This window comes from Oreochromis aureus, linkage group 11, assembly GCF_013358895.1.
Source record: "Oreochromis aureus strain Israel breed Guangdong linkage group 11, ZZ_aureus, whole genome shotgun sequence".
Taxonomy (NCBI): Eukaryota; Metazoa; Chordata; class Actinopteri; order Cichliformes; family Cichlidae; genus Oreochromis; species Oreochromis aureus.
The window spans coordinates 30,735,730-30,879,908 of NC_052952.1; the positions used below are offsets into that span (position 1 = coordinate 30,735,730).

The window sequence follows — 144,179 nt, forward strand, 5'->3', positions numbered from 1 at the left end:
AAACCTTTACTTAAAAAGCCATCTCTAGACCCAGCTGTCTTAGCTAATTATAGGCCAATCTCCAACCTTCCTTTCATATCAAAAATCCTTGAAAGAGTAGTTGTCAAACAGCTAACAGATCATCTGCAGAGGAATGGCTTATTTGAAGAGTTTCAGTCAGGTTTCAGAGCTCATCACAGCACAGAAACAGCTTTAGTGAAGGTTACAAATGATCTTCTTATGGCCTCTGACAGCGGACTCATCTCTGTGCTTGTCCTGCTAGACCTTAGTGCAGCATTTGATACTGTTGACCATAATATCCTATTAGAGCGATTAGAACATGCTGTAGGTATTACAGGTACTGCGCTGCAGTGGTTTGTATCATATCTATCTAATAGACTCCAATTTGTTCAAGTAAATGGAGAGTCCTCTTCACACACTAAGGTCAATTATGGTGTTCCACAGGGTTCAGTGCTAGGACCAATTCTATTTACATTATACATGCTTCCCCTAGGCAGCATCATTAGAAGACATAGCATAAATTTTCACTGCTATGCAGATGACACGCAGCTCTATCTGTCCATGAAGCCAGGTAACACACACCAATTAGTTAAACTGCAGGAATGTCTTAAAGACATAAAGACCTGGATGGCCGCTAACTTTCTGCTTCTTAATTCAGATAAAACTGAGGTTATTGTACTCGGCCCTGAAAATCTTAGAAATATGGTATCTAACCAGATTCTTACTCTGGATGGCATTACCTTGGCCTCCAGTAACGCTGTGAGGAACCTTGGAGTCATTTTTGACCAAGACATGTCCTTCAACACACATATTAAACAAATATGTAAGACTGCTTTCTTCCATTTGCGCAACATCTCTAAAATTAGAAATATCCTGTCTCAGAGTGACGCTGAAAAGCTAGTTCATGCATTTATTACTTCCAGGCTGGACTACTGTAATTCACTATTATCAGGATGTCCTAAAAACTCCCTGAAAAGCCTTCAGCTGATCCAAAATGCTGCAGCAAGAGTCCTGACAGGGACTAGGAAGAGAGAACATATTTCTCCTGTTTTGGCTTCCCTTCATTGGCTTCCTGTTAAATCCAGAATTGAATTCAAAATCCTGCTCCTCACATACAAGGTCTTAAATAATCAGGCCCCATCTTATCTTAATGACCTTGTAGTACCATATCACCCTATTAGAGCACTTCACTCTCGCTCTGCAGGCTTACTTGCTGTCCCTAGAGTATTTAAAAGTAGAATGGGAGGGAGAGCCTTCAGTTTTCAGGCCCCTCTTCTGTGGAACCAGTTTCCAGTTTGGATTCGGGAGACAGACACTATCTCTACTTTCAAGATTAGCCTTAAAACTTTCCTTTTTGCTAAAGCATATAGTTAGGGCTGGACCAGGTAACCCTGAATCCTCCCTTAGTTATGCTGCAATAGACATAGGCTGCCGGGGATTCCCATGATGCATTGAGTTTTTCCTTTCCAGTCACCTTTCTCACTCACTATGTGTTAATAGACCTCTCTGCATCGAATCATATCTGTTATTAATCTCTGTCTCTCTTCCACAGCATGTCTTTATCCTGTTTTCCTTCTTTCACCCCAACCGGTCGCAGCAGATGGCCCCGCCCCTCCCTGAGCCTGGTTCTGCCAGAGGTTTCTTCCTGTTAAAAGGGAGTTTTTCCTTCCCACTGTCGCCAAAGTGCATGCTCATAGGGGGTCATATGATTGTTGGGTTTTTCTCTGTATTTATTATTGTGCGATCTACTGTACAATATAAAGCGCCTTGAGGCGACTTTTGTTGTGATTTGGCGCTATATAAATAAAATTGAATTGAAATTGAGAAAGTAGAAACCTGGCTGCAGTCTTTTTTATGTGGTATTGTTAGAGGAGATACTATATGACAGTTGCAACAACAACAAAAAAAAGAACTTGAAGGATGTATCAGAATCCTGTCTCATCATACTTGTGTGTTCTGTGGTAGGAACTGTTCATAGATATGAGTGTCTTGCTCCCATGCATTTCCAAAGCCTTTGTTAGCATTGTTGTTGGAAGCTGCTATTTCAGGATGTAGATAAGAAAACAATGTCTTTAAATAGAAGTTTTTTAAATAATAATTACAGACCAGAGGTTGTGTGGTTTGCATTCATCAATGGCTCAGCCTAAACCTTTGAACATTAATCTCTTCTTGGTGAGGTGTTACTTATCTCAGATCAAATTGGATCCACTGGGTGACGTGTCCTATTCCTTCCAGAGTGGAGTCATCTCTCCTCCTGAAACTTCATTCTTTGACTTGACTGATGACCATAGTGCAGTATTTATTGGCTTATCCATGTTGGCAGTTATGACATACAGGCTGGACTCGTCAGTTTTTACTACCATTCTACTCCAGTCCTCAGTTTTCTTCTGACACCCTGTACGTTTAAACTGTGTTCATACCTTTTTCTTTTTAAAAAAAAAAACAAAAAAGCACTTCTTATAGTAGTCTTATTGATGGCATTCCTTTAACTTTGTACAGTTTATATTGTTTGGCAGACTAGATTACTTCAGGATCAGTTTTGGTTCTCTGCCTAGGTTCTCTGTAATTTTGATATAGGCATCTAGTTTGTGATGTTATAAATAGCTAAGGCTTACCACTGTCTAGTACGCAAAGATATGCAAATTACAGGAAAATTATGCATTTGTTTCCAAATTAAGTTGCCAAGCAAGTTTAGGATTCTCCATAGCCACAAATGCACTCTTCTCTTTTAGTGAGTTTTTGCTTTATTTAAGATGGCTTTATTGTAAGGCTAGCTTCCACAGTTTCACGCAAAAAGTCTCCAAATAATAATTATTTTTATTAGTTTTTCTTGGTTTCATTTGTTCAATAAGCATAGTGAAAAATGTCCACAATTGTTGCAGTGGAGAAGCTGGAAGACTGCTTAACATTTTGAGTCACTTCTACAGTAATGTGCAAAAGTCATAGACATCCTTCATTTCTTTATACACTACTCAGGAAAATTAGACACGTGGTATGTAGTGTAGCAAAAGTAGGAGAAAGGGTTGGTAATCATATAAAAAATTTTTAATCGGAATTACTGTGGTTTGTTTAATATATGCACATTTTAAAAACAAAAGTCCGATCATGGAGGTGAGCATTTCTCATTGTGTTACATCACTTCTTCTTTTGACAAAAGTCATTTGTGAACTGACCATTTCTTGTATTTCTTTTCTCTTTTCCCATTCTTGCTTTATATTGGATGTCACTTGCACAATAGTAATATTTTACCTACTTTGAGTCATATGTTTCCAGCGCGTGAGAACTCTGGACTGCAGGCAGGCTGGTTTAGCAACCACACAGTATTACCTTATGGAGCAAAGCTGTTGTAATACATACAGAACATCTTGCTGAAATAAGTAAGGCCTTCCTTGAACAAAATGTAATGAAGATGGCAGTATGCATTCTTCCTAAAACCCTTATGTGCTATTCAGCACAATGTTTAAGTTGCTTGTGCAATGTGTACCATCATTATGGATGCTATTATTTGATGCTAGTTAAGTTAGTTCGTTAAGATGCCAAGACTGAGATGGTTTTCCACTTCACTAACGCCATCTTAAATGAGTTCAGTGCCCAGAGAAGGCACCAGTGATCCTAGATTTTGTTTATACACAATACTGTGCAGATGTTTGTGCCAGCCCTCTTTATATTTTGCTAGGGAAATAGGGTGTGATTGAATGAAATTTCCATGGAAATGCAGTATATAAGCCTAAAACAGAATTTGTACAACTCTAACAAACTTGAAAGTCAACATTTGACCATCTTCGTTCTTCAGCACAGTCTCAACTCTAATAATCAAGCTTTCTTATCATTCCTTCAGCAATAGTTCTTCATTGGCTGCCTTTTCTGTATAATTTTATGTTGGCGAAGTGCTACTGACTATTCACTACCCAATACCCAATAACATTACTAACCTTTTGCCAATTAACCTGATTAGTTGTCTGATTTTCCAGAATAGAACAAAAGCATTTGGTATTACCCAACTTAACTATTTGATAGCACTAAATTCAAGATTTGCATAGATTTTTCAAATAGTAACAGCTCTTAGTGTCAGTATCTGAATTTTCTTTGTTAGTGATTTCAAGTAGCATTTAAATTAAACTTACAACTTTCTTTGGAAACAGCACTGAACATGTAACTTTATGGGCTCATACAGGTTTCTTTTTTTTTTTTGTCTGAGTTTCTTTGTTTTTGGAACAGTGTAGAAGTTTCTAGCTTAACTTCAACTACTTCCAAGGTGTCTGAATTAGTTTAAATCACCAGCTATTGGCCTTCATCAGGGACCTTGATGCAAACACATGTGTGATAACTGTCAATGGAATAACCTCTTAAGACTTTATTCTGCCAGAAGGAAATCCTGTGAGCACATATAATGCATCTTTAAGGATAAATAAATAATCCTAAATAAATAATAAACAACAATGTGCTATTGGCTGCTATGAGACACATTTTCATTTATTTGCTTAAGCAAAAGCTTAACTCTAGGCTTTTTCTCAGCACACTTTGTACTCTACAGCCAGTCTTTGACCCTGAGTGAAGTCACTGGAAGCTTGCCGTGTTTTGTTCTATTCCAAGGATAGAACAGTTTGGTAACAAGAGTCACATTCTGTCTGGAAGGGTGGGATGTTCCCACCAATGTTCCCAGCATGTTGCCAACAGGAAGGAAATTGCAGCACATTGAGGAATAAATAGCAAGCCACAGAAGTCTGTGCTTGTCATTCGATAACTATTTTTCAAGCCTTACATGGCAGTGTTTTTCCTTATACTTCTTATATTTTTTAACCACAAAAACTTTACTCTGAATTTACTTTGCATAGGCTTAAATGAGCACAAGGGCAGAAAAATAACTTTCTGACAGCTTTTTTGAAGTTAGTTTGTCTTCAGCTGTGATATAGTCTGGTAGCCCAATGTACAAATATGCCGTTGAGAAATGGGTTACCGTTGGAGTTCTATAGTAACATGGTTTCTTAAGTTTGACACAATAAAGTGACCTGAGAAATGGAAGTGGTTAGATTAACCCATCAGTGTGGCCCAAGGTCAAAATTTCCAACTACTGACTGCCAAGTCTGTCCAGTCAAATGAGTTTAGAACTGTGAGTACAATTCTGGAATTATGTTGACATTTATCTCCATATATGGTAATATCACTAAAAACAACTTTATTTATTAACATGTACCATTTGAGCATAGCTATTCAGCTGGATATTGACACAGAGCCAGCCTGCCTATAAGATACAACACAAACTTATCACATGCTACAGGAACTACCTTAAGTCGATAAAGAATATTTAAAGTTGTAAATTGACAGAAAAAACATGCAGTTAGTCTAGAAAAAAGTGTGGAGTCTAGAAAAATGTGGAAGCTTTTGGGGGCTCCATGTAAGTTAGTGATATTGTCTGGTTGGGAATCTGGTCTTAGGAAGAATGTACAATGATCTATATTATTACAATCACATTTTGCAAAGAGAACCAGAAAATGCAATCCAATGCAGCTGTGCATTCATCCAAAATATTCAAATTCAAAGTCAGAATGAAAATGAAAGCAAAAATAAGTTAAGTTATAATGATAATAAAAATTGGACAGTGATGGGAAATAATAAATCTAAAGACTTAAGCGCAGATTGGTGTCACCTGATAAAATCTGGTTTTGGTTGTAGTTTTTATAAGGAACTTAAAAGTGTCTGGACTTCTTTAAGTTTCGTTGAAGACGTTTCACCTCTCATCCGAGAAGCTTCTTCAGTTCTAAGAGCAATTGGTGGCGAGACACAGATTTTAAGCCCTATGGGAGTGTCCCCAAGAGGGTCATAGACCCCCTGTTGATCCTCAACCTAATCACACGAGTCAAGGTGTGAAAACGGGTGTGGGTTACAATCAGCCAAGGTTTTAGGTGAACCCACTACCCCCACCCTATCATGTGATTTACTCAGTAAATCAGAGGATCAATAGGAAACAAGGAAACTTCAAGAACTTCAGCGCTTTTCTTTCCAAGCTCCTTAGACTATGATGACCTGGATGACTGAGAACCTTCACAGACATACAGTTTTTATGTTATCGTTAACCTTCATGATGTTTTCTTTGTGTTGATGATAAAGTTGTAAGGGGAAAATAACAGGGGGTGACAACCATCTGAGAATTGCATCATGTTTCCTTCTTAGTCACTGAACTCTTATGACCTGTGGCAGAAGTAGCTTTTGCCCTGCATTCTGTTTTCAGAAGCATCGTGACTTGACTGCAAGGCGCCTCTTTCTATTGACTTCTGGTATTTTGGGATCAAACTGTGACACGCCTGGACTTGTTTAACCCGAATGTTCCAAGGTGTGATGATGTTATCGCTGGTGGGTGGAGGTCAGGTGGTCAGTGTTGGTTACAGGTTGTTGGCTCCCCCACCCTGCCTTCACCTTTTGTTGGGAAACCGCATGTTTGCCGATGGTTGTTTATTGAGATCTGCAGCTTTTAACATTCCTCACAACAATCTCTGGAGCTCAATGTTTAAAAGGCATTGATCCCAGATGAATGGAGGTTATTGTGTTTGTTAAAAAAAAACACAGTATGCTGCTGATAGTCATCCATTTATGTGGTCATTTTTGAGAACTTCAGTGCCGAACATAATTCATATGACTTACTACCATTTCACCACTGAAAATTTGGAATCATGCGTCTTTGGATCACATGATTTTTTTCCATGATTCTTCTTGCTGAAAGGATGAGTGCGTTGAAACACGCGTTTCTTTTGTCAGCAGGATTTATACATCCACTTCTCTTGTTTCAGCACTTGGTCAGCAAAATGATTCAACCCTTTGCAAATGAATCTGTCTCCAGTGTCTGAGATTTAAATGTACTTCTCAAGGAAACCCACAGATTTTCAGTTGGACTAGCAAATATTACTGCTGCAACGGAGACAAACATGAGTCATACTTTAATGTCATGAGCTAAGCTTGACTGATGCATCATTCATTCCTTAGTGGTCCCAGTCATATGGCACAATTGGGCAGTCTGGGCAGAAGGCTTAGCACAAGAGCTACATGCAAGCTTTCTGGTGGATTACAGTATAACACTAGTACCATATTTATATAGTTTACTTTACAACTTTAAATATGGAAGTTATTTCTCACTTATATTATGTTTTACAAAGTTCTTTGTCTCAATAGTATCAGCTGGCTTACGACTGTGGCAGTCTGGGTAGGAGTTCAGTTTTTCACTAGTAGGTATACCCATAGATACTTGTTTTTTTGACAATTGTTAAAAAGGAAATCCATAAATTCTCTGTCATCTATTTGTTTTTGGTGTTGTGGTGTGGGGGCTAGCATTTTCACTTGATAATTCTAGACTGAATGTGAGTGTGAAGGGTCTGGCTCTCTGCGTTAACCCTATTGAAGCCTGTTGGCCTGTCAGGAGTGTGATCTGCCTTTTGCCCAGTGGTAGCTGTGATAGGCTCCAGCCCAACCACTAACTTGACTTGGATAAATGGAAGTTCCTTAATGGGCTCCAACTGATAATGAAATCATGCTGTTCAAAATGAAGTGTATTTAGCAAGGCTATAACGAATAACTTTGCTGTTATTTATTTTCTTAATCTTACCCAAGAAGATTTGGAGTTTCCCAAATTCAGTGTTGCTTATTTATTGATTTATTTTTTAATCTGCTGTTTACCTTCTCATTTGAACAAAAACTAAATGTAGATGTTGTCCAATATTCTGCATTAGAGAGAGTAAATTTTCTCTTTACACAGTGTCTTTTGCATATCTGTAGCAGGAATTAATTCAGTGCAATGTCCTCCAAAGATCACACTCTGAGTTGTGCGTTACCTAACAGTAACGTTTTTATTTAACCGCACCCATGGGGAAAGGTTGAAATATACGATGGTAGAGTATCAAATACTCTATTGCATGTGCTAAAGTACCACTGGTTGTGACTATGGTTCTAGCTAAGTCACTATATGTTGGTAGCCCAACGCCTTTCTTAACACCACAGGATCTTAAACTAGCCCTACTACAACAGGACGGGTTTGAAAACAGAAGTGTTATGCTTTCTTTCCTTTGCAACAATAGACATGTTTACTAGTATGACTATATAACTTATCCTTGAAGACTAACAACTAAGATAATTCTGAGGTTAGGGTGTGTTAGATTGCTTAGAGTGGCTGTTTTTAAGCAAAGATGAAGTGTAAGTAATAGATGTTTCTTTACAAAAGAGTCTTTCATTTTTTTCAGTTCACCTGTGATTTAACTTAAAGACAAGAGGGTGTGTTTGAAGTTTCAGTGAAAAGATGCATGCAACTTGTGTATTGGATTAAGGTGAACTTTGCTGCTAAAATATGGGGCAATCAAAGTCGAGATAACAGGAGCAGAAATCATTGCAGTGACTTCCTGTTGGTACTATTAGTTTCACTTCATTAGCTCCTGTTAAATCCAGAACTGAATTAAAGTCTTTTTGAATGATCACGCACGCATAGTATCATATTATCCCAACAGAACACTTTGCTCCCAGACTGCAGGCTTACTTGCGGTTTCTGGAGTTTACAAAAGTAGAATGGGAGGCAGAGCCTTCAGCTATCAGGCGCTTCTGCTCTGGAACCAACCCCCAATTTGTATTCAGGAGTTGGACACCCTCTCTACTTTTAACCTTAAAGTTGTGGAGGGTTTTTTTGTTGTTGTTGTTTTTGTTTTTTTTTAATAAAGTTTATAGTTAGGTCTGAGTTAGGTATATTTTACATTTATTTCTTACCTGTTTGTGTTTCAGGGTGATTACAGAACAACATGGGAGTTAAATAACTTAGTATTTGCAACACTACTCTGTGACGTTCCTCCCAAAATTTTATCCTGCCATTTTAGAGTGTTTCTTACTTAGCTGATGTTGGCAAAAAACTCAACCAAACAGTGCAATCTCCAGACAATGAAAATGACCTGGTATAAAATAGTTAGGTAAAGTCCAAGTTCTGTTAAATGTTTTACTAAGAGAATTAAATTACTGTTTTCAGTGCGTAGTTCCCCAGTTACATGCCGCAGAGAATACCTACACACTTACAAAAACGATAATTAGGGGCTTTTGCTATAGGCTTTGCCATTGTTATGTCTCAAGGACTTTCTGTGAATTTGGGTCAGGTCTAAAGTCTTTCATCCTCCCCCATACATGACGACACGGGGGATTACTGCACAGACAAAATACAAGCTCAGCTGATAACCAAAGACAAAAAGAGAGGTCTGCTAGCTTGAGCCTGTCGCCTTCACATTACCAGAAAAAAGCCGCTTGATAAAGTGTTGATCCCTGTATTGGTAGGCTGTCATTTCTTATAGACAAAGAAAAGGTTGCTCATTGTGTTGTGGAAAACACAATTTAAAAACATAATCCACTTAAATTCTGCCATGAATGCTTATCAAATGGATTTAAGAATTTTTATATATATATATATATATATATATATATATATATATATATATATATATATATATATATATATATATATATATATATGTATATATATATATATATATATATATATATATATATATATATATATATATATATATATATTGCATATATGTATTGCATTCCTCCAATGCCTTAATCCAGTTTTACTATCCAAATCCTACGAATTCAATCAAAGTCTAAACCAGAAAAGAGATTTAGCAGAAGATCAGACGTGTTCATAAACAACAACATGAATTGTTTGAAGTTTCTTCTAATCAGAACTGAGCTCTGGATATTTTCCTAATTATTACAAAATTCCATAAGAAGAGTACAACCAGCAATAACCTGACCAAACTGATGTATATCATTTCATTCTTTGCAACAGATTCTCATCAATGTTCCAAAATTTTAATTCATCAGAAGTCCACAATGTTATAACGGGTGACACACAAACACTTACTGTAGTTTACTTTGACTCATGAAATGTATAATAATCCACAGCTGAAGATAGTCCCCAGCAAATCTATTGTTTACTGCAGTCTGAAAGCTTACTAAGCCAAGTGTGGCTACACTGTTGCTAAGTCTTTTTTGACATCACCCGTGGTCTTGTTTGTCTGTGAACATTGGTGGTCAGTTGAAAGCACTTATGGAGGCATTGCTTACGTACCTTGGCAGTAGACTTGAGGACACTTGATCTGTGTCCATCCAGCTCCTTACTGCTGTTGGTCATGAATGCCAACTTTAGCTAGACTGTACAAGGCTGGTTTAGGCTAAGCTCCTCTACTGCACACAACAGCAGAGTGTGGCCAGCTACATTGTGTGCACAAAAGTATGAACATATGGTTGATGCTTTACTGCATCATTGGAGAGCTGAAAATGTTCAGGCCAGCTCAACTTTAATTTGCTGCATGTGATGCTTGCAATACAGAGACCAGTGTCAGGCATCAGGTTGCTTGTACTGGTTTTGCAGCTCAAAATTACTTTATCACTTGCCTCTGTCCAAGCAATGAGAATACAGTGTCATATTTGCTACACTACATTTGAATGGCCAGATGTAGGTGGGAAGGTGTTGGCTTAAATCTTTCTTAAGAGTGCTTTGCTAAATAAGGCAGAAACTTATCAAGATAGAAATCTGATAGATGGGGTAAGCGTGGCATCAAACGGAAATTACTGCGTGGGTGGTGTGATTATAATACTAAGCAAATGTAAGCCAATAACAATGGAACATTATATGTCAATATGATCACTGACTTGCTGCTAAAGATTGGTCTTTACTTGATTATACACTTTCACCAAAAAAAGGAGATATTTTTAGAAAGACACATTTTTCAAAAAGAACCGTAAATAATCTCTTTATCAGAAAGTTGTGGTAATTCATGTGTTACCTACCTAAAGTGCACAAGCACACCTTAAGACTGTAATGAAGGTCTGAAGTCTGAATAAAAAGCAAGCTGATTATGTTTACCAGGCTAACATTTAAGCTTTTCTTGTTTAAAAAGCACTTCATAAAATCAAGGACACAGGACCTGGCCTGACCATGATTGACGCCATTGCGTACCTAATGAACAGTAATGGAAAAAAAAGCATTGAAAACTCAGGTGATATCAGGTATACACCAGCACGAAATGTGCGTATACACATGCCACGTGTTTGCCATGGGCTATATTATATGTCATCTGATCGTAGTGTTTGTGCAGACGCTGTTTGCAGTTCTGTATTTGCTTGCTTCAACAATGAGCTCAGCCTCGAATGAACAGGCATACATTTAGGAAATGTGCGTCTTTTAATGAGAAGGGCAACATTTTCACGTGTGATGTCTAACCTGACACAATCTACAACGTTGAAAACTGCACCCTGGAATATGAACAGGAGAACTTTGGTTAGATTAATATGGCAGAATGTTCATAGCAAAAATAACATTCCTCAGAGATCTTTTCCCATATTTATACGATAACATCACGTTGTTGCTGCAGATCTGTCGGCTGCACATCTGTGTTACAAATTTTCCATACCACCACATTCCACAGGTGCTCTGTCTGACTGAAATCTGATCAGTGTGGAGGCCATAACCTCATTTAAGGAGCAAGTCTTGTATAATTTGAGCTTTGTGACCTGGTACATTACACTGCTGAAATTAGCCATCAGAAGATGGCTGCTTTGACTGTGGTCATAAAGTCATAGACATGGTCAGAGGTAGCCTGTGCTGTGTAAATGATGCTCAAGTAGTTTTGTGCCAAGAAAATATCTTCAGTTGTCCAATTTTGGTGAACTGTGAAAATTCTAGCCTCAGTTTATTGTCCTTAGCTGACAGGAGTGGCGCCCCAGTATGGTCTTCTGCTGCGGTAGTTCATCTGCTTCTGCAGATCTTGGCTATAACAAGTGTTTTTTTTTTTTGTTTTTTTTTTTGAGTTACTATTGCCTTCCTATCAGCCTAAAGCAGTCTTGCCATTCTCCTCTCACTTGGCATCAACAAGGCATTTTTGCCTAGAGAACTGCTACTCACTAGAGATGGTTGTGTGGGAAAATCCCACCATCACTTAAGTCATCTTTCTTCCTGATTCTGATGCTCAGTGTGTAATTTAGCAGTCCGTCTTGATTATGTCACATACCTGAATGCACCGGGTGGCTAATTCAATTCTTCCAATAACAAGAATCTCAAAAGCTATACCTAATGTCATGGCCTAGTGTCTGAGTGTATATCATAACCTATTTATCCAAGCAACCAATAAGAAACTCTAAAGCATGCTTTCTATCTAACAATAGGATTTGAACAATACATGTTTAAGGCTGTTTAGTCTTTTAAAATGGGAAAACAAAGCTAACCAGGTTCTAACGCCAGCTCAGTTCAATTCAGTTTTATTCATATAGCACCAGATCACAGTAACCATCAGCTCAAGTTCAGTATTCATTGTACAAGCACATGTTTTTAAAAATAATCTGGCCCCAGCTTATCTTAAAGACCACATTGTTCCCCACTAGAGCACGATGCTCTCAGACTGTGGGCTTACTTGTGGTTCCAAAGATATTTAAAAGTAGAATGGAGGGCAGATCCTTCAGCTTCCAGTTTGGATGTGGACAAACTGGAAGCTGGCTGGACACGCACTCTCTCTGCACATTTAAGATGAAGCTTAAAACTTTCCTTTTTGATAAAACACATAGTCGGGGCTGGATCAGGTGATCCTGAATCATCCCTTTGTTATACTGCATTAGGCCTAGGGTGTTAATGGCTTCCCATGATGCACCAAGTGTTCCTTCTTCACTTCCTACTTTTTTCTCTCTCTCCTGTGTGTGTTTATATCCCACTCTGCATTTAATCATTGGTTATTATAATCTCTGCCTCTTTTACCTAGTGTGACAGAGGAAACCAAATATATTTACTTGAAAGCACTTGTCGGAAGTAGGTTATAAACAACATCCTCCTACTCATCTCTGTATGTGAGCAGAGATGACAGACCCTATTCGTCACTCCTCCATCACCACCTTCACTATACAGTGATGAACTTCCTCCATTCACCTTATTTACTTAATTTGTTTCTTAATCAGAAATGGACAGTTCACAACCTGAACAAACATTTTCATTAGACATGTCACGAAACTGTGCAGTTATCCCATACCTGCTGACTGGAAGCAGATCGCTCTGATAAAACTGGGATAAACTGTATAACCTCTGTGTGTGACCTCTGCTGCGTGACGTCTGTTAGAACAATATGCTGCTGTGTGCATTTGATCTCAAATGTGCTGTGTGCAACCTTTTGTGTTTCTGTGAATGTATACCACACTTGCTCTGTCAGGATTTGTGACCATTCCAGCTGACATGGATCGTGTGAGAAAATGCCTTTTTTTTTTTTTTTTAGAAAAAACAAAAATTCTCGTAGGAAAACTGTACCCACATATTACCAACATAATGATAAAATCTCAACGTGATGTGATGTGTTTTCATTTCGTAACTTTTCCCACACAATCCTACAATTATTAGCGTTGAAAAGGGCCATTCCCTTTAGTGATGTCAGCTCCTTCTGTAATAGTAGCAACACCAGCTGAGTGTGGGAACCATTTACACCAGGACAACTGAATGTGTTTTCAGTAAGCTTTTTGTTGTTGATTATTGACTGGAAGGGAAAGGAGACTATTTTCTATTTCTCTTTCTATATTCATGGATGGGATTAAACAGGTGAGAAAGCCCCAGAGCATCCAAGAAAAACATTCAGGTTAGGCTTACTGTAGGACTTGGGGAAAATAGGTGTTAGCTGACACTGCATCAGATTCTGGCAATGAAACATGATAGGCGTGAGACAAGGAAGAAGTGCACAGTCTCATGGGAAGACATGGTGCAACAAGCAATGATTAACACAAATGGTGTTCCCAAGTTCAATGACGGAGAGAGAGAGCACGTGGAGAGGACATATACGCAAGGTCAAGGAGAAACACGCTTGATGTTTGTCCTCACGTCCAGTTACACAAGAAAAATACACAAACCTTATTAAACATACATCATGCATACACGTAATATTTGACATACTAACATGAACAGATTATGTCTCTTATCAACTTTGTGATCCTTCATCTTGTAGTGCTTAAATGTGCATTTTGTTTGTGGTCTAATTAACATGTCTCCAGACGTATTGCCATAAATGTTAACCTCAAATGCAGATTTGGGCCAGGTCAAGATTTCTTTTTCCCCCCCAGTACTTTAGTCTATAATCAAATACCTATACAACTAATGGCATTTCTTTGCTGGTGTCAGTGTTAGTGCTAAATGGTTCAATACCAAGTTAAATGAAGATTATCAGCGAGTATCAACCATTAGTAGTTACTTATGTCAAAAGGAGTTTGTTATCCTGTAGCACCATATGCTTTTTATAAAACAACACAAAACGGCACAGATATGGATTTTAATTCAGTTATAGTTACATCAAAATATCTTGAATGACCAATCATTCCCACGCTGATATGCTAGCTTTTTCCATCTACTTTTTTTTTTACCTTTGATTGTGATGTAGCTTGTAAGTCTCTGCTTAAAGTTTGTTGGGCATACTGTGATGAATAATCACAGGTCTGTGTCCCCTGGAACTGGACCCTGAGAAGCTAATGTGGTCAAATGCAGACTGCATGAAGTGCACATGAGCTGCGTTGCTTTAGTTCAGTGATCCAAGGCATTTTCCAGTTTCAGTATGAGCACCCAGACATTCCCTTTTTAGTCCAGAAAAACAAGACCTTAGTCCAAAGGAATTCAAAGAGCCCTTCAGTGAACCTCGAAGAGGCTCCTCAGTTTACAGAAAGAGAGGAACAGTGTTGTTTTCCTGTGTAAGTTTTGGTTTGCACCCCGCCTTGTCTGGAAGAATCATTCTTTCTGGTTCACAGCTATTTGATAGTCTTTTGTGCAGTAAAAGGAACAGAAATGCAGCTAGTCTCTTAATAAACAACACAAAAAATACCTAAATGTAGACTAAATGGCTTTAATCTGCTAAAACACCAGGAAATCTGTTACTAAAATTATAGAAAGCATTTGTTTTCTCACCGTTAACCAACATAGGTGCCGAAATCTCATCTTTGTTGTCTGGAGGAACATTTTTTCCTCCAGCCTTGGCTGTTCTTTTTTTTGTGGCTTTATGGGTAGCACACTTCAAAAATCCATCCCTAGCCTCAAGCATATGGCATGCACCTCAGGCTGATGGTGTGCAATGCAACCAATTTAAGACCTTTCTATACTTGCCTGCCTGAACAGATTTGGTCTCCATGTGGTATGTTTTCATAAGACTTGGTCATGGTTTCATGTCATATCCCAAAAGACATGTTTTTCTGTGCTTTATCAGCCCACGCAGAAAAATTCTTCTGCTACCAAAAAAATAAAAAAATTATCTGACACCTTCGGTGTTTTGAGTGAAATACTGGCAGACTTTTACATCCCACTCACATATCTGACTTAATTAAAGGTCCTGACACAGGAGTCTGTGGACTGGGGAAGTACATGTCTGTTTACCAAATGTGAGGTAGCTTTGGCACACTCTCCACATTCTTTAGCTGCACGCCCACGCTCAAAGACTGCTTCAGTTTCACAGTGCAGCTGTATAAAGTGAGTCTCCTACACAAGTTTCAGTCTTTTGCCTTTGGTGATAAGGGCAGCTGTCAACAAGAGATTCTACACAAATCCACTACAAATCAATCGCTTTTAATACGGGAGATGGTGGAAAATAAGGAAACTTTAGTTTTAGTTTCGTCACAGAAGTTTGTGTGATCATAGCTTCCCGCAGCAGTCACAAGACTCATGTGGAACTTTGCTCAGGAATTCTAGTTCTGTGTCAGTATATCCAAGAAAGTTTGTGCAAACATTATGCATATTACATATAAAAATAGCACAGATTCTCTGTACAGCAGTAAAAAAAAATCTCTTGTAGTGACCTTGTGGGAAATGTGTAATGCATGATCGAGTCCACGTGAGAGTAACGTAAGCATTCAGTGTACTGGTGGATGGTGGATGGTGGATGGCACGTGTATTGCAAACCTCCTCTACACTAAACCACCTGAAAGCAGTTTAGATATTTTGGCAATTAGAATATTTCAGATATGTGAAACTCATGTCACTCTTAGAAACTAATTCCCAACAAAAGTCAGTCAAAAGGCAGCCAGTAAGTAAGATGCCTCAAACTGGTTTTGCTGGAGTTTTCTTCCTACTGTTGCCAAATACTTGCTCAAAGTTGGTTGTTTGTTTGCTGGTTTTTTTCTGTATTATCGTACTGTCTCTACCTTGAAGTGACTGCTGTTGTGATTTGGCGCTATAAAATTTAATTGAACTGAAGGGCTGAAGAGCAAGAAGTGGTTTCTACAAAACAGTTCACAGTTGATTATATGAACTTGACAGCGTTTGTCTTGCCAGTTTTATTAGCTGAATAATGAAGAGTTAAAACTTGCCCTTCTTTTGAGATTTAGACTGTAAGAACATGAAAATCAATTGAAAATCATTTTAACTGAATTTGGATCTGAGCATAGTCCCTGTTCTAAATGAAACTACAACCATCTTTAAGAGGATTATGAATGGTATGTTTTGTCTTTGTCTTTGTCTTAACTGATTTTGAATGAGTCAGGTGGTTCATTTGAACTGCACCCAACATTCTTCTGGTTATCCTCATCATTAGTTTAATACCAGTGTCGGTGAACTTTACCCAGAATTTCTCTTTCCTTGCAATGTGAACTCAGTCATTCAGATCCAGTCTACACAGGAAACAGATGAGCTCATTTCTCAGTTATAATGGTCGCTAACGCCACGTTTCTGCTTTCTGAGGCTTTGCGTCTTTAGGTTCTGTTTTCTTAACCACGGACTACACAAACTGGAATTTAACTTATCTCACAGTTGGTCTTTCTTGTTCCTCTTCACTTTGTCCTCATTGGACTCTGAAACAAATGAATGGGACTTCCTATTATTGTTAATTGTTAATATTACTGTGGAATTTCTTGCTTCCTGTTCAGCTGACTGATCAGCTGACTTTCTAAGCACTTGGTACTGTAAACTTTGAACCCTGTTTAAGTGCTGACATCATTATTCCACGTTCTCTTTTATGTCACCTATAAACGGTTAAAACCAGGATGTCATGTACAGTATGCAAGTCTTTAACGAGGCTGTCCTCCAAATTGGCTGTTTAGTCTAGCTCTGAGGGTTTTTTTTCCTTTTGTTTGCTTCCTCCAAAAGCAAATTTACTCACTGGAAAGCCAGCTCACAAGAACAGGCTTGTCTTTGGCAAAGACCTATATCTGTAAATGCGTGCCTTTCAAGTCACCCTTTCATTCTTTCTCTTTCATCTTTTTACTCAAACAAAATTTACAGTTTTATTGCTCCTTGTCCCTTCCTTGTTGTATTTTAACATTTCCTGAACACTAAATCTGCTGCAAACCTTTAACACAAAGTCCGAGTGAAGAGGAGTTTGTTGCTGTTTGTGGGATAAGTGTGAGGAATGAAAGGAATGACGGTCAGCCCATATCCTGGCGTCACTCCAGAGTAAGAGGGATACAAATTTCTGGGAACATTGTGTACTAATACAGCCTGTGTGCATGAGGGTGTGTAACATGGAACTAGTGATGACTGGATTTCCAGGTGCTCGTTTGAAGGTTATTTGAGCTGTGGATGGTTAAACAGGAATATCAAGAGCTTTTATTTTTGCCACGATTCACTAAAGCTTTTCAGGGCTGGCCTTTGTCTCTGCTTTGAATAGCAAGGTAGACTTTAAAGCACTGCTCTGAAAAAAGAAAAATGAAAGCGGCTCATAACACAGCTGCTAGTCCAATTGCAGTTACTCTCTCAGGTCAAGAACCAACCTGCTCTCCTGATTCAGTTTTTCCAGTTTTCCTTTTGTTTTGGGTACACACAGGACAGTGTGTGTGTGTGGGTGTGCGTGTGTGTCGGTAACAGAAGGTTTACTTCAGGGCTACAGTTAATAGTATTCCCACGCAGTTCCCTGGTTCAGGAAACTTATAAGCAAGAAGCAAGTCATCACTTTTGGTATAAACAATCTCAGCTGACTCTGAAGGCAAACAGCAGCTTGGAGATGGCAAACACTGAGTGCAAATAAAACACCACAGTGTTTCAGGCAGTATGTCTATCTAGGTCTAGCTTCTACTTTGACAGTTAAGCAGGGCTGCTCCTTGTTTATGAGGAAAAATGTAGTGATGCAATCCACTTCAGAGGAAATTGTACATAACTCTACCTTTTATACACACACACCATTAGTTTACAGAATACAGTGCTGGTTGTAGTGGGCTTCTATAATAAAATGACTTATTATATGGTAAATGGCCTGCATTTGTATAGCGCGTTACTTAGTCCCTAAGGACCCCAAAGCGCTTTACACTACACTCAGTCATTCACACACTGGTGATGGCAAGCTACATTGTAGCCACAGCTGCCCTGGGGCGCACTGACAGAGGCGAGGCTGCCGGACACTGGCGCCACCGGGCCCTCTGACCACCACCACCAGTAGGCAAACATGGGGTTAGTATCTTGCCCAAGGATATTTGGCATGCAGCCAGGAGGCAGCCTGGGATCGAACCACCGACCTTCTGATTAGTGGCTGACCTGCTCTGCCACCTGAGCTACAGCCACCCACCCTATTATAGAAACAGGGACAGGGATAGTGCCATGCTGAAATGAGCTTTGATCTATTTCATTCTATTATTTTGGGGCAATCTGGGTGCAACAGACTCATATTGTGACCCATGACACATTTCTTTCGTGTCAATATAAAAAAAGTTGTGGATAAAACAATAGACTTGATCAGTGTTATGTCATCCATTACTTTGTAGACCATGCCTTGAGTAGAGCTGTTAAGCTGGTCATTTCTATCCAAACAACAAATGACGAGTGGATTTAGCAACCCAAGGCACTCATTCTCATAGTTAGCAGGTTGCCAATTACAAGGTAGCTACAGTCTTATCAGTTTTACTCTTAAGGCTTTTACACACCATCCATCCATTCTCTTCCGCTTTTCCTTGTCAGGGTCACGGGGGAGCTGGAGCCTATCTAGGCTACCATAGAGCGAGAGGCAGGGTACATCCCGGACAGGTCGCCTGGCTGTTGCAGGGCTAAAAAATAGAGTCAACTATTCGCACTCACATTCACACCTATGAGCAATTTAGAATTAAGAAATAACCTAACCCCACTAACTGTGGAAGGAAGCCAGAGTACCTGGAGAGAACGTACACAGAAAGATCCCGGCCAGGCCGTGGAATCAAACTCGGGACCTTCTTGGTGTGAGGCAACAGTGCTAACCACTGTTCAGATTTTTTTGTATGTGAATAACAATTCTGACCAATCAGACCCTGGCATTTCACAACAAGCATGCTTGTAGCTCAAACCGTGCAACTCTAATTATATACAATAACATAGATAAAATAATACTAATTTACCTCAGACACACAGGTAGATGTTGCTCCGGGTCAGTCGGGTCTCTGAAATTATTTGTCTGCCTCCTCAGATGTGGTGCCAAGTCTGCCAACAAGAGTTCAAACTGTCCCTCTAACATCCTGAAGTGTGTATGAAAGCACTTTTTTATTTTTTTAGCAATGCACTTGTTGTGTAAAGACCTTTAATGCGATCATAATTTACAAAATCAACAGCATGCTGTATTCAGCAAGACTAAACGAGTAACTGAAATCATAACCTTATTAGAAAAAGACACACAGAGGTCATATGACAGTTGAAAAGAAGATTATGAGAATTTTAATCTTCTATAGAAATGATTTTTGTAAGGAGTAACCCATCTGTTGGTTCAGGTTTAAAGCTCTTACCTTACACATTTGTTATACTTTTCAGTTGCAGAGGTATCTATCATAAACTGAATATACAGGCCATGGTTAGTGTGGGAGATTTGTCATTTCTCGTTACCTGGCCAATATTTACTGTATTTAGGTGTATTTTGCTCTTTAGCAACCTCAAAGGAAATATGTTTGTTGTCTGTGCACGTTCCTCTGTAGTGATCTGCTTTTTAGATGAATAGTGTGTGTGAAATTTAGAGCTTTTGCGTTAAATGGCAGCCTCCACCCTGTTGAGGTTAAAATCTAACTGTTGGTGATGTGTACGACTCTCAACCTAATTTGACAGCTGAACACTGACATGAAAGGTGTCAGACTTGGAGGGTGGTTCACCTACACTCTTACTTAGCTGGGGACAACATTTACATCACTGCTGATGTGGCTGTGTGCTACTCTTAATAACTGCTTTTGGGAAACTGCATCTTCAGTGGTGACTACAGCCTATACCAGTGGGTGTAACTTAACACTCTGACATGTCACATAATTACTTATTTGCTATTTGTTGTCTAACTGTGCCCAGGAGAGAAACCTTTCATTTCATTATGTTCCCTGTTGATCAACATTTAAGGCAGGTTTGGTCATACAGCAAAATAGGTGAAAGGATGGAGATGTAAGGAATCGATTACTTATTTTATCCACGAAGAAAGTAGTTTGTTACACTATTAAGTACTTTTACTTTTCTAGGGTAGATAAAGTGATTAAACTCTTGAAAAAGGTTAAAAGCTGTCTATAAATCTGAAGGTCAATCAGTTTGTTAATCCCTGACTCAAAGTGTGCTTGGAGGTTGAGCAAGATACTGAATCCCAAATTTCCCCCAGTGCATCAATCAGATTGTGAGTGTGTGGTTTGTAGTAAAAAGTGCTTTCAGTGCTCAGTTGCAGTTTTGCTGAAGGCCACAGTTCACTGAAGCTAACAGAGTAACATCAGCAAAAAAGAACTGATGCAACTGCTCCAGCTGTGCAGAGATTCTTGTCAAATAAAAAAAGTAAAATCAAATCCAGTGGCAAGGGTAACCCTGCCTGAGCCCCACACCAACTGAGAATTTGCGTAACTGCCTGATTTGAATATGGACGCATAGGGTTATGGAGGAAGCTCATGTGAACACTCATGCATGGCACCTTCATCCATCATTAACTCATACAAAAAGACCCAACAGGACCCAGTTAATGTCTTTCTAAACCAGGGGTGGGGAACTCCAGGCCTCAAGGGCCGGTATCCTGCAGGTTTTAGATGTCACCCTGGGTCAACACACCTGAATCAAATGATTAGTTCATTACCAGCCCTTCACTTCAAGACATGTTGAGGAAGTAATTTTGCCATTTAAATCAGCTGTGTTGGATCAAGGATACATCTAAAATCTGCAGGACACCAGCACTCGAGGCCTGGAGTTGCCTGCCCCTGTTCTAAACCTTCCATTACCTCTAATTTTGTGTTGCAGCATACATGAGCAAACAACCTGCCCCAAGAAGGTTGTCCAGCATTACAACCTTTAAAAGAAAAATAAGCAAATTACAAAAAATGGTGCACTTTTGAAGAAAAAAAACAAATCTTCATGCTTACTCTTGACAAGCTGATGGTTACGGTGTGAAACGATTCTCTTTATATGAGGCTAGTGAACTATTAAAGATGTTTCTGCACAAAACGCTTGGGTGGAGCACATCGCTGGTTAGCGGCCCGGATCAGCTGTTTTTTTTGTTTGGTTTTTTTTGATGAAGAGGAAAGTACCTAAATGGTTGCGTCAGTTAGAGAAACCTGTGAAGAGAAAACTGCAACTAGTACAAATTTGTTGACCTATTCTGCTCTTGTTTCACTGGTAAATTTGACTGAATGCAACTGAGAATGCTGCAGCTGTGGCCTCAAAGCCTTAGCTGTGTCAGGGCTTGTTATTATAAGAGGTGTGTCTCTTCCTGTAACTTAATATAAATTGAATAAAGAGAGGAAAAGGGTGCTTAGAAAAGTTCAGATTATAGTTATGAAAGGCTTTAAAAAGCATCATTGTTTTCATGTGTTTTGTCTCCATCACTACTGCCCTGTACTCATTGCTGTGGAGACGCCAAAGCAGACCTCTCAAAAGATCTTAGAACAAGTCATGCAATACTTCCTTGAACTTACTTACTGGCAGTGAAGTCTGGAAAAAAAAATATTTGTCTTACACAACTGATTTCTTCCTGTGTATGACTAGATTTACCCCCTTTATAAACAAGCCCCCCAATCATAATTATTCACTAGAGTCCAAAACCCCCTTACATTTTCCTACATTTTCTTAATCTGTGAAAATGTAAACTAGAACTAGCAAAATGTACTTGAATAAAGTAAAAGGATGCAAAATTTTGATAAAGGAAGCTTTTAACTTCAAACAAATATTACTAATATTCAGTTAATCAAATGGTGAGGATGTCCTGTTTTAGTTTTTAGCATTTTGTCTTAATACTGTAATTTAATGTGGCACATCATATCACAAAACATTACCACATCTGTAAATGAAATGTAATCGAAGTTTCTTTTTTGGTAGCTTGTATTTTCACGTAAAACGTTTATATCGCCTTTTAAGGACACGTACACACAAGCCTTGCCAACATGAATAATCATGAGTCCTCCATGATTATCTCCAGTTCTCCATTCCTAACTCATGATTAATATTTAGCTTTGTTGCAGGCTGTCTTTAAACAGTGTGTCAGTGCAGCTGTTTCCACAGAAGAGCCCAACAGCTGAGAGAGGATCAAGGCTCCAAAAAGCCGGATGACAACATGCACTTTAAATAAAAGGCTCACATCATTTGTAATTAGGATTGCACAACAAGTTAAAGACCACTTTGGTGAATTATTGCCTGTGGCCTCACATCCCTTTAAACTATATTTAAGGGAGTAAGGGTTTTGCTGAGTATGTCTTTTTTTGGCTTACACTTTGTGCACAAAGCAAATACAGTCTGGTGTTAGTCCCACGTGTATGTTGCTCCGGGGAACTTGAGCAGAAGCTGGTGCACATTAGAAACGGGGAGGAATTTCAGACGGACTAAATTAGGGTAATAGCTTAGCGTAAATCACGTTCGTCATGTCTGAAGTGCATTTTCGTAGCACAGACTACCATAGCGTCTCAGTTTAACTGTACTTGGGGATTATTTTGAGTCTCACGTCCACATCAGTATGCTCACAATTACAGTAACGTTTAGAGTCCCACTGAATAATTTTATTGCAGATATTAGGTATTAGCCAGTCTGCATACATACAAAACCGTAAATGTGAACTTCATGGTAACATCAGTGAAATAAATCACTGGTTCCCCAAGAATGAGAGATGTCTTGAAGTGTGTTAGGTACTGGGTCAGTTGTCGACCACTATAACGCCATACTCAATGGTTATGTTGGTTTATGGTTGCTCAAAATCTGTCATCTTTCTCTTATTAAGCTGTCAGGTTTCTTGTATCTTGTGGCTGTTTTGAGTGAAACTTGCATGATGTAGTTACAGCACTTTAAAACTCCGAAATCATCTGTAGATATTACATTTTTGTATTTCTGAAATCAGTGTGACCTCTTGTACTTTGACAGCTAACCTTTCCTCATGCATGTTTACAGAGCAGCGGTGACCCATGTTAATTTCGGCCTACTGGCGCCCGTAACATACGAAGCCCGTATTGGTGATTAGCGGGTTGACTTACGTTAGCCATCAACCAGTCACTCAAACTGTTTCTTGCCAAAACACAGTGTCACTTGGACACTTTGTGGGATGAGTTTGTTTTTAATGACAAAGATCAGGGAATGCAAAACGTGATACACTGTGAATACGTCATACAGCCACTGTACACATTTTTTTTAAAGAGAGGTTACTACCTACTGTCCTTCATGTAGTTTTATGTGTGGTGTTTTTTATTTACTGTCGAATCATCTGTTTGCATTTGTGCTTAGAAATGTCCAATCCAGTTGTTTATCCATGACTTAATTCTTTGTACATCAGTTTTATTAGACATGTTGTTTGGATGAATACTTACCATAATGCTGCACTTGTACCATAGTCCCATTACGGGAAGATGATTTAAAACATGACCACGCCATGTATAATTTGGCTGCCATACAATCGACTTGGCTGTGCAGACAAGAAGTGATTAAACAGTGAAGTTTTCAACACTATGTTGATTCACAGTCATGCGTTTGCAGCACACCCATGCCATAGAGAGAAGCTGATAAAACAGAAGTGCAGTCCTATGCTAAGTGTTCACAGTAAACACTTCATACCCGGATGTTTACAGCCTGAGCAGCTTGATAACTGATTGGCATGGCTATATCAAATAAATTCCAGTATTTCAAAGGAAACCCATCTTATCAGTCTGGTCTCAAGGTTGATGACTCATTTTCTTTTTTACTCTTTCAAAAATAAACTATAAAGACATGGAGTTACATGTGAAATGCACGACTCGCTTCTTACCAAAACAGCTTTAAAAATATGGAAATATATCAAAGTTATATTTTAGATTTGAAAGCTAGCAAAACGGTTCTTTTTGGACAGATGAGGATTCTTGAAATTGAGAGCCTGTTTACATTTCAAAGCCATTAGTTACTGCTGTTTTGTCATAGCTGCTGCAGTCCCACAGATATATGCATAGTGTGCTTTGGTGTAGGTGCTAAGATGGACCCATGTTCATGGGAACATGTGTTGCGGTGGATAAGCATAACTTTTCAACATGCTGGGTTAATATGGTCAACCACAATCTTTTCCTTAAACTGAGTATTTTTGGTGCCAAAACCTGATCATGGAGTGAAAGCAAAATTATAAATATAGTGGTGGTGGTGGGGGGTTGCACGTAAAGGTCCTGAAAGGGAAAAGAACTGCAGTCTTCTGGCAGACAAACTCATGACTTACTGCAGCACCACCACTCCATCCTTCAGTCAAGGACTTTGTAGTTGACTAGCAGACTGTTCTCGCTGCTAGTGCGCCGTGGCACTAACACCATAGACCACTTTGTGCGTAGCTCTCTTGTGCCAGTTGTGATCTGTCAGCTCATATAGGCAAGGTTTGAAATACAGGAGGAAAGCACATTATAAATGACTGTATCAGAAGAGGAATGGTATAATAACCGCTGTTTTCTGTCATTTGCAGGTTCTGGGATGCATTATTGTGACCAAGATGAAAGTTCATCAGCTTAATAAACTTTACACCTACTCTGCACCAATGCTACTTTCCAGCTCTGTTGCATCCTCATCCTCTGCATATCCCATTTATCACTATCACATTACACACTGTGATTGTAGATCGACTTAACATAATGGAAACCTGCACATTTAAAACTCATAGCCTAGCTTCTTTCTCCCAGCTGTTAAACTATTAACTAAAAAACTCAGGGTTTTTATAGCAAACATGCACTTTATTTTTTATTATTTATTTATTACTTTATATGAAGGTACTTAAAAATAATTAAACTGATCAGTTATTTTATTATTTTATAACCATGACCTCCTTGAGCCTGGTTCTGATGGAGGCTTCTTCCTGTTAAAAGGGAGTTTTTCGTTCCCCCTGTCGCCAAAGAACTTGCTCATAGGGGGGTTCACATGATTGTTGGGTTTTGTCTTTTCTTTGTATTATTATAGGGTCTTTGCCTTACAGTATAAAGTGTCTTGAGGCAACTGTTCTTGTGATTTAGCGCTGTATAAATAGATAAAATTAAACTGAATGAAGAACCTTTATTTTAATTGCTTCAGTTGTGAGTTACATGTTTCTTAGTTCCGCCTGTCCATTTAATAAAACTAAACAAATGTCAGTTTTGTGGCCCTGAAAATACTGAAAGCAGTACATAAAGCTCTTAATATTAAGAATCCCTCCACCCCCACCTCCCTGGCTCCAAGTACCCTGTGTGAAACTACAGTCACGTGAGAAAATTTGGACACCCTATGAAAGGCTGTATATTTTCAAATATATCTGGACATATTGATATTAATTATAAATTGTAATGATGCTGAGCAATCCAAATATTATAAGTAAATAATTAAAAAATAAAAAATCCCCCCCCCCCCACACACACACACACAAACACAAACACAAACAATTTAAATGGTGTATCACTTCAGGTGCACAGGATCAGTGCATTGTTGAGATCATTGGTGAGATCTAAAGAGCTGTCTGATGCCCTCAGAGGGTGCTTGAAACCATCTGTAAAAAAAAAAAAAAATTAAAGCTAAAGCGGAACTGGAAACTGCATCATGACAGTGACCCAAAGCATACCAGCAAACCCACCGAGGACTGGCTAAAATCTAAAAAGTGGAGAGTCCTGGAATTTCCAGTAATACATGAAAACATAATTGGACATTGATATGTGAACAGCTGATTATTTAATGGGGTGCCCTAATTTTCTCACATGACTGTATGTAACATTAACATACCATGTTTTCTAATGGGAGGATCTACTTTGTCAGAAATTGATTGTGATAATCATGATCTGTTTTTGAGTGAACTTCTTTCTAGGAAAGAGAATAAAATAAGCTTTTATAATTTATAAACTGAAATGGAAAATGTTTTTGTTTTTTGTACTTTATTTATGTATTATGTGTGCAATTTGTTATTGTTGTTATGCTATTCCAGTTTTTTATTCTTAACATTATTAATGGATTATTAGTTACATCTAAATGCAATTGAATAACTTATATTTCATTGTATAGTAAGTTCCTGTTAGTACTATGAACCATTGAATAGTTTTGGAAGTAAAAGCAGGTTCTTATCAGATAGGTTTCAACATTTGGATGCCGTATTGTCCTTTAACCCTCTGGATTTTTTTCTGTTTTTTTCATTTTCAACTTCAGCTCCTTGAATATATCAATAATATACACTATACATCTAGTTGTTCCTTTTGGTTTTATCGTGGCCACTTTTGGCCAATTGAAACCCATTATAATTACATTTTTTTAATTTCTTGTTATTGATAGTACTAAATCATGCAATTTAGGTAAAATTACTTTCATTCTAAACTTAAGACATGAATATTGTAGTTTTTAATGTTTTTTTACCAAATTACATCATTTACCCATTTTTGGCTGTCAGGGACCAAGCAGTAAGGCATAAAGGACACAGGTGTTTAATTAAAAAAAAAGGGGGTTTTATTGACCCAAAAATATGAAAAGATATTCAACAAAGCCAAAAAACTTAAACAGGCAGATCAATAAAAGAGGTCAACTCAGTAAGCTAAACTCAAGATAACAATTAACAAAACCTCAATCAAACACAAGACAAACTGACCTACTGAAATGACGCATGGGGAACTTAAATACTGGTTTAGCTAAACCAAATGACACACATCTGGAAAACAAAATAGCTGCCATATAACCAACTAATACAAAACAATTAAACAAACTTGAAACACCCCCCAGGCAATGAAGCATGTGGTTTCATCCAATTAGGCTGTCAGTGGTACTTCAGCTCTCCCAGCCCTTTGCCACACCTTTTGCCAGACAGGAAGGAGAAGCCAAACCCCAGGTAACTCAAACAAAATAAGACATATTAATATAACATAAAACCGAACTTTGACCTTGCAGTGTTAATATGTGTGCACGCCATATAAACATTGGAAGGTGTAATGAAAAAATAAATAAATTTAATAAAGAAACAATATTGGAGAATAAGTAGAATATATTTAAAGTAGTGACTGCAAAGTAAACTAAAGTGAATCAACTGGTGGTGAGGTGTGGAGCTTGCCATCACATTGGCCAAACGAGCAATTTCATGTAATATTCTTAGTTTTGTATAAGGGCGTATGATGGCTTACCACACTCCAATGGACCAAAAGAATGACGCAATGTTGGCATGGGTTTGATCTTAAGGATGTAATAGTTTGTGTTTGTGCATGACATTGCAGCACAAATATGTATCTGCAAGATAGACTGGAATAAATTACAACACATCAAATATTACATAGGCTGCAGTGAATTTCTGTAGATGCAGGTTATTGAGCTTTGAGTTTCCCAGGCAAACTTAGCTTTGAAGCACGTGCTAAAAGCACTTTTACTCATGTACTTTTCATAAAAAATAACATACCCAAAATATCAACTTTCAAAAAATATATATTTATATATATATGTCACAGGACATTTTGCAGAGTTCACAGCTGCAGCGCAAACAACAACAACCACTGTTTGTAAATCTGTCCTGCAGTTTATGCAGGTGCAGTCAGTCCTGCTGCTATAAGTATGCCTAACAGCTTCCAGATAATTCTTCCAGATATTCTTCTGGCAAAAAGTTCATAACTGCTTCAAGCACTGTCTATACGATGTGGTCAGAGAGCTAGGATAGCAAGAAGGCCTCTGCCCTTGAAGAAAGACATCTGCCCAAGATGAAGAAACTTCCTCTCCAGAAGATGAGGGGACAATCTCCAAAGAGGCTGACCGCATCGCCACTGATGATGAGTACTAGCCAGTGCCTGACTCCTCTTCTTTGGGGGCGACTGGGGGATGGGGGGCGACTTTACTGACAAAGAGGTGAAGGCCTATGGCAAAGAACGTAGGAACCGGCGACTGAGTGAAGGGAAAACTAGGTGGGTCCCGCTACTGAAGAGAGACTGCTCTATAATCCAGTGCCCACTGGTATCAAACCAGGGCTCACCCTATATGCATTTCCCTGTATTAGCAGCCTGAGATTTACCTTTTACTTTTTTATAACAAAGGAGATCATTTAGCTGCTTTGCACCTATACAAACCTACACGGGAGGCGAAGGTGTGACGTTTGGAGGGGTATAGATGAACTGGAGATGTGAGCCTACACAGAATAAAGCAATACATAGCATGTTGGATGACAACACTGGAACTCCTCCAATGAAAACTGGCTCTGGTTGGCACAATCAGGGGAAACAACTCAGTTGTTGAAAGAAAACTAGCTGATGGCTGTTGGCTCTTTTCTACTATCTCCTGGATGTCTTGGAATACAATGCCTTTGTCCCGGAAACCACTTCATAGGAATGGGAGTCGTCTAAAACCTACAAATGAAGAGTGATCCTCGAAGAGCTAGGGCACATGCTGGTGATCTCAACAATTGCAAGACGGCCTTGTCCCTGATGCTCAGCCACTTCTGCCATTGATCCCAACATACAGTAGTCTGAACCAAATGGTGACCCACACCTCGCCATCAAAATGAGAACAAGTTGCAAAAGGTGCACCTGCAGGATTAGAACAGCAACCACTTGCTCCAGCTGTGAAAAGTGTGCCGACATAGACCACTCTACTGTGGTTGGCACATCCTGCTGATAATGAGGATGTGCGCGCGCGTGCGCGCACACACACACACACACGCACACGCACGCACACGTGCACAAGCTGAAATACAAATTTTGGTCATTTTAGTAGTCATTTGGTCATTAAATGGCAATTTCTGGACATTAACACCCCATGTGGGAGTTTCTTTTTGGCCATTCATCAAAAGAAGTAATAATGCACAAAAAGTAAAAATAAATCATTGTTACTGTTACTCGCACTGCAATGATGACTGAAAAAAATATGAAGTTTCATCAATTATATTGTGAAAAAAAATTGAATTTATTCCCTTTTTTTCCTGAAAAGTTACTGGTAATATATAACCTCACTAGGGCTGGGCGATATGGCCAAAAATCCATATCGCGGTATAATTTGAAGCATGTGCGGTAACAATATATATCGTGATATATTATTTTCTTCTGTACAGTATACAGTATGTTTCACATTATAAGGAAAACTTAAAATCCTTTAATTTTCTCAAAAATCGACAGTGTTCATTATAATCTGGTGCACCCTATGTATGAATTCCGGTTGTGCTTACTGACCTTGAACTGATTTTATGTGGTACACAGCGCTCAAAAATCTATCAAAAAATGTTTTAGTATGACTTTGGCAAGCTACGAAGCAACACCGGTTGATGGATTGTCGGAGCATTACGGCTACCATAGTCAGGAGCCTTGTGGGGTAATTTGGGTCCAAAACTCCGTCTGCTGCAGGTCCCAAAGTCAAACAAACACTGCAGCATCATTGAGAGTTAAAAACTGTCTAAACTTTTTAATCTTTAGTAAAATGATCAGCGTTTCTGCTTTATCAGGTGTAACAATCAAGTTTAACATCCAGGCACCATGAAAACAGAATTGATTAAAACGGAGTTAGAAGTTAGCAGGAAGTTAGCTCACTAGTTTTCACCTAAACATGATATACCATGTTCTGACTGAGAGATTTCTGACAACATTAAAACGTACAGCTCTGCTAGCACTTCCAACATAAATGAAGACACAAAACTAAACAGCAGTGACGTTTGTAGGGTTACTGAAGTTGGGCTAGCTGGTATATAATGATATGCTATGTGATCGCTAGCAACACAGCTAGGTTAGTATAACATAAACAGTGAAGCTAGAGGATGAATGCTAACTTTTTTCCACTCGATAAAAATAACGGGAGGGTTTTGATGGTTAGGGACAAATGCAATCGCAGGGCAGGATGCTGTAAACGGACCAACCTTCAGTCAGGAGAACAACTGAGATAATCCATCCACAATACGAGATTAGTCATTAATCTCGTATTGTTCACCTTTTGCGGCCTCGCTGTTTCACGTATTTTGTTTGCCTTACTTGACATTAAGCTGTATGCCTTATAAGACGCCAAACTGTTTGCATACATGACATCAATCTTTATGCCTTGCATGACATCAAGCTGTTTCGATCCAGGACATGAAGCTGTATCCCATATATGACATCATACTGTATGCCTTATATGACATCATACTGTATGCCTTATATGACATGAAGCTGTATCCCATATATGACATCATACTGTATGCCTTATATGACATCATACTGTATGCCTTATATGACATGAAGCTGTATCCCATATATGACATCATACTGTATGCCTTATATGACATCATACTGTATCCCATATATGACATCATACTGTATGCCTTATATGACATGAAGCTGTATCCCATATATGACATCATACTGTATGCCTTATATGACATCATACTGTATCCCATATATGACATCATACTGTATGCCTTATATGACATGAAGCTGTATCCCATATATGACATCATACTGTATGCCTTATATGACATGAAGCTGTATCCCATATATGACATCATACTGTATGCCTTATATGACATGAAGCTGTATCCCATATATGACATCATACTGTATGCCTTATATGACATCATACTGTATGCTTTATATGACATCAAGCTGTATGTCATACATGACATCAAGCTGTATGCCTTATATGACATCAAGCTGTATGTCATATATGACATCATACTGTATGATGTAAATAAGGTTAGCACGTTGTTAAAGCAGGCCATAGAAAAGGCATCATACGTTTTGTTCCCAACAACATGGGAATAGAGCAGCTGTGAGAGAATTCAACATTAATAATTCAATGGTACGGAAGTGGAGGAACATGTTTTGTCTCTTTGCTATTACTGTCGCCCGGCATAATTTGCAGATGATGCGATGCTTTGAACCAAAAAACGCACAGCTTGATGACACCATCAACGTGCGCTATCGCGTTAGAGCGGTATAGTCAAAATCTCTACTGCTGGCCAAATTTATATCGTTTCTACCGTATACCATTTATACCGCCCACCCCTAAACCTCACTGACATTTAAAGGGTAAAAAACATGGCCACAAACATGCAGAGTGGAAGTTTTTCTGTTTTTCTGTCACTGCACACAAAAGTAATGATGCATATATAATCATTGATACTGTTAATCATTGATATACATCTAACTGCAATCATGATGAGAAAATAAATAAGATTGCATGTTTAATTTTGAAAAAAATAATAATTTTAAACTTTTATCTCTTTCTACATCATTACAATTATACTTATCTAGGTTGTTGCAGTGGTTTTTGTGTTGTTGTCTTTATGCTTGCTTTCTTCTTCTTTTATTCCCCACCAGGTGATCTAGCAGATTTAGTCTTTTCTCTGTTTGCCTCTTCCTCTCAGTTTTTTTTCCTCTCTCCTTGCCTTAAACTTCTCTTGTCTACGTCTCTCCTTTTCCTATCCCCCAGTCATGTCTGTTTCATTTGTAATAGCTTAAAAGTAAAAAAATAAAATAAAATAAAATGAATAAATATCAAGTTGACCAGTATGGCAAAGCCATAATGATCCACTTGGAAAAGTAAATCCGTTGGGCATCTCTCTTGGCCTTGAGACAATAATTCTGATTGCTACAGAGCCGAACGGGACAGGCAAAAAAAAAGTTTCATCAATTATATTGTGAAATAATTTGAACTTTATTCCCTTGTTTTTTGAAAAAGTTACTGGTAATATATAACGTAACTGCCTTTTAAAGGTAAAAAAAAAATCTGAATTTGAATAAAATTTTGGTTTTCACGACAACGACTGATGAAATTGTTTAATATATATTCATTTTATAGCATTTTGTGACCTTAAACAGGAGGTGGCCACTTTTGTCCACGAACATACTAAGTGGCAGTTTTTCTGTCACTGCACAAAGAAGTAATGATGCATATATAATCATTGATACTATTAATTACTGATGTATATCTAACTGCAATCATGGTGAGAAAATAAATCAGATTCCACCTGTTAGATCACAATTGTGTGATCTAACTGGTAACACGTAAGCATGTAAAAAGTCATGACTATTTTATATTTATGAAAAGAACTGATGTTAGTTTAAAACTTTATGCAGAAAAAATAGCAAAAAGCATACAAATAACCAACCAACAGACCTAATCTATTGGTTGGCACTTTTGGCCATGAACAAGCTGAAAGGATTGTGATTTTGAACAAACCCAGAGGGTCGTGTGGGTGTGTGTGTCATTCTAGATTAAAACTCTGCAATGATTTGTTTTTGTGCATGTTTCTATACAAATGCAAATGAGGTTTTACTGCCATGTTGTGCACTTTTATAAAATGTTCACCTCCTTTAAATCCCTCCCTACATCCTTAAGCTATGATTTTTAGAATCCGAAACGTTACCCAAAAGCTCTTTTTCTGCAGCCATAAATGGTTCAATGGAACCAAAAGCCTGTGGGCGGGCATGTATTTCTTCCCCCCGTCTCTTTACGGTACAGTTGTTGGATGTCTCTGGGGACTGGATTATGGAAGGGATTTCTGCTGGATTTCTGTGAAATAAAGACAACTGTTTTTTAAAACACTAAAGAGCTTGCCTGTTGCATCAACCAATCACAAAGCCTGCAGACATGACATACCCTTAAGTGCTGTTTACATGCATTTTTAACAGCAGACATCTCAGACTGTAAGCCGTGTATAATAGAGCATTGCATCAGTGGAACCAGAACGGCTGTGAGTATATAAACCTTTTAGAACATCATTGGCCTACTTTGTTATCTAAATGAATAGCATTACAAAACTTCATGGGGATCTATTGTCTATGATGACATTTACACTAACCCAATGACACCAGCTGACAAATACGTGACAAGACTTTCAGATAGAAATAAAGGACAAAGTGACAAAATTACATCTATGTAAAAAATGGTTATATTTAAAAAGCAGAGGAGGTAAAAAAAACAAAACAAAACAAAACCCATCTATACAGTGAAATATATATATTGTGGCATCCTAGGTTATCTGTTCAACCTGAGCCTGTCACTGGGGAAAGTACCACAGCTGTGGAAGACCTCCTGTGTGGTACCCGTACCAAAGACCTCCCATCCCAAGGACCTCAGCAGCTACAGGCCGGTAGCCCTGACATCCCAGCTGATGAAGACCCTCGAGAGGTTGGTTCTAAACCATCTGCGCCCCCTGGTGAGGTCTTCATTGGATCCGCTGCAGTTTGCTTACTAGCCTGGCATTGGGGTGGAGGACGCCATCATCTACCTCCTGCACCGAGCTCTGACTCACCTGGAGAAGCCTGGAAGCACTGTGAGGATCATGTTCTTTGATTTCTCCAGTGCTTTCAACACCATCCAGCCACGACTTCTGAGAGACAAGCTGGAGCTATCGGGAGTGGACCACCACATGTCCCAGTGGATACTGGACTACCTCACAGAACGTCCACAGTATGTGAGGTCACAGGGCTGTGTGTCTGACACGCTGGTCTGCAGTACGGGGGCCCCACAGGGAACTGTGCTGGCACCGTTCCTCTTCACCCTCTACACTGCAGACTTCTCCATCAACTCCCCACGCTGCCACCTACAGAAGTTCTCTGACGACTCTGCCATAGTCAGAGTACAGACAGTGGACTCTGGACTTTGTTGACTGGTGTCAGCAGAACCACCTGCTGATCAACGCCGGGAAAACCAAGGAGTTGGTGGTGGACTTCCGGAGACGCAGACCCACCACACTGACACCGGTGAACATCCAGGGAGTGGACATTGAGATAGTGGACTCTTATAGGTACCTGGGTGTTCACCTGAATAATAAACTGGACTGGAGCCACAACACTGATGCTCTTTACAGGAAGGGTCAGAGCAGACTCTACCTGCTGAAGCGGCTGAGGTCATTTGGAGTACAGGGAGCGCTTTTAAAGACCTTCTATGACTCTGTGGTGGCATCTGTCATATTTTACAGTGTGGTATGTTGGAGCAGCAGTTTATCGGCAGCTGAGAGGAAGAGGTTGGATAAACTCATTAGGAAGGCCAGCTCTGTTCTGGGATGCACCCTGGACCCAGTGCAGGTGGTGGGAGACAGAAGGACTCTGGCCAAAATAACATCTCTGATGGACAGAGTCTCCCACCCCATGCATGGAAATGTTGCTGAACTGCAGAGCTCCTTCAGTGACAGACTGCTGCATCCTAGATGCATGAAGGAGCTTTTCCGCAGGTCCTTCCTCCCTGCAGCTGTCAGACTGTACAATCAGAACTGCTCCCAACAATCATAGATGTTTACATCTGCGCTGTAACTGCAATAAGTTAATCAACCGATTCGCACTACAACCTGGTTTGCCTCTTATCTGTAGTTATTTTTATTTAATTTAATAACTGTGCAGTACTCTCTGTATATAGTAACCATTGTCCTTAATGTAAATATGTAAGAAAAATTGTGTATGTTTCTGTTCTGTGTCCTGTGTACTGTTTGTTTGTATATGTGTCTTTTTGGCTGCTGTTACAACCAAATTTCCCCTTGTGGGACAATTAAAGGATTATTCTATTCTATTCTATATATTGAAGTCTTACAACCACAAAAGCTGATATTAATATAGTATTAAGTTGGCCTCACTCACAAGAACAATGCATCCTTGAAGCCACCATGAAGTCCACTTATGTAGACTTCTACATTAACTTCATGGTGGCACAGGTGGGAAAAGTCTAATGGAGATTTGTGAAATAGTAGGATGTTTCCGGACACAAATTTCCCCTTTCCTTCCATTTTCCTGGACAATATTTTTTTTCATATCTCATATGTATTGACTTTTGTCCCACACATAAAATGAGTCTTTTTCACTTTAAATGGGGGAAAGAACTCCACATCTGGAGGGTCAAATTAAAGATTTGTTTAAATTTAGGAATTACAAATTACTTTGTAAGTTTATGCAATAAAACTACTCTGTTAGGGGTATCAAAGGAGTGATGTGTCCCCAATGAAGAGTCTAGACAACGTGTTCTGCAGGTACTAAATATGCTTACCTACAAAACATCGGTTTAACAGTTGTGCCGACTGTCACAAAAACCCCAAAAACATGACAACTGCAGTCCATATACACAAACAGATTGTCTTGTGACTCACATTTTGCTGCGAGACTGGGCTGAGTGGATGCACCCTTAGGAGCTTCACTGACTACATCCTATCCTGTTTTCAGTGATAACTGAATAACTCCTGGGAGAAGACGTGCTGATCTGCAGTTTGTTTATGTGGTTGCCTGACATTCCACGTGCATGCTGCATCAGTAGTTGAGAACACTGTGTTCTGAAGTGCAGTGGTGAGACAGATTCCTGAAAGGGGCTGAAATAACTGCTCAGAAGCACATGCCTGGACATGTATGCCTTACATAACAGGTCACTGTAATCTCATTAGACGTGACCTGGCCTTACAATAACAAGGGAGGTTCAAGAAATGTAATGAGGTCAGGCATTCACAATTTGAAGCTTGACTGATGACACACCGCAGCAAGAACAGGGCAAGAAGATCTGAAGACATGCTGCAGGGCATCTTCATTTGAAACACTCTGTGTCAGCCAAACAGCATCATTAGAAATGCATAGACCAACTGTATCTTAGATGTTCAGCTCAGCTCACATTCAGGCATGTTGATAATGTCAATATAACCGCAATTTCATAAGAGTGCCTGTTTATATAATGCAAATTCTCACTCCGTAACTTGGGCTATATTTACACCAAGTGCTCCAAGAACTGGGCTTTTATTTGTAATTACATTTTGTTTTAATTACATTTAAAATTCCATATACAACATATCAATCTTCTTCTTTTAGGGTCACTACAGCAGATCGACTGCCTCCATCACACCCTATCCCTAGCATCCTCTTCTGTCACACCAACCCTCTGCATGTCCTCCTTCACTACATCCTTGAATATTCTCGATTTCCTCTTGACTGGCAGCTTCATATTAAGCGTCTTTGTTCACTATGGCCACTGTCCCTCCTCTGCAAATGCCGAAACCATTTCACCCTCTAGGCCTCTCTAACTTTGTCTCCAAAATCAGTTGTGTCAAGCTGGGTGAGGATCTACTAGGTGATGAGTGTGAAAACATAAAACATTCTGTGCTAAACAGACAGTGTAGGGTGGTTTCGGTAGATGACAGCAGCTTCAGGCATGTAGGTTAAATACTAAGGCGTAAGAGGTAGCATGCTTTTATTTAGATCATCGTGGTTGTTAGGTGTCATCAAAATAAGTCCCTACCCAGGCTTTAGCCATACCAGTTAATGTCCATCATTTTTCTTCCATATTGTGATATTATCACACTGGACTTAAGCTGTCGTTCTCTCTGCTCATTTCTAGAGCTGCAACTGACTATCATTCCGCTTTTTTATGCAGAGCATACCTCCACCTTTCTGCCACCTGCATCCTGCTCTAACTACAGGTCACAATGTCTGTGAACATCATAATCCACTGAGACTTCTGCCTAACCTTGTCTTTCAACCTGGCCGGTGTAAACAAGAAGGGGCTCAGAGCCAACCCCTAATGTTATCCCACCACCACCTTGAACTCATCTGTCACTCCTACCACACACCTCATCACTGTCCGCACACATGTCCTGCATCACCCTCACATACTTCTCTGCCACCCCCAACTTTCTCATACAGTACCATAGTTATATCCTGGAATATTTTAAAGTGCTATTATCTCAGTATCCTCACCTTTTTTTAAAAATTTGCTATCAATAGAAAGAACTTTTTTATTACACTTATTTTCAGTATTACTTTAGGAAAACAGAACTAAACCCTCTTCCCCTTTCCCCATTCCCCTTTTGTTTGCTTAAAAACAAGCACTGTGGGTCAAAACAGTACTGATTTTCTCTTTGTGTGCGGTAAAAACAGGCCCTGTGAGTGAATAAAGTAATTGCAATTTGTATTTAAAACATATTTGCTGTTTCAGTTCAGATGTATATAGACGTCACTTCTAGGTGAAGGTTCACAGCTGGGATTCTTGTGTGTTGTTTCATCCCTTTAGGGGTGAGCCATTGTAATAGTTTCACCTGCACACACACGGACACATGAATTTTTTACATGCCAGTATTTCAGAAGAGGTATGTAAAAAACCTATTGTGAAACCTCTCATAGTAGGGGAAAATAAATAGCTAAAAAATAGCTGTTTTTAAATCATGAATTGATTCATTTTTGCAGTTCATTAAGTAAGTCATGATCTGAGCAATAACCTTTTAGTCTGTTCTGTTTAGGTAGAGGAGGTCTTTGACCAATCAGAAGACTGATGGTTAGATCCCTGGATGCTTTAGTACAAATGCCAAAGTATTCTTGGGCAAGATGAGTTTTGCAGAGTGTGCATGTTAGATTAAAACACTTGGATGTGGAAAAAAGTGTTAAGATAAATGAGGCATGTTGTATAAAGCAGCGGTCCCCAACCCCCAGTTGGGTCCGTGAGTCGTTTGGTACTGGGCCGCAAGAGTTGAGACTCGGGTGTGAAATTTATGGTTTTGAGGCTTTTTATTGTTTTTGTGGCACTGGTGCCACTTTGCCAGGTTCAATTTAATGTCTTAAATCCAAAAGGATTGTAGTAATCTAGTGAAACTGAGCTCAGCATTTCATAAATTCAAGTTAATCGCAGTTAATTTATGATTTAACAAGAGTTAAGAAGAATTCCTCCACAGCAATGTGAAAGAATAACTGACAATTACTGCAAACACTTGATTGCAGCTCTTGCTACCAAGGGTGCCACAACCAGTAATTAGGTTTAGTGGAAAATTACTTTTTCATGTAGGGTCAGGTAAGTTTGGGTAGGATTTTCCCTTAATAAATGAAATCAGTATTTAAAAACTACATTTTGGATCTACTCAGCCTATCTTTGTCTAATATTTCACTTTTCTAATGATCTGAAACATTTAAGAATGACAAATATGGAAAAGATTAAGAAACCAGAAAGGGGTCTGGTACCGTTTCACAGCATTCACGACAAGAATTCAGCCATTGCGTCAAACTGGGTGAGGACCTACTAGCTCATCAGTGTGAAAAAATAGAACATTGTGTCCTACACAGACAATGTTGGGTAGATGACAACAGCTTCAGGCATGTAGGCTAAGCACTGAGACTGAGGGAACATTCTTTTATTTAGATAACTGTGGTTGTTAGGTGTCACCATAATAAGTCCCTCCCCAGGCTTTTGCCAGTGAGTGTATGTCATTTTTCTTGTGTGTTATGATGTCATCGTGTTTCTGCTTGCTGAGTTCTTTAAAGTTCACTCACATTTTTTAATGCATACTTTGACATGTATCTGCACAAAATCTAGATCTTTATTTACTTTTACTTTTATAAAAAGAATGTTGTTTGCAAAAATCCTAAAAACTTAAAATCTAACTTCATCTGGTTGTTGTAATCCAGGCTGCAGGGCTTTCCTGGGCTTGTTCTGATATTTGTATGATTTAAGAACAGGTTTCTCAGCTGTGTTATGGCTGGGTTTTACCAAAGGCTTTTAAACAAGTCTGTTCTTTGTGATTCTTTTGCTTTTCTTTTCGCATTCCCTTTCGTTTTGAATCAGTCTGTTAATTTAATCTGTCTGTAATCATGATTGCTATATCCACTGTAAAAAAAAAGTGTCTTATTCTGGATGTTTAATCTTTGCCATTTTTCTGACATCAACATTTTGATGCTTTTATTATTAACCACTTGTCACCTGTCTTGATAGAATTTTCCATGTGTGATCAGGTAATTATGTTTTGAAAATGGCTGAAAAGATTTCAATACATGAGAAACCCTGGTGTGATGGCTGCTTCCGGCAGGATAATAAACCATGTCACAAAAGGTCAAACTATCTCAAACTGGTTTCTTGAAGAAATTCATTTGCTCACTCCATTGAAATGGCCTCCACAGTATTCGGATGAATGGGAGATTCATATCACGTCCAGCATTTCTGATCAGTGAACTGGTGTGCTCTATTGCATCAGTAGCCACACCCATCAGTACTTTCATGACATATGCAAAAATGTCATGAAGAGTACATTCCTAAAGTAAAAGAGGCATTTAAAGAATGAAATGCAAGTTATTCGTTTACTGTGAAAAAATTCTTAGGAATACAGCTTAATATGCTAGAATCAGTAAGAATAGAATAGAATAGAATAGAATAGAATAGAATAATCCTTTAATTGTCCCACAAGAGGAAATTTGGTTGTCACAGAAGCAGAAGAAAAGCACATAAACAAACAGAACAGGACACAGAACAGAAAGACACACAATTTTTACAGAAAAAAATATTAACATCATGGACAATAGTTACAAAAACAGAGTACTGTACACTTATTAAGATTAAAGTACAGCTTTTTTTTAAAACTTGGGTCTGTTACAAGTATAAATAAATGTCAATCCTGTCATGGCTGTGTGCAGGCAGACAGGAAGAGAGGACTCACGGAGGCAAACGTAACTCAAAATACTCAGCTTTATTGCTGGAAAGCAACTGAACAAAATGACTTCTTAATTGATGTACATATATGAGGAAAAGAATAGGATCAAGTCATGAGCCCTGTGGAACGCCCAACAAAATGGGAACTGTGTAAGCAGGCTGTTCTTCATAATTAGTCAAAGCTCTTGCAGTCTTCAGTTAGCAAGCATATTTTTTTCATTTCATTTTCATTGTTAATCAAACATAAAATAAACCTTTTACATATTTTTACTTTTATTTTCTTACTTTTATTTAATGTGAAAATGTGTAAAACTATTAATTTGGATGATTCTGCTTTGAATATTTAAAAAAAAACCAAAAACCTGAACTTCCAAAGAGTGTACTTTTGTCTCGAAATTTGAAAAAAATCCAAAAATATTTAAGTAAAATGATATTCATTTATACGTGATTCTTTACAGCCACTTCTTTTCGAAACATGACAGGTCATCTCGTATATATTTCAGACATATCTCCTCAGACCATCAGGCAAACTATGTCTGTACTACCTCAGACTGCTCTCACGTTGCCAATATGTTTTCACTGTGTGTTATCCACAGCCATGTGTCTCAGGCCTCCCTGCCCCCTCAGTCCGACTCAGGCAGCGTGTGTGGCATGTGTTTTGGATTCGTGCCCAAGGCCTATACAGAGTACGGGAACAAGGGCCCCCTGTGTGCTCTGTTTTTCACATTCCTCAGCCCTGACATCAGCCCAGCTCCAGGAAGGACGCTGAAATGGCTGTGTGCGGGAAGAGGCCCCCTTGACCTCTGCAGTCTGGCTAGCGTACCCTGGTTTGGCGGAGGCCCCTACCATCTCCGACAGCCGAAGCCCCCACAACAATGCAATCAAAGGGATGCTTTACATACCACATGTTGTTTTGCAGTAGAAGTTAGATGGGTACCCAGCGATCGTTAAGATGGATTATCCCCCCTTAGACTGCCATATGGAAATTTAGGACACATGCTGAATGTAAATATTATGCTTCGCTAAAATGATGTATTAGACTAACTGAAAACTCGTGGCTTGTTTTGTGTTTTAGTTTTTGCTAGTTTTGGCAATTTTTCTCTTGGGTAGATACTATTGCCACTCTATCAGTGTCTGAGCTCATTTTAATGTCAACAAACACGCATGCATACTGTAATATATCAGTTTGTTTTCTCAGCTGTTGTTCTTCTCCTTGTAATCCTGCCCCTTTTTTTTGTGTATCCAATGAATGATCTTCACCTGTGGGGTTGTCAGCATCTCATTGGCTGATTTAAACTCGAGTTAGCTGCTAGAGCCCTCTTTAAAGGGGACAAAGAGTGATACGCTTTGTCCCCTTTTTCACCAAAGGAGTATTTTCTATATTTCTGCATTACTTGATGGAGTTTAAGCTTTTATTTTCAATATATTTACAGAAATTTGAGATTACTTTAGCATAAGATTTGTTTAATGACCATTATTTAATTAAGCAGTTATTTTGACCTATCCCCCCAGTATTTACTTCTCTCTGTCTCTTAAATATGCAAGACAAATACACAGACTGTAAATGACATTATTCTTTCTTGAAATAAATATTTCTTGACAGTGCAAGATAAAAAGCATTATGATAATTCTTTAAAACCTGACCTTATGTTTGAAAATTGTGAGATTTAAATAGAGTTTTGTTGGCACAGTTATTTAATAGCCTTTGGACATCCTCCAACCTTTAAAGGTCGACTCTCAAGTGAAAACATTTTTCAGCATTAAACACTTTTGATTAATTTAGAGCAGGGGTGTCGAACTCCAGGCCTTGAGGGCCGGTGTCATGCAGGTTTTAGATAACACCCTGAGTCAACACACCTGAATCAAATGATTAGTTCATTACCAGGCCTCTGGAGATCTTCAAGACATGTTGAGGAGGTGATTTAGCCATTTAAATCAGCTGTGTTAGAACAAGGACACATCTAAAACCTGCAGGACACCGGCCCTCGAGGCCTGGAGTTCGACACCTGTGATTTAGAGGTTGTAGGTTTTAGACAGTTTATTATGCTGGCTTAGAGGTAGAAAGAAACACTGCATAACTGTTGGCTTAGTGTATCTTTTACTGATGTTTAGACATGGAAGAAAATAGTTCAAAAATCAGAGATGACGTCATTGCTAATTTGAAATATTTCCTATTGTCTGGCCCTCCTTTATGTCTCATTCTACTGAAATAACTGACTTTGCAATGAACAACTCACATCATAGGTTTACAATGACAAGATGAGTGGACAGAGAGGTGATAGCATGGCTCAATATTCATAAAACAAATAAGACAGAATTATGTGTCCACAAGTGTAAATGGCTTTAAAGTCTTCTTTACATTAAAATGATACTGGCGGGTTGCCAGTACTATTTCTCAGTCTCCTGGTAGATACATCTACGGTATCAGTTTCAAAATCCTACATCACCTCATTCTAGAATTATCACATTCACAATCATGCATGTCCACCTGCCCAGCCTTGTGACGACAACACCGGATCAGCCTTTTATGGCTGAGCACGTAAAAATACAGGCTCAGGTAAAACATAAAAAAGTGTTTGTGTCTTCCTGTCCATAGACGAACCTGCTGATACCAGTTTGTGGTAGTTCTTTCCTAGAGCCAGTATACTCTGGAAAATAGATGGATTTAGATTTACTCGAGGTATTTTCCATGAGCTCACAAAATGGCTCAGATGGATTTAGTTTGGATAATGGTTATTTTGTTCCACAGTACACTGAGAATGAAATATTAACTCCAGAACCAAACTGTATGAAAAACAAAGTCATTGTTTGAAAAAAAATCTCTTTATTGTGCCAATAAACAGGACACTTGTACCAATGTCCTTTCAGTACACAGTTTTCATGACACAAAATGTTTTATATGAGGACAGGAAATGTAAAAGCATTCTGTAATTGGGCACAGAATGCTTTCAGTTCTGTTATTTATTTCTGGACTCAAAGCCAATGGCGTCGTCAGTTTTAAGTTTCCTGTCTGCTATATTTCATCTCGACTGCTTCATACATGAAGTCATTCGATGAGGTTTTCGGGCTCACGGCCAGCTTCACGCACCAGATGCAGCCTTGTGTCGGGTTTCACATAAGCATAAGGCACAAGCATGTGAGTGAGTGAGTGTGTGTTCATGTTTATGTGTGTGGGTGAACAAGTGGGCGCCTCAACAGAAAGGAGGGTGGAAGCTTGAGAGGAGGAGACATCAAAGCCTCGGGAAATCGGATCCCCTCTTTCAACAAAGCAGGCCATGGGGTCTGGAGACAAAGGAAATACGATCTGCCATGTGACTGTGAACGCCATGCATGCCTCCCCCTGTCTGGCTCCATTCAGCTTTTCACTCATTCAACTTTATCAGGCCCCACCACCACAGCGAGCATTTGGAACAAACTAAATTAACCTTTAGAGTAATGTTGTGGTTTGCATGTTTCTTTCTTTTTTTTTGTTTTTTTTGTTGTTTTTTTTAGCGAGAGCTGGGGTGCCTCTTGTGGGGTTCTTTGTTTGATGTGGCTACTACTTTTGCTTTCATTGTTACTCATGTAGCATATTTGTTTACACTGACACCGTGGGGGCTTCCCACCCTTTTGGGGGGAGGGGGGAAAGCAAGCCCAATTACATAAATTACATTACAATTACAATTACATATGTTCAATTATTTGTTTCAGGTTGGCATGATTAAAGCATGTCTTTTTTCATGTTTTTAAGCATGCGTTAGTAAACTTCAACAATAATTACTTACAACTACCACAAAAGAAAACTACAAGCGTGTAAGCATTTCATAACAATTTACTTTCATCCATATTCATAAAACTACTCAATGCTTTCTGCTAAAGAGTTTCAGCTTTCATGTTGTAGTCTCTCAATGCAACAACTACAGTATTCCCTGCTATCTGTTCTTATGATTTTGTATTAACACAGACATGTCGTAAGTAGGGATGAACCAGTCCAGCTTTTTCTAGTTTTGTTCTAATACAGATACCTTGGCTTCAGTTAAGATCAGTATCGGCTTGGGTGGGGGGGTATGACAAAGCCAAACATCAGAACTTCATTTGTTTCAGCATGTCTTGTTTGCCATGTCATCCAGCTGACTACATTCTCAAAAGCCACTTTACCTTTAAAGTACAGGCTCACGCCCTTACCTGAGGTATTGCTAACATGTTCACAGGTCCTTGAGTAATACAGGAATTTGTTCCTCCTTGTCTAATGTCTGGATGCTGGTTTGGTGCGCTCTCCTGCAGATCATTCCTTCCAAAACAGCACAGCAACATAATAAAGTGCTGGTGAGCAACTGCATTTGCAAAACCACAATATAATTAACTGCATTTCATTTAATAATGAAGAAGAATCTAACTCATACAATGTTGCAAAGAGCAAGTACCATCAGGAATGGAAAGTATTCACGACATGCATCCATTGATTCAACTTTATTAAAAACGCCTGCAAAAACATTATGGTAACATTTCCACAGTGTTAAACCTTTTACTGAAAAGTCGACTAAGACCGAAAATTGTTTAGTGACCTGGAACGCTAAAATTATGGATCTGAAAAACTCAACACCTATGTGTGTATTTTGGTGTGTCAGCAGCGCTTGAACAATCTTTATGTTTGCTTAATATGTCACCTGTATTTACGCAAAGTGTGATAAAGAACATCCGGACTGCATCCTTTGAACCCTGTGGGTCATAACTGCCACACCTCAAATGACACAGTCTGACCACATCTTGTGGGTGGTAGGTGTAATAACAGTATGTTCTCTGTTTAACCCCTTAAGTCTGTGTTGTTTCTCCTGACCCAAATCTAACTGAACGAAAATACCCAAACTTAATCAGTAACAGCTCCTCAACTGTATGACCATTCTTGGAAAACAGACACTTGGGATAACAAATATTAACAGAAGGCCTAGTCTGACATCCAGAGTTTGTAGAGAAAGTCTGCTTAGAACAGGTAAACAGTGCTTAAAAGTACATCTGTTCCAGATTTATTAAAGAGACCTTTTGATTTCAATAAATGTAAAACAAAAACAAACCTTGTAGCTTTTACATTACAACCATTTTCTTACAGCTATTGCTAACATTTTATGTATAACATTTATTAATTTTTGTACTTCGTAAAAGTCATGTCATGCATGACAGAGAGTTCCTGGTTCGCTTTAAAAAAGAACAATGATAAAAGCCAATATAAAAAACACTAACAGCAAGTGTTTGCCTTGAGTCATAGTGAAAAAAAGTAAAGAAAAAAATGACCAAAGACTTCCTGAGTTTATGCTATTGTAGAAAAGGCATTTCCGGCTCTGGTCAGTTTTCCTTATTTGGAAGTTCCGGAGATTTCAATTTGTTCCCAGCCGATTTTGAATGTATAAATAAATTTTGTAACAAGATTCAATAATCTACAATCTCTTTGTAGATTATTGTAGATTAGACAATAGAGTCATCACAACAGAACATTATTGATCATAAAGAAGTAGATATAGTTTACTCTGAACCTCAAACAGCAACAGTACAAACATGATGACTACAGATATAGATCCTATACTGTGTATATATTGTATAATGCTGTAAAAGGCATAAGGAAGGAGAGGATGGGATGTTTTGGAAATAAGAAGAGAACCAAAAGTACATTTGAAAAGCATTTAAAAGCTGAGAAGAGCTAAAGACAAAAAGAAAACTAAAGTTATACAACCCAATATGGGCTAGGCTTTCACATTCCACATAATTACTATACAATCCTGAGTCCCTTTCAGTCATGTGCAGCGCTCAGCCTCACCCAATGCTTTATCTAATCTTTGTCCAACTTATATTATGATAGAGTTTAATCATTAACTCGTTTACATTATTTAGGTAGTTTTTAAGCAGATGCCCTAAACAAGCATTCTTCAAACATACCACACATTAAAATGCACAGCTGCTATTGCATAACTATGTTTTTTTTCTGCACAACAAAACAGCAGAGAATGTAATTCTCTAACTGTCTGGTATGGCTGAGATTGAATCAGTCTTAGCAGATATTCTGGAGATCCTCGTGCAATTTGGTGTACGTGAAAAGCATGCAACACTGTTGTCAACAGCCTATGTACCCTTCCAGCTCTTGTGAGCATGCTCTGCACGTAGCACACTAACACAAGAGAGACTGGAGGCGGGGCGACAACACAGAAGAGCCTCTTTGTTTCACTGCACACGTGTCATTACGCCATCTAGTGGTAAAAAAATAACTATTTACAGGAATCTGAGGTACGCGTATCCTCTTTTAAGTAAAAGAGGAACGAGGTATACTGTAGTTCTCGTCCTGTTTCCACTACCCGGGCGGCTATGAGAAGAAAGCATTTAGACGTGTGAATGAGAGCAGAGCACACACACGGGGAAATAACAGAGCGGTGGATATTTGGAAACGTTGGGAGCCGAGGCAGAAAGAAGGAAGAAAGTAAAAATGAAAGAAAAAACCCCTTTGTTGTTGAAAGTGAATGTCAAGGGGGAGCCCCCGCCTCTTCCTGTCAACGCGGGGCAACCCCCACCTCTTTCACATCTCCTAAAATTCAAATTAAATTCAGATTTAGTGGCATGATGCAAATACAGTGTATCAATGGCAGGCTTTAAACAGTCTATGTAAAATGTATAATTCATGAAGAAATGTCTCACTTGTGTCATTTATTGTCAAGTAAAAGGTGCACATTCACTTAAAGGAAAAAGTTAAAGTGTTTTAGAAGCATAAAAAGCTTATTTCCCAAAATATAAAAACAATTTTTAGCTCAAAGTAGCAGCAAGCATCACTGCATTTGTCGGCACCCCTAAAACTTAGTAATATTAACTGAGAGCATAAACCTTAAAGCAGGGTAATATCAAAATTTCACACAAACTTGACAACTGAGGTGTCACGAAATGAGTCATGTTTGATTTTGGAAAAATAAACAACACCAAGGTTGATTTGGCTAATCCACGTGAGCTGCACTTCCCACTTACTCAGAGCCCAGTCAGAGTCCAGTGTCTCACACCTAATTTTACTTTTCCTGGTAAAACCCCAGATGGTAAATTTTTGACTTCTGCTAAAATGTGATTGGGGCATCTCGGGGGATCTCATTCAGTCTGGCTTTTTTTCTTTCTTTCTTTTATTTTTTTTATAGTTTTCTAAGTTAGTAGGCTATACACTTCCTCTTTGTGGCTGCAACCAAGTGCCATTAACTGGAAACACCCCCACACCACACGTATGACACACACACATACACACACACAAGCAACATATTTTTGGTTAAGAGAATTCCACTGGCCTAAACATCTGGAAGAAAATTTTCAGAAGTGATATATTGTTTTGATTGGGTGGGCGAGGGGGCATCTGTAAACCAGAGAGTGCATAACATTTCAAAAAAAGTGTCAAGTTGAAAATGACAATAAGAAGGAAGCAGACCTTGAGGGGGAAGAACGTAGTTAATCACAATAACACTTTGATTATACTGTGGCAGTAAAACATTGTAGATTATTACTGTGTTTATAGACAATAAAGCTCAAAACATTTTCAGCGCCACGTGATGGAATGGTATGAACTAGAAATGTATCAGTAAATGTGAGTGCTAATGTTTGATCATTTATCACTGAACTGCAGTCAAATGTTGCAACAAGCGAATGCTAAAGATAATGTTGTTGTGGTGTTTCATCAGACTTCAGTGGAAATCTAATGTGAAACTGATAAGTCAGATGGTATTTAGCCAAGTAAAACACAAACACACACACACTGTATACTAACAAGGGGACACAAAAATATGTCTTCTTGTTATTCCTTGTTGTAGTTAGTGTGGATAATCCCTATGTATGATTGTTGGCAGGTCAAAGGGACTATTTCTTTGCAGAATGTAGTCCTGATAAAAAGGATGAGATGAAAAAGAAAAAGCCCAGTATCAGGTTTGGGACAGCAGACCAGTGCAAAACATCCACTGGTGTTGGATTGGTGTTGATGCAATTAAGTCCAAACCTGTGCTGTACTCCAAGATAACCTGAATGGACAGGTCAGAATAATAACCAGGGATAATATTTTGAGTGTAACCTGGAGCCCATCTGGTTTTGTGTTTTGAGTGAATTTACCCTTTCAACACAAGCACATTTTATTTGCTTACACAGGCTGCAGGTGCAATAGATCACACCACGAGATCAAACAGACACCTGCACACTGAAGGTAAAAAACAGAACACAAACAGTGTGAGAACTCAGGTGTTTTTCGTTCACACTCATAGATGAATGCTGAGACCGGGCTTTGTTTGTTGTTGCTATGATTGGTATCTTTAAAGCGAGCGCAATGCAGTAAGTTGGAATTTCTGACATCTTTGGAATACAGAGAACTTGGGGATAACAGAGTTGCTCCTGATTCAAATGATTAGTTCATTACCACAACTGAGGATTGGTCATAGGGATGACTCTGCATGGATGTGCAGAAAAAAGTTACCATCATGACTTTGCAAAGTACTTGACCATAATGCAGAACTTTATAACAAAATCATATATCTTCACTATTGCTCTTTGCGTGACTTTTTGAATGCATTTTTTAAACAGTGTTTGTTCTCATATATCTACACATATTACAGGCTATTGCCTAAACACCAAAAGCCATTGCTGACTCCTGGCAGGCACCACAGAGAGAAACATAAAAAATTCTTAAAGACTTTTTCACAAGCCCTTGAAAGTGGCTGAGCTGTATTTGCAATGCCATCTAGTGGTGACAGAGCAGGGGTATGAAATGTATCTACAGTGAAGAGCACAATTTAAAAAACAAAAAAAAGCATTGTAGCTTGCAGATATAAAATGATGGACTCTAAATTAAAACAAAAATACTAAGAAATAAAATAGTAAAGGAGTGAAACCACAAGCTTCTTTTAATGGAATTCCCAAAGGGCTTTTTTGTTTTGTTTTTTCAGGTAAAACAGGGAGATCACAGTGGTTTTTGTGATTTCCCCTCCAGGGGAGAGTTTTTATCATGTTGTTTTTACATAAATGACAAATCAAAAGCATTATTGTAAATAATGATGTTATGATTTGCAGAAATCAGGTCTTACTCAACTAGGACTTGTAAATTCAGCCTCAATTCTATCTCAATTACCTCATAGTATTGTTACCGTATCACCCCCTGCTTTGGGGATTCCCATGATGTCACTTTTTTCCCACACATGTGTTTATACACCACTCTGCATTTAATCATTAGTTATTATTCATCTCTGGCTCTTTTCCACATCATGTCTTTAGCCTGTCTTCCTCCCTTCATCCCAACTGGTTTCGTCAGATGGCTGCCCCACCCTGAGCCTGGTTCTACTGGAGGCTTTTCTTTCCAACTGTCACCAAAGCGGTTTCTCAGCGGGGTTCATATGATTGTGTTCTTTGTGTTATTATAGGATCTTTACCTTACAATATAAAGCGCCTTGAGGCAACTTTTGATTTGGTGCTATATTAATACTATTGAAATGAAACTGTGATTGAATTGATTGTTTTACTCCATTCTGTTCTTTTATAAAGTTCTCAACCTTGTTGTGGTTCAGGGATTTGTGTGTTCCAGTGATCTGAGGAGCTACACTATATTGCCAAAAGTATTCTCTCGTCTCCCTTCACCAGTGTTGGGTAAGTTACTTTAAATTAGTAACTTAGTTACATTACTAGTTACTTCTCTAAAAAAGTAACTCAGTTACTTCAAGTTACTCGTTACTTTCAAAGTAACTAGTTACTAGGGAAAGTAACTTTGGTTTTACTCAGAATTCTCTTGTTAATGTGTTGCTTCCGTAACTGGATACCCAGCAAGATTGCCAGTCTTCTAGCTTGCTTACTTGCCACAAGTGCACTGTGCCACCTACCAATAGAAAGGAAAAATAAATTTGCCCATTCCAACGAGAGAAATCCACCGCCTGGACTGTCGTTGACCGCCGCCATGATTCTAGCCTGCTTTTTACATCCAACACAAAAACTGCAGTCGTGGTGCTTTTGATTGTACTCAGAACTTGGAAATTCTGCCTTCTGAATAGGAAGATGTAGGTAACACCAGACTGCAGATGAGCTGCATACAGAGCTGGACTGGGATAAAAAATCATCCCGGGCATTTTGACTAGAGACCGCCCACCATTATAGGAAAAATCATAAAGACTTTGAATGAAAACAAACACTGTTGTGACAGTGATGTACACTGTTCTGATGGTATATATGTATCAATCTATCAATTGTTTGTTGCAAGACTCAGATAATTATTTTTTAAAAGCGAGACATTTTAAATGAGAATAAGAAAGAAAAGTATTTCCTTGTGCCCCCTTTCCCTGTTAATGCCCTACCTGGCCCCTGGCAACACTTTGCTAGACCCGCCCCTGCACAGTTACCAGCTGTCAGCTACTTAGAAAAGGATCCTGGTGTTATTTGTCTCTCAGAAACAGCTCATAACTTCCTTCAACTCATTCATGTCACCTAAAAGGTAAACCTGTTTCTCCATCACCTGTTCAGCTCTGATGATTCAGTAAGGACATCTCCTGGTTTCATCTGCATGTTTCCTCTCACCAGATAACCAAACCGATATCATGACCAGCAGCTTTACAGCTGTGGCTCCAGCAAACATCAGCTGATACTAGAAATTAATATTAAATAAATTCTAACAACAGCTGATCAAGCTTAAACGTGCTGCTGTTGTTTAACGCGACATCCGCTGGTTTCCTCTTTCTGGCGCAAAGTGGGCGATAAATAAACAAGAGAGAAAAGCCGATCAGCTGATCATTGATCAGTTTCGTGATTGAAGTAGAAACGGGAGAGGAGAGAATGAGAGAAGAAGAGGCAGCTGTGCAGCTTCAGCTTTGTGTCTTTTTCATTGTAGCTGAAGTCCGGGACAAACTGTGTTCCTTTTCACCTCAGTACGAAACGCGAAATATTTTCTCTGAATACCAGACGATTCTGTTTTTACTGGACGGTTGGCAACTCTAATAATTAACCGTATGAACAAAATAAAGTTCAACATCAGTAACATAGCACCCACCCAGCTGTATAGAAACTCCGTCATGCTAGCTAGCACGCAATACGAAAATGTCAGCATACCGAAAATAAACTCCACCTAAACTTGGTTTATATCTGACTCAGATAGACTGCAGGTCATAACTTTTTACCTGAAGTTCAGTTCACCTGACACGCGGACCGGCGGCCGCTTCGGGTCTCTCCTCTTGCCTCCCTTTTCCTTCATCCACCTGCTGGCTTCCACCACTTGCTAATGTTATTGAATCTGTGGAAGCTCCGCGATATCCACCACACGGTAACGAGTAACGAGCCTATCTAAATCCCAGTAACGAGTAACGCGTTCCTGGTTTTGGCATAATAACTAGTTACCGTGCTCGTTACCACAATAATAACGTAGTTACTGTAACGCGTTACTTAATAACGCGTTAGTCCCAACACTGCCCTTCACACACATATGAACTGGAGCCTAACCTTTGTGGCTATAACAGCCAACTGTGAAAGCTTTCCATAGGGCTTAGGAGTGAAAGTGAATGTCCCCCTTGACATTCACTTTCAACAACAAAGGGGTTTTTTCTTTCATTTTTACTTTCTTCCTTCTTGTTTGTCAGGAGTCTAACTCCTGACAAACAACTCCTTACTATAATCTCCCTTCCACTAAATTTTTCACGATGCAGTCAGACAAGTACCGCTCTCCTAGCAACCGCCAAACCCAAACTTGTCAATTTCATCACTCTAGAGAACATGTCTCAACTGCTTTAGAGTCTAGTGACACCATGTTTTACACCACTGCATCTGACACGTTGCATTTTGCCATGGAAACCCATTTCATGAAGGTTTCTGTTAGAGTGAATTGTTAAATGTTTGTCATTTTTATGCTTACCATCCATTTCTACATTGTTTAACTGTAGGATGAAAGGAATTCCACAGTCCCCTCCCCAGATTCTCGAGGTTCTGGGTGGGGGGCTGTACTCTTTTATTACAGGCAACATCCTTGTGAAGGTCTTTTTGATGTAAGCTTCCTGCCCAGCAGGAGGTCTCACACACACACACACACACACACACACACACACACACACACACACACACACACACACACACACTCCTACTTACATATAGAAGTTCACACATATACATACAATGCCTTAGAACCATGTGGGTGTTGCTTTGCTGTGTTTTGTGTGAACTGTCTCTCAATAAAAGGCAGCGAGAGGAGGCCATCGTCGGGGTCATTTTCATGCTGGACACAGATGAGGCCTCCCTTGCGCAAGTAATCGATCGATCGCTGTTGCCTTGTTTTTCTTTCACTGGAATAAGTCCTGGATATAGCGGGGTCTGAGTTTAGACCCAACAGTATCTATGTACTGTTCTTGAGCTAATCTGAAGGTCACATGAAGTTGGAGGTCTGTAGTGACGGATGCTTTAGAAAGTTCACTTGAACATCTGCTGATCCCACTCTGTGATTTTACATGGTAATACCATTTCGTGGTGAACTTTCCGTTGTTCCCTGATCACTGGCAGAGGAAATAAACAGCTTCTTCGCCCGCTTTGAAACACCACAACAGCAACACTCATCTGCTTCAGCCCTGCTCCCATCCTCATCCTCACCTGGTTCCCGTGCCGCTCCACTCACTGTAACGGAGCACGATGTCAGACGTGTGCTCCTAGCAGTGAACCCCAGAAAGGCGGCCGGTCCAGACGGAGTACCTGGCAAGGTACTAAGAGCATGCGCACACCAGCTCACCCTCATCTTCACCAGACTCTTCAACCTATCACTGGATCAGGCAGCCATCCCATCCTGTCTAAAATCAGCCACAATCATCCCAGTGCCAAGAAGTCTCCCATCACCAGCCTGAATGATTACCGCCCTGTGGCCCTCACACCGTAATCATGAAATGCTTTGAGAGACTAGTCCTTCAACACATCAAGGATGTACCTCCCCAGAATTGACCCCACCAGTTTGCATACCGTGCAAACAGATCCACAGAAGACGCCATCGCCACAGCCCTCCACGCTGTGCTGAGTCACCTAGAGCAGCGGCAGAGCTACGTCCGAATGCTCTTTGTGGACTACAGCTCAGCCTTTAATACTATCATCCCGGACATCCTCATCAACAAACTGGTCAATCTTGGCCTCCCTCCTCTCACATGTGCCTGGATAAAGGATTTCCTCACAAACCGGCCCCAGACTGTGAGACTCGGCCCTCATCTCTCCCCACTCGCACACTGAGCACCGGCTCCCCACAGGGCTGTGTGCTGAGCCCCTCCTGTATTCTCTCTACACCCACGACTGCAGTCCGGCCCACAACAACACTCTCATCATCAAGTTTGCTGATGACACCACGGTAGTCGGACTCATCTCGAAGGAGACGAGGCAGACTACAGAGAGGAAGTCCTGAAGTTGGCAGCATGGTGTTCAGAAAACAACCTGGCACTGAACACCAAGAAAACCAAAGAGCTCATTGTTGACTGCAGGAGACACAGCACTGACTTGGCCCCCTCTACATCAACGGGAGTGTGTGGAGAGGGTCCACACCTTCCGGTTCCTTGGTGTCCTCATCTCTGCTGACATCTCCTGGACGGAAAACATCTCAGCGGTCATCAAGAAGGCCCAACAGCGGCTGCACTTCCTGAGAGTCCTCAGGAAGTACAAGCTGAACTCCAACCTGCTGCTGACCTTCTACCGCTCGTCCATTGAGAGCCTGCTAACCTGCTGCATCACGGTATGGTGCGGCAGCTGCACCAAGGCAGATAGAGCGAGGCTTCAGAGTGTGGTCAAGACAGCACAAAAGATCATCGGCTGCCCTCTCCCTCCCTGATGGACATTTATTCCTCCCGCTGCCTCAGCAGAGCAGCAAACATCATCAAGGACAGCTCCCACCCTGGCTTCAACATGTTCAGCCTGCTTCCCTCAGGGAAGCGCTACAGGTGCATCAGCACAAAACCCACAGACTCAAAAAACAGTTTCTTCCCCAAAGCGATAACCACCCTGAACTCACACATGCACCGATAACACAGCCCCCACTTCCCACTTCCTCTATGGACCACCACTATTTATACCAATTCTATGTGCAATAACTCAACTGTACATACATAACACTATTTATTACATATTGTTTACGGTTTGTAAATTGTACATTTTATATATATATACATCTTCTTCCCTATGTTAATACTGTCCATATGTATATAGTGCTGCAGAACTGTACCCCCAAACATGTTTACACTGAGTAGGAGATGCTCTGTATCTCATTGTACAGCTGTATAATGACAATAAAGGCATTCTATTCTATTCTATTCTATCACTTCCATTTTGTTATAATACTTTGTTATAAACCAGCTCACTGTGGAATATTTAGTAGTGAAGACATTTTATGATTATATTTGTTGCACAGGAAGCATCCTATCATGGGACCACACTGGAATTCACTGACTCATTCTTTCACAAATGTTTGTGGAAGCATTTTGCATGCCTAGGTGCCAGATCAGTGAGTACTTTTGGCAATATAATGTATGTTGTTGGGGGCAATTCACCCCTGGTAGGGTCTCCCAAGGCTATTGGATCCTGGGTGAGAGGCCAGACCAAGAGCAATTTTGGCAGCTCCTATTAGTAAAAAATCAAGGGTCCAATTTATCCTGCCTGAGAAAGGGTCACCAGGCAGGGCCTTCTGGAGCCCCTTAACCTGCACATTGGCTGCTGTTTTCTGAAGTTGCATTGCATTTGAGGCCCACTGTAGTAAAAGCTTTTTTGACAGACCCCAAAATTATTATTATTATTATTATAAAATTTCATTTTATTTCAATAATTATTCATTTTTCATATTGACAAGACAATGAAAAAAAAAAACATTAACTGGATAAAAAAATAACCAAACAACAGTCTCATCATCACAGTCATTGTGCTTTTATGTAACATATCAGCTGGACATAAAAACAACAAGAACAACAACAAGAACAAAAACTGTGTAAGATAAAAGCCTTAAATGGTCGAAAGATATATACGTCACATCTACTGATTCTAAAGTAAAAAAACACTTTAATCAATTCTACACTCACAGGCCACTGTTACACAGTTATTGGGAAATGCAGTTATCTAATCAGTCATACGGAAACAGCTCAATGCATGTAGATATGGTCAAGACAACCTGAGAACGACCACACTGCTTCAAGTCAACAGGACGGTGCTCAACAGTGACTCAGACAACCACTGGTTACAATTAAGGTAAGGAGCAAATCTGAACACACCAACTGTACCTTAAAACAAATGGACTACAGCAGCAATTTATTATAATAATGTATAGTGATAATACTGGGTACCACTCCTGTTAATAAAGAACAGGAAACTGAACATTTCTGCTGCGACATTCAGAATTTGGTGAAACATGAAAATGAAAACATGAAAAAATGTTTTATATTATGTCAATATGAACCAAGGTCATAGATTCAGATTCAATCAACAACCTGTTGAATCTGTGCTATGAAGAATTAAAGCATATCCGAAGACAAAAGAGGGTTCTGCTACTTTCAAGGTCTATCTAATTTTTGTTGTTGTAAAAGTGTATTTTGTGACACTTTGACTACTTAAAAACATTTCTCATGTACAAATCTTTAATTATGTGTTCAATTTGAAGTCATTACAATAAATGAATAGAAATAAAATGATGTCTATAATGTTTGCACTAAAACACATTTGTTACCAACACCATCTAAAACCAATTCATGGCACAAATGTAAGAAGCATCTGTTGCTAAAACAGAAAATGATCTCAAATGATGCCAAAATGATGCTTTCTTCAATTTATCAAAGCAAAAAATAAAATTTACAATGAAGCAATGATAAAACAGACAAAAGTGTGATAAAGTTAATTTGAGCGTGTCATCTCATTTCTGATTGCAATGGCAGTTTTATTTATATACCACATTTCATTAAAAGCAAACTTAACTCCAAGAACATGAAAGAACATGTAAAAAACAATCAAATATAATCAAACAAAACAAAAACACCTACTGATTGTAGATCTGTGTAAATAAAAAAGGTTTGAAATTTTACCGTTTTGATGTACATCTCAGCTCTGACCGCTAGATGTCAGCCATCCTCCTTCTGCCCGCCGCTAAGTTTTAATTGAATGATGAATGTGGTTCATGCCCCACTTCAGTCTCTCTCTCTTTCTCTCTCTCTCGCCCCCCTTTCTACACGACTCTCTACCATCTCCGTTATACAGCCAAAATAATAAAATGCTGACTTCTCAAAGTGCTGTCAGTATGCCGGTCTCAGCATAGCAGCCCTGAAGCTTGACACACAGGAGAGAGGGGTGGGGGGGAGAAATAGGGGGTCGAGAGAGAGTGAGAGGAGGGAAAAAAGAGAAACAAGTTTCTCTGACAGCAGGCTCTGTCTTGCCCAGGGGCTTCAGCACTGCGCTTCTGTGAAGGTAGGTGTGAGGCTGCTCTCTGTGTCTGTTTCAGTGAGTTTTTACTGGCATGTCGGGTTGATTCACACTTTAATCTCTCTCTTTGCCTCTTTGTGGGGCTTCCCTTCTTCCACACTCTGTTGTGTCACTATGAGGTGTTTGTAAAATAGGAGAAAGGTGCTAGACAAATGATACTGTCCAAAAATATGGTGTTTCTGTAAAATGTGGTTGATTTAACTATAAATCAGAAATGAGTTTTACATTTTTTTTCTCCCAGATATAACGTCTAAAAGACTGTCACTTAAATGAATCTATCAGTATGGTATTTGTAGGCTGCCCATCACTGTGTAGGTAATTTGTCACAGGGGATTTGGAGATGTTGTCTCAGGAGCCTGCAAAGTTTGGAAACCAGAAAAGGCTAAAGTTTACACTCGGCCTCCTCGTCCTCTCCATTTAACATCCATTAGTGCCTGATATTTTACTATTATCACCGGGTCAGATTGTCTTTTGAGACTGAATGGTGTAATTATATTAAAAGCAGGGACCTTTCATTTTATGTAGATGGGACCGTTTGGGTTATTTGGCTCAGGTACAATGTTAGTGAAAGCCACTGTATGTCTTAAAAAATGAATTTCTTTAATGGAACCCCCCCCCCAATCAAAGTGGTTCTTAGGGCGCTCAAAATGGTGCTCTGACTTGGTCTCACGGAGCAACCCAAGCTGGGGAGGATTCACACAGCTGTAAGTAGCTGACTTGTGAAGCTAAAATTAAGCTGAAGGGTGATTTGGAATGTTACACTTGGTCGGTAAGACGTGGAGAAGATGGCTCGCTGTTGGTGACAAATCTTCTGAGCTCTGGGTGGCAGAACGAGGCCTTAGCCTGCTCATGAGCAAAAAGAAAAAAACCTATTCCTGCTACCGTTACAGAAAATTGGATCTACCAAAAGAGCAAAGGAAAAAGTGCAGTACAGTATTTGGAATCCCTTTAAAGTTTATTTATGTTCCAGTAAAGGTAATGCACTGACACAGAAGCAGAGTGTAAATCATTTTGGAGCATTTATGAGTGTGTAACCTTTGTCACTATGAAATGTAGACGCTTGTAATGGTCTTTTACTTGTAAAATGCACTGTAACTCCTCCCTGCTGCCTGCCTAAATGCAGTACTTTGACATGTATTCATTAGAACTCCTTGCAATGAAATGCAATAACAATGATAAAAGTTACCTTATAGTGAGTCATGGTTATGCATTCACAATAAGGGTTTTTATCCTTCAGAACTCCAACAATCATTGCTCCAAAAAGGGGCTGCATGCATTTTTTTCTTCAAATAACTTCACAGAAGTGCAAGCCTTGAAATCTCTCAATAGTTGAGCTGCTGCAGACAACATAGTTGTGAAAATGCTTGTAGAAACCCAACAGATGGCTCGAGATAGAAGTTTGTAAGAGCAGGATTTTAATTGTTGCACACACACTGACAGCTGCAGACACCATGGATGAGCAGTTGTTCTTATTCCACTTTTTTCAAGTCTTCTTGGCATATGCCTGGAGACACTATATTGTGCCTGAGCAGTGTACAGTGTCGTGTAGTGTCTACTCAAACTAGTTCGTGTGATCAAAACAAATTTATGTCACTTGGACCCAAGCGGGCATAGTTGTAGGTGCAGAAACTGTAACACTGGCTTAACATTAGGTGCAGTCATCAAGGGGAGTGGAGACCAGGCGTCTGTTCCTGTTGAGGAAAACTCAGTGTGCTTATCAGTCTTAGCTGAAATTTGCCCTGTGAGCTCAGTTATTCTGACTGACTGGACTTTTGCTCCCTTTGAGCAAGTTATGAAGTTGGCCTGCATAGGTGTGATCTAATCAAAGGAGAGTGGGGGATATGTCAATAGCGACAGTCTTTGATTTACAGCTAAAATAACATTTAGTTACTTGATACAAAAACAGTTTATATAAATTAGTCAAAGCAATAGGTTAAAAGGGACCTGGATTGAATGTTGCTTACAAAAGCAGTACTTATCTCAAGAGACTGTTTAAGGTTTACGTAAAATGAGACAGTCTTATCTGACTTGTAACAAAGAATCACATTTATCTGAATTTGAGAAAAAAACTTTTTCAGATCAAAACAGAAAAAATATGACCCATTGGACTTTTTTGATTTCACAAAAGGTGAATTAAAAAAAAAACTGTATTAGAATGAAACATCAATAACATGTAGCTGTACATTTATAGCCAGGCACAGCTGAGGTCACGACTCCTATAACTAGAGCAGCTGCAGGTGCAGGACATGGTTGAGATTTTAACTGGAAAAAGACCGGTCCAGAGCCAGCTGGCAGCGGCAGGTGACAGTCGCTGCACTGCTCCACACCCACTTTGCTTTCTATCATGCAGAAACCCTGCTGGGACAGCTGGAGACAGACGCACATGCACAAATACACCATCTGTTTCCAATGTGGACAGGGGCTTCCTGGAATGTGTCAAAACACATCATTTGATCAGACTGTTAGTTTACCAGAGTGCTATTTTCTATAATCTACCAAAGCTGACAACAACCAGTTGCCTCAAAATTGTAAAGTTTTGACTCTGTTTTGTAGTTTTCATGTCTCAGTGGTAGTTTTGCCTTTTGGTACTTTGAAGGTTAGCTTTCTGATTTGTCATTTTCCCCCTAATCTACCTTCCCTTTGTGATTATGTGACCCTTCAAGCCTTTATAAGTTAAGAAAATATGTTCTTCGGCACTTGTAACTATCAGGTTATTGGTATCCAGTTGTCTGAGCCCTCACTCTTATCTCAAGTGTCAGAACAGCCATGTATTTAGCTCATCAATAAGTAAGGCTCAAAGGCTTGACAGCAGGCAAATCACATGAGCTGCGTTTGGACAGAAACCAATGTAATATCCAGTCCTTAGGAGAAAAACTGCAGGTGACAGTCTTTCACTTTTTTACTTTAGAAAAAGGGAAAAATGAATGATCTAGTTGGCCTCATTTTTTTTTTTTTTCATGTCACAATGTTTTGGATTTATGACACTGCTGGCATCAAATGCATGAGTCACAATAATATAAATATATATGAATAGGTAAAAAAAATACATTCATCAGATGTTGCAGATTACATCATTATTTTTCTTTTTATTATAGAAAAAGTCCCAAAATGCATCTTTAAATCTACCAATTTATTGATTTGATTTGACAGATTACCAGACAGTGTTCTATAAAAAAAAAAGCCATTTTTAAAAAGGAGTTCACTGTAATGACTTTTATTGATCTGAAGTCACATTAAAGCATTTTTGTCTGCATCTGTGACATGATGGTCCAGCAAAAGACGAATGACTCTGTAGCTGACTGGTATTTAGTGTTTTTTTTTATAGCTATGAGTCTAGTTTAAAGAGCTGGGGGAGCCTTACTGTCAAGAGACTGGTAAAACCTTTCATCCGTGGTAAAAAGTGAGTCTAAGTAGATTGATGCCCCACCTTGTCCTGTATGCTGCATCTTTTAAATCTCCTCTATCTTCCTCGACACTCGTTTATGCGATCCAGTGTTTGCGTCCCTGGCTTTACACATTAGAGGCACACAGTGTTGATGAAAATAAAGATATACTTCACTGTATGTCATTTTGTGGGGTATAATATAATTTAATGGCCTATATCTTGTTTAAAAAACTCTGTATTCAGAGTTTGGACACATATCTGTATACACAGTATTACACAGTCACACTATTTGTGGGGAGTAGACTTTACTGTGGGCACAAAAAAGAAATCCCCACAATAAAGATTTGAAATTTTATGGGTAGAAACATGGCTTTTGGTTAGGTTAGGTCTGTGAAATTGATGTACATCATTGTTTTGTCCTGTATGTGTATGCGTATTTGTGTGTTTGTGTTTCTTTGTGTGTGTCTGTCTGCCCTTTCTAATAAAATGTAACCTGATCAGTTACTCTAAGAACACAAACAAGCTTTCAGTCTCAGATGCTTTATGAAGAATAGAATAGAATAGAATAGAATAGAATAGAATGCCCATTAATCGCAAAGTTATTTAGAGCTTCTGGAATAATGCAGAACAGTGCAGTTCAGTTCTATTTCCATGGTAACCAAGTTCCCATGACGTCGTCAGGGAAACCAACTCATTTGATTGTGTTGTGTCAGGACATTATTTTGTACTGACTTTCTACAGAAACTCTGGTTACACAACAAACTCACAGGACCTTACAAACAAACACAAGGTGTGACTTTCCACCTCAGGTCAATGTCCTTATTCAACTTTTCATATCAGAAATTTTGTGTGTTAAATGTTTCAGCTTTTTAATGTGTTTGTGCTTTTGTTTTGAAAGAAAAATGTACAAGAAAGCAAGTGAAAATCCTAAAAGAGGATGTGGCTCATTTGTATGTTATAAACCATTGTTATAAATAATTTATATCTTCACACACAGCTTTTATTTTCAATTCATTTAAAAATGGAAATGAGAAACTTGACATCTGCTGCACATATGCAGTCACTAATTTGGACCATCTTGAATATGTAGCTGATCATTAATCACCTTGGTCTGAGATTTTATTGAAATGCCACTTTAAATTTAGGTACATTTAAAGGTATTTAAATGTATTTCGACAAACTTTGTTTCAGTATAAACGAAAATAAAGAGCAAGAGCACCCTGAAACACAAAACCCTGCAACCGCAATAGAGTTATTTGAGTGCTGGAAAAGTACACTTTTCAGATCACTTTGGATAGTGGAAAGTTACTCCGAATTATGCTGTCCTAATCCATCCTTGAGCACATGATTATGTTGTCATGCAAAAGAACTGCCTGCTATAAAACACTTGGAGTTATAGATGTGAGTGTTTTCTGACATCACACTAGCAGACTGCCTGCAAAATACAATATTGTATGACCTGATCTGCAATGGTTTTCCCTCTGTGACCAAGTTGGGGAAAAATTTGGAGTGAAAATGAAAACACTGGCCCTTTAACCTGATAGCTGTATTACTCATACTTTGACCCAGATGTATACATGTTCTATCACTGTGGTATTTTCTTGTTTGGGGAGCCCTGTGGTGTTGTATGTAGACCACGGTCTTTGTTATCTGAGGCTGGTGTGAATTTACTGTAATGTTTTAATGTGTCTAAAGCATAACTGTGTCACTGAGTTTTCATCCCTGGGTGCAGATATGTTTCGGGTGGGTCCACAACTGTATCAGCGAGTGTCTGTCAATGATAAATAAGGGATTGCACTTTCCACTCCTCTCTTCTCTCCATTTGACTATTCTTAGTCACTGTGTGGTAAGCTGAGGGTTTAAAGTTACAAAGACCTCACTCTCGCTCTCAGTCTTTCATTGCTTACACTTCATCGCGTCACTGAGTCTGTCTTCCTGTTAAAACTGCAACGCATCAGTGGGCACTTCTTCTGCTGGAGTTTGCTTTCAGGTGAAAATAAAGACTGTGCAAGAATGTGATCTGGGGGCTGCTGTAGCATATTTACACAGACACTGCTTTCCTGAGTATTGCAGATGTATTATTGGAAGCGCATCTATTATTATCATAATAGCATTATTGAAGCACTCTGGATAGGGCAGCTGATAGGAGATCATAACGCTACTTGCCAAGGACAGTGGGTGACAAAATGCAAAGAAGGGGACCCCCTGTGGTCCTTGACAGGCTTCCAAGAGGATCCCGGATAAAATAAGAGCTGGGTGGTTTATCATTTACTTATATAGTCAGAAGATCTGCGGATTAAGCTTTCTGACCATGAGCTGTAACATCCTCTGTTAGCATCTGGCTGAGGATTTCAAAAGCCTGTGTTTACACTGCAACATGTTTAATGTAGGCTATCGTAATGATAAAACAGTACTCAGTCACTCCTTTGTCTTGCATGATTAAATGTCAAAGTTAAGCTTTTTACAATGAAAATGATATTATTGTAAGAGTTTCTAACATAATAAATGACAGCACAAGATAACTAAAAGAGGGTGGAAATATGACACAATAAAAGGAGCCGAGGTACGACAGAAAAAAGATTTTAGATAAGAGAGTATAAAGATTGATTGTCCTCTCTTCCTTTTTTCCCCCGTTTTTACCGGCAGTGCCCTCTCACCCAGGTGTGCAGCAGTGTGTATGAGTGAGTGTGTGTATATGTGAGTCACAGCCTCAGGAACCATGTCAGACCCCAGGGACATTGATGAGGATGCCATCCTCAGAGGCCTCAGCGCCGAGGAGCTGGATCAGCTGGAGTATGAGCTGCAGGAGATGGACCCCGAGGTATGGATGATTTGACCTAAAACATGCTTTTCCAGTGCCACGGGGCTTTAATAGCTGGTTCCTGACATTCACAAGTCTTACCTTTGTGCCCAAAATCTACCCGATATCAGGTGTAGCTTGTTAACCATCAGACATGTGGGAAGTATGTGACATCTACAGGAAGAACTACATTTTTTTTTACCCTACCAATGATTGACTTTGTTACTTGTAAATTTTTTACTTGCAGGAGAGTAAAAGCAAATGATGAAGTTTTAAAGCATACCTCTCAGTCAGTAAACTATAGTGTTGCCATATCAAACATTATCCAATTATAAAGATAAAAGAACATGGTTCTACAATGCAGAAAGTGCATGGGCTACAAATTACATTTCATTTTAGTGAGTTCTTTCATAAAAGAAACAGTTTTAATGGGTCTCTCACTTTTCACAGTAGATGTTAAAAAAATAGCATGCATTTGCAGAAAGTGTTCATTTGATGCACTTTCAGTGCAGAGTAAAACATTTCATGCAATAAAAGTGAGTCTAGAAGCCAACATTTTATATAATTCTTAGAAGGACCACAACAAAGAAGATAACAAGGAAGGAAGACAACAAAGAACCTTCTCAGCTATCTTTTGGGGAATAAATTCTGCTACTTCTCTGTTCAGATCATTTGATATACCTAAAGCTTTCTACTAATTTAGTCTTATTTTCCCATCAACATAATATGACCTGATGTTCTCCCAGAATGCCATGCTGCCAGCTGGCCTTCGGCAACGAGATCAGACAAAGAAGGGTCCGACGGGGCCATTTGACCGTGACGCCCTGATGAAGCACCTGGAGAAGCAGGCCCTGGAGCACGAGGACAGGGAAGACCTGGTGCCCTTCACCGGTGAAAAGAAAGGTGGGAAAGCAGATTCTTTGTCTGAGGATTTATGTAGGTGTCCTGTTACAAAATATGCAGCAAGTCATTTAAATTTGTTTTCAGGCTAAAGTTTGAACATACAGGGAGTGCAGAATTATTAGGCAAATGAGTATTTTGTCCACATCATCCTCTTCATGCATGTTGTCTTACTCCAAGCTGTATAGGCTCGAAAGCCTACTACCAATTAAGCATATTAGGTGATGTGCATCTCTGTAATGAGAAGGGGTGTGGTCTAATGACATCAACACCCTATATCAGGTGTGCATAATTATTAGGCAACTTCCTTTCCTTTGGCAAAATGGGTCAAAAGAAGGACTTGACAGGCTCAGAAAAGTCAAAAATAGTGAGATATCTTGCAGAGGGATGCAGCAGTCTTAAAATTGCAAAGCGTCTGAAGCGTGATCATCGAACAATCAAGCGTTTTCATTCAAAATAGTCAACAGGGTCGCAAGAAGCGTGTGGAAAAACCAAGGCGTAAAATAACTGCCCATGAACTGAGAAAAGTCAAGCGTGCAGCTGCCAAGATGCCACTTGCCACCAGTTTGGCCATATTTCAGAGCTGCAACATCACTGGAGTGCCCAAAAGCACAAAGTGTGCAATACTCAGAGACATGGCCAAGGTAAGAAAGGCTGAAAGACGACCACCACTGAACAAGACACACAAGCTGAAACGTCAAGACTGGGCCAAGAAATATCTCAAGACTGATTTTTCTAAGGTTTTATGGACTGATGAAATGAGAGTGAGTCTTGATGGGCCAGATGGATGGGCCCGTGGCTGGATTGGTAAAGGGCAGAGAGCTCCAGTCCGACTCAGACGCCAGCAAGGTGGAGGTGGAGTACTGGTTTGGGCTGGTATCATCAAAGATGAGCTTGTGGGGCCTTTTCGGGTTGAGGATGGAGTCAAGCTCAACTCCCAGTCCTACTGCCAGTTTCTGGAAGACACCTTCTTCAATCAGTGGTACAGGAAGAAGTCTGCATCCTTCAAGAAAAACATGATTTTCATGCAGGACAATGCTCCATCACACGCGTCCAAGTACTCCACAGCGTGGCTGGCAAGAAAGGGTATAAAAGAAGAAAAACTAATGACATGGCCTCCTTGTTCACCTGATCTGAACCCCATTGAGAACCTGTGGTCCATCATCAAATGTGAGATTTACAAGGAGGGAAAACAGTACACCTCTCTGAACAGTGTCTGGGAGGCTGTGGTTGCTGCTGCACGCAATGTTGATGGTGAACAGATCAAAACACTGACAGAATCCATGGATGGCAGGCTTTTGAGTGTCCTTGCAAAGAAAGGTGGCTATATTGGTCGCTGATTTGTTTTTGTTTTGTTTTTGAATGTCAGAAATGTATATTTGTGAATGTGGAGATGTTATATTGGTTTCACTGGTAAAATAAATAATTGAAATGGGTATATATTTGTTTTTGTTAAGTTGCCTAATAATTATGCACAGTAATAGTCACCTGCACACACAGATATCCCCTAAAATAGCTAAAACTAAAACCAAACTAAAACTACTTCCAAAAACATTCAGCTTTGATATTAATGAGTTTTTGGGTTCATTGAGAACATGGTTGTTGTTCAATAATAAAATTATTCCTCAAAAATACAACTTGCCTAATAATTCTGCACTCCCTGTACAGTAAAAATCTATAAAGCACTCTCTATATTCCCCCTTTCAATTGGGTGTAGTTAGTTACTAATATCAACAATAGAATTTGCAATAAATGGAAACTAGTGATGCAAAAAGCAGATGCTCTTGGGATTCACCACTGAAATTGTGAAGATAAATGAGCACAAAAAAGAGTTGCGAAAGCACCTTGTAGGATTAAGTGAAACCTGAGTTTATTAAAGCTCCATTTGTGATATGCTTTGGGAAACATCATACAAACAAAGCTTTTATGAGAAGTGAAATTATCAGATAGATAACTTCATTAAATATATATACATATCCCCACAAGACATGCAGCTTGTGGGGATAGGTTAATTGGATAATCCAAATTGCCACTAGGTGTAAATGTGAGAGTGAATGTGAGTGCGAATGGTTGTCTGTCCCTGTGTGTTAGCCCTGCGACAGACTGGCGACCTGTCCAGGGCGTACCCCGCCTCTCGCCCTATGACAGCTGGGATAGGCTCCAGTGCCCCCCGTGACCCTGAAAAGGATAAGCGGAAGCGAATGGATGGATGGATGGCTATATATATATATAGTTTTTTTTAACCTTTTTTTGGCTTTTGCTACCCTTTTGCCTGCCTTTGTCTTCTTATTTATCATCTTTTTCTTTCTATATCTAGGAAAGCCTTTTGTGGCCAAGAAAGCACCAGAGATCCCCATACATGAGCAGGTGATCCTGGAGCCAGAGCTAGAGGAGGCCTTGAAAAATGCCACTGATGCAGAGATGTGCGATATTGCAGGTAAGATTTACTATTGCTACTGTTTACTATTACTACTAATTGTTTTAATAGCAATGGCAACACTATACTTATGTAGTATATATACTATATAAACAGTGTGCTTTTATGACAGGCTTTATCAGGCTGCAGATATTTCCAAAATCTATATTTAGTCTGTATTTCAGGAGCTAAACATCTAACGATCCACCAGGTAATCACAGGTAAAAGGGAACTGCAACTATTACACTGACCACAACTTCTTAGAAAAAAACCTTATGTATCCATCCATCCATCCATCCATCCATCCATCCATCCATCCATCCATCCATCCATCCATCCATCCATCCATCCATCCATCCATCCATCCATACAATAGGAGAGAGATTTGTCTGTCAGATCTGCTCATCATGTCCAGTAAGCAGATCTGACTGAGAAATCAAGGAGCAGTGCATGCTCAGCAACTTGTGAAGTAAAGCATACGCTGCTTTATCATTCATTCCAACTGTAATGAGGACCATAATTTATAAAATGAACATTGTGTTTATTTGATAAGATTTGGAACTAGAGACTGAGACTATAAACTTGTTAGGGAAATGTTTACTGAGATCACAGACAAAGGAGCTGAAGGGTCATTTTCTCATAGACTTCTACATAACCAAACATCTTTTTGAAACCAGAGCCATTGCCCTCTTGTACTTTTGTGAGGGATGAAATGTGTAAAAAAAATTGTTAAATGTGGATGTTAGCAATGGTTCTGTCCCAGTAAGCCATACTAATGAGCCAGCATTCATAACACCAAGACCCTGACTCACCTATGACATGCAAAAAATATCTGTAATTACATCTTTTTTTGTGTTGATGTCATCTGTTTGTCATGCAATTTCCCACCAGTCGGTGCTTATTAACCAACAATGACATGCACAGCATACTGTGACCTCAGTGTTTTCATCACAGTGGCTTTGACCCACATAGTTCTATTATACAGACCCATTCTCTTTCTACTGCTAGCTTTATATTGTTTCCCTCAACACTGAAACAGCTAGGTTAATGACATGGCCAAACATGTGACGGGGTCCAATTCCCCACGCTCAGCAACACAAAAATAAATAGGCCTGGCTCCAGGCCACCGAAGGAAGGGTGGAGTGGACATGGGGATGGTGGAGGCAAAGATATTGTATCTGTTTAAAACATACTGTGTTCGCAGATAAAGCCTCAATTTTCCATGTTTCCAGAAGCTTGAAATTAAAAAAAAAGTTCACACTTGTTGGATTGCTTTGTTCTTGAATAATGAAATCATTTAAGAGGTGATTTTGACATCTTTTTTAATGTACTAATGCATATGAGGTTAATAGTAGTGGTAAATAGCCAAATTACAAACTAAAGAAAATGTAGAGACAGTATGACAACTGCAGCTTTGTCAAAGTTAACAGTATCCTGTGTAATGCACTTTCTGGGTTTCTTAAGTGTTAGAGAGAAATCAAAACCCTCACAGCCTTCCTCAGTGAATTACGTTGCTCGTCAGTAATTGGACAAGGCCTATTTGGGAGAGGTGCTTTGCAAATGCATAAATAATGCTTTGATCTAACTGAAAACCTTAGATTTGATAAAATCCTCTACACACCATTAATCCTAAATGCCGGATGGTATTTTAAGTCAAACTGAAACATAAAACATGCTTTATTGAGTGTGAACCCCTGAACAGGCAGTTAGACTCCCCTGATGTGCCAAACAGGCAGGCAGGCATCCGGAAAGGCAAAGTAGGGGAACATGTTTGTCCAGCACCATGAGTCTGACAGAGAGACCGCCGTTTTAAGCTTGGATAGAGTCCAGATGAGGATTAAACCTCGGTTAGCCTCTGTCAGTCTATTGTTGGGGCTTTCTGGCAAACAGAGTAAAGGGAATGAATAGCCTGGCTGGCATGTCCAACAAATCACTTAAGGATTTTGATTTATATAAGACAATAGCAGTTTTTTTTAATTGATTTAAATTGATCTTGTCTTGGTTTATTTAGATTTATCTCAGTTTATTTAAAAGAGTTCCAGCATTACATTTGTTTAGGTTGTTGTTAGTGGATTTAGCCACTTTAGGGCTAAATACACTAATGGCATGGGTGTCCATGGCAAATACTCCCCTTAACTGCTACACACACACACACGTACACACACACACACGCATACACACACACACACACAAGGACCTTCCCATGGTTATAAACCCTCCAACACTGGATGAGGAGGTTGGTGGGAAGGTGCTATGCAGGGAGGTGTTGCTGTCACAGCAGTTGGCTTGTCAGAGACTTTGGACCTGGCAGGTTTCAACAAGAGCAAAAAAACACAAAACAACTTGAAGTCTGCCTCCTCCTGGTCATAAACAGTAACAGCAATAGAAAAAGAAGCCACAGTTCAACAGCTGTAGAAGGTACTCATTTGTATAAGTAATTTGTTTAGAATGTAAATATTTTATATAAGTGTAATCTGTGTAAGTTCTAGTTCACATGAATATAATAATAAAGACAACAGTAATTGTCCAATGATAAATTTGGGAAAAAATTTATCACAGTATATTGTCACCTAATCTTCAAACTACTAAAACTACAGTGAATATTATGATACTATAATATTACAGTGCATATTAAACACAATAAAATAACACAATACTAACTCCTGCACTAATATGCAGATTGTGAGGTTCTTATTTAATTTTTTATTATTTCCAGTTTTGGTTCCTCTTTGCTACTTTTCAGCAGTAAATGCTACTTTGACGTTACTACTCTAATATGACAGGTATTCTTTGTATTTTGAAATGTTCTTTATAGCATTTATGATCAGCTCATATTGCTATACAGTTAAGCTTAGAGGTACACCATGTAAAAGCAGTAGAATATCTTTTGCATCACAATTTTAGCATATGTTAGCAGTTACTGTAAAACAACAACAACAAAGGTATAAATAATTATTTTTAACATCTAACACTGAACACAATTATTGTGCATCACGTGAATGTCTTGGCTTCATTGTCCTTTTTGTTTTGCTGAGGTGTCAGCTGTTTAAGAAAATCAAAATGCGATACACCCGCCCTGCACTACCCCATCAAACAGCTGACAGACACGGGTCAGCATATTGCTGATTGTGACGACTGGCAAACTCCATAACAAACCTAAAAACAGGAAAACAAAAAAGCCAGTGAACACTGAACTATAACTTCAACTTAATGCAATAGGAATGATGCAAAGATATAGTTAGTGTTACTTGAGAAAAGCAGGACTTCCTTCACTTTTTCTAAATATTTGCTATTGATGTATTTCAAGGATTAGTTTGACCTGACAAATACTGTAGGTGCCCATAAACAGAGTCTTCTCCTCTTCTAACTTTGTGTGGTCACAAATTAACACTGTCTCAATGTCAGCTATAATAACACTAAGAATTCTAGAGGCCCACAGCTTGACCCTGAAAGTTGTGTATTGTGCAGGGTATCATTACTTCCTTGGGGCCCCCTGGAAAGTGTAAGATTAGAAGTCCCCACTGAACTCAGACAACAGTTTCCTTATCTCATCAAACACCCGTGCACACGCACATAGATACACACAGGAGATGAAGGAAAAGGAAAAACTAACTGTGGCACTTGAGGTTTTGTCCTCGCCACAGAAACATTTTTTCCTAGCAAAGCAATATTAACAAACTTGCCATTGGTATATCAGTACAGGGACACAGGACACACCAATAAAACTAGCTACAAAAATAAGTATAACAGGGGCACAACTCTCTGATTTTATTCAAATAGTATAGATATTTTTATCTGAATGTATTCATAGTGATTGTTTTCCTGTTTTCACAGCTATCCTTGGAATGTACACGCTGATGAGTAACAAGCAGTACTACGATGCTCTGGGCACCACAGGCACCATCGCCAACACAGAGGGCATCAACAGTATGTCTGAAGCCAAAGACATTTTATGAGCTATTGCTTATACTCACACAGACAAACGTTAAAATGAAATGCAGACAGAAATGTGACAGTACTGTATGTTTTATTGTGTACTGTTTACACTGTAGCCTCAGTTGTGATCATGTATCTCCTTCAGGCGTTGTGAAACCAGATCCTTTCAAGGTCTTCCCTGAAGAACCTCCAAACCCCACCAATGTGGAGGAAACCCTGGAGAGAATTCACAACAATGATAGCAGCCTGACTGAAGTCAACCTTAACAACATCAAGGTCAGCTCACTGGAACGTCACAATTAAGAAAAAATTATGCACCGATAAAAAGAAATGTTTGTCAAAGGGAACTTGAAGCTGGACTCAGAGTCCTTAAACTCCCAAACAAGATTAATTTCCCATATGACAACAAATATTACACAGTCGTTTCAGTGAACCAGCTCATGTCATTTGCTATACTGATCCTTTAGACTGCAAAACCTGGATCTGCAGGCTTATCAAGTATTCATTGTTTGAGAACTGAACATCCCTGTATTTTCCTTGCAGGACATTCCCATCCCAACACTAAAAGAGATCTTTGAAGCGATGAAAGGAAACTCTCACGTGGAGTTTCTGAGCATCGCTGCCACCCGAAGCAATGACCCTGTGGCATATGTGAGTAAATTACCCATTGTAATTATCAACTGCTTGCCAATGACAGCAAATTTCCTCAAAGTTTATATTCATTTGTATGGTATTTATTTGTTTAATATAAAAACCTTAGAAATGTCTTACAGTTTATATCTCAGTCTAGCTATAGATATATATTTATTATGTGTGTTTCTAGGCATGCGCTGAGATGCTGCAGGAGAACACCAGCTTACAGAGTCTTAATATCGAGTCTAACTTCATCACTGCAGACGGCATGATGGCGATCATCAAAGCAATGGCTAATAACGCCACACTGATGGAGCTCAAGATTGACAACCAGGTTAGAAACAAATTCTTGGACATGCTGTGAATCTACAGCTGATAATTTGCAAACCACTTTAACACTCACCTGTAGAATAATTTAAGCCTGGCACACAAACGTACCATTTGTTTCCTTTTCTTTAGCAAATATGCAAAACAATGCCAATGACTACAGTTTTACAGACATTAAATTGTAATTTTGCACCAACAAAGCGTTTCCAAAAGAGCTGTTAGCCGAAGACTTGGCATGTTTCAGCATGATGTGCAGTGTAATCTAAAAAAAGAAAGAAATTAAATTGAAAAGCACAATGAAACATGGAATGACCTCCCCAGAGGCTGGACCTGAACATTACTGAAGCAGTGTGGGATTGTCTTGGCAGAGAAGCTTTTAATGTCCTTCAAGAAGCCCGGAGAACTGTTCCTGAAGACTATTTAAAAAATTACAAGCCTGCCTCAAAGAATAAAAATGGTGGTAACACCAACTATTAATTTTCAAGCTCATTAGAACTGTGCAAACTTTGCCTTATATACTGTATTTCCATGTATCTTTGGATATTTCAGTAAATCACTGCACGTATTTCCCATTTTTATGGCAACATATAAAAAAAGACTTATGCACAACAACCAGAACAAGACATCCTCACTTTTATTGTCCAAGTATGAAATAACTGAGTGAATCCTCATATCTGATGATGACATGCTTTTCTTACTGCTTTCAAATTTAATTCACAACGGAAAAAAGAACTCAGTGCTTGATTGTGTTATTCTTTCATGTATCATATAGCGACAGAAACTTGGAGACTCGGTTGAGATGGAGATTGCCACCATGTTGGAGAACAACTCCAGTATCCTGAGGTTTGGATACCACTTCACCCAGCAGGGTCCCCGAGCCAGAGCCGCCATGGCCATCACACGAAACAATGACATGAGTAAGAAATGATCCCGAATGCATGGTCAGATAGTCTTGAAATATTCATGTATAATACAAGGAATCATTGAAAGTGTTACTGGATTGTGTAACAGAATCTGAAATCGGCATCTTCTCTCTTTTATATAGTTCGTCAGCAAAGATTAAGATGAACACAACAAGGAGTGAGCAGAAGAGCAACCATTAGCCCCTCGGAGCCTGCAAAAACTGATGACTCTTGTGCCAGCTCACTGTGGTGCAGCAGAGCTGAATGAATTCTCCCCAATTAATTTTGGTCACTGTGCCGGGGGGAAGCCATGTCTAACATCCATGTTCAACCATTCATTTCATTTACTGCAGCAAGAGTTTTGTAGGTTGCTGAATTTATCATAAAGGCATGTATAGATCACAAGCACAACCTGAAGTGTCTTTTTTGTGCTTTTAGTTTATGCGTCACCAACATCAACCCAAACAAATAGTTAATTACTTTCATTCACTAATTCAATGTGGTGCTATATCATCTGTGGGAGAGGGGGGAAAAATCTGTAAATACTTTAAATAAAAATATATATTCGATTATTTTTTGTAATTGTTTGGTAAGTTTAATTTTATTGTTTCTAATTCTTATTGCACACATAAATATTATACTCAACAAATTTTGTTTTAAATGCACCAAAAATAAATAAATAAATAAATCATATACTTTGGCACATTTAAGGAGTCTATCTACAGGTTGTGAGTTAAGTAAAGTAACTGTGTTAAAGTAATCTGTATTTGAACCACTGATACTGGACAAACAGCTGTTTACAAAAGTGACAGCATTTCATTTCCAAATTGTGTCCATCAAATAATTACCCCCGTCTTGTAAACGATGAATTAAGAACTGTGATTAACCACCTTTTTTTGGAAAACTGAGTTCAATTTGACTCAGCACACACAGGTCTGATTAGTGGCAGACCTGTTGAATCAAGAAATGACTTAAATAAAACCTGACTGACAAAGTGAAGTCGGCTAAAACATCTCAAAATGCAATGCATTATGCTGTGACATAGACTCAAGAACAGAAAAAAAAAACAAAGTCCAACCTACCAAATGACTCCAAGAGGGCATCAACAACTCATCCAGGAGGTCACAAAGGAACCCAGCATAACATCTAAAGAACCAAAAGCCTCACTTATGATTGAACAATAACAAAGAGAGTGGGCAAATATGGCATCCATTGGAGAGTTCCAAAGAGAAAAATCACAGCTGACCAAAAAGAACACAAAGGCTCATCTTATATTTTCCCCCAAAAAACATCTTGATGATCTCCAAGACTTTGGGGAAAATGTTGGGGGACTGATGAGACAAAGATGAACTCTCTGGAAGGCTTGAGTGGGGTAAATCTGGCACAAAACTAACAGCATTTCATAAAAAACAACAGCAAACCAGCAGTCAAACATGGTGGTGGCAGTGTGATGGTTTGGGGCTTGCACTTTAGTGCTTCAGGATCGGTAACTGATGGAACCGTGAATCAGACTATCAGACCATCATTTCATGACCTAAAGCATCAAGCACACTTAGGCAGCAAAACTGAGTCGTTAAACAGGTTCATGCAGGAAAACTCTCCAGTGTGACTGCATGAAGACAATTCTGCAAAGAACAGCAGACCAAAATTCTTCATTACTTCAATTCAAAATTCCTTGCAAAAGCTTGGTTGCAGTTTTTGCATCATGGGTGGCACAACCAGTTATAAGGTTTAGGGAGCAAGTAGGTTTGGATAACTGTTTCCTTGATGATCTGAAACATTTAAGAAACCAGCAGGGGTGCAAATAGTTTTTAACAGCACTATACATAATTGTAAATGTTATCATCATAATATCTGCATTTTCTGTGGTAAATATTATATGAAATTATTTCCTAAAACTAACACATACAGCATTTTAGGTAAAAAATACCCTTGATTTAATAAATCACAGCCCTTTAATTGCTTACAGTTTCTTCTGATCCTTAGACTTCCTCCAGGGACCTGAGCTATTTTTACATCCCACCCGGCCCAACGCAAATGTGAAACGGATCCTAGCCCACTGAGCTTGAGTTACCTTGTTCCAAATATAAGAACTAACTTTAAGAGGGTTGCACCCTAATGCACCCATAGAAATTTATGAGCAGAAACAGCTGCTAACCTCTCAGGATTTTCACAGCATTGCTTGCATCCCTGCCTTCCACCTTTCATTTCATTAATCCATTTCTTGAAAGACTTCTCACCTAATGTCAAGTTTGACAAGACCACATATGCTTTTCAGATTTCTCAAAGGTCACATTTTAAAACTGCAAGCTTCACTGACATTTGGCTTCGTTTAAAACTTTCAAGTCAGTGTTGCCTTACCACAATCTATTCTGAGAGTTTCTCTTCCACTTCTTAGTTTCCAGTAAAACACGGATGTATTTTTGGACTGTAACACTGTCACAAATGTATTCACCACATTGTATTTATGCTTCTACTGTTTCGTAAACAGTAATACTGAAATATCAGATTTGAATTTGTCTTAAAACGTTCTAACATACTTCCAAATCCCTACAGAGACTTTTTAAGACCGTGGTGACGCTCTTAACTCCAAACTAATGAAGTGAGTGAGCTTCTGAAACATATTAGCCATGTCATCAGAAACTAACCCATGTTAAGTCCCTTTGCCCCCTTCCACTGACCCTGATGTTATCCAATTTATACCAACTGTGCTGAGAGGAGCTTTGAACGAACGCACAGATTAGCACCAATACAGCCAATCTGCTGCTGATTTATAGGAAAGCTGGCTGAGAATTGATCCTATCAGAGCTCACTGAACTCAAATGGAAAGGACACAATGGACAAGAAAAGGGTAATGAAAATAGTCACAATAATTATAAAGGTCAGGAGAAGTTCAGCTGAAAATTGCTGCCTGAGCTTTTAAACCCGCTTCTTTCATTCTAGAGGAGCCATGAAAAAGATGTAAGGCTAATGTCGCTGAGCATGATACAGTCTATCCAGTCCTTCCAGACTTCCAAGATGTTTCATGTTCAGGCAGGATGTTTTTGCAAAAGACCATTGTGGTGATCATGAATAAACAATAATAAACAATTATAAAACTAATTTCATTTAACGAACACAAACCCCCAACTACATCACAGTAACAACAAGTTGTAAAAAACAGAGCTATCGCATATGTTGGGACAATGTTTTGTGAGTGAGTCACTATAAAAAAAGAAAGTTGTTGAAGAGTCCAGGATGACTTTTTCAGTCTTAATCTTTATGGCTTTAAAGCTAAGGCAGATGTTTTAATGTATAAATTCTATACAGATTTTAAACATGGTCTGAATTCCTGCCAGATAATCAGGCAAATGCCAATTTGAATATTTTCCAACTTCTTAATAACATGAAGAGTTTGGTCAGTCGTATTGAATATGAATATTTCCAAAATCACATTTCCCAGAACCCTGATGTTACCTTAATCTGCTTGTGCAAGTAGAGAAACAAACATGCAGCAGACAAAAGAGACAAATCTTAACACATCTTTGGGACAAACTTGCTCTTCCCGCATGAAGAAGCACAACCTGTCTGGGTGGAGGGAGGGTTCTAGGTACACTAAGAACGCTCATGTCACAAGCAGAGGTCACATTGCACAAATCTTTTCAACAGATTGGAACAGTGGTGTTGGATTTAATGTAACAAAAAATAGTCACAACATTTTAAGGAAAAGTGCCGGTAACATGAGTGGTTTGTCTCTTTCACAGCTGTAAACGATTTCAGACTCTTCCATTCAGGATCAGGACTCTTTATGGGTGTAAAGTAAGCTGTTAGATAATATAAGTACTCAAATTCAGAGACCATTGATTAATTCTTATCACTTTCCCCCAACTCTAAATGTATTTTCAGGGTGGACTATGATAAGCCAACAAAGGTTCAGCCTTAAGCATAAAATATAACTGGATATGAAAAGTTGTCTGGTCAAAGATTACACTTGAATAAAGACTGACTCTGTAGCAACCTCCACTGATTACATCCTGGATGGAAGAAATAGCCGCTGAAGACTCAGTAGATTAAAACAACATAAAAGGTTCACGAACAGAATAAATCTGTTAAATAAACTCTTTTCACATGGAGCTGTGTCTGTTTTATGCAGCACTGTGCCTCGTGAACGTACCACTGTGGTACAAATTTCATCTGTGCTTCCACACCATTCTAAGTGCTGTCATTGATTTGCAGGCACAGGGGCAAGGGTAAGCGGCTCTTCCTCATCTGAATCAAACTCGACATTCTCGTCTTTAACCCACTTGCCGCTGTGGTCTTGCAGCCACCCATCACTATGAAAAAAAACAACAACAACAACAAAAATAGATAAAATGCACTGAAAATCTAATAATCTGCTAAAAAGTAGTGAAAATGTACAACATTAGAAAGTGAAAGTCCCACAACATTTAGGCACCTTTTCAGTTTGAGGTAGTGCTCCAGCTCTCTCTTCCTCTGGGCAGTGATGGGTTCAGCCTCCTGTCTCTCTGCAGCCTGAGATTCGGCCGTATCTTTTGATGGATGTGGCTCTTTATTGGCTACAAAACGAGTTCAGGCAAAATCATGACCAAGGTTTGCTCAAAATAAAAGCTGACAATAAAACATTTCCTCTAGCAGACCTTACCTGTTGAACAGACAGTAGAGTTGCTTTGTGACGTGTTCACTGAAATGCCAGATTCCCAGCATGCAGATGTCATGTTGTCACTGGGGTCTGAGCTGGTGCTTGCTGTCACTTTTTCAGATTTTGTGCTTAAAAAGAATGACAAATAATTTAAATTGTGTTTTTCATTGTATGGCTTCAAATACAGACAACAACTCTCATACCGAGTAATCACTCACCTGGTTTTTCTATGACAGCTGTTATATGGTACAGTTTTCAGCAAAGCATGATGGGTGAGCTTCCGTGTTTGTGCTAGTAATGGGGCTGAACTGGAGGGCTCCTGAAATCACAACAAGAGTGGCTCATATTTTCCACCATTACACAACTACACTGAATTGTTTAGTAAGGTGTAATTTGTTAGGGTCATATGGTAGTCACACGGGCGCCACATAAGTGATTTAACAGGAGACAACAACATGGAATAACAATGTCATGCAGTAAAGAAAGATTACATCTGTTGAGCTCGTGATGTTTTTCCTGTGATGATTCATTGACCGTCTGCTGGCAGAATGACCCGGCTGGTTCTCATCATCAGAAAGCATGATTAATAGTTACCAACCTGCCTTTTTTCTTCAGCCTGGACGTAGTTTTCATGTTGCCGTTTTGTTATTTCATTCTTCAGCCGTGCTTTCTTGCCATAAAATGCTTTTAGCCCTGAGTAGAACACACAACAAACAACTGGGTTTACTAAAAAGTCAATGTAAACTGAACCAAACCTGAAAAAAAAAGTCATACTCGTTTCCCTTTGAAGTACAGCAAGTTTGGTATATATAATGAAGACATGCAAAACTTTACCTTCATACTGTAGGAATTAAACTGGTATCGAAATGTAGGTAAAAACAACACTTTTTATATGCTGTAACTTATCTAACATACATGTTATACGGTGATACCCTTATTCAAAATACACTTTCCGGAATTTTTTCAAGTGAATCATCAGAAAATAAAGAAAACTTCCAGGGTACAAATGCTTGTCTTTAATTGTTTGTGTAAGAGACAACAGACAGAGTTTTGCTTTTCCGAATGAGGAAAGTTGGATGTTAAAAAAAAAAAACCTGGTGAAGAAAAATTAGATAGTTGTACAACACTCTGACACTTAAAGAGTACAATTTGTTTGACAGCCATTCAAAGTGATGGAAAAACTAACAAATTCAAAAGCATGAAATTTTTACTTATCCCTATGTACTTGTAAATATGCAGTTTTAGTGTGAAAAAGTGCTACAATGTATCATTGTTTGGGTTTTTAATTCTTCCAAATAATGACGGGATATCAAATCCAGATAATTTGAAAAGCAAAACTACTCTTTGTGACGCAGCATTAGAAAAGACACACAAAAACAGCTAACCAATGTCGCAATCCAAAAACTATTGAACTTTCCAATATTTCAACTCTTTGTTATCTTGACTTGATTATCTGCAAATGCAATGCAAAATTTCCCCTTGACTGCTGCTTTTGAGTTTTATTGAGTTTATTCATTTACTCAGTTGGGTTTTCAACTCCTGCATCAAATTACAATACAGGTCTTGTGTTGGCTGTTGTTTTGCCTGATGAGGACATACCTACTGACCAGCGCATCTCTTTCTTTGATCCTCAGTTAGTTATGTAGCTTCTCCCTCTCACAAGTAGCTTTTCAGTCTTCAGTGTTGTATTTTATTTTATTTTTGAGCAGATTCTATTAATATGCATAGTTTATGCATCTGTACTCCTCTGATTTTGTGTAGCATATGTAGCAAGGATGGCATATTAACCTGCACTTCACAGCACCTCAGATGATAGCTCGACCTCATAAAAGTGCCTGTCCTGCAGCATTGACTTTAGAAATGCAGAGTCATTTAAAATATGGGGTACTGTCTCAATAAATAGGGCGAAAGCCAAGGGATAGAAATGGTGTGCAGATGGCTAACCCTTGATACAGCGCTTCTTAATAAGACTGGGGCCGAAACTTCAGGTCCGCTAGGTCCCCGGGGTACGAGCCCACGTACTAACTTAGTTGCTTTAAATAACTTTGCAGGTTAAAGGTGCTCACCGTCTAGATGCCTCTTTCCTTTTCTGTGGACTGCCAACATGTCGACTGTATCAAACACAGGACGGTAGGAACACACAAGGCAAGTGTACCTATAAGATACGGGGAGAAATTAAACTAAACATGCCGTTAGCTACACAAGTTTGTCTTTCCCAAACATATCAATGTTTTGAAGTTCACTCCACCTTCCATTTTTCATAAGAGCAGCCTCATCTTCTGGAATAAAATTAGACAAAAGGTCTGCCACACGACGTTTCTGTAAAACGAAGCGAATAACGTTAGATAGTATGTAAGTTTTACTACAATTTTATTTCCCAAAGTAATAACTACAGTATGTTGTTAGCTTAAAGATGCTAACACTAGCCACATGTGTGCTCTTAGCTGAAGTCTCTGTTATTAAGCCAACATAAAATGCTGCAAATTGATCCGTACCTTAAGGAGATTCAGCTGGCTTTTATCGTCACCTTCTCTTTTAAAGGACATAATTGTTATGATCAATAATATAAAAACTAATCTGAGTAGCAGCGTAGCTTCTTGGCTATAATATATAAGCTAATAGCAATGCTGCATTCATGGACAAACGGAAGATAGGAAATATAGACCTGTGCTCATCTTTGAGGTGGATAATTGTTTCGGCTATCGGAACTACAACGATATCTGCTGGTTTTTATAATATAAAGTCCGCATAGTCATTTGAAAGCTCGATTTGTGGCTATAGTTTGTATTTGCTCAATTTGTGAAACAAACTATATCAACTTAATATAAAACGCAATTTTTTCCCCTACAGTCTTTAATGCAACGCGTTGTGGCGAATCATAGGACTAGTCAGTGAACACGGCAGCCATGGCAACATATGGCTGTAGACAGCTGACTGCAAGAGTTTTGAAAACAAGTTTTTCAGCGACTTTTAGTTGTGTATTTGACAGATAAGGTACGTTATATTTGTAATCCAAGAAACTTTCTATATAGTTTAAACGGCTGTCATTTTGGAGAAAAGATTGAACGCTTGGAACAAATAACGAGCGACAACGTTAATTAAGTTGATAGCCTTAGCTAGCAGGCTAACTAAGCTGCTAGTTTGATAATTATGGGCTAAAGCGGAAGCCATTATTGTGAAGATGTTAACAGCAGTGAAGTTCGCTGGTAAGCGCATTTTAGGCCCACATGGTTGTTTACCACACAAAAAAAGAACAATATAAGTGTTTTACGACAATGTCAGAGGAGCGAGCTCCACTACCAGCTGGAGGAGACGGCCTACTCCGAGGGAGCCGCACAAGATCTTACGGCAGTTTCATCCGATCTCCGCTGTCCCCGGTGCACCAGAGACGTATTGAACATATAATTCAGCCGGGAGAGACACTGCAAGGCCTGGCGCTGAAGTATGGAGTGTCTGTGAGTATGACTGTGTTGGTTTGACTATGAGACTGAATTAGTTAAAGTATTTATTTCTTGCGCCTTTAACAGTTCAGGTACAAGGTTCTTTATTTGTCACATGCATAGTTATACAAGTATAACTCACAGTGAAATGTATCCTGACACGCTCCTCGACATGTGCAAAAAGGGGCGGGGGGGTTAGAGGAATAACATTATAAATATATAGTATATACATTGGGTGAATGTGCAGTAGTAGCAGCAAGCAGGTGAATTCTGTACATTAATATGAATAGACATCTGACTATTTTACAGACTGGACAATATAAACAAATTTAAAGTTAAAGGAATGGAGTGTCTGGAGGAGAGTCTCAGTCAATTATAGATGATGTGAGAGGGGGTGTGTGTGTGTGGTGGTGGTGGTGGTGGTGGGGGAGTTGGTTTAGGGCCCGGATGGCTTGAGGATAGAAGCTCCTCTTGAGTCTCTCTGTCCTTGCCCGGATGATGCGGAACCTTCTACCGGATTGTAGAAGTTGGAACAGTTTGTTGCCAGGATGGGACGGGTCCTTCAGTATCTGCGTTGCTCTAGTCCGGCATCTCCTGGTGTAGGTGTCCTGAAGCGGGGGGAGAGCAATCCTGCAGCAGCGTTCTGCTGTACGGATCACTCTCTGGAGAGCTTTTTGGTCCTTCACACAGCTGTTCCCAAACCACGATGTCATGTTAAGCTTATGTTGAAATTTACTTGTTGCGATATGATGTCTTCTAACTGAATACTTGATTTACCAATACTGAAATGTAAATGTGGGTGAATAATCACATTTCTTATTGACTTGACTTGATTTAGCCAAGTCTAATACTAATTAACATACGGTTCACAAGGACATTTTCTCTTTCAGATGGAGCAAATCAAAAGAGCAAACAGGCTGTACACCAATGACTCAATATTCCTGAAGAAGTCTTTGACAATCCCTGTGATAGCAGACCTGGACGACTGCAGTAAAGGGTTGGATGTGGCTGAGGAGGACGGCAACAAAGGCAGTGCTAACTCTGCTTCGCTTCACAATGGACACACAGGGAGTTCCTCTGAGAAAAATCAAGAAGACAGAAAAGATCTCACTCCTGGGGATTTTTTGAAAAGGTTGGATGACTTGATAAGCCAGTCCAAGCAGGCTGCAGTCAAAGGATGCCAGGAAGCAGAGAAAAGGTATAACTGTGACTGTCGCTGGTTGCTCTTTTCTTTGCACAGTTGTTGTCCAGTCAGGGTCATTTGTAGCATTACAGAGACTTACCCTCTTCGTATTTAAGTCACTAATAGTTAGATCAGTTGGTCCTGCTTATGGATATGTTTTTAGTCATGTCGCTGAGAATATTGTACCTTCACTGATGTGTAAATAATGTTGAGGTCATGGTTAAATACACGCATTTTGATGTTAAGCATAGATATACATGGATAGTATCTGGTGGTCAGTTTAACATAGATTGTCATGTCAAGTATAGTCATCCACCTTTCTGGCCTTCTTAGTATTTCATCAACCACTCACAATGTGGCTGTTCAAAAGATTCCCAATGCTTAATAGCTACTTTGAATTTAATTTGTAATGACCTGGTGATAGTACCAGTGCAACAGCGATTTTTTTTAATTTTTTAAATTTTTTAAGAATATCAATCAATTTAGCCTAAGATCAGTACACTGTGAATGACTTGCTCTGTTATATATTTTTTTTATTTACCAGGGTTGCTTCACTAGAAGCAACTTGCAACAACAGCACATCAGATTGCCGGCCGCTTACGAGGTCACAGAGTGTCATTTCATCTTCCAGGATGGCAGTACATGGGACAGTACCGCTCACTGTCACCAAACTGACCAAGAAACTGAGAGACAAGGAAGATGAAATCTTTGAACTGTGACATGTCTGTCACTCAGAACATTAATGGAACTTTCGCAGGGAGCCGTGATGCGCTGTTTGATCTCCAGGATAACGGAGCGTTACGGATAAAGGAATGAAAAGGAATCCCCGGTGATCCCGCTGCTGCCTAAAGCATAAAAGTGTTTTTACACTTCCATTTAAAAAAAATTATATTGCACAATTGTAGACTTATTTATTTGGTGAGACATACTGTAGGTTGTGAAAAGCTTCATATGACTATTCACATCCAGGAAATGGAAACTTGAAATTTGAAAAATGAAAAATCAATCATATTTACTCAGATGATCATATGGTCAACACAAAAGGGGTTTGTGTGTAATTGCCTCATATTTCCAGACTTGTAACCTTAGGAAATGGAATCTTAAACACAAGTTACGTTTACTGTAATAATGATGATGACAATAAACTGATTAGAATGATGGTTTTTCTATTACTGCTGAAAATGCAAGAAAACATTTTGTAGGCTTTATAATATTTCATTGCAATAATTGTGTTAAGGTTATATTTCTAATGTCTTCTCAATTTTGTATTTTTTGTTTTAAAATAAATATTTTTATCCCATGTTAAATGACATTTGTTCACATTACTGCTAACAAATATCTTTTAGTATAACATGCAGATTTAGCTGTTTTGTGAGATTTAATGTCCAATTGGAGTTGATTTTTATCCGTTTTAACTGCCGTGTAAGACCAATGAATAGCCAATAGACCAATGAATTAAAACATTTTTAAGCCCTACTGTGATCCAAAAATCATGAATTATAGATTGGATGTTCAAGCAGTCATGAGTAAAGAGTCTGTCTTTTTGTTGATCTAAACATGTTTTTAAAATACAGTCATGGTCGCAGTAATTGTGCACTCTGGGGTCATTATCTTTATTTTTGGCTTGATTGTTGTCTGGACACCTCAGTAAATACAGTTTGTTGCTGCAGAAGCATCATCTTAACCACCAGATGGCAGTGGTGTACTATAGTGGTACTGTTCCCAGGCCTAATTTGCTTATGCATCTGTCCAGCTGATTCATATCAGTGATTATAATGCATAATATCAGTAGTTCTGAATAATACATTTCAAAGTCACAAATATTAGATGATATTTTGTATGCTAGTAAAATAATCAATGCAGAATATATCTGTTTAATTTCAAGTTTGTTTTCTTTGGACACTGTCTGAATAGAAAATTAGCATCACTTACATAATATATATTTATGGCCCCAAAATATCAAAAACTTGAATGACTCCACAAAGCTTTATTTGTATCCCACATGTTCTTTGAGAACTATGGGAAAGCAGGTTGGTTCTCAAATGACTTGTTTTATGTTGCCAGTCCTCAGTAACAGAAAAACAAGCAGTTCAGAGTCCTAGTTGAGTCTGTCTGTTGATCTCCCAGTGTCTGTCTGAAATTTAGTTCTGATGTCATATTGTCCCATCTTCCACTAGTTTATTCAGTCCTTTACAGATCTTGGTGAGGTTGGGTCTGAAGGGCCCATCAGGGTTGTACAGTTGGGTCAGGAGCTGTGGGTCGGAGTAATGGTTGAAGACATGGTTGATGCGACCATGAGATTTAGTGGTGAGGTGGGTGTTGACCAGTTTCAGCAGCAGATCCCTGCAGCTGGTCAGGATGTCTGCCATCACTGTTTTTTCAAAGGTAAAGTCCACCTGCATCAGACAAGACATGCGTTCATGTTAGGAATTTCATACAAGTAGAATTGTTTAATATCTTAACATGACTGTGAAGTAGCAGGATATGATGTATGAATATTCTACCAGGTTTAAAGACGTCTTAGAGGTTGCATATTTTCGTTATCTTAATCTTTCTTGCATATTCAATTTTAATCCCAATACAGAAGTTTCAATATCAACTTATTGTTCTCTCACATTACCAAAGCAGAGAAACAAGCATTTGATTATGTGGAACTGAAATAAAACAAGCAACCCTTTAAAGCAATGTCTGAGCCACACGTTGATGCAGAAGAGAATCATATTCAACAATGAACTAACCTGGACATTTTGATGCCATGTGATTAATATATTTATCTGTTTTAATTGGAAATGTTAACACAACTGCAAATTGCATTTATTGTGGAAAAACTAAGGTCAGGCAACTCTTGAAGTTGCCTGATTTTCCAGCCTTGAAGTTCATGCTGTGCACAAAACATTTTTCCCATTTGAGAGTAATTGGCATTCTTTTGCAGTTGGAGCTAGAAAACATGTGCATTAGCACAATTTCCTTTCAGGTGATGTATGCCTACTTATACATCATGCATTAAAATTTTTAAGTTGGGAAGTGTACCTCATAGAAACTGATAGCTGTCATTGCTCCCTGGTGGAGCTTCTTCTTAAAGTCTTGGGCCACTGCCAGCTCTTCTGTGCTGAAGCGGTTGTTCCTGAAAAGGACGCCGATCTTGACTGCAATCTTGATGAGGTCTTTGATGACTTTCTGAGCCTCTGATTTATTTCCCAAGTAGTCTCTGGAGACCCGGTACAGTTCATCTAGGATCTCACTGGTGGTGTCATCAATGAACATTTGTACAGAGCTTTTTGTGGCCATGCTGCTGAGGATCTTCTTCTGTGCCTTCATGGCCATGTCCTTGGCATTGAACGCATCCATTGTGCCTGAATTATGAAGAAAATGAATTGAATTTTTCATTTTAATGTCTGTCCTGATAAAGTCATTATACAACTATTCAACTGTTTTAATATCCACATAAACTTTTTACAGCTCAGTTTGAGCACATTTAAATTGTGTATAGACAAAAGATTTCATAATTATACCTGCAGAAAGAAAGCAGTGAAAAGAAATAAAATATTCATACTTTATGCTCATAAACAGCCCAACAGGATATCATTACACAGTGTGTAGTTCTCTCAGCTATAGAGGCAGATTGTTCAACATTTACAGTTTCAGCTTCCTGTGATTAAACTGATTGGTAACCATTTTCAGTTTGAACGTTTGAATTTGTCTCTTTAGGCAGATTTCCTGTCACTGCCCATACCCATCACAGTAAATCGACAGCAAATCCTGTTGGTAGACAAGTAAAGACTAGATTGCACAACATTTTTGGGTTGAATGAAGTGCTAAAGAGGTCCTGTTTAAACCTAAAAGGAGAAGACACACACGTACACTCTTAAAAGAAAACAGTTTTTCTTTCTGCCCTAGATTTTTCTGCCACAAAATCTTCAAAAAAACAGCAAGTCCAGTTGAGTAGTTGGAGAATGAGTGCTGACTTCAAGATTAAACTGTTGGAAAGGGAGGGGAAACGTGTTTTATAGCAAAGTGGCGAGTTTTCCCTCTTTACTTTTTAACTTTCAGATTATCATCCACTGACCCTTCTTACACATAATAAAACTCCATCTTAGTGTCAATATTACTAAGAGTTCAAACCTTTTTATTGGTTATCTTAAAATTAGAAACATACATTGAGTTACTCTTGGTGCTAAATGAACAAACACTGAACATTTAGTGTGTTAAATTCTGAAGCAATGCCTTCATGTTATGTTAGTTACAGTGTTTGTTTTGATATCTGACGTGTACTTACATTGCCAAAAGGGAAAAGTACCATGGAAGAGCCTCCACAGAGGCACTTAATTTTTCCCCTGGGATTCTAACCACACCTAACATCCATCACAGAAACCCCCCCCTGGGAAGTCATCAGCATGCATACAGCACACTATGACAGAACTACAAAATCCACAGTTTTATCTTTGACTGTCAACACAGTTTGAATTAATTCCTTTTTAATTCCATCTAATTTCCCCCTAATCTCTAACATGGAAGCAAGCAGATATGAAGTGGATCACTCACAGAGGAAAACTACATTTGAATTTGATTTCTCTGATGTTCTTGTTAGAGTCTTACAAAGAGTGGGCAAGCAAAATAAGATTTAATTCCCACATCACCAAAAGAACAAAGATTGAAAGTATCACAGCAATAAGACTCTTACAATAGATGACGCAAACAAGTGTGTTTTTAGAATATTAATGCTAAATCGATAAGCTCTAGCCTTATATCTCCAGTTCCAGAAACACAGCCGCTTAAGTATGAGCCTAAATGCTTAGCTTCTGCTTCATATTAATCCATGTTTTATGAGTAACCCAGAATCAACAGATATGCAGTATCTTTAGCAAACATCAGTGCCACCAAGGCAGCTGTGCATTCTCTCCTACTTCCTGTGTCACTTAGTATTGTCACATGTGCAGAATCTCAAAGTTTAAACAGGTCTCCAGTTAATAAGACTGTTTCTGAACCTCTTTCTGAGTCATTTTCTGCACTAAACCTGACTTGTGGCCTGTATGGACAAGTATATGAGGGGTGCAGGGAGGCTGCATAGCTGAAGCATGTCCGCGCCTGCTTTTTTCACATTGCATCAGTGCTAGAACAAGAACAGGAAGTGAGCACCCTGAATCCACACGCTACCTCAATTTTTCTAACTGGGTCTACCTTTGAGTGAAACATCGAAACAGGATGTAAACACTATTTATTAAGAGCATATTATCTATAAGCTGTCAGCGATCAACAACTGTAACTCCTGTGATGCATTTCTTTCCTCCGTGTTTATTGTTATTAGAAACCATCATTAAAAATATGATGTTCAAGTCGCCCAGTGCCAGCGATGCACAGTCAGCAGTGTGAGCAAATGACTCCACCATTCACTCATGAATGAAAAAGTGATCGAGTCACATTAACGATCATATCATGCAAATAAGTAGCACTCGCTGTGATTCTCCCCATCACTGTTATGCATCCCACTCCCAGCTCCAAAATTCATTATAAGCAAACAGTCACTTTTATAGCATATCTCTAGTAGGGTTCATTTTACATGCACAACCATTCATTTCAAACAAGTGTCACATTTCTAATAGCTCCCTTTGTTACAAAAGCTTTGGGGTCCCTGTGGGGAATTCAAAAACATTCATAAGATTAATTTCCCTTAACAGTGATAATGAAAGTAGAGCAGTGTGACAGCTATTTCAGTTTCATACTTCAATCTCATTTATTTGCTAAAAAGACTACAGGGATTTGAAGGATGTGCACTGTGCGCAGTCATCAGCCAGTATTCCACACAGTGAAACTCCCACAGCACGAGACAGGTCGCTGCTTGGCCTTTTGTGCATCAGCATTGTTTATTTTATGCAGCGCTGTCAGGGGGTTGAGGCTGTTTGGGTAACACTGGAACATTTCGATGCTACAGCAGCATATTGCCATAAAACCAGTGTTTTGTAATGGACATCATTCAGTCGATCATGTCGAGGATGCGCTCAATGTTGAGCAGCAATTTTCTGGTACAAATGGATAGAAGAGGGCCTTTGAGCATTTATCAGTTTGTTGTTGACATCCACAGGGAGTGACTCCATTATATGTTCAAGTGTTTGTTTCCCTCCCAAATGCCTGAAGCTGCATGCTGTGTGAGATCTAATGCTGGAAGGAAAAGCACAAAAATGCAGAAGTAAAACTATCAGAGCAGAGATGGCCTTAATCAGTTTCAGAGCTGCTGTAACATCCAGGCAGTGTGGAATCTTTAAATGGTAGGTTAATGGACAGTCAAAGAGAGTTGTCCTTATTGGTGGAGTCATCCAGGCAGGCAGGAGAGGTAAATATTTAGCATTCCTCAGATGACTCAAGCATTGAGCCTGAGTATTTTTGTGTTTGTTCGTGTTTCTACATGTTCTTACTTGCAAGGATGACAGCGTGTATGGCCAAGCGAAAGTCATTTTCCTGCAGTTTTTGTCTGCACCTTTTTAGCAATAAAAGATAGCGCTTTTTTTGATGTTTCGTGTGTACTTATGTGCTTGCATCTTTGTTTATTCTACTGTTTTTGTGTTATGAAAATAGAGCTGCTCACACGCCCCCTTTGACAGAGCCAATCTAAATATTCTTTGTAATGTTCCTAGAGTGCAGCAGAGCATTATTACTCTATGAAATCCTCACCGTTTCTCATACCAGCCCTGAGGATTTCTATACTGGATTGTAGCTTCTGGGACCTAAAGGAATGTATGTTCCCTTTAGTTGCCTTTTCTCATACTGAACACTGAGAATATTCCAGGAAAAGCACACAGACACGGGTCTGTCATGCCATTTTTAGAAAGGTCATCATTGATTGGTGGTAGATGCATTAGTACCTGATGATATTCTGGACAACCTGAGACAATAACAGCATAAAAAATAGAAGTTTGTGTGTCCTTACTCAGCAGGTTTTTGTAATAGATCAGTATCTTGCTGAATGAAATGTCACTTCCGTTGTATGTTTTGAACTGTGGGTAATCGTTGTAGTTTGTGATCCTGTTTTTCAATTCAACCTGTTGTGTTCCTCACTCTTAATATTATCTTACATCACAGGTATATAAAGTGTTTCATACAGGTTTCTAAGAATAGATTTTGCTTGATATTATTGTTTATACATTAACCAAGTAATACTTTTATTTCAGTAAAGATGACTGCTTCATAGGTATAGGTTAAACGAGGAAGCGTTTTGAAATCCTCTTAAAGCAGATATTGCAGTTTCTCTTTCAACATTGCACAACTTAGCAGAGTTGTTCAAGCCTGCCACACATCTGTACTGCCTCAAAAGGGAAGCGAAACAGAGCCGTTGGCGCACTGGCGAGGAGTCATTAGCAAAGGCCCTCAGCATTGTATTTGTCCCCTGAATGTGCGCGGCAATGAGAGCTGTGTTGCAACCTTTCACTGTCTTTGGCTTGGACGTAACGTGCTTCGAATCAAAGAAGGCCAAAGAAGAACAAAAGTTCACTGCCTTGAGATTTGAGTTGAGCAACTCTCAGCCTGTGCAAACAAAAAAATGAGGGCTCTATATCTGTGCCTGTCACTGTACTTGTCCCAGCATGACTGTGAGCATACATGCATATCTTCCAACTCGTGTTCAAGATGGGGAAGTGAAGCAAAGTCACACAGTTTCCAGTCATCCCTCTTCTTAGCTAACCTCTGTTGGAAGCCATTAATTAATACTCTTAATTTTCACGACATCAAAGAAATGGAGAGACAACAGATATCTAGTCCCAGAGGTTTTTTTTTTACTGGCATATGAACACAGCAGAAGTTTCTTACCTGTGTGTGCGTGCTGAGTCCCCCTCCCTCCTTGTCTGTGTCAGATGTCTCCCTCTGCTCTGTGTATCAAGTTGACAGCACAGGCTGGTCAATTTAATGGGATCCCTTCATCTTAACTACGAACAGAACCAAAACCTAAAAAGAGCCCTCCTGCAGCGCTTCTGTCAGTGCTTGCCACCCTTTTCTTAAGATAATGTTGAGTTGTACTTCCTTGAGGAACTAAATTGCTGTGACACACCCCTTAGTGTGTGTGTATGTCTCTCTCTCTCTCTCTCCCTCGCTCTCTCTTCCTCTCTCTCTCTTGCTCTTTCTCTCTCTATACGCTATCATGTGTTTCCCCCTGAAATTCAAATTCAAACTCTTCCAAACCACTGTATTTCTCTCTTAGCCTCGCTCTTCACAATTTGGCACTCTGAATCTGCTTGTCTCTTTCGCTGCTCTTCTCTGTATTGCTGACGCTGTGCCTCTGCTTGTTCTGACTAGTGAAAAACCCAGAAAGAATTTACGAATAATCCAGTGATGCAGCCCATTGAAAGGGGAGAGGCTTAACTCTTTTTTTTCTGCTGTTCACCTTCGCTGGAATGTGGCTCCTGTCAGTTCTGCTGCGCGCCATGTCCCTCCCCGCGTGTCTCTTTTTGAAGGTAGAATCAAAACAATGAGTAGCCAGAAGTGTGTCTGACGTACACATACAGTCAGAGATCACTAACTGTACTACAGCTTTTTTTTAAAGGTTTAAAGATTGTGTAGAAACACAGCACCAGCATGATAATTAACAAAGTTAAAGCTTTATATTAGCTCTTTTCTTTAGTTGTTTAATAATGAAGTTGTAAGTTGTCATTTTAAATCTTCACACTAACATTTTAATTACACTGTCGCTGAAATGTTTTCCGTTGTTAAACATAGACTTCATACAATAATCCCCATTATTCACTGTTATCAGATTACAATAAAAACTAAAGTCCAAAAGGGTCGCTCCCCTGAATGAACTTTTGTTCAACCAGTAGCCATAAAACTCATAAAGTCTTATCTGAATCGGAGGCATGTAAATACACATAAAGGTCTCAACAAGTCTCAGCAGTTACAGCAAATGTCTGCGAAACTGAGGTTGTGAATTCAACTATTCATTTAGAATCAGGAAGTGTCCCCTGCCTCTTGAGCTGTGTGTTTATCTATATATTTTTTTTTCTGAATGACAACCAGCTGTGCTGAAAGACTTTTGGCCGAGGCCTGGGCCATTCAAAAAGACATGTCCACTAAGCATTTGCAAATGGTAATTGTTGTCAGATGTTGAGGTTACAGGTCGCTCTGAGACCCAGCTGGACTAAGAGGAGTGCCTGGACAGGATACAGCCCACCAGTATCCGATCGAGCACACCTGCCTCTTTGTTTTGCCACCTACCCTGCCCTTCTGCAAGAAATTAACTTGAGTAAAGTCGTGGTAAACTTTTCTGCAATTGCAGAATGAGGTCTGTCGCCCTGGCAACAGACAGGAAGTAGTGCTTAAGCGGTTTCCTGATGGCTTCCTCTTTATCATGTAATGACATCTCACAAGGAAACATCAGCAGGGAGTACTCAGCTGTATATCTGTGAGTGAGAGTTTACACGCTCGCCTATGTTTGTGCATATGAGCGAGTGTGTTTTTGTGAAGGAACGCGCATGCGGTGAAATTGAGATCTTAACTCTCTCACCCTCGTACTGTACACATCTTACGCATGCACCTCTTTTGGTCATGAGATAATGCGAGCATCTTAAATTATGTCTGTTATGTTTCATTAAAAGATCACAGGAACCTTCAAAGCCTCCAACTTTGCACACACACACAGGCACTCACATAATGGCAGTGTGTTATCACCAGATGACTAAGACAAGAATAACCACTGAGGTCAGAAAATTGGACCTGAAGATTTGGAGTCTGAATTGGATGGAGGATTTGGTGAGCTTAGGTGCTTTCTGCACTCATGCTGGCTTTGTGTTATAAGGTGAACAAATGCTGTTTCAGGTGAGGCTAGAGGCATGATATGGTCTGTCTGAAGCTAACAGAGAATCAGTTTTTAAACCCTTACAGCTCAGCTTTTTTTAGCTGTGAAGAACCTCAGTGATCCAAAAAATAACTAGGTCATGGTCTCTAATTCATTTATTTGTTGCTGTATGGCTAGTTCATCACCTCCTAGTGGTTGTTAAAATTAATGCCATCTGTTTACAGATAACACCGGAACAGTAGTTGTTTTTCATTATCCTTTTGCAATCTCATGCTTTTTTGGAAACACCTTTGTAATGTCCTTACAATTTCAAGAATCTCCTAAGTTTTCGGAAACTTCAGCAGCAGCTTATCATCGCCACTTAAACTGTATTTTGTAATTCAGATAAACTTTTAGTTGTCCACAGTGTAGTGTAGACTTTGTCTAATAGAGGTTGACCATTATAGGCATAATGAACCAGTCATGAATGAATATTTATGTATTTCAATGAAATTCTTCTTATTTTTATATGAATGTTATCAAGTGATATAAGAAATTGCCTCATTTTTAGGAATTTATGCCTGTGTAAATTGAGGTCACCCCATTATCATACTTAGAAATCAGGATTGAGAGTGCACAAACATTCCAAGTCAAGAACACATTAGATGTGTATTTCTGTAGGTCAGTATTTTCTCAAATCATCACTTAGGTGTCACTGCCGTGTCATTGTCGTTTCCAAAACAGAATTATTTGAGGTTGTAAATGCAGTTGTTTAAAAAATAAATACAGTCAGCAAAAGAAAATTGTAATTACAAACAGGAAGTAGAAAGTCTATCATAGATTTTTCATATACTTGGACAAAACAAGATAAACAAGTTGACTTCTGATTGTATCTATTTTTGATTAATCAGGCTTCCGTTTCTGTATAATCTCTTTTAAGAAAAGTGGAAAGTGATATCACTGTACTATTAGCAGTGACTTCATAAATGTTTTAGTGAAATAAACTAGAGCAAATAGCACACCAACAATTCCCATGCTGGTCACTACCTGTAGTACACGTTTTAGGTTCTCTGCTTCTGTATATGCCTGCTATTCTTGCATGTAGAGGAAATTGGACTTCCTCTTTTTTGAAAAAAAAAAAAAAAAAACAACAACCCCAAAGGCAGGCATGTTGTGAAACCTGTACATTCTCATTATTTAGAATAGTAACAAACCTATGAAACAAGACAATGTCATTACAATTCTGTTCATTAGTAATAATTTTTATCTTTGCCCTCATTGACGTGAAAAGATATAATTTTTTATTTGTTTTAATCACACTACAACACTGCTTATAGGATGCAGCAGGCAACACTGAACAGAAGTGGGTTGGCGGGCAGTTTCGTGCAGTCCTGTTTGAAGCTGTTTCGCTTGTTATTGAGTAAAGGACCAGGGTTCTTCAGCCTATCAGCAAGGGAAGAGGACTCTGACATTATGTTACCCTGGAGAAGACTGAGCTTTCGCCACATGTTGTTCTTCGTCTTTTTGGCTTCCTCCTTCACTTGAAGTTTTGCTGAAGTGGTAGGGGGCTCATTAGCAGCTTTTGGTGTAGGCAAGGTGTTGCAGGGAAGGTCACTTGGGCTTGGTTTACCTTCTGATTGCGCCTCATTGCCATTAATGTGCAGGCTACAGGCCACATGTTTAAGATTGGTGCTTGTGGGGCAGATGCAGTTATACATTAGCTGAATTCACAGATAGAACATAGAAAATGTTCAGAAATGCTACGGCTGAAATCAGACTTTGGTACGTATGGTCACATGGACAATAGTTTGGAAAAAAGTTGTGAAAAAAGTCTTATTTTCTTACAACAGACATACATCTGTCTTTCAAGTAATACTATTTTATTATTTGTGTGCATTTCTAATCCACTCTTTTAAGAAATTGTTGCTTATTTTAAGATAAACCTTGGGAAACAAGGGAAACATCACTGAGTAAAAAATGCAGTTATGTTGCTAAAGTTAATGAATCTTTCCCCTTCTTTTTTCATTGTTTCAGGCCCAATGTGAGGGTAAGTTGTGTTCTTGGTGGGCAGCATTACTCCTTCCAATAGACAAAAGCACCTTAAGTGGCCTTCCAGTTTGCTTTCTGTCTCATACCGCAGGGGGCAATGAGCACAACTCTGACTAAATCAACAGGGGGCATCCTGAGTCCACACTGTGTGAAGAAGATAAGTGATTCTTTGGTGCTGACTGCTCTACTTTTCTCTACTCGCCCATTAGAGCTCCTCAGAGTCTTTCTGTTCACTGCTGTAGCGCAGCTCTGCTGGGGGCTTGAATGATAGATCCTTCTTTCCTTTAAGCCAGTAGTTTTTCATGTAGCCTTTACCCTATAAGAATGTGGAAGATATATTATTTGATAAAAAAAAGAAAGAAAAAGAAATTCTTTGTATACATTTTGGAATGAATATTTCATGGAATATCTCAGAGAGTGGCTTAAGTTAGGGGGCAAAATTCAGGGGAACAGCAATGTTCCCCTGAATTTTGCACCTCATCGTAAAATAAATTGCTTACAACTGCAGTTACAACAACAACAGAAAGTGTATAAAGTTGTAATCAAAATGTTCATCTCAATGCTTTCTGGGAAGATAAGAATGCTTTTTTTGTCCAAAGCATGACCGATAGCAAAAAGATATGTATGCTTGGCTTCTACTCACTTTTACAACAATTTTGCCCTATTCCTCAGTTATATAGGGCTCATGCTCCAAGTGGTCCTTGGTGGTCTAATGTATGTGGATCTGCATGCCCTGCTCAGACGCACAAACACAAAACTAAGCTAAAGCTGTCTATTGAGATATAAGGCCTATTTGTTCTGAAATATCTTTTTGTTTGCAGTTTACTGAACTCATAAATGACAGTTCTTTTACTTGCCTTGTGGGAAAGTGTAGCGAGGAAATTATGACTGCACAAACGGATTCCTTTTTTTCCTTTTCTTTTCATCAAGAGCAGATTTCATACACAACATGACATCAACTTCTATTATTGTAAGTAATTGAAAGGAAATGAAGTGAATAGCGTGTTGCATCAACTAAAAAGCAACACGCACAGTGGCATCATTACATGGAAAATGGTTTTCTATTCTAAACTATATGAAATTTGACTGCATGAAGTCATGAATGTTATTACCGTTTTTTTTATATTTTTGCTTATTTGGAACATTTTGCAGGACATTTGGTTATTAAGTTATTGTAGTCACCACTCCACTGCTCTCCATCCTTGAGGCTGTGTTAACAGTGTCGCCACGCAGACAGTAGCAAGGCATCTTCAGACCCGCAACGCCGGCCAGCCTCATACTCGAATGAATATCTTAGAATGAAAAAAACATTGAATAGACCAAAACATGTGCGGATGCACCCATAAAATGTCAAAATCCATGTTTTAGTGTAGCTTTTGTTGACATATGAGAAGAGGTTTACATTTATCTCTTTAGCTTCCAGCCATAGTTTAAGCAATTAATTCAATTTAATTCACATTAATAAAAAAACCTCACCAATTCTTTCTTTGGAGGTGCAGTAATTTTAAACATTTGCTATTGTTAACATAGCAATGATCCATTTTTAATAGCAATTAATAATTCTGCTTGTTGAAAAACAAAGTTTTCTGTATAGCAGTGCTTCCTTCAGATGTTTAACATCTAGAATAGTAAACTTCAGCCAGTAATGATCTACAATAATCTATCTCAGTACATGCTAGCATAGGCTTCCTGAAAAGCTGATCAGATTAAGCTGTTTACAGAGTAGATGGATAGTTTAGTACAGTGATATTTTAACTTAGCTTAGTGTACATGTCACACCCCAGTGCAACATTACGACTTCTCATTTTGTTACAGATGGTAGGAAAAAACATAAAACAGCTGTTCTGTTGCGTAGTATAGTACATTAGTCATGCATTGTTTAATGTTCCTTTAAATCGAAGCATTTAGTTGCAATCTTCACAGCTTGAACTCTGGCTGCCTCATGGTCTCATGTCATAAAGTCTAATAATATTTTTACGAATTCTTAAATCCAGTCAACAATAACAACTGATAAAAAAAAGAAGACAATCCATATCCCCCGTTTGCCCTAATGATGTCAGGGACAAAATCAAAATAGAGACCCTTTGTGATCTGTGTATTTGAAAAAAGATGCATCTGTTAAATATCTCTCAAAATTTCAGTTTTTGATCTGTCGTTTGAACATTACTGAATAGCTGAGTAGATAAAATGCCAAAACCAAGACTGTTTGAAGTGCAAGAATCAAGGCACTGGATCCTTTCAAGAAGTAATTGTATACCATCACCAACATATGAACAGCAATATTTATAATACCACAAGCATCCAAATAATCTGGGTGCCTTACGACTTTGAAGCCACCAAAGCTCCAGACAGTTTTACTGTTTCACCAACTCTGATTTGGATGTTGTCCCCGGTGGAAGGATCTTTAATGTGGTCGATGTAGCTCCATGTCCAGGGCCATATCACAGATATGGTGAGCATGGAAGGTGCTTTTGTTAGGCACACCTGCAACCACCATGTAGGCGTCATGATTGTTTCCACCTGGACAGAAAGTGGAAATTCAAAGTGAAAATATAATTCTTTCTCTTGGCCAACAAATACCAGAATGTGTTTTATGCTTTATTTTAAAACTAAAATGTGCCAAATAAAACAAAAAAACCCCTCAAAACCTCAGTTTATAAATAAATAAACTCAGTAAGTATTTTAAAGTATTCATTAAATATTCATTTCATTTAATAACTCAGAAATGTTTCATTGATTTTTATTATGTATTTATTCACGTAAGTGATATTTTCCTTTTCCTTTATCAAATGAAATGTTTCCACCTTTGCCCCATGTCAGCTGGGATAGGCAAACATGGATGGATCTGTTTCCACCTTAACAACAATCGAGAAACAGAATTGCATGCTGAACAGGGAAAAGGCCAAATGTAACAATCATCAGTTTTTCTTTTATTTTCCAGAAATAACAACCAGACTCCTACACACTGTTCAACTTGCAATAAATATTTATATGTTCTGCAAATAAATATATTTGTCTGTTTGCAAGAGATGTGTTTCCCTCCCTTTCCCATTTGTTTTTCTTATTAAGTAAATGTGCTAAAATATATTTGTCATATTCTGAAATATGAAAATAGGCTTCAGACAGACCCTAAAAACTGCATATGTCAGATAATTTCGTTCAGAGTAATATACAAATACAATTGTTTGTGTTGCTTTCTTGGACTGACTTTGTAGACGTTGTGTTTAGAGTGTCAAAGACAATGTAGATCTCATTAATATGCCTACCACCTGCATGGGTGTAATGGGGATACAGATCTCGCTAAACTTAACTACGTCCATGGACAGGACGATCACATCTTGGAACACCTGGGACACAAGACGTGTATTTCAAATGATGACAAACCTGCACTGTTACACTTGCCAGGAAAAAGTGCATTTAATTCATAAAATGTTCGTGGTCAAGCTACAGCCAGTGTTGCATTCTGACACCTGAGTTCTTTTGTGAATGAATAAAAGTTACTTTAGATGCAAGCTGTGCTTTCCCTGTGCGTGACTTGGGTGCTTTGGTGATCATTTCTTAATAACTAAAACAGCAGGACTGTCAAGTAACAAGAAACGTCTATGACCTCAATTTCCCTCTTGACCATTTTTTTAAAAAGCAGAATGTTTTTATATGTAGGAAATCCTGCTATCCTTGTTCAGACCAAGCATTTTTTTTTCTACCTGGCATGTCTCCAGAGCAGGGATTCCCTTTCTGAGGCGGTCAGCGATGACTTTAGGGTACAGCCCTAAATCGCATCTCTTCTTCTCTTCGTCCAACTCCTTGATAATTTCCTGAAGCTGAGTATATTTTTGTTGCTCTTATTGGATGAGAAACGGGACACAAGAGTCTATAGTTACAGTCTCGCCTCTTTTAAAGCGCAAAAATCCCTCTTTGCATTTTCTAATCCTCTTAATCCACATCTTTCCTGCATGACTGAAGTGGATTTAATGGGTGAAATCAATAGGGTAGCAAAGCTTTTCACCTGGGTTCACTTGGTCAGGTTGCTTTATAGAGAGCTGGCATTATTTTGTGCACTTAGTGTATCATTCTACAAAATCACTGATGCTTTAAGCTATACAAGTCTTTTACCTTTTATAAGGTTATATGAACTACCTCAAACTGCCTTTAAAATGCTGTATTGTTCGGTTCTCACTGTTGAACAAAAGTCAGCTCTGTTGGCATAATGTGCTCTCTCTCCCTCCCTCGAAGGACTGAGCAGTCAGGGTATTTTCTTCGCCTGATCCCGGGCCAGCTGCAGCTCTGCTGATTGCTGTGTTCAGGCCAAAATCAGCTCTGCTAGAATCATGCAGGTTCATATTGTTCACATAAACACCCATTTTTATCATGTCCTCCACAGTCTCTATACTACAAGAATAAAGAAAGAAAATAAGGCAGTGATTGGGAAGCTCACAATTTGGTATCAAATGTCAGCACATTAGGGTAAAATGTGGAAGTTCTGTTTTTTCCCCTGTTGCACAACACAAATAGTCCACTTTCTGTTCTGGTCTGAATGTTATTACTTTTTTCCGCTAAGCCGATATTAATAAAACCATTTCACTGTAAGGAAATCAAAGGAATATGTCAGCTTGAATTATCTTAAACAGTTAAACAGTATCAACAGCAAATTAAGACCACAAATAGGAGAAAATCAGAATGTAAATTTCATACTAAGAGAGCTTGAAAAGACATTTTACCTCTTATCTAAGAGACTTCATAGGATCTAAAACAACTGATGGAGAGTCTGCTTGAGCCTATCACCAAGATGCCAAGATGTGAAAGATCTGTAAGATACTTGAGGTCACCTGAGGCAATGGTGAGAATGGGGTGGAAATGCATGGGATGGATCTCAAGACTACACTGTATGTGGCTGATAGCTGGTGTCTTAAGCCACCACCTCTGTTCAGCAATGGTTGGTTGCAGTGGCTGTAGATGGCTTATTTAGTCCTATTTCAAACCATCTGTCTTCTTAGTCAAAAATGTGAACACTGGATTCCTCAAAAGAGTATCCTTTCTCTTTGAAGTGCAGGTGTACAGTATAGAGTCTTGTCCTGTTGAGGTGGCTCTGCTATGTTGTGCCATTAATTTGTGAAGTGGTTGTAAGCAGGGGGTAATATAATTTGTACTCTCCTTCAGTTTGACAAATCTCTTTTCGAGCACTCGGGACATCTCATAGTATGAAGTTAACATTCTAATCTTCTATTTCTGGTCTTGATTTGGTGCTGATGGTGTGTGATCCTTCAGGTAAAGAGAGCCTCAGTTTATGTGTGTTTTTTAATACTTTGAAGACAATGAAAAAATCTACTATAATGATTAAACATGATGTAGGCGGATCCATATTGGTGTTAGATGCAATAAGCTACAGTCTAACATGATTGTCTGACTCTACATGGCCAGTCAGACATGATTAGACTGAATATACCCAGTCTGTCTTGCAGCTTGTGTTAGGTCTCTGTTATTAAGGATGTGCTAGATGTCTAGTCCTGAATCAGTCTCATCAGTCACTATTGTCACAGTATGCCTTGGTCTTACATGTTCCTAGGAAGATGAGAATCCCACTGGGGGACTTATCTGGACTTTTAGGTGTAGAGGCTTCTTAGGAGGCTCCCACATGTCCTCAGAGATGGTCTCACTACACTTGCCTGAATATCATGGGAGACAGTTTATCAAAATTGCATTTTAATTACAGAGGGTTTTAAAAAAAAATAACATTAATTTAAGTTTTTTTTTCATTAAGATAATTAAGGAGGGACAGTGATAGATTGGTTTTCCTAAAACAGCTATTCATTTACAATCCTACTGATAAGCACAGGAAAAGTACAATAAATATATCAAAAATGCTTCTGAGCTAGAAATGTAAGATATGCTGTTTTTCTTTTCAAGATTTAACAAAGGCTGTTTGAAAAGGGTAAAATGTTCTGACCAGTTACAGTGTGGAATGCCAACAATTTGATGTCCTCGCCTACGGAGTTGGCAGAGCTGTTCTACTGAGTGAGAAAACTGCTGTACTCTTGGTCTGCGCCCTTCATTTCCTCCACTGCCTTTGGCTCTGATGGAGGGTGAGAAATGGAAACCGTGACAGGATAGGTGGCCGAATGAACCAGGAAAAGTTAACCATGCAAAATTAACAATGTGTCAAGATGCAAATCCAAATCACACAGTTGGGCAATAGCCGAATGACGCCGGCCAGCAAGAGGATAGAATAAAGGGAATATCCTCTCGAAATAATTATACACTGCATTGTGCTTCAGATTAATTTCCTTATTTCATTTCCTCTAATCCCCTTTTATTCTAGTGATGAATATTTGAAACATATTACTCAGTCTGTACTGGGTCTACAAAGTTTGCATAAGGGTCTCTTATGTACTGAAAGTTTATCTATTTCTTTCTACATTTCTAAACTTGATGGGGACTTTTATTTCCATCAAGTTGTGATCCCATTTATTAAAAATGTTTTTAATACGCCCTGAATTTGAAATTGAAAAGACAAGGGAAAAAAAATGACATGGGAAGACCAGTACCCCTTTCTTCTTCTCTTTTTGCTTTGTCACACTCCTCTTTTTCCTCGTCTTCCTCCTTACTGAGTTTCAGGATATTTATCTTCTGCTTGCTTTCCACCACAGATTTCGACAAAAGCTCAAAGAAAGTGCTAGTTTACTGTTTCAGAAACATTTAGCCCGAGGAACAGTTCTAGAACAATAAGGATGACAATGTCCATGTGAAGCCTAATATGACATTCACTTATATACCTTTTTTAACTCCCAAGATGTGTCTAAATGGATATTGCATAGGTACTTAGACTCTATTAAAAGTTGGTGGACCATTTTCTTCAACTTAATAAAGAGAAAACAGTCCTTGTTTGTGGCCCTGACAGATTTGTGCCTAAGGTAATGGAAGCTCTAGGTTCCTTTGTCACTGTTGCTAAATCTTCTATCAGGAACCTGGGGACTTTTCACTCAGCCTTCACTTTGGATACTCACATGAAATCTGTGGTTTGCGCTTTGTTGTCACTCAAGAAATGTTGCCAGGTTAAGTTCTACTGTTTCACGGTCTGAATACAAAATTATTATTCATGCCTTTATTTCACCACATCTGGATTATTGTAATTCAGTGTTCACTTGTGTTGGAACTTCTGCTGCGAGGCCTCTAACTACTCACATTTCACACTGTTGCATTGCACTATTGTTGTGGTGGCTGACCATTAACTTCAGAGTCCACTTTAAGATTCTGGTTTTGACTTTTAGAGCTCTGCATGGACAAACACCAGTGTACATCAGTGAACTTTTACATCCATTCATCCCCAGCAGGTCCCCAAGGTCATGTGATCAGGGCCTGCTGGCTGTGCAGCATACAAGCCTGAGAACTAAAGGAGACAGAGTTTGCGCAACAGCAGCCCCCAGAATCTGGAACGCTCTCCTACTGAGACTGAAATCTGTGGACTTGGTAATCTGTTTTTTTTTTTTAAAGCAGCTAAAAACTCATCTTTTTAAACTTGCTTATGGATAGTTTTTGTCTTTGTGGTTTTAGATGATGTACTTGTCATATTTATCATGAACAGTGGTATAAAAATAATATTTTATGTACCTAATATTCCAATTCATATGTTATATGTTATATGGTTGTAAAAGCTAAAACAGAATAAATATTCTCAAAAGAAGTCCTTGTCAAAATTAATGGGCCCAAACGGATTGACATTTCAGTTAGTTTCAGGGGCCCCAGTTAAATATTTTTGGAAATTGATTAGTGAAAAAAAATTGTATATTGCCAATGATTCAACCATCCATCTTTGCTGTAAATGTGTGGGTCCATTTTTGCTCTTTTCAAAAATGCTGGCCTTTAGACTGAAATGATCCTCTGCAGAGAGTATTTTTTTTTTAAATCCTGTTCTGTCTGGCAGCTTTTGCAATCAGGATTGTGATCTGAATGCACTGTGGTGCCAAACACATTTTTCTTTTCCAAGAACAGCTATATAAAATCTCCATAGCCTCCTCTTGTTGATGTGAATCGTTTATCTGTTTATTTAGTAATTTCCATTTGGGTAATTTCAGTTATTACATTATATGTGTTATAGTATGACAATGTCTAAAGCAGAACAGGCGGGGTGGGGGGAGATCTAATAAAAGGATAGAGTACAAATAGAAATGCATAATGTATCACAAACTGCTTCACCTTCAAGAATAAACAAACATACAATACCTGGAACACAAAAATTTGAAAATGCACTCATATGTAAATTAACAGTCTTTTTGTAGTGTGAGTGTGTGTGTTTGTGCGTGTGTGAGAGACAGAGTGTGTGTCTTTGTCATAAATGTACTTGTAATGAGTAATGAGGGTGGGAAGCTGCAATAATAGGCATTTATTTTTCCCTGTATGATGGATTTCAGTTGCCAAAATTCAAGAAATTTACCTTTGCTGATTCTAGATACAAATTCTTCAAATGAAATAAACTTTCCATCTTGTATAACATGTTCTACATTTTTTAACCTTTTCTCTTGCCACAATGAAAAACTTAGTATATTCTTGTTCTGATAAATATCTAGATTGTTCCAAATGGGTGTTAGTTTACATGGGATAAGTGATATATATATATATATATATATATATATATATATGTATATAGAAATATATATAGAAATATATATATATATTTTTTTAAGAATTCCCACTAGGCTGTCAGAGAAATGTTTAATAGTGGAGCTAATGAAAGGCAGACCTGAAAGTTTTACATTTCCAGAGAATGCCTGTTCTAGGTCCAGCCAAGAGCTGTCTAATACGCTTTAAAACACTTTGAAACATATAGCAATCTATTGGATAGGAAGCGGTGATAAAAATTTGGCAGTTCCAGACCACCATTGTGTTTTGGTTTTTGCAGAGTGTTTAGGCTTATCTGTGATGGTTTGATTTTCCATAAAAAGTTCCAAATGTTTGAATCTAGTGATCTAAACCAAATAAGAGAGGGTTTATCAGGGATCAGTGAAAATAAGTAGTTTATTTTCAGGAGAATCATTATTTTCATGGTGTCAGCTCTTCCCATGAGTGATAGAGGTGAAGTTCTCCAACGTGTGAGATCGTCCTCTACTGTTTTTAATAAAGGAATATGATTCAGCTGTATCAGGTCTGAGAACTTGGTGGAAGCGTTTATACCTAGATATCTAATGTTACCTGATTGTAGTGGAGTGGTGGTGGTGTTTTTAAAATTACAATTCTGAGGTAAAATGATTTACTCCAGTTGATCGAGTAGTCCGATATGGATGAGAACTTATTCATAAGTGTGATTGTCTTTATAAGCGAGGTTTGTGAGTTCCTGAGTAAATGTAATACATCATCAGCATATAGGCTTATCTTATGGTCTGTATTTTCAGTCCTTTGATATCTACACTTTCTTGGATTACTGCTGCTAATGTCTCGATAAAAATAACAAATAGCAAGGTGAAAAGTGTCTGGTGCCCCTCTGTAGGCTGAAGCTTTGTGAAGTAAGATCATTTGTCCTGACACAAGCATTTGGAGAGCTGTCCAGTGTTTTAATCCAGTATATGAAAAATGAACCAAATCCAAATTTTTGTTTTCCAGTTTACCCAGTCAAATACTTCCTCTGCATCCGAGGAGACAACTTTGGTTTCACATTTCTTGATGGAACAATAATCTATTAGTCTATGTATAATATTCACTGAGTGTCTACCTTTAATGAAACCTGTTTGATCAGGATGTGTTATGAATGGAGTGATTTTTTTTCTAATAATATGGCAGCATTTTAAGGTCCAATTTTATGAGAGATATTGGGCTGGATGGAAAGACAGGATTCATGCTTGGTTTAAGAAGTAGACTAATGATGGCAGAGTTCATGTTTGGAGATAGAATCTGGTGTTCGTTCTGAATTTGAGTGACCATTTTGAAAAAAGTAGGTGTCAGCATAGGCCCAAATTCTTTGTAAAACTGCTGAAAAAGCACCTGGATCTGGGGCTTTATTGTTTGGGAGATACTGTAGGGTTTCATGGATTTCAGAGATTGAAAGAGGTGAATCCAGAGCCACAATCTGTTCGTCATTTAGTTTCGGTAGATTTATATTGTTAAGAAATTCTGTGACGTCAGCGTTGAAGGGATTAATCTGTGATGAGTATAAAGCTTCATAAAATTCTTTAAAAGATTTATTTATTTGATGTGGATCATTAGTTGTTGCCATTGTTTCCAATGGAATCCTTCATAGAATAAATGTTTTTTTTCTTTATTTAGCTTTAACTGATTTGCAAGGACTTCTTCAGATATACTACCATCTTCAAAGTTCTCCAAAAGCAAACTGTGCCTCAGAAGTTTTGTTCTCCTGTTAATTATTTCATTTAATACTAGTTTTAGTTTTCTCAGGTTATTAATTATATGTTTTTGTGGTGAGGCAGCATAGGCAGATTCTAATGATTAGATTTTAGTTCTAATACAAGCATTTTCCCCTTCTTTTTCTTATATGAACAGTAAGATAATATTTTGCCTGCCATTACTACTTTTCCTGCTCCCCATAAAACACATTGTGATATTCCTGACAGGTCATTATTATTTAAATGCGATGCCCATTCCTTTTTGAAATAAATTAATGAAATCTTGTTCTTCCAATAATGATGTATTAAATCTGCAGCTCCTAACTGGTGGTGTGACTCTTTTCTCTGTCAGAGAGATAGATATCGGTGCATGATTGTTGATAGTGATAGGATGAATCTGAATGTCTGTGATATCACTCAAAATGACGCTGCTAACTAAAAACTAGTGTAAGTGAGACTGTGAGTGGTGTACTGGCAAAAAGGTGTAATCCCTGAGAGTGGGGTGATGTTGATGTGAGCGCCAAGCATCGCAAAGACCAAATCACTCATGTATTGTTTAAGAATATCTGTAGACTGCCAGTTCATTTGACTCACTCCTATTATAAGTGTGGTGTCAGAGTGATCCAAAAGGGAAGAAAAGAAGGAAATGATCCTCTGCAGAAAGTTTTTTTTTTAATTACATACTCTTAACGAATTAAGAGCAACACAATAACAAGATCTAGGAGATAGATATTTATCTTCAGGAAGCTAATCAAACACATCAAATAACTATTGGCTCTGGAAGAAACATGCATGACATATTCAGAACTTGTTACATTGTTTCCATTCAATTGCATCTGTGCAAGATGCAAGTCCCATTTCATGTAAGCCGATCTGAAATCATAAGTAAAAATAGAAAAAAAAATGTGTACAAGTAACTGCAGACAATACTGACAGAATCGTGCAGGTACACTAGGTTGCATAATTCATATTTGTTCCGTTGTAAATCCTGTCTTTACCCAGAGTCCCATCCCAATAAACACTTATCTAGATCCAATAACCACTTGCTCTCTAAGTGCAAACACAAACGCTGCCTGGTGTCTCATTGAAGATGATGATATCTTTTTCATGCTCAACAAACTGACATAGGGTCAAGGTCAGGCATACAGTAGCTGGACTGATAGTTCAAAGTCTGAGTACCTACCACATATGTCATTTTCTCAGTTTCCTTCTAAAACAGGATTTCTACTTCAATATCTGTGTTGTAAAATTGTCGTCCCACTTAGGAGAGCTGCCCTGCTGGAATCAAACAAGCGCATGCTGCTCATGAATGTGTAGAGGTCAACTCCGTGCACAGGAAATTAAGTTACAATCGGCTTGCGTAAGCTTAATTTATGAGCTGTCTGTAGTAGGTTTATATTTAGATTTATTTTAAATGAAGGACTGAATAGGTTGAACCTTTCTGTTTCAACAACTGTGCTCATTCATTTGTTGACAAAAGGTTTTTCTCTCCATTTCCTTAAAATTGCTATACATATACTCTTTGAAGTAGTTTGGCCAGATTAAAAGCAGTGTTTTTTAATATACTGCAGTAGCTATAGTATACAGTATATACACATGTACACACTGTGTCTGTATACTATAGCTACTGTAGTGTGTTAAAAAAAACCACTCCTTTTAATCAGGCCAAACTACTTCAAAGCAACTTTTATTGTTAAAGAACTTTATTTTTAAGGAATGGCTTCAATTTTTATTGAAGCCATTGTTTTTCTTAGTTGATCGGACCTGTTAGACTAGACCCTCTCCCAGCATGCAATAACAAAGAAAGTCACACAAACACAGGAGAGATGTAAGCGTTGCATTACAGATAGGTCTAGGGTTTGGGGTCAAACCAATTTCCTGTTGCTCTGGTAAACCATTTTGCACACCCGCTGTTTACCCCATCATGTTTCTTGTTACCTTTGACAAACAAGGTGAAGCCCTTGCGGGTTGTGCGGTAGTGCAGCATGAGGCTCGTGTCACAGTCCTCCTCCACACAGAAACTTGGTGGCTGCAACTTGAGGAAGCAGAAGTACTCGTGCAGCTTCTCAAACTCATTGATGAAATCATGCACATTTCTCCCAAAATCCTAAAAAAGATGCTACCGCAATTATTTATAAGCAGTAAAATAGAATGTTGTTTGTATAATTTAAATAACATTTAATCTAAAGTTTTTTTTCATGTTGGCACAAAACATAGTAGTTTGTAATCTGTTCCTACTCTGTGCTGTTTCTACACACTGCTCATTGGGGTTGAAGATCACAATTCAACCCCACTATTGCTATATAAGGTACTTGTATACAGGTTTTTTTTCCCTATATTACCGTGCAGGAACAAGTTGTCACTGTATAAAAGAGAATACCCTTTCCCCCTCCATTTTGCATGATTTCTGTTATGCTTTTACGATTAAACTGCCTTTTTGATTGCAGACATGGCTAGCATGAAGTTAAAAATGTAACAATAGCTAAAATTATAATGCAAATAATAATTTAAGTCAATCAGCATCAAATGTAGCGATGAACACATTAAGTGTTTAAACAGCTCCTAAATCAAATAAATAATAATAATTAAAACAAGCTTCTGTAATGTGTAGTACAGTATATTATTGCAGCAATTCTGTGTTAGGCCAGAGAGTGCATTATCCAAGTTAACTATGTGCAGTCTTAAAAGTTGCATGCATTTTCCCTATGCATTAGTTTTCTCTCCAGAATTTGATTATTTCTGTTTAAGTACAGAAATCCAAGATATTGTAAAGATTGTTCTTAAACAAAGCAATCATCACAATATACTGTGGCACGAAAAACAAAAACAGACTTATACGTCTGATGTCTCAGAAACTTGAGGTTGGGTCAGCTCTCAGTCAGTCTCTACACATCCTCGCTGTAGGATTCATTCGTGTAACCGCTCGCCGCTTCCAAATACAGGCCGGACATCTTTAGAGGGTTATTTAATAAGATTTCCTAAGTTAACTGCTTAACTGAGAAGAGATCTGACAAGAACTGACATATTCAAAATGTAAGCTTGGAGTCATCTGTAACAATGGTTTAAATATTACTACGTCTGTGAGAAAAAATGAAAATAAAATAAAAAATTCCAGGGCATACAGTTCATATTGAGTCCACATGTATTCAGTGATTGGAACAAGATAATATCCTTTTTACCTGTGACACACAAAACAGTCATGGAAACTCTGGCAGCTTCTCCAGACTCCAGTTACATCCAGGATAGGATATCAGGGAAAGTATTAAACAAAAAACTGCTGTAACTGTGCACACCCACTGCTGCTTTGTTTTACACATACTGTAAAATTTTATTGTTATGGAAACTGAAGATACATCGCTAGGTAATCAACCAGTGTGTAATGCTTGTAACCCATCAGTTATCGGCAATAAAATCCATAAAATGCAGACAAAAAATCCAACAAAGCATGAAAAAGTGCAAAGACAAGGCCCCTTACCTGCAGTCACTTAGTGCTGTATTACCCAAGGCTCTCCGACTGTGCCTGCCAGCATTACCCAGTGCTGAGAGTTTCCACCTGCAGCTGACATGTGTGCTCTACCCTGACATTTGGCTGCCAGGTCAACAGATGACCTGATCCAAAATAGTAACACCAAGGAATGTTTGTGGCAGGTAATAAAAAATTCTTATTTTTGTATAATTTGTGAGGCATTTGTTAAGAAAGAGGTCTGTGGCTGGTTGTGACTGGTTATGGGAATCCCTTAAAAAAAGAAGCTCAGTTTCCATCTTAGTTCACAGTGTCAGGCTCATTATCCAAAATTAGCTTGTACTCTTTTGCAAAAACTCATTAGGGCTACAGGTTGTTTGACTAATTACTTTAAATTTGCATAATTACAGTCAGGTGCACATTAAACTGACAGGCATTGTGTTGAGATTGGCATTTGAAAGGTTTTGTTGCTTTGTGAAGTGTAGCTAAATGGATCCATTCAAAACATCCGGGCCTCCTGTTAAGGCTGCTATTATCTACCCCTTGATCAGTGAAGGTTAAAATTTGACAAACATTTGTGTTTTGACTCATATCACAATGACTGTTTTGACCACCAGAAAGTACTTTTGCATTTGAAAAGAGTATTTTGTCATACCGGAACAGACATATATGATAAGTGAAGCTTTATTTAAAAAAAAAAAAAAAAAAAAAAACACAACCAAAAAAGCCTGTCAGCTAGTAGGGCTTACTCAGTTTCTAAGATGAGGTAAACATTTAAACAAATCCACAAGGGGGCACTGTTACAACATCTTTTATTTATTACTGGCTCTTCTTCTGCTTCCACTGGCAGAGATTAAAACTAAAAAATGTGTGGCTGTGGCCTTTTGGTAAGGCCAGACAGCGAAGATCAAGCATTCTGTCATTTTCTGACATTTGTGGCCTTTTATATTTGGCCTGTTGCAAAATATACAGACCTAGTTCAAAATATCCTTTTACTCCATGAAAAGACCGGTTTTAGTCATGAACAAAGAGAAATACGTTTTTTACTTTAACTTTTTTAATATTTAAATCTTGACCTGGAAGGTTGAGAGGCTTACTCCTATCATGTGGAGGTCTAATTAAGAAAACACTTTGAGCCATCTAGCCACCGCTTTCCACCGCACCTACTCTCCACTAGGCAACCAAAAGGGTGATGACAGCTAACCTGTAATACCTGCTCTGAGCGATAATGAGGCACTCTCTGTTCCATTTATTGTATGGCTTCCTGCCCCGTTCCCTGCCTCTTTCTTCCAAGCTGTCCCCTATATTCTACATGCTGCCTTCTGTCTTTAATGGCCTCTAGTGCAGCTTTTGCCACTCTCTGGTCTGGGAGGTCTGCTGCTGCCTCTTAGCCTGGGAACAGAGGGAGATAACAATGTGCTGATGGTGCCAACCACAACTCCACACAGATGCTGCGAGAGCTTTCATTAAAGATGACATGACTCATCTTCTTTTGCTTCACCAATATTACACCCTGCCTTCCTTCCGTTCCCACAAAGAGAGAGGTGCCGCTGTTTCAAAAGGTGTCCATTCATACCATTTTTCAAACGCTAACAGGGAGCCAAGGAACACCTCCCTCCTATTGTTTGATGTGAACAACAGAAACACACACAGCAACACACTTACACAAATGGGCAGACACAGCCCTGTTTTTCTTATTACTCCACCACATGCACCGGCCGTATCTTTTTCACTCTTACTCATATATGTTTCTTTTCTGTCCTTGCTGGTTATCTGGGCTGGCTGAGGCTGATAACTCCCCTAACAGAGCGGCGATCCAATCTTTGGAGAGAATCGGGGTCACTGGAGGAAGCCATGCATAGTTGGGCTTATTCGGCTACGGCAAAAAGATAGCGGTTTATATAAGTTTTATATCATCGAAGCACGAAACGAGTTCACCATTCAAATAAGAGACATTGATTAAAGCATCAGCACAAAGCACAATCGGGTTATTGGAGCATTTCAGCAGACTCGGGCGATGGAGTTATCGGATGACAAACTCGCACCATAAACTGCTGCTTATATTTTATAACCAGCAGCCCTTCAAGATAAAATTACACATCCCTTTGCTGTAGCAGGTCGCTGTGACTGCACTAAAGCTGCAGGTATGAATCCTGCGATGTGACAAAATGGAAATCTCTGCCTCTGTGGAGGAGCTGTAACTGCTGTGACCCTGTGGTGGAATACTTAATGGGAGTCTATCTGTATCCCAGCCGTCCTATCTCTCAATCCACTGAACCATGCCCCCCACACCTACCCCTTTCTCCCCCGCATGCACACACACATGCGCGTGCACACATACCTCCCACTGCAAACGAATATTCCATATTTATCCTGCACAATCCCATGATACCCCACTCTTATTGGTTTTACTGTAGACACAGCAGGAGCTGCTCCATAAAGCGACGCTAGCTGAATGCTAACAATGTCGAAGCATCTTATTGTGACTTTATGCAGCAACCAAGGTCCTCACTTTTGCTGTATTTATAGCTCCTCTGTGAGTTCTTCCCCCTGTCTTCCCTCCCTCTCTTTTCAGTTTCACCTGTCAGCATCTCTATCTTTCCCCCCGGTACTCTTTACTTCACCTGATACTTTTTTCTCTCTCTCTTTTTTACTATTTCTACAAAGACCAACTTTCAGTCTCCTCCAACACCAGCTGTCTCCAGCTTTCCACCATCATTTAAGGCAGCGTTTCCAGATTATGGCTATGATTCATCAAATAAGGTGCCGTGAAAACATGTTTTCCGTCTTCTTGATTCCTTAGTTTTTGCACATTTGTCACACTTCAGATCATCAGACAAATGTTAATATTAGACAAAAATAACCAAAGGAAATCCAAAATGTAGTTGGATTGGAAAGTGTAGCTTTTTTTCCTTTAATAAAAGATGATTTCATTTATTAAAGGAAAAAAAAGCTAACCAAACCTACCTTGCCCTGTTTCACCCCTGGCACAAAGAACTACAATCAAGAATTTGCTATAACTGGCAATGTTTTTTTTTTTCACCGTGGGGGATTTTTGTCCCAGTCTTCTCTGCAGAATTATTTTCATTCAACCACATTGGAGGGTTTTCAAGCATGAAAGGTCTGAAAAGTCCAGACTTTGATTAGGTAACTCCAGAACCTTTATTTTGTGTTTTTTTAGCCATCCAGAGGTGGACTTGCTGGTGTGTTTCAGATATTTGTCCGATTTTGTTTAGTCCCTAAAGCAGCCTAAGACTATCACTCTACCACCACCATGTTTGGCTGTTGGTATGATGATCTTTTCATGAAATGTTATTTTACTTTTATGCCAGGTGTAACGGGACTCAAATCTTCTAAAAGGTTAACAGTTTGTCTTGTCAATTCACAGAATATTCTCTCAAATGTCTTCAGGTTATCAGGATGTTTTGGGGTTTCGTGCTGTTTTTGATCAGCGGTGGTTTTTGCCTTGGAACTCTCTCATTGATGCCATTTTTCCTCTGTCTCTTCCTTATTGTTCAATCATGAACGCTGACCTTAATTGATGCAAGTGAAGCCTGAAGTTCTTTAGATGTCATTCTGGGTTCTTTTCTGACTTCACTGATAAATCGTTGACGCGCTCTTGAAGTAATTTTGTTAGGCTGGTCATTCCTGGGAAGTTTCATCAGTGTTCCAGTTTGTCCTCCTCTTGTCGATAATGGCTCTAACCGTGGATTGCTGGAGTCCCAGAACCTTAGAAATGGCTTTGTAACTGCTTCCAACCTGGAAGGAGGTTAATGACTTTGTTTCTCAGCTGCTTCTTCAGAGTGTGGTATAATGTGTTGCTTTTGGAAATCATCTACCTACTTTAATTTATCAGACAGGCTCTATTTAAGTGATTTCTTGGTTTAACATATCTAGTAGTAACCCCCTGTCTGCGTCACTCTGCATTAATTTAACTGAATCTTCCTTTGCCATTTAAAAGCATGTGGTGTGGGCATGTTTTTACGCCTATTTCTGTGTGCCATTGCGAGGTGAAGGTAACAGCACCTGACCAAACGCTGCTCATATTCACTCAGTCTCTCTACAGGCCCTTTCAACTGCAACCAATGGAAATACAGTGCTCTTGGAGGTGTAAAAATAGTGTCAAATCCTAACAAAGGCAATTCTAAAACTAGAGATAGGAGAAAGGGAAGTGCGTAGGGGGGGGTGCTATTCGGAAAGAAAGAGAATTCAGGGTTCCGCAGTCTGCATATAAATATTCTATTAACTTCAGCCGGCTCCATAACGGTATGGCTCTGCGGTTTTGTATTCAGTGCCTAGAATTTGAAATGAAATTATTGTGGAGGTGGAGGTAGAGAGGGAAGTATTGGTGGTGAAATAGCCGCTTCCTTTCTTCCAATTTTCTCTTCTTCCCTCTTTCGCCCCTTCTCCTTATCACGGGTGACACTAATCCAATTTCAGCTCTGCTTGTGACAGCTCTAACGTGGTTTGGTGTACCGATTCCACCCGCCTTATGCACCCACACAAACACGTAAGTGGTTCATGCACACTTTGAAAGGTCACATACAGTAGCCACACAATGCACACAGTGAGGGATACATATATGTCCAGGTGTGCACTTTACAATGCATACACACAAAATCTCACACACATTTGCATGACTTTCAAAACACGGACTAGTAACTCAGTATACAGATGATCTTTATGTCTGTCAATTACTCAACATGTGTTTAAATTATACATTTAATCTAAACTACCCATTTGGGTTTTCTTTGCTAAGGTTTTAATGTATCTGTCAGCAAGACTTACCATGACGGTAGACTGGAAACCCATCTAAAGACAGCTACAGTAGTAGCTGTCCAGGCCAAACTGTCCTTTTGCACCCACTCATGCTTGCGTATAAATGGGAAATAAAAAGAGTAAGAAGGCAAATCATCATCATCAGACACTAGTCGATGGTTTTGAGATTTGCTGAATGCCATCCACACAGATGTTTTACCTGCTAGAAGCCTTTACCTGCTATGACACTACAAATCAAAAAGCTTCCTTAATCAAAAATAATTTCAAGAAACAAAAATCTCCACAATAAAATGTCTTTCCAAAAACTATTACTTAGTTTCTCTTAATAATGCACAGGCTTCATTCAATATTGGAAGAACTGATCCTTTAAACCCCACTATATTACTGTGATAGAGCAAAACTCAAGGTTCACTTGCTACTAAACGCTTGAGCAATAGCAAAGTAAATGACAAATTGCTATAGTATTGTATTGTGGCAGTAATATAATTCCAGAGTTGAGTGTTTGCTTTACTTTCCAACCACATTCTGCCATATTACTAAGAATTCATTAAGTGGAAAAATACACTCCAATTTTGTTAAATTAACATGACTAGACTTCTGAAGCAGATTTAGACATTGTGTCAGTCTTTCTTTTACTCTCAGCACGAAACATGGCTGAATTGCATCAGCCTCTTGGGGATACTGTTAGTAGAGAAATTAGTCTCTGTGCGCCTTCCATGATGGATTTCTCCCTGTTTGATTATTGAATCTTGGTGCAGAATTGTGAGATTAGGAATAAGCCCATGGCTCTTTGATTCAGAGTGACTGACACCAAGGGCTGACATTAACCGATGGTATAGAAATTGCATTATAGTTGCTGGAAATGAGAAAATTGCACTCCCATACAACAAACAAACTCAGTAAGAAATGCAGCACAACACCAAAAATGTTCTTTAAAGGCCTGGTACAACTATTACCGCTCAATAAAAATTCAAAATTGGGTTGTAAACTGTTAATTCTAATCTGTAGTTTTTTAAACACGCAAACACAAGGCAGCAGTTTGTTTTTTTTTACTTCAAGAATATATTGCATCACTTCACAAGTGTAGGCCAATTTTGTAGGCCTCAACCTTTTTATTGCTCTTATGTCCAGATTTCGGGCAACCCAAGATTGAGGGACCTCCAGTGGCTGTCATATCATCAGTGAATTATGACTTTTCTCCATCAGAGATATGGCTTTAAGTAGTATGACATTGTTCTTGAGCTGCTAAGCCTTGAAAGAAGGATGGTAAACTTCATGAAGCAGGAATGTGTGGGAATGGGAAGGAAAGTTTATTATTTCTTTACAAACAATCATATTGAATATTTCTTAACTTAAGACAAGTTAACAGCAGTTCTGAAATCATAGTTAGTCTGTCAGAATGTATTTTTGTATCTTATTTACTTAAGCTGGCATGTGTAATATGGTTTTTAATAGGGATATTACTGGATTGGATTTTTCCTCCAAATTACTAGACAAGCCAGTGATTTGTATTTGGTAAATTTAGTCAAGTCTGTGTGCAAAGGCATCATTTCACCAGAGTTAAACCTGGTAAGAAAGCATTTTCTTCCAGCCAAGAAATTCGATTGTTACTGGAGTAACTTGAGTTTGCTAACAGATGCTACAGCTCCGTGTTGATTTCACACCTAGATTGTATTATTAGTAGGCAGGAGACATTGCATGCACAGAGTGGGTGAAGTAAGGACACTGACTAGGGAGGGTGGCGGCGTGGTATTTAATTCAGATTATGACTATCAGTACTTTATGCATTTGTTCCATTTATCTGTTTTCTGTCTGTGGGTTTCTGCATTAACTGACTTTTATATGTAATTTACTGCTCAGCCATCTGCCCACATTGATTTTTATGGTCCAAACAGCCCACACTGGAATGAATGACACCGAAAAGCAGATAATTGAGCACATTGTAAGTAATGCTGGCATCAATTCTGTTTTGATTTTATACTAAAAATAGGTAGTGACTTCACATTCATAAATGACAACCATTTGGCACATTGCATTTTATATTATTCGTACAGATCAGTACACAATTATGATTTGTGTATTCTTGTTTGCAGGCTTCAAAAGTGGAAACAGACAGAGTTCCAGTCATGGAAGTTTTTCTGCCCTTGTGAAGTGGCAGGCAAAGAGTACGTACTGAGAGAGTGGTTGTGAGGTAAACAAAAGTTTTGCATTTTATTTTGGTAACTTGAACAAGTGCTGAAGACAGCAGTTCTTCTCTTAGCTGGTGTTGTTGCAGTGACCACACAGCCCAGGAAACAGGAGACAACAACTTAAAGATGATAAACCTTCAGTGCTTTCCTTCATCTCCTTTTGTAGTTTATTGTTGCCACATCAATGCACATACACAGTGGCACACACACACACACACACACACACACACACACACACACACACACACACACACACACCTTTCCACACACCATTGAGCATCCCATTTCCCATTCCTATCCCCCATGTTTCCACTGAGAGTCCTTTGACAGTTGTCATCATCCCGAACGTCTTTAAGAGTAGCACATTTATTTTTTTGCGTGGTTGGGTATTGGTGGCTAAATGGGAGGCAAGGTCACGGAGTGTTTGTGAAGATGGTCCCCAGAGGATACACTGACAAAACAAATGATGGTGAAACAAAAAGCCAACATCAGTTTCCAGCAAGAGGGGTAATTGCATCACAAAGAAGTAATTTAAAACAGGGTCATAGCCCGGCTGTTGTAGGCCCCTTTATGTTTGTGCATGTGCAGTCGTGTTGTATTTTGTTACATGCACAGACGGGCCTCCAGTGGTGGAGCGGTTCAGTCAGCAGTGAGTGTCGTAAATCATTCACACAACAATGAGGCTTGGAGATCATGGCTGAAGTATTGTTTACACTGAAATAATGGCTGAACTTCAATCTCAGTTTTAACCACATTCGTCACCAACTGTCATCTAGCACAGCCTGAAACCTAAGAATTCTTACTTGCAGGTCGATGATAATGGTAATGAAATGCTTTGTGGGTAATAATGGGTCATGCTTACTACCCAGACACTCTGTTATTATTTCAGAGATACCATCAGCAAAATATTAGAACATCTAAATTTAGTATAGTTACTTATATGGATCATTAGATTTGTCCATAAAAATGGAACTACTCTATGTCTTTCTGAACTCAGTAATATAATTCTCTCTCCAAATATGTGCTCATGTAGCCTTTTCAAGTAACACTGGTCTGTGAAAGTTCTGGCATTTGGTCATTCAGACAGAGGTTGTTCTTCTGTTACTGTTTCTTTGTGTTATACAGACAAATCTACGACATTTTAAAAAATGCCACAGGACTTACAGTACATCAGCATTAGAACATAGCTACATGAATTTATTTTTATAGTTTCTTTGGTGGTGAGAGAAGTCGTGTCTTATGTTAACATAGTATAAACACATTACACATCCATACTCACTTTACTGAGTTTAGTAAAAAAAAATCAGACAATTATTGAACTGCAGTTTATGGCCAAGCTTGTGCATGAGGAAAAAGTTCAATGTGTGCTGGTTTGGAGATGTCTACACATCCATGTCTGTACGTTTCCAGCAACTGTGTGTTTGCACCTCTGTAATGTTCAAGGACTAATGTGTTGGTGCTGAAATGTTCTATTTACCAATGTTTTTCATAAAGAAACATCTTTTACGTAGTCATGTTTTGCATTCAGGCATGAACCTGCCCCCTTGCAGTGCTGGCAAGACATTTTTACATCTTTTTTGATTTGAATAATAGAAGACTGGTCAACTCTTTTTTACTGTAGTAAAGTTTAGTAAATATAACAGTTTGGTCAAAGATGCTGGTGCCACTGCACCTCTCATGTCAATAGTTAGCCCATCTTATTTCTTTGTCACATATTGTGACCTGGAGACACATTTCAGTGTAGTGGTTAGCCTAAAGCATCATTTTCAACATCTAGGGTTAAAGGGGCATATTTTAACTCATTTTAACTGTATTCTTTAGCTAAGCCTAATTCCTTTATCCCCAGACAGCCACAGATGCACAAAAGTCCCAAACAGGAGTTATAGTCTAGAAGTTAACAGTCTGATTAAGGCCATCACCATTCCCTTTTAGATTTTTATGCACACTCTTTTACTCTTTCAAAAATCAGAATTTACTGTCGTTCTGTGTCCAAAATTCTCAAAACACAAGTGCCCAAGAGCCCTTTTTGTAGCTTCTAACACAACTCTGTTTTTCGGGGTGTGAACAGCTGAAGTAAACCTGCATGGTGAGTGTTACTTAATATAATTACAATTTATTACTGTATTACTGTATAATTACAATACAGTAATTGGCCTGAGTGAATGGAGCTGAGCTGATTAGTTTTTTAAATCAAGCAATCATCAGTCAGAAGCTGATGACAGTTTAGTCACCTGAAATGATGACAGTATATCTAGATGTAGGGAGAAATAATTATAGTGATATAAAACATCAATAGTGGTATTTTTATTGTTATTCAAAATGATGAAAAATAAGTAGACATAACTAATAAAAATAACTGCACACAGTTTATTTTTCAGTGTTGGAAAATCATTTCTAGAAAAGTAAGAAACAAATGTCAGAGTAAAGATTTAAAAAAGCTCTACAAACATGAATATCACAATACTTGATCATAGAATATCCAGAAAACACTAAATAACAAGGAAAAAACAGTCTAAAATGTGAATTGTCCTTAAAAAAAAATCTTGGCACCACGCAGCACTAAACAGGTCATCTGGCAGGCAGCGAGTCCCAGTAGCCCTCTGAAGCTGGTTAAACACCTCCTGCTGGATAAAGCAGCATGGTGCTTTTGTCTCGACACTGAAATGGTGTGAGTCTGTCAAAGCCCTCTGCACGCTCCCCTTCCCAGCACAGGGGCTGATGATGAAGCCCTGCAGCATGGGTTGGGAGTAGATCTATAATCCTTTTTATTTCTCTATAGATTCTTCTGGAGTGCAGATGATACAAAAAATTTGAACTTGACCCTCGCTGTCCCCGTGCAGTGGGAGGTCCTTTTATCATTCATGGCTGTGTGCATCAGTGTCTGCTGTCATCTTTGCAGCAATGTCATTCTTATCTAAGAAGTTTGATGTTTTAGGCCAGTCTGTTCACACTAAAGAGTGAGAGACAAACAAAATTGTATTTTATTTACTTCTTACAATTGTCACCAAGGCAGAGATCTACTTTTTTTTACCTTTTGATTTTGGGCAAAAATGCTTTTAGCACACCAGGAAACATCCATCCATCCATCCATTCGCTTCCGCTTATCCTTTCCAGGGTCGCGGGGGGCGCTGGAGCCTATCCCAGCTGTCATAGGGCGAGAGGCGGGGTACACCCTGGACAGGTCGCCAGTCTGTCGCAGGGCACCAGGAAACATCATCATCATATACAGTGGTGTAACATTGAGCTTTATAATATAATGCTATGAGACTACAGCATGTACACTGCAATGATGTTACACAAATACATAAAATGTATTAAAACAAAAAGAGCCAAACATAAAGAAAAAATGAATTCTCTATATTTGAAAGTCACAGAATTTGATTTAAATCATACGCTACTCTTGTTCATTATTGTATCTCCAAGTTTTGGAAATCAGGTGGCCTATTAGTTTCTTTTTTGGTATAGAGATTAAAGATTACAAATATATGTAATACATTTGATGCTCAACAAATCTATGTCATATATCTAAAGCATTTACTCGTTATATAAATGTGAATCTTAAGGGTTTGGTTAAAAGACAAGTACTATAAAGGCATAGCAGTGATACTAATATAACAGTGCAATGGCGTACATTGTTTTGTTGTAAAACTCATTAAACTGTGTGAGACATTGTTGAAAATGAATGTGTTTTGCCATAATGTTTTGCCCTTGTAACGCGTTGGCTTGTTTGCATGCCAGTGTAGATAAGACACTGCTGTGTGTTTTGCCAGTGTGTTCAATGTATCGCTGTGCAGCTCATTTTGGATGCTGTGAGGCTAGGTCTCTGCCAAGTGATTGGGTCTTAGCAGGAATCTCCTCACAGGCGGTAAATGGATACCAGATTGTTGATCTCATATGTTTAAACTCATTAACGAGATGCATGCTATAGTGCCGGGATGCTTATCTGTGTAAAGTACAGGTTCTGTAAGAAAATGTGATAAATGTTAAATGCACATGGTATTGTGAATTTTGTTAGCCTAGAGATGACAGTTACAACAAGATGTAATTATGGACAACAGAGACTAAAGAAGATGCAAACTACTTGGGTGTATATAATGGTCAAAAACTTCACAAATGTTTCTGCCTTTTCTGTTTTTGAGCCTTTTTTGAACTGAGGACCAGGGGAAAAGATCCCAGATTATAGCCATTAGACCCATAAATGTGTGCAAGATCGAGACGAATCTTACAAAACGGCCATGCAGTGTGTAAGAGGGTACCGTTTGGGAGCTCAATGTGTACAACTTCATCAGTTCATTGTAAAGAAGATTTTGCCACGGGAGTAAGGCTCCCACCTTTATAACAAAACCTCTCATTCACAACAGCTGCAAATTTTCTCTATGCTTCACTTCCCTGCGACCACCCAGTCCTGCATGACACCATCAGCCCTGGGATGAGATTATCATAAACCTTGAGCCATGCACATTCATAGCAGAAAGAGAAAGGCTCCAGCAACGAGAGGACACACACACACGCTAGAATTTCACTGTCCCATTGTCTTCATAGATGCTGGGTGGTGCGATAAACTGAATATAGAGGGAGGGAGGTGGGGTTGTCGTCAGTGATGAGGGTGGCAGTGATGTTGGTGGGATGCACGTTCCTCTTGTGCCAGATGCTTGTGGTGTGCCAAAGACAGCCACGTGCCACCCACCCCTCCTCTCTCCGTCGTTCTCTGCCAGCTTGACACAGCCATCTGCGCGCTTGCTTGGCAGCGTCTCCCTGTAGTCAAATTTACATTCTTGCACAATTCTCATTCCTTTCCGTTTGTGCCCTCAAGGGAATGTGTCAAGGTGTTGCAGTCCAAGAAGTCCCTTGAGGATGCCTGAGAATGAGCTCAGCAATTTGTAATTCCTAAACTCTACCCCAAGCAGTCTGTATTCTATTAACATTTATTAAAGCTTATCAAAGGCCTGAGAGGAAGCACTGAGAAAAGTACTTTGTTGATGCTGTGCACTGACAGTACTCAGATTTTTAGGAGGTATGCAGCTCTATCTGTCTACCTTTATCCTGAGTTTGACATCATGAGGAGCCAAAGGTGGCCACGTTCTTCTTCTTCTTCTTTCTTTTGTCTTGTATGATTAGATTTTCTGTGATGGCCGCAGATAGAATCATTCTATTCTGGACTGAGAGAAAATATACCTGTGTCGAAAGAGGCCTTTTGTTCATTTCATTTTTTCATCTCTGTAGAAATTGAGGTACAGTTAGACAATCTTGGCCACTGTTAGAGCGAAGTGCAACATAAGAGAACAGTTGAGTAAGAAAAACAACAGATGGTGAGGCGTATGAAACAGGCGGGAGGATAGAGCATATTGTTTTCGTGTAAAATTAAATCTTAGGTAATAAAGGGGAACATAATGCAAGCTGATCTGTGATCACATGCTATCTCTGAACTTTCTCATTGTGTTTCCTCTGCTGCCATATCTCATTGTCTTTCCCATCCCAATTAGCGTTGTTTAAAATTGTTCAAGCCGTTTTTATTGCCAATCAGATAGCCTTCATGCCCTGGAGGTCTGTGTTTAATATTTTATCTACAGCTGTGTGGATATCATCAGCGGAGATTTCCCCATTCTTGTTTCATTTTAAGCTTTCATTTAAAGCCGGCTTCTCAGGATAGAGGCATCAAAACCCAGTCTAAATAATGATGATGACATTTACATGACTAATTGATGCTGTGGTGCCATCCCAGCTCGTTCTTTCGGAAAACACACAAGCGATGAGAGTGCTAATCCATGCTGATGTAGGGATCAGAATCATGCATATTTAGAACTAATTTGACATTAGCCAGAGAGGATATACAGTAACTAAATATTCTCAGGGCATACACTTGCAGTTGTTTCATTTTATTAAGAAGGGGGATGTAAATACTTCAGTGTTATGGAAATTGACCGTTTACATTATTTTATATATGTCTTTAATTCACTTTAAAAACCGGTGTGTAAATGTCTTCCCTTTTCAAGTATTGGTGTTTCTGTTAAGTAATCAGTTTCTGTAAATTGTCCAGGGTTATTATTCATATGGGTTATGAGCGGCACAGTGGCACGGTGGTTAGCACTGTTGCCGCACAGCAAGAAAGTCCAGAGTCTTTCTTTCTGTGTCTTTCTGGTTCTCCCCAGGTACGCCAGCTTCCTCCCACAGTCCAAAGACATGCAGTTAGTGGGGATAGTTAATTGATCAATCTAAATTGCCCATAGGTGTGAATGCGGGAGTGAATGTGCGAATGGTTGTCTGTCTCTGTGTGTTAGCCCTGCGACAGACTGGCGACCTGTCCAGGGTGTACCCTGCGTCTCGCCCTATGAAAGCTGGGATAGGCTCCAGCGCCCCCCGTGACCCTGAAAAGGATAAGAAGAGCGAATGGATAGATGGATATTATTCATATGTGCATTTGAGATGATTGGACCATGTAAATTTTCCATGAATTTTCTTTTTTTTATACAAGCATAGGGTAAAATCTTAAAATACAAATTTCCTTGACTAGTATATATATAAGTACATGTTAGCACTGTTGCCTCACAGTAAGAAGGTCCTGAGTTTAACTCCACTGTCTGCCATTTCTGTGTGGAGCGTTAAATTATTTAAACCTTTGATTTCATATATTTCAGTTGGATTTTATTGAAAATTATTAATTCATATTTATTGAGGCAGAAGGATCATTTTTTGAATGTACAGTACAGCTGTAGTGATTTTTTCCCCCTAGAAGTAAAAAGTAACCATATTTAGACAGGAAATGGTGTTCTAAGTCATCAGCTAAAGTAACAGTTCATAAACTGCATGTGTGCAAACACAAATATCAGCAAATTTGTAAAAAAAAAACCAAAAAACCAAAAAAAAACAAGTTCCACCAAAATTTCAACAAAACTGGATCAGAGACTTACTTTGAATCTCTGTTAAACAGTTAAGTACTCTAAGTTATATTAGGGGTGAAGCCTATTAGATAGTTAGCGGCCTAGTAAGCGTCAACCTTTCACACAAACCAGCTATACCCCACTAAAGGCTAACTTTAAGCATTACTTACAGTTTGTGTGAAGGAAATTAACTATAGAGTCCAAAAGTGTTTTGTCACAGTTTGTAGACATGTTTAAAGACTTGGAATTTTGGGTTTTTTTACCCATACAATTTATTACTTGTGGTATGATGGTGCATGGGTTAGCAGTGTCACCTCACAGGAAGAAGTTTCTGGGTTTGAATCTGCTGGCCAGCTGAGGCCTCTCTCTGTGGGGTTTGCATGTTCTCCCCAAATGCATTCCTTCTGGTTACTCTAGCTTCCTGCCGCAGTCTAACGACATGCTTGTTAGGTTAACTGGTGATTCTAAATTGTCTGTTTCTGTAAGCCCTGTCATGAATTAGTAATGCGCCTGTGGTGGTTCCCACATCTTGTCTGATGTCAGCTGGGATAGGCTTCAGCACCCCCAAGAACCCTCAATTGGATAAGTGGTTAGGAAAATGCATGATGGATGGAAGGTTGCCATTTGGTTAACTAATTTCTCTGTCTGTCACATCTTCTATTACTTTTGAAAGGAAATCAAAAGCACTCAGAATTTTAGTGAGCAGCACTTTAAGCTTCAGTATGAGCGAGTAGCAAATTTGACATGGAGCCCAATGTTTTGGTCTAAGGTGGGGACAAAGTTACAAACATGTAACGAGAGACTTCTAGAGTGCTCTCAACAGTTGTTTTCATGGATGTGCATGCCTACAGATAAACTTAAGTACCTGGCTTTCACTGTTATTGTGTACTCTTTGACAGTTTCTTTTGGTAGAGCATAGAAAGTATAGCAAGTCTCCTAAGCTCCACAAGCTGTTCAAAATTAATTTGTCATTGGCCAACAGCAAAACCATGCATGGGCGCCATGCGCGCATAACACTTGATGAATCTCAAACAGGACTATATCCGACGACTGGCTTTTCCACCTTCACCATTGTCATATTTCTTTATTTTAAAGAGACATTTACTCAAACTTACCGGGTTTAGAGAAATAAGGCCTCAAAGTTGCTGTAGTTATTGCATAATTCTAGCATACCTCCGAAAATTCATTCATGTTCAGTAAATCAATCTTTGACAGAATATAAACGTGACAACTTCATAGTTTTCTCCCTGGATGAAAGCACGCTGTAAAGTCTCTGTTACTTAGAGTTATTGAACCATTTGCAGAGGTTGTTGTTGATGTTTTTGGCACTTAATTAGAGAAGTTGATGCTGCCGCTGGAATCTAGTGATAACATTTTGATGTTTTTTATTCGAATAAAGCTTTCTAGCAAGCCTTTGTATACTGTAATAATTTACCTCTCCAGACACTATGCTCTGTCATCTAGCTCCAGCTCGTGTTTTATGTCTTTAAAGTTATCTTATATCACATCATTGTGTTCCGGGGGAAAAAACACACAATGTTCTGACTTTTTGCAGCCATATCTTTTTATGAGTATATACTATAACACTAGGTGCTCACAAATATCTGAGACATCTCTTTTTCCCAGCTACATGGAGCCTCATCCAGTATTCCTCTACGCAAGGGTGACCTGGATGTTTCTCACCATTTAGACATGTAACAGTATTGATTTACATGTAAACAGGATGTGGTGTTCATTTGCAATGCTGCAACTAGAACGAACTTCACCTTAACTCATACATTAGTAGAATAATGCTCTTTTCTCAGCCTTCAATGCACACTCCAAAAAAAAGAGAGCCATATACTGATGATAATGCACAATAAGTATTTGTGTTCAAAAACTGATGCATAACTGGCCTGAGAACCTCCTTTGCTCCTTTCTATGGCAGCAATACTCTGCAAAGGTTGTTGACTGAAAAGGACTATTTTAGCCATGATTCATTTATGGCATGAAAACATAGTTGTAGATACATACAGTAGTCCTTAAACACCTAAATTAAGACTTAAATCTGCCTAAATTTTCAGGTTGTTTCTCGGCACTAATGTAAACATACAGTTAATAATTATTCACAGTGTTGATCAAATGAATTAATAAAGAATAAAGTTAGAAACATTGATGGACCACAACAGTTAGAGAACTCATAAATGGTTTCACTGCCATTCTGTAACAACCAAAACAATTGAAAACTCCTCAAAAAATTCAGACAGTTATGAGGATTTTTAAATCTCTAGGTGGAGGCCCAGCTCCAGCTATGCAGTAAGGCTGCCGCACTGATGCATTATTCCAATAAACAGCGGATCCCATGTGACATCTATGTAGATATATCTGTGCAATAGTATAAAATACAGGGCATAAATGTGTTAACTAAATCATAGAACACTACAATAGCATTAACAGATATGCACTCTAATCCTCATTTGTTTCTAACAAACAATGAAAGACAACAATGAAAAGAACAATACAAACGCTTGCTGTGCAACAGGATGATATTCTATTCTGCTCAAAACATCACTCTTTTATAAAATAAATATGTAAAAACTGGAGCCCTGCAGTGTGAAAGTCGTTGGATCTCTTTTTTTTTCTTTTTTTTTGCTTGTTTTCAGCCCCCTTTTTTGGCTTGTGTATATTCTTAGTATCTAATGAAGTACACCAACTTCCCATTTCAAAACAGACACCTCAACACTTTCATTTCTTTCATACTTTGGATGATAATGAAAGGATTGACATTCCCTGGTGCACATTTTTACCTTTAAAAAGTCAAATTTATATCCCAGATTTTCACAAGACTGGTTTATCTTCCCACACTCCACTTAGGCTGCAACTGTCCCAGATAAACAGCTAGCCTGTAAATCACTCACTGCATGTTCATTTGCAGCCAAGCAGCTTCATCTAACTCAGAAACCACTCGTGCTGCTGTTTCTCGGTTATAGTAGATTGCTTTGCAGTTGTGATGCTTATCATCAATTTCAGTTTAGAGCTTTTTTTAATGGCCCAGTCTTATTTCGCGCTCTAAGGTGGATTATATGCATTATTCACATTCTAATATTGTGGTGATATTACAAATCCTCCCTACTCCTCTTCTCTCCACCACATGCACACATACCCACAAACACCGCACACGCACACTCTCTCGCCTCGGAGTGATGAAATATGTGCATACTGTTTACAGCTTCATAAATTGAGGATGCAGACTCAGACATAAAAGATTACATAAAGCAATTCCTTGTGGTTATTTTTCTCGGTTCATTTTCAGCACATGGAAATGAACTGCAGAATTCCTCCACTCACTGTGGCTCCGTGAACCTTTGCCTAGCTTGCCAAGCCGACGCACAAAACATCAGAAACAGGAAAGCAGAGCAAAGAGCTGCAGGCAGGGAAGCTGGTTTTCCCCGTTCATGTGCTGCGTAAAGAAGTGCAGTACTGTAGTCTTGTAACCAAAGGCCTCGGAGGCTCCCCAAAGCAGGAGGAAGACTTGACTAGCTGACCACAATCTATTATTAAGGAGCAGATGAAAGCTGTATGAAGATGGGGGCATCTGCAGGACTGCTGGGGTGGACTCAATGGGTTGGCGGTATTGAGATTATAAAAGCCAGGAAGAAGGAATTGTTTCATTTTACATCATACAAATCATGAGTTATGTCAATTTGATATTGACTTTTAGTTGTTGGGGGAAAGGTGCAAGTTTTTTTGTAAAGAATCTCAAGTTTTCCATCCTTTTAACATTCTTGAAAGAAAGTGACTCAACTGGCTCAGAGAAAGTGATTTTCAGTTTTCTTATTACTTTGTTAAAAATCCATTGTCATGAATGGCAACTCAAACTAACAAAAAGATCACAAACCATTACAATATGACCTCTACAAGATACTACAAGATATTTCTTAAATTGAACAAGCATGATGCACAAGAATTCAGCTCCAAATGTAAGCAATGGATGAAAGTTTAATGGAAAAACACTAAAGCCTCCTGCAACAAATGGAGCACCTAAAGTCTGAATGCCAGATTTGTTAGTGCTATCTGAACATAAACCAGACTGCAGCATGCTAATCACGTTCAAGCAATTGCAACGAAATGGGATATAGTAAGTTATGCGGTAAGATAGAAGGTGAAATATGTAAAAAGGTAGTTTTTCATTGGTTTGATTGCATGAGTACTTTGATATTGCTTGGAAAGACAGAGCACTTCTTTTGTTCATTATACACAGAGCTACTGTCATAAAAAATAAACCGCTACTGTAATTCTGTTGGCTCCCTCTGTATACAAATTCACTTTTTGTTTTGAATGCATCCCTTGGGCACCTGCATGCTTAAAAAAGGCAGATTGCGGTTGCCAAAAACAATGACATCAATGGCAAATATGCAGCAGAGAAACTGTATGCATCCCACAGCATTCCTTGCGAACATCTGGCCAACACCTGCTGTCTTTCGCTGCATCTCTATATTGTATTAATCTGCGGAGAAAATTCTTCATATCAGGTTACAGTAAGTCAAGAGAAACTTTGCAAAGAAGTAAACAAAACTGCCCTGTTTTGAGACTTGCCAAGAAAAATATAAACTCACATTTTGCTCTTTTATAGCGGTGTTTACTGTTACTTGCCCCACTGAGGTAAAATATCCTTTTTTGGAATCAATCAGAGAAATGGTTGCACCCTTCCAGATTATTTCTGCTAGGAGCACTGCCAATATTCCATTAAAGAAAGGACAGATTTTCTCTGTTAAATATTAGTTTTGGCTCTTTTTACTACCAAGCCTAATGTCTCCAGGCAGGTGCATAGTTAATAAAGCATGGGTGCAGAGATAGCACACTACACAGTAACCTTTATGCCCCTCTTGTTGACATTACTGGATCAATAAGGTAATACAAAATACTGGAAATATAAGGGCAAGAAGTCACAATCCACCAGCCCGTGACCTTTTAAGAGAAATACAGGAATGGTGCATTGGAAAACACCGCATGCTGCCACATAAACTGCAGCATAGGATTGCCAAGGATTTGTTGGACCTCTGCAGATGGAGCACGAAGTGAAAATCTAACAGAAAGAATCGGGATAAAGCAGAGCAGCAACAAAGTGTTGCATCACAATGCGCATCGCTTCTTAAAACACCCCCTTTGCTAAAAAGACTTGCTTGTCTGCCGGGGGGTCCTGTCGGGGCCTCTGATGCCATTAATATTTGATAGAGCTCGATGGAGCTAACCTTTAAGGCATCCCACTGCTATACACTCCCAGGTGACCTTTTCTTTTTAGCTGGACTCTCCTTCCTTCAGTAGCTACTGTAACTTGTCCTGATGCTGGCTGAACAAGTAATGCATGAGAGAACTTTTTATTTGCTTTATTCAGTAAGAAGACTGTCAAACATTTTCAGCATAATGAAATGAAAATTTTATTTCAAAGCTACAAAATAAATAATAATTGCCGAGCTGATTTTTTAAGTAGGTTTTAAATGGGTCTTTATATGTTACTGGTAGGTATTGCCTTCTTACTTCATTCTGTTTTCACAGTAACCCTAATCTGACAGTCTTTCATCACATTTAAGCTGATGAAACCACATGCCTTTTGCAAAACAGCTAGAAATTAAAATAAATATAGTTTTAATTATAATATACTTTTATATTGCTTTTCAACACTTTCAACATTTAAAATTGTGATTACATATAAGCTTAAGATTATTGAAGTCTGTTTTTATTTGCATTATCTGCAAATCCTCTACTTGTATAACCCCAAAAGAGCACTAAGATCTTCTAGGCAGATGTTCTTAGTACAACCAAGGTCTTGGCTGAAGTCCAGAGGTGATCATGCCTTTGCAACTGCACCTCCTAGACTCTGGAATAACCTTCCTGTTGACATTCGTACTTCCGAGTCTATTCCGTCTTTTAAATCACGCCTTAAAACTCCTCCTAATTTTGCTAAAAAACCCCCCCTTTTTTGCTTTTTATGTTTGTGACTTGTGTCGTTTGTTAATGCTTTGTTTTTAACTACTTATTCTCTTTTTGGCTGGTTGTAAAGCACTTTGGTCAACACTGTTGTTTTTAAAATGTGCTATAGAAATAAATTTTGCATAACAAATAACATGAAATACTGTACAGTGTTTGGATAACTCAAAGTCTTGTCAAATAGTAACTAGTGCACGCTATTTATGCTATTTGTTGATCTTAACAGCAAAAATTGATAATGGTTAAATGTGAAGGCTTAGTGTTGAAAGTTTCTTTGAAGTGTATGTATGTTAGAAATGTTCAATACAATTTCCATTTTAACAAAATAGCACTCTTCGCTTCAACTGAGCCCCTGTTTGATTTCCCAACAGGCATTCAGCACCATTCCAAGTCATGTGAGAGCAATTGCTTCAAGACAAATGGGTAAAAAAAAACAAAACAAAGACATGATCAGAGCACTTACATGACTTGTTAGCATTGCTCAAAAGCCTTTCATTTTAAACTGATGCATTAAATTTGATATATATGCAGCATTTAAAAATGAAGCTTTATGTTGAGAAAAAAAAAACTTCTTCAATTTTAACTGCATACATCAATAATTAGATAACATATACCTCTTTTAAGTCCAGCTTCATCATGACATGGCAGCCAGATCTCCAATGAAAAACTTGGACATGTGCTGTTATTGTAAGGGAGATCATCAAGGCCGTTAACACATGTCATCTTGCATAGTATGTGTTGTCAGTACAGTACACAAAAAACGGTAAGTTTAATACCAAAACCGATCATTTGATTTAATTTCAAAAGCAATTTAACTTGCAAAACTAGTCATGGGGCCAAAACACTAAATTCTTTCAAAAGATTTTTTTCTTATTTTCCATTATTTTAACACAAAAAGGTGTTCCATCCATGATTAGTTTTTATTGCACAAAATGTACAAATAATTGCCTCATTTTTTTTCTTGCAGAATATATGATTATACTGGTACTGTGCCTGTGGCTAAGTGAGACTATTCAAATGGTACAAGAGCCACACTGGGGCTTTTTTATATTATGTGGAAGGATGCAAAAGGATGGTGGGCATTCAGCTCAGTTCAAAAACAAATAGCATGACACACACAACCACTTGGGTGTATTAACTGATGCCAACTAATTCTGACAAAACAAATTAAACTAGTTTAATAAATATAGTGAAATTTGAGGAAAGGTTTTGTCATTGAACTGTGTCTTATCATTGAAGTATCTGCCTAATAAAATGCAAATATAAAATGTAAGAGGGAATTGTAGAAACCACCGTGCAATTCAAAATTCCCATAATTATTTTACGCGCCCAGATTATATAAAAATAAATCTTATGGATAAGAAAACTTAGAATTTGGCATTGGTGACCTCAGTTTGCTTTGTCTTTAACAGAAAACATCTTTTATGAAATTAAGATCTTTTCTTTTAGATTTATTAGAAAGTTACAGTAACTGTGACTTGATTTTTTTAGCACTTTCTATTTGAAATAATTTTGTAGTAGCAGGATAATAAGGTGGAGACAAGAACGTAATATGTGGAAATAGCATGCCTCTTTGTTGCCAAAGTAATATTCAAGTAATGTCTAAATAATTTTCTTCTATTAACAGTGGTTATAGATGAGCAAAACTACATTAAAAGTTATGTAACTGGGTAATAACAGGCCAGAAATCAGGTAAAATGGCATGGAAACTAAGTGGAGACCTATGAGGAAAAACCAATTAGTAATCATATAGTAATATTTTGTAATATAAGTAATATACTATTAGTAATATAAGATAATAACCTGCCAGCAATAAAATGTCATATCTGTGTATTTCTTACATACAGATTTGTGGTAGTAACCTCGTAATAATAAAGTAATTGTTTGATACTTTAACATTATGCTTTTATTGCCGTTATGTAATGCTGAAATGAATCCTGCCTTATGTTTCCAGCATTCTTATTTGTTTGAAGGTAGCAATGTAAATATTATGTTGTGGTTTATTACCTGGAAACACCTGTGGTTGTTATAAATAACTAGGATTTATTATCAGGAGTGTGATGATTACTTGGAAATGTGTGGTATCAGCCCCGAATTCTGGTTATTAGAGAGAAACCAACACGCTTGCTTTCAGGTAAAATTTCACTATATGATAACACATGTAATTTACTACATGGAAGATTACACTACCTAATGTAAAAAAAGCCCAGATATCTAATCACAGACAATTCCATCGTGTATCTGAAGAAAAAAACATGTTCTAGTTTTGTCTCAGACAGTTTTGAAACTGTCTTCCTACATGAGTCTTCCCAAACAGGTCAATGGATGTTGGTCCTTACGCTGTGTTGGATTCAGAGGACGAATAGGTTTAAAATAGCTCCAGGAGCTGCTGGATAATGATTTTATTTCATTCCTAGTGCAGTGTCCAGCAATACCCTGGCAGATTGTTCTGGGAGCAGATGTGTTTGTGCCATTGATCTTGGCCATCTGATAAGGAAACCCAGCGACAGGCTGTTAACCTCAAACAGTGGGAGCATTAATCCATTTCAAAACATCCCGCTGCTTTTCGCTTTGCTCTGCTCGATTTCTCCTGTGCAGGCGTTCCAAGGAAGAATGGGACTAAACTACTCCCACCTGCCCCATAACTCTTTTTTATTTTTCCTAGAATGCGAGCTGTCATTAGTTTTATAGAACACAATCAAAACTCCTGATGAACTTTTAAGAAATGCATGGTTATCGGTCAAAGGGAATGGGCTTCCAGGAAATCTTGTTATAAGCTGCAAGCTTTTCTCTGACTGCAGCTTTACACTGGTAGAAGATTTAATATAGAGAATTATATAGCCCTACAGCGGTTTAGAGGGGTTTTGAGTTAACAGGTCATCCTGTTTCAAATGTTTACCACTGTAATGAGAGACGGTACCTCTGAAAACCATTTTGCTCAGGGTGCGCCTGAAGAAATATACAGGATTGGGCACTAATAGATTTGTTATAGGGGGTTGCATTGAGGGAATTTTATCATTAATTGATGTGTTTTAAAAAGAGCTGAAGGTTAATGGAAAGTGCCTGAAGGCAAAACATCAGATCACTTAACATCAAGGGATGTTACTAATGAATTTTGTGACTGATAGCTGCTTTGAGATTATTGTATGTCATTATAGGTGTGTGCCACTTTCTAGCACATGGAATCTGATGTAACAGTTTCTAATTAAACTAAAGTCAGGGGAAAGTCAACGGGATGACAGTCCAGATGAGGACTCTATGACTAGACAACTGATTGAAAGCATCAACAGTGACAATATCAAAATGATGCTGATGTCCAGAAGATTGAAGTCAGCCAGCCTGCCCTGTATAAACTCTGGGTTATTTATAATATTTGAAAATGAATCATCCAGTCAAATGAGTCTGTCTTTGTGTTGTCATTTTCAGCAGCTAGAAGGAAGTGTCAGCTGTCCAGCAAATCTCGGATAATGGTCTAATTCCATTCATCATTGTTATTGTTGATTCTTCACCTTACAATATAAAGCACCTTGAGGCAACTGTTGTTGTGATTTGGCGCTATATAAATAAAATTGAATTGAACTTAATTAATTGAAAATGATGGAATATGGTTTGATGTACTGAACACATCATAAGTAATATTTTAACAAATCAGTGAAACTTGTCCGTCTGGAAGTAATGACCAATGTCTATTAATCTGTACACAGAAATAAGCATGTGGATGTCAAATTCCCATTTTTTGTTTTATGTGTACTCTGGGTAATTTGTTCTATTGCTGCATGCAAATATTTAGCCTGTTCTCATAGCAAAATGTGACAATCATAAAAATATATTTGTTTGTGTGAATGTCACACGACAAATTTGCAGCGTTATGCAATTGCTACAGTTTTTTTCAGCTGCAAATCCGTAACATCAATTTCCTGTTCCCCCACATCCCAAAGGCTCTTGGTAACTCTCGAGAATGTTTGAGTACACTGAACTCTAAATCATGTTCAAGAAACCAGGGTGAGATCATTTGAACTTTTGGACCTGTTATCGTGCTGAAAGCAGCCACCAGAAAACGGGTACACTCTGGTCACAAAGGAAAGAACATGGTCAGCAACAATACTCAGGTAGGCCGTGGAGTTTAAATGGTGCTCAAGTGGGACTAAGTGGCCCAAAGTGTGCCAAGAAACACCATTACACCACCATCACTAAACAGCCTGAACCACTGGCACAGGGCAGGATGGATCGATGATTGAAAATTGGTTTTGTTTTACACCAAATTCTGACTACCATCTGAACGTTGTGGCAGAGCTGTTTGTAACCCTTCTATTTTAAACAGAAATTTTCCGAACATAACACTTTTTTTTTTACCTAACCCTACCAAAGATGTCTTTAATATGTAACTGAAATATGAAAATATGTGATGTAAGCACAGAGTTCAATTTGGTGTACACAGACATGAACCAATATATATGAGCCCTGATTGATGAACGTATTTGATAGGGGAGACAAAAATAATGATGGAAACTATTTACATGACCAAAAGTTATTAGATTGGAGGCATTGACTGTTTATTGAAGCTAGTTGAAACACACATGTTCACTATTTGAAATCAGGACACCTCCACACCGTAATTTCTCTATACTTGAAAGCACGAATGATCAGTCCACTTCTCTTGTCCAAACTAAGGAAGAGCAACAACAGACTGTCATGGCTAACAATGGCTTTTCATCTGGTCCTACAGGAACACTTCATATTAGAATGAATCCTAATAGCATGGGTGGTCTCCTAGCCAATAAAATGTCAGTTCATGTAAATTTAGAATTCATAATCTGATTATCTTTTCATTGTGAGCATAGTAACATGCTGACATTTAGATTCGTTACACTGCACTGCATGCACTGATAGGACTGATGTTGCTAAGCGAAATCTCAGCACTCTTGCCATCGCTGTGCTCTTGGCTTTGTTTCCATTAATATATTCACAATAGTTCAGAAGGAGACTACTCAGTCTCTATGATAATAATAGTATAGTTAAGTGCTTCTCTTTTATCTCTTTAACACTGAGTTACTTTAGAGAGTTTAGGAACAGCTGAAAAATAAAGAACTGCTTTGTCTGTTTTGACATATCTGGTGTTTGGTGTTTACTTGTTGTTGGTCTGACAGCCATGCAGTAATTATCTTACACTGCATATGTACATTCTGACTTATCCTGTTGGTTCAACTGGCTTCTCTGGGTTTAAGTGAGCCCACATTATAAGGTTTACCTGTAAACATTTACAGAGTCATAAGGCTGGCGAAGCACTCATTACATCCTTGAGGTTTGGCAGGACATCAAACATATTTCAGAACATGTGCTTAACATTTGCTGCTGTAGTTGAAGCTGGACATTAAAGCTGTTGTCTGTGGAGAAAGTACTGAGAGGTAGGTCTTCAGAAAATGGCTTTTGTATATGAATGAAGTCTCATTTACCTTCATTGACGCTTGTTTTCTCCATGCCTTGAACATGCCTGCTTGTTTGGCCATAACGACCTGTAGATGTGAGCATAATGCAGTTTGACCTGTTGCTAATGATGTCCTGACACTTGGTTAGTAGAGCTTTACATTTGAATAGCTGGTATCTAATTGGAAGTGACAGGACAGCACCTGTATCTTACTCACCACAGTATTTACCAGGAAACTGTTAGGCGGTGACTGTAGGAAAAGAGGACTTGAAATAATCTGTTGGACACTTTTTCAATAGTTGTTTTGCACACATATTGTTAAACCCGTCACTGAGGTGATTTATGGAATCCCTTAGGTGAAGCAATAAAGGAATAGTTTATACTATCATGCTGTTTTATTCCTGTTGATATTAATGAACCTCCGAAGTTCAGAATATAGCAGCTAAAAGTCTCGCATCTCTCTCTCTCCTACTGTAATTTGTTACATATATAGAGGTAATCATTCCAGAGTGTACCCCAAAATTGCATATAACCTATTATTTATGACTGAAGGTTTGGTTAAGATAGTCATGAAAAATAAAAATACTGTACATTAATACTGTAAATAATGTACTCCATATACCACTGGTCCGTTTTGTTGCTCCATAAACATTATGTTAAAGTCTCTTAAGTTTCTCTTTGGTGAGTGGCTGCTTTTTCTATGATTTTAAGTTTAGCAGTCTCTATTTATTATCTATGGAATGTTTTTTGACCTTTGAATCGTTCAAGCATAAAAAGGCACCTAACTCAAGTGATGGATCACTTTAGCAATTAACCAATTTTAAATGGTATCTTAAGGCACTTTGCTACCAGCAGCTTGTCACAAAAACACACCATTAATTCAATTCAATTCAATTCAGTTTTATTTATATAGCGCCAAATCACAACAAAAGTCGCCTCAAGGCGCTTTATATTGTACAGTAGATAGCACAATAATAAATACAGAAAAAAACCCAACAATCATATGACCCCCTATGAGCAAGCACTTTGGCGACAGTGGGAAGGAAAAACTCCCTTTTAACAGGAAGAAACCTTCGGCAGAACCAGGCTCAGGGAGGGGCGGGGCCATCTGCTGCGACCGGTTGGGGTGAAAGAAGAAAAACAGGATAAAGACATGCTGTGGAAGAGAGACAGAGATTAATAACAGATATGATTCGATGCAGAGAGGTCTATTAACACATAGTGAGTGGCTGGAAAGGAAAAACTCAATGCATCATGGGAATCCCCGGCAGCCTACGTCTATTGCAGCATAACTAAGGGAGGATTCAGGGTCACCTGGTCCAGCCCTAACTATATGCTTTAGCAAAAAGGAAAGTTTTAAGCCTAATCTTGAAAGTAGAGATAGTGTCTGTCTCCCGAATCCAAACTGGAAGCTGGTTCCACAGAAGAGGGGCCTGAAAACTGAAGGCTCTGCCTCCCATTCTACTTTTAAATACTCTAGGAACAGGAATTAGATGACTCTATACAAAATGCCAAAGCTAACACAGTTTTTAAAGGCATAACATAGTATTTCTAGACCAACAAGGTGATTCCCAACAAGCTATTACCTGAGAAATTGGCATATGTTGGCATAGTGCACATGCCAAAATTGGACAAGTGGAAGACAAAAGAACCAATGTCAGACCTAAAAACTATCTACAGCAGATGAATGGTGGCTGAACTGTCATGTCTTTCAGAAATAGGAAAAAAAACCATCAAAGACCTGACACAGGAAGTGTGAGATACATCTGGCCCTTCAGTTAATCCATCTACTGTTCACTGAAGCCTTATCAGATGGAAAGATGGCTGTCAAGAGGTCATTCTTATCAAAACAGAGAGGAAAGGCTGATGTATGCCAAATTACACAAGAACTGGATTTAAAATAAGTGACAAGAAGTCTTATGGAGTGATGAAACTAAATTTGACATTTTTGGTTCAAATTATGGTCAGTGTGCACGGAGGAGGTCAGGAGAAAGGTCCGTAAGACACAGTGGAGGCTGTCATGATTTGGGGCTATCTTTCAGCTCCACAGAGAAGTACCAGATTTTGATCTACCATGCAATGCCATCTGGAAAGCATCTAACTGGCTATGGCTTCATTTTTCAGCATGACAATGATCTCAAATGCACTGCCATGGCAGTAAAATCATAACCTGGGCAGAAAAACACACTGAAGCACTATCAGTCATGGACTGACCTCCCCAGAGCACAGACCACAGCATTATTGAACCAGTGTGGGATCATCTCGACAGAGAACAGAACAAAATGAAGCAAGCAGCAAGCAAAGAAAAGCTTCCCATATCTTTTAAGAAGTCCAGAGAACTATTGCTTAAGACTACTTAAAGAAATTACAAGAGAACTTGACTTTGAGAGCTCATAATGTGTTGATGAATAATGGTAGTTGTACCAAATATTGACTTTCAAGCTTGTTAGAATTTTCTGGCAAATTTAAAGAGATGTGGGTTGGATGGGACTTGAGACTGCACAGTACTGTATAAAATATACCCCACATCCAGACTTCATCTGGCTTCTGATGTTTATGAAAGTGTGAACTATGTTTATTATTTACATGTCTTGTGGTAAGAAAAAACATTGTTGCATCAACTAGTGATTTTCATGCTTTTTAAAAGTGTAAAAATATCTGTTTTTGCCTAACTGGATTTTAATTCACGTGTTTTTAATAAGTCGTTCCACCCATTTCCCATCTTCCCAGCATGGGTGGCTCAAGACTTTTGCACAGTACTTGGCGTTACACACGACACAAACCTGTGTCTATGGGTATCTAGTTTGATGGCACCTCAGTCCCAACAAGACTTTTGGATCAGTGTGGGTGTTTCAGACCTGTAAGATCAAGCACATTTATAAGTTATGTTGGGAAGTAAGAGTGAGATTGCTTTGTGATCTTCAACCCAAACAGCAGACACCAAATGCAATCAATGCCTTTGTTTTTTACGTCTACTTATCATATTAATAAATGTCTTCTAAATGTAAAATATCTGCTTGTTGAATTCCTGCGTGTTCATTTACCTTTAGTCAGGTTTGAAAGAACAGGGAAGATGGGGAATATGAGTTTGGAGAATAGATTGTTCATGATCAGCAACATCAGAACAGCTGCTGAAGGCTGTCTCACCACATGTGTCCATCAGTGCAGGCGACAGCACTTTTAAACTTTTCCATTTCTGAAATCCTGTGTCTCTGTCTCAGCGAGCCCTGTAAAATGAACTCTATTTTTCTTTTTATCACCCCAGCACAGGCATCTCAAGGAGTTAAGAATGAAAAGAAAAGACTTCATATTTTTTCTTATCCTCATTAGGTGCTAGCAAAGAACTCCTTCTTGCGGCCATTCCCGCCTGCCTTTGTCTCTTAAATCTGTCTCTAGGCCAGGCAGCGGGAGTCATGATAGAGCTCGGTGCCATACAGGGTATGATCTTCTCTGGCGATACTGATGCACTGAAACAGTACTTTAGCAGAAAGAGGAGAAATGAATGTGCTCACACATCCTGCAGCTTGGTATTCATAGTCAGAGCCAACTTAATTTCAGCACAAATGGCTACTAATCAAGGCATCATTTCCCATTTTAAAGCCCATTTCAGTTTCTTACATGCCTATAAATTCTGCAGGGTTAGTTATTCTTTTCTCATTTCAAAATGTCAGTATTTAGTCTAGCCATTATGTACTCATAGCCATCTGGATACAGAAGAGTTTGGCAACATAAAAAAGGTGAAAAATTGAGGCGTTTATCATGTTTAAGTTGCATTATGTAGGACACAGAATTGAGTTTCTGCTTCCCAGCCAGCCTAATAATTGTGAAGTGTGACACTTGTTCTTGTGGATTCGTACTCTACTATAAGAGAAATATGGTTTTCCATTCTGATACTTTATATTTAAGTGCTATTATTTTTTAGATACTTAAAAAAAATGTCCTAGAAGGTCAATTCCATTTTTTTTAGTTAAAATGGGCAGCAAGGTTGACCTGCCACAGCTTTAGATGTGTCCTCTCAAACCTCTTCAGCAGTTAAAGTTATCAACTAACGTGATGGAGACCAAAAAAGAACCAAAAAATAAAAAGACACAAAGTTTCCTAACACATTAATAATAACTTTATAATCCAGTGATATAGTGTTAACAGTAAATCTGTCAGTTTCTTTTAAAGTTTTTAAAACTCTCTGGTATCAAATTTTAGCTTTAGGCAAAGAAATTATTTTAGTAACCTTGATTTCAGCTCAAGAATTTAAACTATTTAAGATGACATTAGTGTCTTGAACGATATTTTAAGTTCACATTGCTACTGTGCCACATTCTGATACTAAGCAGAGAATTGGTTTCCCAAATTTTTCCTTGCCTGTTTAACCATGACGGTTTTGGTTATAGGGTTAAATAACCCAGATAAAAGACTGACTGATGATCAAAAGTGAAACGTCAAGATGAAAACACACAGCAGATTATGCTTTATTTTACTTTGTTTCTTCTCTTATTATGTGACCATTGGGCTTGTCAAATAAATCGTTCATAGGTCTTATTGATTGGCAGCACAGCGTCCAGTTGAGATATGACTGATAGTGGATGTAGAACACAACAGATACAAGTTTTTTGCCTGCAGATTCCCTTTGCTATGTTGAGTGCTGTTGTCAATATTGTAGATTAATGCGTGGAGATAACCACCGTGTGACTGTCTGTTGTGTTTTTGTGATTTTTTTTATTCATTATTGTCAGTGGTTTGGATGGTACCCATCCATCAGTTCAAAGAGCAGAATAACCAAGAGTGACATTCAATTACAGTATGCAAATTTGTGTTCTTTATTTATTTATCTGGCCTCACCATTAATTTACTTAATTAACAATTTTGGACGTGAGCTATCATGAGCAGATTGCAATATTCTTTCCAATAACAGGCCATAATGAAATATATTATTAGCAATAAAGTTAATGAAACAACTGAAGTGAGACTCCTCATCACCACTGGATGGATGGCAAATTAAGGATAATAAAGGGAACAAACAAAGAAGGCAGACTTGAGAAAATGGGTCCTGTAACTTATTAAGGTTCTTGGAAGAAAATCTATGGGTTGTACACTGATGCATAACAGTACTGTACATTGTCCAGCTGCCACTGGAATTTCTTAAGAGAACCTTTTTGCCTTGCTGTTAGCGCAATTTACACCTTGTTCTCAATTGTAATTAAAGTGCTAAAGGAAAGAGTTGGATATTTTGACAGGCTCAGCTGAACTTACTTTGCTTACAGGTAATTAAAAAAAATTCAGGCAGGGCGTGCAGCCTGGAATTCTCTCAGAAATCTGTGGTTTGATTGTTTTTGTGATGTGCTCATTTCACAGTGATTTTCATCTCATTTAAGAGAAAGTCTTCCCCCCAAAAATAGTTGAATCATGATATTAAATATGAAAGATCCGTCTTCATCATTAATTTCTAATTTTCTGGATGACATTAGCAGGTGGTCAGAAATTTGTCTGAGTTTACCATTAAAATATTGCAAAAACCTTAAATTTCATGCATGCAAGTTGTTTAAAAGTATATTTCATATCTTCATAAATTAATCTTTAGTGCAGTGTTGACTGAGTTTTTGATCTATTGAAACAGCCTCGGTAGCAACAGTGTTTTCCCCACTGCAAGTTCATATTGTATAACACCAATTAAAGGGAAAGACAGCAAGTAACAGTGGATCTTCTGACTTCTGAGACCAAGCTGGGAATTCAGGAAGAAGGAACTGTCTTTGATGTTGGCCTCAAACTGACTGAAGTTCAGTCAAAGGCTTTGAGCAAGTACCATTTTAACTGTCCAGGTATATCCCTGAAGCAAAGATGCTGACCACATGAAAAACAAAAGAAAAAGAAATATCTGGTTCAAAGCACTTAAGTCCATAGAAAATATCTCAGAACAAATATTTAGGAAGGGCACAAAACAAAACTTTAAGAAGAATCGTATCATTACAAGGCACTTTATCCATAATTTGATGTCTAGTAGGGTGCAGTGCATACTTTAAATGGATACCATATGCTAAAGTTCTAATGTGAACAACCTAAGTCCATATGATTGTGTTTGAATGAAATGTGCTTTATGGATAGTTTTATTACATTGTCACTTGTGTAACTAGCTGACTTTCTTTGGCATGATGTTTATCGCTGTACTTGACTGAAAATATTTAATTTTTTATATTGTGCTAATCTTACTTGGCTGATTATACTTGTGGCTTTCTTTTACTTTTTTGAGCCTCAAATTGCAGAATCAATGCAAATTGAGATTCTCCTGTGAAGAAGTTTTAATTGTATTCTTGGTAAATGATAATGATCAGACACATATTTGCTTGACATAATACCCATGCCTGAATAAAATTTGGAAAGCTCAACGTATAAATAGAAATCACTGTAATTGCTTGCTAATGCTGTAATATTTATGGCCTGAAAGTTGGCTGCATATAGTACTGTTCTATTTTATGAACTGACCGTGACAAACCCGACTGATTTAGTATTCTTTTTCAATATTTGGATGGACAAAATACAATTTGTGATAACTTCCTTTCCACCCCATCACCTTGTCCCAAGGCTGCAGAAAAGTATGAAAGATGAAAGCACTGATCTCCAGGTCTTGGCGGCTCTGTGACATCAACCAGAAGCAGCTCCATTAAAGAATGAAAAGGCAAGTCTCTTTTGTTGCTTCCACATCCACTCGTTATTAAGGAATCCCATTAAACTGTGGAAGAAGGTGACTTTTCCTTTCAGTGTGATGACACATGGAAAGAGACCCCTGTCAGGTCGGAGATGGGAGCCGCTGATGAGGCTGGTGAGGTGGTTTTGGCCCAAGAGGAAAGGAGTTATTGATTGACCGAGCCAGCGCTGCGTCTCCTGCACTCTGTCAATCACATGTGGACCCTTTTCTTTGTTTCTCTTTTTTCCTCTGGCCACAGGTGATCACCCATTTCCCGAATGCTCTTTGTCGAGTGTGTGCCCTCATTTAACTTCATTACTGTTGGGCTGACAGCCAGGCAGCAAGGGGAACAAACTGCATCCTTCGACCCTGCATGTTCGCCATCTCCTGCAGACACCTTTCCTGCTGCCATCCATCCTCAACTCCCCCTACCTTCTCTTTCCGTTCTTTCTTCTTCTCTTCTCTGTGGTTGTTCTGTCACCGTCTTTGCCTTCCGTCATGCCCTCCCCGTCGCGGCCACAAATGCAGCTCAGCAGCATTGATAACAGTCTGACAGACCACAGTGGAGCACTGGCGTCAGTTCCTTAGCCCCTTCCCTTCTCCCCCCTAACTCGATGGCTTGCCTTTGTTGTCAAGGTCACCCTGCTGCCCATCTGCAAATAGAGAGAGAATGGCAGGTTGTGAATGGGAGGCTTTCACCTGCCACTACTTGTTTCCTTACTGAGGTTTCTTACTCTGAAAGAGAAAATGGCTGTAGGGCCAGGCTGTCAGAATCATGGGAGAAAAGATAAGTGAGTGATGCAACCCTGTTACCTTAAAAGTTTTGACTAAAATATAAATGAAAAAACAAATAAACATTGAATTAAAAAACATATAAAGACAATATATCAATGTTAAAACTTATATAATGTATATAATACAATATATGATCAATTTGAGTGGCTGTATAGTGTAATGATTTAAATATTAGACTAGCAAGGGAAAGATCTTGGGAGGAGACACAAATCCTTCAAATCCCTCTGGGGTGGCATTAGGAAGGGCGTCCAGCATAACAAACATTTGACACTACTCGCTTTGGTGACCCCTTGTTAATACTGGAGCAGCTGAAAGTAGTCTTAAATTCTCAATTTTATGTCAACAACACTCTTCAAATGAGACTAGAACAACAGAAGATTAGATGTGTGTATATGTATGCATGTATTTTGAAATTTGTAAATGGTATAAGATTTAGAATTTCAGCATCTAAATGTATATAATAACCTTAGAACAGGTGTAGGCAACTCCAGGCTTCGAGGGCCAGTGTCTTGCAGGTTTTAGATCTCACCCTGGGTCAGCACACCTGAATCAAATGATTAGTTCATTCCCAGGCCTCTGGAGAACTTCATGACATGTTGGGGAGGTAATTTAGCCATTTGAATCAGCTTTGTTGGATCAAGGACACACGTAAAACCGGCAGGACACCGGCACTCGAGGCCTGGAGTTGCCTACCCCTGCCTTAGAAGATGGTGAGAATCCAGTGATATCTCTGTACAAGTGGGAGAAGGCCGAAGACAAAAGAAAGGCTGTACCACGGAGCAGCTGAAACGGTACATTAAGCCAAAAAATTTGCTTTCAGAACTATAACTGGCTTACTTCCTAAATGCTTTAAAGTGTTGAAAAAAGAGGATACAACCAGTAGCAAACTTTACCCTTTCTCAGCAACTTTGAAATGTGTTGGGTCTTCAAAGTAAAGGGAAAAAAAACGGATTTTTTTAAAAAAATGAATAGAATTTCAATATTTGAAATAGTGTCTGTCTGTCGTAATCAGTTAAGTATATAAATTATTATACTGTTTTTTATTTAGTACAAATTTTTCCAGATTGACAATAATAATTACAGTTTTTCAATATATGAAATCACTGCTGTTTTCCACATATAATATTATTATATTTGAAAAAAGAGGATTTTAATTTTGACTTGTTAATGTGTAGGGTGCATCATTTCATAGTAACACTTCATAGACACTGTCACTTATCTAAACTCCGACACATATGCACTCCACATTGTACATAAACGCATTCACACGTATACATACATACATATATATATACATATATATATATATTGTATGTAAAATTCGTAGTGTGCACGCGTTCTTATATTTGTACGTATATTTATTCTTATATTTCTTATTCTTATATTTTGTTTTGTTTTTTATGCTTGTGAAGCTGGCACACAAGAATTTCACTGACATGAGCTGTACCAATGTACCAGTAATGTGATGTGACAATAAAAGTGATTTATTTGATTTGATTTGATCAAAAAGAATCAAACCATTTCTCAGTGCTTTAATTCTGCAGAGTAACAGTTGAAACAGCTGCCAGTCGCTAGCATAGCAACAACAGTGACTGCAGACAGGTTCGCAAAAATATGGGACACATTTGACTGTTTTATGGACATATTTTAACAGCAATAATAGTTGTCATAATTTTAGTTTTGATAATTAATTCATCTGTTAACACAGTTGTCTTAAACATGAAAGATCCTTGATTTGACAATGAAGGGAGACACAGAGGGTAACAAACTAGTTTACTCCTAACGCTTCTCAGAAGCTTGCATTAATAGGTTTCATCAGAATAGGCATCGCCATAAAATCTGTGTGAAATCAAATATTTAGATCCTTCCGCTGTGGCAGCACCTTGGGAAAAAAGGGATGTTAACATCCTCGCTGATCATACCCAGTTTCTTTTTAATCTGGCCCAAGTACTACACCAACTAGCAAACATACCAACCTTTCAGATTCATTCACTGGTGATGTAAAAATGTAGACTCGATAATACGAATATACCTCAAAATGATCAACATCTTCTTCTTAACAATTACAACTGAAGTAAAGTTCTTGTGTAGAACACATTGTAACATGATGACATACATCATTAGCTTATGAAATCCCAAGCAGGTTGTTTTATTAATTCTGTGTAATTCTGTCTTTCAGCAATATTCGTTTTAAAATCTAACATAGATGCCTGCACATACACACCAGATATTATTTAGTAATCACAGATACTAAAGCCCAAACCACTTAAACATTGTTTTATTGTTTTTTTGACTTTTTTTTTTTTTTCAAATAAACGTTTTAAAAATATCTGCCTTTGTCATGCAAATTGTCCTCAGGAACTCAAGATGCCTGCAAACACAACCTTAATTAGGATGTCAGGAAAAGGAACTAGTCTCATGAAAAGTCTGTGTTGTGTTACCGTCTGTAGAAGTTGTAGTTTTCCTGCCCCCTCTGGAGTATCTACTCTGCTGTCATATATTTAACAACTAACTTCAAACTAAAGTGTCTTGCACCTTTGATTTTGACTGGCAAAGGAAAAGTAACACTTTAAAGCAATGTGCAAATTCTGTTTCTCTCATATATGAGCATCAGCAGCCGCGCGCAGTGTACTAGCGTGGCTCACTTAGGCACAATACACCTACACACACACAAACAGAGCTGTTTGAGGGTGAAATATCCCAGGAGGGGAAACAGTGAAAACTATAGTAGTATTCTAATATATTCAATTCAAGCTTACTACCTGTTTTGTATAACTTAGAATAAATATTTGTGTGTAATAATGAATCATTTTTGCTGCCCTTGCAGTAACTTCAAAGGAAATGGACATACTCAAATATATGATTTCTTTTTTGGCAAATGTCATCAATAACAATGCATATTATCAATATCAGTGCCGTTATCTATTCTGCTCAGAAGTCTGATTCTTTATCATTTCAACAGATTTGTATTCAGCCGCGGGGCTAAAAAAGGTTGCACTGATGCAGGTTTACAGTTTCAGACCTTTATCATGTCAGTGTTTGAACACAGTGTGGAAGCAAGGGTTTAAAAAAGGTTTTATGTGACTCAACAGTGCAAACGCTCCACTGCCGTGAGTTTGACGTCACTGGTTTGCTTTGCTCAACTGGCAGAAAAAAAAAGAATATGATTCTGCTGCACTGGATCCCTGTTGCTGACAAAATACATATCAAGCATTTAATCATCCTTTGCTGCTCTTTTCCATCAGTCCAGCAAAATTCTTGACCACTTATCCACTGCAGGGGGGTCTGGAGCATAAACCATGTGTGTTACAGGGGGGTATACAGTCCATCAGAGGATCAGCATATCTCTCTTCTCTCTCTCTCTGTTTTCAAACTAAATATTTAGAATGATGTGGCATTAATATCTATATTTAAATAAGTATTATTGCATAATGTATATTAAACTCGAGTAAACTCAACTCTAGAATATGGTGCTGATCTTGAAAGAGCTCTACCAGAATGTTTTTTGCAATTGTCTTTCTTGACCAAACATCTAATATTTCAATTGGAAACTTGAGAAATTGGCTTGATGGCCTGGTGGAATGATGGTTAGCACCGTGGCACGGTGTCTTTCTGTGTGGAGTTTGCATGTTCTCCCCATGTTTGCATGGATTCTCTGCGGGTGCTCTGGCTTCCTCCCACAGTCCAATGACATTCAGTTAGTGGGGATAGGTTAATTGCAAACTCTAAATTGCCCATGGGTGTGAATGTGAGTGTGAATGGTTGTTTGTGTCTATGTGTTGGCATAGACATAGACCCCCACCCCCCTGAAAAGGATGAGTGGATGGGATGGATGGATGACATGACTCAATGCATTTCATTTGGGTGACCAGTATTGTTGGTACTCGGAACAGCATCATTAACATTTTAATTGATGGAATCAGTCATATGTTTAGCCTTTCAGATTTGAAAAGACAAGTCAATTCCACAGAGATTTTTATGCTTCCACTGCAGCACTTTTACTCACTCAACAGACACATTTTCTCAGTTTATATATATAATGTTTAATTCCCCAAAGGGATGGTGTTTTCTGAAGGTATATTTTTAAAAATGACTGAAGAAAACATTTGTTTCCTAGAAAGTTTACTGAGTGGCCCCTGGAGACCTTCTGTGGACACTTGCCAGTAGCATTTTAGCTTGTTTTGTAACTTTTGAAAAGTTTTGGGCCAGGGCAACACACACACACACACACACACACACACACACACACACACACACACACACACACACACACACAGTATGGTTTAAAAGAAGAACTGAAAAAAATTATCACGTCATAGGTGTGATGTAATTTTTATTTGTGTGCTAATTTAATTGTGTTGACAAACTGGAAGCTATTTCTTTGTATGTTCTGACACAGTAAACACTAATTGGAATCTGCACACCTGTTAATAATCACACTAATGACAAGAGCCTGAACACTTCCCTATAAGCAGTGCTCAATGCAAGAGGCGAGTAACTATTAACGGGGAGCAAAATGAATAATGAAATTAATGATTTGGGGAAATAGGCTGTCGTATAGGATGATTTCTTCTCTTCATGCATTTTAATTTACTCTGCTGTAATGGATATGTACTTCTACACATTATCTTAGTGACAAATCCAAACGTATAGCCTTTATTAAAGCAGATATCTAATTATTGCAGTGTCTGGTTGCTATGAAGTTTAAAGAGTTTTTAAGCTTATTTTGTTTGTTTTGTTTCTTTGTTTTCTGGCAGTGCAGCCACTGGTACAATATAATGTAAAGTGAAACATATGTAAGAAAACACAATGATGGAAGTACTTTATGTAATTATGTTGCTGTGAATAGTTTCTTCAGTACTGCCATGTTTTCTTCTTTCCAAACTAAATTTCTTATTTTTGTCTCTCTTCTATCTTTCCACCTCATTAGCAGACTTCATATGGTTCATCGCATATTTCATTCAGGGGTGACTCATTCATACCATACTGATTCATATGTTAATATGTTCCTGAGACAACCCCCCACGGCTCGCACAGAGTCTGATATATAATTCTTTTTTTGTTTTGCACTCCATTTGTCTTATTCTTTCACAGCAACCAAACGCACCATGAAAAAACAAGCTTTATCACACTTCCCACCCACTAGATTCTGTTGACCTATCTCACTTATTTCCTGCAATGGGAAAGGCATTTCTGGGATAAACAATCCATTGAAATGTCACCAGATTCCATGGAGTCCAC

At 38.6% G+C, this 144,179-nt stretch overlaps 4 protein-coding genes and 1 long non-coding RNA gene across 6 annotated transcripts; 2 read left to right on the forward strand and 3 right to left on the reverse strand.

The window, feature by feature from the left end:
* Positions 1 to 42,626: 42,626 nt before the first annotated feature.
* LOC120442497 lies at positions 42,627 to 50,845 on the reverse strand. The gene is made up of 3 exons (XR_005614728.1): positions 50,788 to 50,845; positions 43,826 to 43,931; positions 42,627 to 42,943 (listed from the first exon to the last, which is right to left on the reverse strand). It is a non-coding gene; the product is annotated as an uncharacterized LOC120442497 (long non-coding RNA).
* Positions 50,846 to 54,722: 3,877 nt separating this feature from the next.
* Positions 54,723 to 71,945, forward strand: tmod4 (tropomodulin 4 (muscle)). Of its 2 annotated transcripts, none has more exons than XM_039619138.1 (10): positions 54,723 to 54,853; positions 62,106 to 62,280; positions 63,006 to 63,162; positions 65,477 to 65,596; positions 69,410 to 69,502; positions 69,657 to 69,787; positions 70,055 to 70,162; positions 70,335 to 70,478; positions 71,244 to 71,388; positions 71,517 to 71,945. In XM_039619138.1, exons 2-10 carry the CDS (start codon positions 62,179 to 62,181, stop codon positions 71,537 to 71,539), a joined length of 1,023 nt encoding a protein of 340 aa, XP_039475072.1. In that variant the 5' UTR covers positions 54,723 to 54,853; positions 62,106 to 62,178; the 3' UTR covers positions 71,540 to 71,945. The 2 variants fall into 2 exon arrangements, with proteins under 2 accessions (XP_039475072.1, XP_031612586.1); XM_031756726.2 differs by lacking the exon at positions 54,723 to 54,853 and adding an exon at positions 55,824 to 56,059.
* Positions 71,946 to 74,458: 2,513 nt separating this feature from the next.
* scnm1 (sodium channel modifier 1) lies at positions 74,459 to 78,698 on the reverse strand. Its single transcript, XM_031756727.2, has 8 exons — positions 78,508 to 78,698; positions 78,261 to 78,331; positions 78,079 to 78,167; positions 76,611 to 76,705; positions 76,231 to 76,331; positions 76,016 to 76,140; positions 75,809 to 75,929; positions 74,459 to 75,686 (listed from the first exon to the last, which is right to left on the reverse strand). The coding sequence occupies exons 1-8, from the start codon at positions 78,556 to 78,558 to the stop codon at positions 75,575 to 75,577; spliced, it is 765 nt and encodes a 254-aa protein (XP_031612587.1). The 5' UTR covers positions 78,559 to 78,698; the 3' UTR covers positions 74,459 to 75,574.
* Positions 78,699 to 78,888: 190 nt separating this feature from the next.
* Positions 78,889 to 82,123, forward strand: lysmd1 (LysM, putative peptidoglycan-binding, domain containing 1). Its single transcript, XM_031756728.2, has 3 exons — positions 78,889 to 79,467; positions 80,343 to 80,650; positions 81,180 to 82,123. The coding sequence occupies exons 1-3, from the start codon at positions 79,240 to 79,242 to the stop codon at positions 81,352 to 81,354; spliced, it is 711 nt and encodes a 236-aa protein (XP_031612588.1). The 5' UTR covers positions 78,889 to 79,239; the 3' UTR covers positions 81,355 to 82,123.
* Positions 82,124 to 82,224: 101 nt separating this feature from the next.
* Positions 82,225 to 88,912, reverse strand: tnfaip8l2b (tumor necrosis factor, alpha-induced protein 8-like 2b). The gene is made up of 3 exons (XM_031756731.2): positions 88,433 to 88,912; positions 83,666 to 83,988; positions 82,225 to 83,031 (listed from the first exon to the last, which is right to left on the reverse strand). Exons 2-3 carry the CDS (start codon positions 83,981 to 83,983, stop codon positions 82,789 to 82,791), a joined length of 561 nt encoding a protein of 186 aa, XP_031612591.1. The 5' UTR covers positions 83,984 to 83,988; positions 88,433 to 88,912; the 3' UTR covers positions 82,225 to 82,788.
* Positions 88,913 to 144,179: the final 55,267 nt, after the last annotated feature.

What these genes read in the sequence shown, in the direction of transcription:
- tmod4 (XM_039619138.1), top strand. Translation starts at nt 62,179, where the DNA reads ATGTCAGACCCCAGGGACATTGATGAGGATGCCATCCTCAGAGGCCTC. An exon ending in TGCAGGAGATGGACCCCGAG is followed by an intron (nt 62,281 to 63,005) that starts GTATGGATGATT and finishes ATGTTCTCCCAG; the next exon opens with AATGCCATGCTGCCAGCTGG. An exon ending in AGCTCAAGATTGACAACCAG is followed by an intron (nt 70,479 to 71,243) that starts GTTAGAAACAAA and finishes TGTATCATATAG; the next exon opens with CGACAGAAACTTGGAGACTC.
- scnm1 (XM_031756727.2), bottom strand. Translation starts at nt 78,558, where the DNA reads ATGTCCTTTAAAAGAGAAGGTGACGATAAAAGCCAGCTGAATCTCCTT. An exon ending in AGGAAAGAGGCATCTAGACG is followed by an intron (nt 76,706 to 78,078) that starts GTGAGCACCTTT and finishes TGTTCTACTCAG; the next exon opens with GGCTAAAAGCATTTTATGGC. An exon ending in AGCTGTCATAGAAAAACCAG is followed by an intron (nt 76,141 to 76,230) that starts GTGAGTGATTAC and finishes ATTCTTTTTAAG; the next exon opens with CACAAAATCTGAAAAAGTGA.
- lysmd1 (XM_031756728.2), top strand. Translation starts at nt 79,240, where the DNA reads ATGGTTGTTTACCACACAAAAAAAGAACAATATAAGTGTTTTACGACA. An exon ending in CGCTGAAGTATGGAGTGTCT is followed by an intron (nt 79,468 to 80,342) that starts GTGAGTATGACT and finishes TTTCTCTTTCAG; the next exon opens with ATGGAGCAAATCAAAAGAGC. An exon ending in TGCCAGGAAGCAGAGAAAAG is followed by an intron (nt 80,651 to 81,179) that starts GTATAACTGTGA and finishes TTTATTTACCAG; the next exon opens with GGTTGCTTCACTAGAAGCAA.
- tnfaip8l2b (XM_031756731.2), bottom strand. Translation starts at nt 83,983, where the DNA reads ATGGATGCGTTCAATGCCAAGGACATGGCCATGAAGGCACAGAAGAAG. An exon ending in CAGCTATCAGTTTCTATGAG is followed by an intron (nt 83,032 to 83,665) that starts GTACACTTCCCA and finishes TGTCTGATGCAG; the next exon opens with GTGGACTTTACCTTTGAAAA.